The sequence below is a fragment of the Platalea leucorodia genome, assembly GCF_965183815.1.
Source record: "Platalea leucorodia genome assembly, chromosome: 20".
Classification (NCBI taxonomy): domain Eukaryota; kingdom Metazoa; phylum Chordata; class Aves; order Pelecaniformes; family Threskiornithidae; genus Platalea; species Platalea leucorodia.
In genome coordinates this window covers 806,060-950,238 of record NC_138842.1, presented here as the reverse complement: position 1 = coordinate 950,238, position 144,179 = coordinate 806,060, and the positions used below count along the sequence as shown (strand labels likewise).

The 144,179-nt window shown below is 47.1% G+C and overlaps 2 protein-coding genes across 2 annotated transcripts; one reads left to right on the top strand and one right to left on the bottom strand.

The window, feature by feature from the left end:
* Positions 1-70,652: 70,652 nt before the first annotated feature.
* On the top strand, positions 70,653-105,334 carry PKNOX2 (PBX/knotted 1 homeobox 2). The gene is made up of 12 exons (XM_082330575.1): positions 70,653-70,747; positions 71,070-71,155; positions 79,778-79,886; positions 85,271-85,410; positions 89,668-89,839; positions 93,092-93,280; positions 99,661-99,793; positions 99,876-99,973; positions 101,601-101,720; positions 103,312-103,388; positions 103,793-103,971; positions 104,693-105,334. Exons 3-12 carry the CDS (start codon positions 79,803-79,805, stop codon positions 104,938-104,940), a joined length of 1,440 nt encoding a protein of 479 aa, XP_082186701.1. The 5' UTR covers positions 70,653-70,747; positions 71,070-71,155; positions 79,778-79,802; the 3' UTR covers positions 104,941-105,334.
* A 2,341-nt stretch (positions 105,335-107,675) lies between these two features.
* On the bottom strand, positions 107,676-123,310 carry FEZ1 (fasciculation and elongation protein zeta 1; the record flags this gene model as incomplete). The annotated part of the gene is made up of 9 exons (XM_082330667.1): positions 107,676-107,815; positions 110,249-110,314; positions 110,892-110,967; positions 111,365-111,445; positions 113,543-113,814; positions 116,015-116,213; positions 117,153-117,245; positions 118,711-118,807; positions 123,036-123,310. 9 exons carry the CDS (start codon positions 123,308-123,310, stop codon positions 107,799-107,801), a joined length of 1,176 nt encoding a protein of 391 aa, XP_082186793.1. The 3' UTR covers positions 107,676-107,798.
* Positions 123,311-144,179: the final 20,869 nt, after the last annotated feature.

Sequence of the window (144,179 nt, the reverse complement as noted above, 5' to 3'; positions counted from 1 at the left end):
TTTATCTCCTCTTGGTGCTGCCTGGTAGTTTCTTGATGCCGGCAATACCGATGTTAAGCAAGTCCAAGAGGCTGCAGCAGAGAGCTTGAACCAGCCAGCTGTTGAACCCACTGCTGGACCACGCCACGTCCCTGATATTTGGCCAGAGGTCGAAGAATAAATCTGATTTATGCCCCAGCAACCACATCCAGCAGCCAGGTTTTAGCCATGTTGCTTGTTGGTTTTAATCCCCTTTGTTGTATCTGGCATAGTTGAGCTCAAGCTCTAAGATTTGGCAATGAAATGATGCCCAGCATCCCAACGCGCTCCAAAATATCCCGATAATATTCGTTTATATGGCACATATGATGTTGCAGCAGGTTTCTTTGAGCACAATGGAGGCAAGCTATAAATCCACAGCTAAGGAATTGGGAGAAGGTACCAGGGAAAACAAACCTCGTCGGTGCTATATTTCCAAGCACAACCTTCCTTAGAAATTTCTTCAACCCATCTGCGATGAAACACATCATCCTAAACACCTTCTTCTCTATCTCAGCCTCCTCCCGGCATCAGAAATGCCTCGACGGAGATTTGCCTTACGGGATTGCTCTGGCAGCTGGTCAGATGAATGGAAAGATTAGATTTTATGGCCGAAGAATAATTTATTGCTGTCCTAAAATGAGGGGTTTTTTCCCAGCTTTTACCTGCTGGGATTTGGTGTCATTTACTGCTTGTGTCAGAGTTGCATTACACCTGTGGAAAAAAAAAAAAACACACAGAAAGGTGGGAAAAAGCAATGCTGAATATAAAATGTGAATTAAAAAATGTAGGAAAGAAGCAGAAATGGAGGATTTTCACGTTGTTTGCAGTGATTGCATGACTCTGGGAGAAACTTCATATTTGTGGTGGTTTTTTCCAGGATAACAGCTGACATAGGGATGTCTGCAGATCCGAGTTTCTCCGAGGCTTTCGACTTGTATCCAAACCCTTGCTCTGGGCAGGACGCATCAAGCTGATGACAAATGATGTGGTAACGATTAATTCCAGGTCCAACATATTTGATATTAATAATCTAGGTACTGTAAAGCCTTTACTGGCAAGGCTCTCAAGCGATACCATGCTTTACGTGGTAAATAAGGAGAAGTGGAGTCATCTGGATGCTGTTGGATGTTCACAGCTCAGCAAAACCCAATGCAAAGAATTTATTGGAACACAAATAATTCAGGTGATCGCTGATGGATGGGAGATGCTGTCCTGCCCAGGAACGATTTGAAGGATGCTTCATCACTGTGGGTGATTTTTCCCAAGGAAAAGATTGCGGCATTTCTTGGCAAAGACATGAAAAAATCCTGATGTTGGAATTGGACAAAACTGGCTTGGCAGAGAGACGCAATTAGCGCCGAGGTTAATCAAACGCTTGGCCCAGGAGGACGGAGAGGTCACCTTGCTTCAAGGGCTGCAAGGCAGGATCAGATGGATCAAAGCTCTTTTGTAAGATGCCGCTCGAGGAGCAGCCCCCAGAAACGGGGCGGGTTTGGGTCAAGATGGCCTTTTTTGGGTTAAAAACTACAAATCCCCCATGCCTGGCTCATCCCAGTGGCCAAAATGACCAACATGATCTAATATCAAATGATATTAAATGGTCAAACTCTTGGTGGCGGAGTTGGAAGCACGGGGGGAACTGATTTAAAACTCTTTGCGCAGTCGTAAAACTTGCAGTTTTACAGCTGGAGCTCCCCGACACTCCAATATTAGAATTAAAAAGAAACAGGCGTCGATGCAAGCAAGAAAATATTCTGCTCCTGATTTAAAGACTAGCGAATTGCTAAATATTTTTATTAGCGGCAAATTTGCAGCTTGCTGGAACTAATTTCACGCCCGGTAGATATGGAGCTTAAGCTGGGGATGGCGTTAAATTACTCTCTTGTAAAGGTATTTAAGCCTTATGATGGGGATGCCGTTAGATGGTGGGGACCTGGCTGGGGACCCCCTTTTTGGGGGTGGCTCCTTGTGGATTGGGAGCCCTTTGGGAGCCCGGGGATGGCGGCCGGGGAAAGCCAAACTCTTGTAGCCTTGGTACAAACCCATCGTTTCCCCTCCAGGTGTGATAGGAACCACCAAACCCCCTCATTTGCATAAATTTGCTTACGGAGGTTTGCTGCAGACCGGCACAGGAGTGGGATGGTCGCGGGACCCCGGGATCCTCCAGCCTGGAAAGATGCTATTTGTATTTTTGGGGTGTTTTTGAAGTATATCAGAGATTATTTAGGATATCCAGGGTTTAATTGATTTAATTAATTTTTTTATTCATTTAATTGATTTTAAAAATTTATTTAAGTGATTTTAATTTTTTTAAATTGATTTTTTTATTTAGGATAAATTGATTTAAGAGACGGGTAAAGGCAGGCACAGCTGGACTCCCGAGTGCCGCTTGCCCTCTGTGCCCGTTATTTCCACATTTTTGTCGGCCGGAGGTTTTATGCCTCGGAGACAGTTTTCCAGCCGGAATCCCTCCGTCCTCCTTCTGCAAAGCCTCTGGGTGCACTGGGAACCACCCAGCTTAATGCAGTGGGAAAAACCCATCCCGTTTCGGTTTGCCCGGATACAAACCGGGACAGGTGCAAGGATGGGGTCAGAGGATGCGGAGCCCGAGAAAGCAAAGCGAAGGCGTCGAGAGGATCCAATTACCCCTCTAAAAATACCTCCGGGAGGGTGGCGGTGGTAAACAAGAGCTATTTAAATCCCCCGGTCCACTTTCTGCGATGGAAATACATGAGGTTAAATAGTTCTCCCCGACTTCTCGGAGGACGCGTATGGCTGAGAAGTGCTACGTTGCCCTTTTCCGAAGAGCAATCCCTAAGAAAAGAAAGTTAAAATAATAGCAGAGGGTTTGTAATGGCTCCGGTGGGGATACGGCTCGCTCTCGCAGGAACCCACTTCGGATTATCTTTCTTTTGCTGATGGCGGAAATCAATTTTAATCGTCCTGACGGGAAATGAGGATGTAAGACTTCAAACAGAACAAATCCTGCCACGTTCAAAACATAATAAAATGGGATATGAAGTCACTTTTAAAATTAAAAAAAAAAAATCCATCCCAGCAAGAGGAGATGCCTCTAAAAGCCCAAAAAGGCCCTGGTTGGTGGGAGGTAGAGGAGCGAAAGCATTTCCCATGGTGGGATGAGTGGGACCCCAACCGAGAAGTACTTGGAGAAGGTGAACGGAGGAAGACGAGGTGTCTCCGTCATCACCCATTATGGTTCAAAATGCTCCTGAGTGGGAGGAAGTTGGTCGTTTTTTGGTTTTGGTGACTTATACTCAATGCGATTTTAATTCAGTCTGGTAAATTTGTACATCGGTACAAATAAGGCTTTTTGATACTTGGCTCTCTGAAATTAAAGCAACTGCAGAGTGATTTCCCTAAAAAACCCTACAAGAAAAAGATCCTACAGTTGTCTTCTGGGGATGCTCGAATGTCATCATGCCTGAATGGAGTGACATTTCCCCATGGGATCAAAGCTCCTGGGTGATATCGTGGCAAAATCTGACCCTCGTATTGACAACCTGGACACATCTGAGCAAAGAAAGGAGGAGAGAAACCTTCTGAGAGACTTAAATTGGGTTGTAGAGAGCCCTCCTTGGGTGCTGCGAGTGATGGAGCAGAGGCAAAGCTAAAGGAAGGAGTGAAAGAACGGATGAAAAATGAATGTAAGAAGGTTGAGGAGAGAAAGGAGGGCAAGAACAAGGTCTGGGGAGATGCTAAAAATTATAATTTGCTTTCATAATGGCATTCCCAAAGGTGCTAAAGCCCATGGTGAGATGTTTTTCATACGTTTCTCCAAGAAATGCTATTTCCCATCAATCTTACCCGTAAAAGAGTATCAATATGGGACATCCTTTTGTCATCGCTTCTGGAAACCTCTCGCCTTACCCGTGTCAACCCCTTCCTCCTTCCAACCCAAGAGTTTTTAGGCGAGAAACCAAGGAGTCATCGATAATAAAACCCTCGACACTTCACTTTAAGTGGCTCATCATCATTAGATCTTTTGGTATTCCTCATAATGGCATTAATCACCGGCCGCTCATTAGACTTTAATGTGCCCGTAATATGTTCATCCGTAGTAATTCAATTGCAATTGAGCGGTCGATAATGTCTCCTTATTGGAAAGGGTTGGGCGATGGCAACGTCCATCCATGGTGGGATGTTGGGTAACCGTGAGCAACCACCATCTGCTGCAATGGCCCGAATTTGTCGCCGCAGTCCCCAAGACGTTCAGGCAGGTTGGTTTTTGGCAGCCAAGCCCGTTTACCATTTTAATTGCGGTTTTATTCTCTGCTCCTTGCAACACCTTGCTCTCGCCCTTTTTCATTTGATGTATATCGATTTTTTCCCCCCCTTCCTCGGGCGGCAGCTTGGAAATGATGCGGCTGTTGTTGTTGTTGTTAAAAAAATTTAATTTTCTTCCTTATTTATGTCTGACGGTGGGGAAATTAGTTGTGATGGGAACTGTCTGGGCCTGGAGCAGCAAGGTCAAAGCCCTGCGTGGCTCCTGGGAGCTTCCTTCAAAAGTCACAGCGTTGCCCTTAAGATCTCCTCTCCCCAAGTCCTGAGAGCATGTGGGATGTGGCTTCTATATCCCCAAATTAAATTTTGGATTTTCGCACACCTCAGGGTCACTGGTAAAAAGGATGTTCTTGTGTATCCGGCCATCGAGGTGCTCGATCAACTCATGGCTTCATCCTACCACCTGTGGACAACCCAAGGATGGAGATCACCCACCTCTTGGGGACTTCCCCGGGCTGCACCGACCTCCCTGGCCAGGCGTTTCTCCTCACCTCCAACCTGACTTTTTAGTTGCTGGTGGATGGCAAAAAAAATAGGAGATGAGTCATAGAATCGTAAAATCATGGAATCATTAAGGTAGGAAAGGACCTCTGAGATCATTGGTCCTTCCAAAACCATGCAGCGGTTGCCCCATGTTCTCCAAGGGCACCATTTTATTTCAGCCCTGGGGTTTTGGTCTCTACCTGGGGAGCTTTGCATCCCCAAGGATGCATAAAACTTATTTTGCTTTCCTTTGCCCGCGGAGGAGATATTATGTAGTGCTTTGGTTTTCTCAGGTCCATCAGCAAGTCTCTGAGATAACTCCAGCAGCCAAGGGTATGAATCATTTAGATGGTATTTAAGATCCTTTTGGGTAACCTGTGCAAAAAAAAAAAGTATGAAAAGGCGGCTAATCAAATGGCTTTGAGGGCTGTAAAAAAGCAGAATTCAATCCCTGCAAACTTTCCTAGATGTAATTTCAGGAGAGATCAAAGATGACACTAACCTAAGGAAGTAAAGCTACTCAAAATTCAAAGTTTATAGTCCATCTGTCTCTTTGCTTCAGGGAGCCAGTATTAAATTTATTGCTAAATAAAACAAATAAGCCTAGGAAAAGTCGGCGTCGAAATCTGCATACTCGTAAGAGAATTAACAGAGCTCTCTTGTTATGATGGCTGCTTCTCAATTTGCATCTTTAAAGAGTTGTGACCATCTCTCCGCTTCTCCCTTCGCCGGCTCCTCTGACGCCGGGCCGGTGCCGGTGGTTGGCGCCGCGCTCGCGTCGCTTGGTGAAGAGATGCTGCGGGTGAAGGTTGAACTCCCATCGCGGATTGAACCGAAACGAGGATGGGGAGGGGATGCTGAAGCCCAGCCAAGGTGAAGAAACATCTCAGGTGGAGCCAAAATTTAAAAGGACAGGATTCAGCACCTCCGCGTCGCGTTTGCCGCTTGCCTGGTACCCAACTACCGCAGATATCCAAGAAAAAAACACCTTGGGGGAGTTTTATTTGCTATCCCTGGCTTATCCCATGAATCAACCCTATTTTTTATTTTCACAGCATTTGTACAAGGTATAGTTTTATGATTATTTAGATTTTTTATTCCCCCTGGTGCGTATCCCTCCAGTCCATCCCTATCTCAACCGGCCGATACCACCTCTGGAAAACAGACTCCAAATCTTGCCCAAGTGCTGGAGGTAAGTCACTTTAAACATCCAGATCCTCCTTTTTAAAATTTTTTTTAATCCTGGAAATGCTTGGGAAAGGATCAGTCAATCGGATGCTTGCAATAACTTTGCATGGGAGAGCCTGAAGGAGCAGCAAGAACCAGCCGCAGACTTACTACCCCTTGAAATTAAACATTTAAAAGGAGTAAGTTGGCAGCAGGGATTTTCTAATCCAAATATATATAACCTGCCATTATCCAGCATTTTTCCTCCGGAAGGACCCCAAAGTGCTTTCCCGGCTCCGCGAGCCATCATTAACCCCTGCTCAGCCGGCGCGGGGAGGGGAGAAATCCCATTTTTTCAGGTATTTTACCCCTCGATCCCGGCTGCTTCGTGGAGGCAATGACAGGGAAAAATCCTTTCTTTTGGCTTTAGCTTTTCTTATTATCCATCCATCAATCCCACACAAGAAATAAGCTTTAATCTTATTTAATCTCGCATGGGGAAACCTCCGGGAATATCGAGCCATCCCGGCATCGATCACTTATTCTTAATCCATCCTCCTTGTGCCTATGGATTATCGATAAAGCCTTCAATTATATTCTCCCGTGTATTTATCTATTAATAGTTGTCAAATCCGTGTAGCGTTACTTGCTCTTACTCGTGTGTCTAAGACTATTTAAAATGCACGGTGGCTTCGAAAATAATGCTGGCGCCTCGGTGCCGTAAATCTTTTTGGGTTCGCTCTCTTATTATTCCCAGGAAAATCATAGGCAGAAGTAAAAATAAACATATTTAAGAGGAGTTGCCCTGTGGGTATCTGAAGTACCACAACGAGAGGGAAGGCAGCTTTAATAGAAATCCTTCATGTGTTAAATAGTTCAAATTTAGGGAATCCCTTAATTTCAGCCCGGATTTGGTGCGAGCATCATTGGGTTCGGACAGACAACTGTCCACGTGTCCCGTCCCAGGTTGCTTTTAAGGTTGCGTTGGATGACGCTGATTTTTTTCCCTCTCTTCTTGAAACTCGTAACTGGAGAAGGTTTTGCAAGGTGTGAGAAATACCTGTGTCCTAAACGTCTTCTAAAAATCCAACACAAATGGTAACGGGTGATTTGCACGAAGCATCGTCCCCCCATCGCGGCGCGGTGCCCGAGCAGGAGGGCTGAGGGGCCGCTGGGTACCACCACCGTCAGAGCTGGGACGGTTTGGAGCCACGTCTGCTCCAAAACAAGTCCTAAATTTTCCTTAGAGATCCCTTTTTAGCATCCTTGAACTCCCGAGGAGGCCGGCCTCCTTGCAGTTTGGAGCACCCCTCCAACCCAGTGCTTAAGCCAGGCTCAGCCACAAAGCTCAGCCTTAGGAGCCAAGCCCCGGCCGTGGCTGCATCCTAAAACCCCATCTTGTTTTTAACATCTCTCGTTTAATAATTTACTCGGCTTCGCTCTTATGTATTTTTCAGAGTATCCCGTCACAGTTTTCTTAGAGAAATCCGACACGAGCAATAATGCAATCTTGGAAAGAGAATTGAATTATTTATGGAGGAGCAGTCAAACGACGGAGCCTAAACCACTATATTTTATGTAATTTGTTTTCTCCTGAAGCCCGTTATGTAAAAATGTAAATATTGCCGGTTATATATGTCGCTGCTCTTGCCAAATGTTTAATATTTTAGCAAACTCGCTCCGAGTACTCATCACTTTTGAGAAGGAACCGTCTGCGTGCTCTTGAATAAGTGCTGATTAGTTTGCGGTGATTATATATTTACGACACCAACTTTGAGCGCACAAAAAAATCCCCTTCCCTCCGAGGTGCCCCAGCGTTGGGGCAGGTAAAGGGTGTAACCCCCAAATTTTGGGGGACCCCTGAGTGAGGAGGGTTGAATTTTAGGGAGGTTTTCCAGCCGTCCGTGCCCCTGGCTTGGGATGGGGATGGGAGCCGGGCTCTGCATCCCGAGCATCCCGGGTCCTGCAGATCTGGGGGGGCTCAGGGCTGGCGGGATGAGATCTGATCAGAAAAAGATCGCCCGGGGTGACCCCTTACAGCAGAAAGATGCTTTTCTGGGGGAAAAAACCCCAAGATTGAGTGCAGGAGGCTTTTAATTTACCGTTGAAAAAAACCCAGCAAGACGCCATGGCTGGATGTCGAAGCGGAGCCAAACCAACTGGGAAATCAGGCGCCGTGTTTTTTGACCAGGGATTAATTAACCTCCGGGAAAACTCCCCAGGGAAGAAGGGACTTTTGCATTTGCGGAGGAAAAATCCAGGCCTGGATACTTTTCCTGGAGGTTGAGACCGAGTTTCCGAAAGCAGCGGAGGAATCGCTTCGGCCATCGGCAGTTGGGGAAGAGGAATGAGATGCTCAAGGAGCGAACGTGGGATGCTCGAGGAATGAACTTGGGATGCTCAAGGAATGGACTTGGGATGCTCAAGGAGCAAACATGGGATGCTTGAGGAATGAACTTGGGATGCTCAAGGAGCAAACATGGGATGCTCGAGGAATGAACATGGGATGCTCAAGGAATGGACTTGGGATGCTCAAGGAGCGAATGTGGGATGCTCAAGGAGCAAACATGGGGTGCTCAAGGAATGAACTTGGGATGCTCAAGGAGCAAACGGGATGCTCAAGGAGCGAACGTGGGATGCTCAAGGAGCAAACAGGGGATGCTCGCTGCTGCTGGTGCCAGAAGAAACAGCCCTGCCTCAGGAAAACCCTAAAATATCGGGCACTTGGACATTTTCGGCGATGAACGGGCTTAAATCACGCCTCTTTTCATCTCCGTTTTTCAAGACGAGATGCCGAGTGCGGACGATCCCGTGGTCCTTTGAAACCAAGATGATGGGGTTTCCATCCGCCTCCCCTTATCTCTCCCATTCAAATCCTCCAGCTTCTGAAAAACCCGGAATATTTTTTGCCCGGCATCCCCAGCTGGCTCAAACAACCGGCGACAGCTTTATGGCTCCTCGTCTTCGCTGGCTCCCGTGGAATAGTAATGAGGGAGGGGAAAAACCATCCCGTCGCTTGATTTACAAGGCAAGAAATTCTTATAAATCATTGCCCCAACATCTCCGAAGTTTCGGGGGGGGTGGGATGCTCCGAGTTCCCGCTGGTTGTCCCAGCGACACGAGGGAGCGATGCTTTTTTTGGGAAGGGGGAGGGATGCATCCCAAATGCCCGCTGCATCTCTCCGTTATTTTATCGATGGAGCCCGAACGTGACCCATCTCTTTTGGGTTGCTCTCCAATGGCCAACCCAAAGGAGGGCACCGGATTTTGGAGGCTGCTCTCAAGTACGAGGCGCAAACGTCAGAGCAAATCTTTTCCGGATGGTTTTTTTTTTTAGGATTTAGGGTTTTTTTTTGCTTCCTAGCTTTACATTTAAGCACGTTTTTCCACCTTTCCCATCACATCCCTGACCCTACGGCCATCCCTTACGCGTCATTTATTGCCGCTGGCTCGTATGTCCCGCTTCCGAGCCGATTTTAACCCATCCTGACAGAATTCCGGGGCTATTTCGAGTGATTCCCTCTCCCATCCAATATTCCTTAGGAAACAAGCAGAAATTCAGCGTTTCTTACCAAACCCGGTTTTAACGGCATTTTTTTATCGGGGAAGAGGCTGGAAAATCAGGAGAAACCAAATTGTGGCCGGGCCGATCCAGAAAAATCCATCCCTGTGGCTTTTGCAATAAAATGTGGGAAAATTTGGCTGCAGCACCCAGTGCTCCCAGTGCTCCCAGTGGAAGCGACTCCAGGGAAACCTCATCTCCAGGTCCTTGGGTGAAGGGGGGGGGGGTTAATGTTTCACGCGGCCAAAATTTGGTCAGAACCCCCCCAAATTAATAATAATTGGTAGATGCTCCCCAAATCGGAGCGTTTCGCCCCGAGGGATGATCCCGCAGTGGATGGGGTGGGAACCGTCCCGGGGAGGGAATTTTTTTGGGGGTACCCTAAATTTAAAGGTGGTGCTGGGGGGGGTGGGTGGTGACCTTGATGGGGGGGGTGGCACCCGGATGGGGTCTGTGGTTGGGGGGGGGGGGTCAAAGGCCGGTGGGGTTGGCTCTGGATGTGTTTGGGGGGGCAAATGGGGGGGGGGGCAAATATGGTTGGGGGGCAAATGTGGTTGGGGGAAAATGTGGTTGGGGGGCAAATGGATTTGGGGGGGCAAATGTGGTTGGGGGGGACAAATATGCTTGGGGGCAAATGTGGTTGGGGGGCAAATGGATTTTGGGGGGCAAATATGCTTGGGGGCAAATGTGGTTGGGGGGCAAATGGATTTGGGGGTGCAAATGGATTTGGGGGGCAAATGTGTTTGGGGGTAAATGTGTTTGGGGGGGCAAATGTATTTGGGGGACAAATATGGTTGGGGGAGCAAATGTATTTGGGGCAAAAGTGTTTGGGGGGCAAATGTGGTTGGGGTAAATGTGGTTGGGGGCAAATGGATTTGGGGGGGCAAATGGATTTGGGGGTCAAATATGGTTGGGGGAGCAAATGTATTTGGGGGCAAAAGTGTTTGGGGGGAAAATGTGGTTGGGGTAAATGTGGTTGGGGGCAAATGGATTTGGGGGGCAAATGTGTTTGGGGGGGGCAAATGTGGTTGGGGGCAAATGCTGCTGGGGAGTAAATGCATTTGGGGAGCAAATGCAGGCGGGGGGGTCCCAGTGATGCCCTGGGGGGGTCCCCGGTGCTGGGGGGGTCCCCGGTGCTGGGGGGGGCCCGTTTTGGGGTGCCGGGGGAGGGGGGGGCAGGACCGGAGTATGGGGGGTGTGTGCGAGTGGCGCCGGGCAGCAGGGGGCGCTGTGCGGCGCGGCCGGGAGGCGGGGCCCGAGGGGCGTGGCCTGGGGGCGTGGCCTGGGGCCGGCGGGGGGGCGTGACCCGCGGCGGCGGCGGGGCGGGGCGGGGCCCGGCGGCGGGGCGGGGCGGGGCGGGGCGTGGCGGCGGCGGCGCGGCGGGGCCGGGCGGGCGGCGAGAGCGGCGGCCGCGCTGTCAGGGCCGGTGTCGGTGTGATGAAGATTGGCGGGCAGGTAGGCTGTCACTCACCGGCGGGCCGCCGCGCGGGGGCGGGCGGAGCCGCGCCGAGCGCCGCGGACAAAGCGGCCCGGCCGGTGGGGCACGTGTGGCGGCGGCGGCGGCGGGGACCCCCCCCCCCCCCCCCTTCATCCCCTCCGGTGCGGGAAGTAACTTGCCGTTCCGCACCGCCTCCCCTCCCGCTGCGGGGCCGGGGGGAGCGCGGGGCCTCGGTTGCAGCGTGTCCCCGGTGTCCGGTTCCCCCCCCGCCCCCCCCCCCCCCCCCTCCGGGCTGACCTCCACCGGCCGCCGTTTGCTCCCGCCGTTGCGGTTCTCTGCGGTGACCCCCCCCCCCGCCGCCCCGGCCGGTTGCGATGGTTTCGGGGGGCTGCAGTGATCCGGGGGGGGGGGGGGTGTGCAACACCCCCCCGCCCCCCCCAGCCGGTTGCCGTGATCCCGGGGGGGGGATTTTGCAGACCCCCCCGGCCGCTTGCAATGATCCCGGGGGGGCGGGGATTGCAATGATCCCGGGGCTTTGCAGACCCCCCCCGCCCCGGCCGCTTGCAATGATCCCGGGGGGTTGCATTGCTCCCGGGGGTTGCATTGCTCCCGGAGGGTTGCAGACCCCCCGCAGCCGGTTGCCAATGCCCTCGGACTGCTTGCAGACCCCTCAATCGGTTTGCAGTGTCCCCCCCCGCCGGGAGAGGGTGTTGCAGCCCCCCAAGCTAGTTGCAATACCCTCGGACTTGCTGCAGATGCCCCGACCGGTTGCAATGCCCCCCCCCCCCCCCCCCCCCCCCCCGCCCCGGGGCGGGGGGGTTGCAACACCCCTAGCCGGTTGCAATACCCTCGGACTTGCTGCAGACCCCCCAGCCGGTTGCAATACCCCCTAGGAGGTTGCAAACCCCTCAACCGATTGCAATGCTCCCAGGGTGGGTGCAACCCCCCCAGCCGGTTGCAATGCCCTCTGCAGACCCCCGACCAGTTGCAGTGCCCCCTGGGGGGGGGTTTCAACCCTCCAAGCCAGTTGCAATGCCCTCTGCAGACCCCCGACCAGTTGCAATGCCCCCCGGGGGGTTGCAACCCCTCCCCAGCCCCTTGCAATACCCTCTGCAGACCCCCGACCGGGTGCAACCCCCTGCAATGGTTGCAATGCCCTCCGGGGGGTTTGCAGCCCCGTTACCCGTTTGCAGTGCCCCCCCCCAGGGGTTGCAACCCCCCCCAAACCGGTTGCAGCCCCCTGCAAGCTCATTGCATTTTGCAGCTGGAAAGTTACCCGCCGTGCAAACGGGACTGGGGGGGGGGGGGGAGGACGCAGCGAGCGGGGGTGGGGGGTCGCTTTGTCCGCAGCCTCCCAGCTTTACCAGGCACCCCTGAACCTCGGGGTGCCCCCCCCAGCACCCACAGAGCACCCACCATGGGGGGGGGGGGGACACCCGCCGCCTCGCAGGGCCCCACGCGGGCTCGACGCCAGCGCCGAAACGCGGCCCTCGCCGGCGTGCCGCAGCCCGCCGCTGCTCCTGGGGTAACCCCCCCGCACACCCCTCTCCCCCCAGTGCAGCCAGTTCTCCCAGTACCCCCCATTCCCCCCAGTACACCCCATTTTGGCGCTCCCTCGGCCCCCCCAGCGCATCCCTCGACGCCCGCAAGGTTGGATAAACACTAAAACCCCCCATTTTTGGCAACGGGGGGGGCTTTTTACAATAACGATCATTATTTTAAATTATTATTATTTATTTTTAATTTTATAGCGTATTTACGTCCGTAGGAGGGCGGCTCCGCCGGCGGCATCGCGCAGCTCGGGAAGTTTTGCCGAGGGATCCGTGTGTCCCCCCCCTCTCTCCCCTTCATCCCGCTCCTCGCCGGGCGTCGAAGCTCAACTTAAGGCTCTGGCTCCGGCTCTTTGTTTGGGCTCTTCCCGGTTTTTCTCGCTCCCAAGGATCTTTTTCCCACTATCTCGCCTCCCGCCGGATAACGGGAAACCCTAAACCCGGTGGGATATTTTCAAACTCCCAGCCGGAGAGATTAGATTAAGGGAAAGGGGGGGGGATGGATTATTTTTGGCCGGGATGTGGGGGCAGCTGTCTTCTGAGGAGAAAATAAGAGGGGAAACGGCTTAATTTGGCTTTTTTAGCTTTATTTTACCTTGAAATCCTAAAAAATGTGCGAGCAGGGCGGGGGGAAGCGGCGCGTGGCTCGGTAGACCCGGCTTCGGCGAAACTTCGGGGCGGCGCGCCTTCGAAAGTGCTGACTCGGCAGCTTTGGCATCTTCCCGCCCTGGAAAAAGGGGGGGTGTCCCCTGCAAAACCCCCCCCAAAACCTTTGGGATCTGATGGTTTTGGGGGGTTGTTTTCAGCCCTGGGTGGATGGGGAGAGGGATTTGGGGGAATTAAGGGGATTTTGGGTGATTTGGGTTGAAAAATAACGCCTTTTTTTGAGGGGGGGTGAAGCCGTAGGGAGCAGACGGGCGACGGCAGCGGGATTCCCCCGTATTTTATTTTAATTTTTCCCCCCCTCCCTCCTATTTTATTGAACTCCCCGCGCCGAGATTCCTCATTAGGGGCAAGAGTTAATTGCTCGCGGCTAATTACGGCAGAGGTTAATGGGGGGCTGGCGGCGGCGGGCGGCCAAGGGGCTGCTGCGCTCCTCAGCGTCCCAAAATTGGGGGGTTTAGGGCAATTTGCAGCCCTGACCCCCCAAAACCCAGCACTGGGGGGTCCCGTAACCCCTTTATTTTGGTATTTTTGATATGTATCTCTTCATATATTTCACATATATATATATAATGTTAAATACCCCTCTGATATCGCAGCGGGGGGGAAAATAGGGGATAAAAGTGATGCTCAGCGTCCGCGCCGGGCTCGCAGGGGGTTTTTCGCTTCTCCCTCCAAAAGTTTGGGGACGAAGAGGGAAAGAAAATCTCCTTTTTTGAGGAAATCGCCCTTTTTTTAAAGGAAATTGCCTTTTTTTTTAAGGAAATTGCCTTTTTTTTTAGGGAAATCGCCTTTTTTTCTAGGGAAATCGACTTTTTTTTTTTAAGAGAAATCACCTTTTTTCACTTTTTTTTAAGGAAATCGCCTTTTTTTAGGGAAATCGCCTTTTTTTTAAGGAAATCGCCTTTTTTCGTAAGGAAATTGCCTTTTTTTTTAGGGAAATGTCCCTTTTTAAAAGGAAAGATATCTTTTTTTAAGGAAATCACCTTTTTTTTAAAGGGATATTGCCTTTTTAAGGGAAATGTCCCTTTTTTTAAGGAACTTTCTCTTTCTTTTTTTAGGAAATCACCTTTTTTTTAAAGAAAATATCTTATTTTAAAGGAAATTCCTTTTTTTTAAGAAAATTCCTTTTTTTTCTTAAGGAAATTCCTTTTTTTTCTTAAGGAAATCCCCTTTTTTTAAGGAATTTTTTTTTAAGGAAATCTTTTTTAAAGGAAATATCCCTTTTTTTAAGGAAATCTCCTTTTTTTTTAAGCCAACGCAGAAAGTTGCGTCGGGAGGGGGAGGTTTTATCCCACGGGAGCACCAGGGAACCACCTTTTTTCCCAACTCCTGGATCAAACAAATCCCCGTGACGCGGCAGCTTCGGGTTTTGGGTGATTTTTGCTTTTCCGGTGAACTTCTGAATGACTTCAGATTCTTTTTGCCTCACAGAAATGCGGAATTTGAACCAGGAGCCGCGTTTTCCTCAAGTTGAGAGGAAACTTTTGCCATGATTAGGGATAAATTAGGGAAAATTTCACATCCCCGATCCCGGAAAAAGCAGGACCGAGCATCAATATCTTCTTTTTTTCAGGTCGCAAGTGCCCCCGACGCGTCTCGGCATCCCATCCCCGATTATTCCCCATCCTTATTTCACTCCGGAATGTGGAAAAATTTTTTTTTTTGGGATGTTAGGAGGATAATTTGCTGGATCCAGGCAATTCTTGGTTGAATTTAATATCCCACGCGCCGTCAAATAACTCGATGCCCAAATAGTTTTCACCGCCACTGCAGAGGGTGTTAACAAATGCCCGCTAATTAGCAAAAAAATGAATTATTTCCTGGTGTCATTAGTCGGATCGTTAAGATGCCAGCTCCAAATAATAATCTGGAGGGATGGGAATTAATCCTCGATTAAATTTAGACCCGGTTTTGGCTCCCCCCCCGCTTCCAGCCTTGCAAGGACCGAGGTGATGCTCCAGGTAATCCCAATGGGAAAACCAACCCCTCCGGAGCAGGATGGAGCCGCGATCCCATCGGGATGAGGTCGCTTTTGCCCAGCTGTGATTTGCAGCTGTATAAATAACGATGAGAATTTGGCCTCGCCTCATCCCCCCCCGCCTGTTATATCTTTATTTTTTTGGCCGCCCCTCTTCTGAAAGGGAAAATAAACCATCCTGAGTCCCCACCTCAATTTAAATCAGTGTTTATTAAATATTTGCGAGCTTCTGGTGTATTATTTTGTTTTTTTTTTTCATTTTGAAGAGGCCGAAAAGGGCTTTTTGGGGGGTCAGGGCTCCAGCGGGATGCCCGTTGCGGCTAACGCGCTGCAGATGGCGGAGGAGCGAGGGGTGGGACGGGGAAGGGGGGCTCGGGAAGAGGAGCCGGCTTCGCTGCAACCCCGCTTTAGGCGCTGTTTCAACTAGAAATGGTTTTCCGTCACCCTCAAAGTTGTATTTAATTTTTTTATTTATTTATTTTATTTATTTTTTTATTTAAATTTTCATTATTTATTTATTTTATTTATTTATTTATTTATTTTTAGTATTGATTTATTTATTAATTTATTTTTGCATTCATTTTTCTTTTTTTTTGAAATTTTTACTTTATTTTCATAGAATCACAGAATCGTAGAATCATTTAGCTTGGCAAAGACCTTTTAAGATCAGCCAGTCCAACTGGCAAGTCCCCCACTAAACCATGTCCCTAAGCACCCCGTCTGCACATTTACTTTTAATTAATTTTAATTTTATTTTTAATTTTATTTTTCATTTTATTTTCCTTTTATTTTTCATTTTATTTCTCTTTTATTTTTATTTTTATTTTTACTTTATTTTTTCTTTTATTTTTCATTTTTCTTTTATTTTTCTTTTATTTTTCTATTTTTTCTTTTATTTTTCTTCTATTTTTTCTTTTATTTTTCTTTTATTTTTAATTTTTTAATTTTATTTTTAATTTTATTTTTATTTTCATTTTATTTTCATTTTATTTTTATTTTATTTTTCATTTTTCTTTTCTTTTCTTTTCTTTTCTTTTCTTTTCTTTTTCTTTTTCTTTTTCTTTTTCTTTTTCTTTTTTCTTTTAGTTTTCATTTTATTTTTCTTTTCTTTTTCTTTTCTTTTTTCTTTTCTTTTTCTTTTCATATTTTATTTTTCATTTTCATTCCATTTTAACTTCTCTTTTATTTTTACTTCATTTTTATTTTCTTCATATTTCATTTTCCCCTTCACTTCTTCTTTTCTCTTCGATCCTTTTTATTCTAGCCTTTAATTTCTTTCTCCATATTTAATTGCATTTCCCCTTCCGTGCTTCGACTTTCAGCATCCCGTGCCATCCGACCCGTCCCATCCCGCATCCGCCAGCTGGAAAACCCCAAATATCCAGGTAGCCCCACCGAAAAACCAGAAAAACTCAATTTAAGGCTGCGATGCTCCCCCAAAACCCAGATTATTTCCCCCAATAATGTTCTGTATGGAGCTTTCGACTTTAATAAGGTGTTGCAAAAACGATGAAAAAAGGTATAACTAAAACCACATTTTTTTTCCTGCTCGGTTTTCCTTTTCCCCGGCCTTCGGATTTGGTTTGGAGCTTGAACCCCCCCTGGAATTTCTCCTTGGTGGGAAAAGCTGCCTTCCCTGCCCCCCCCCCCCCCCCCCCATTTTCCCCCTTTTCTCCACTTTTTTCCCCTTTTTCCCCTTTTTTCTCCCTTTTTCCCCCTTTTTTCTCCTTTTTTTCCCCTTTTTCTCCCTTTCCCCCCTTTTTCTCCCCTTTTTCCCTTTTTTCCTCTTTTCCTTTCTTTTCCCTTTTTTCCATTTTCCTGTTTTCCCTTTTCCTTTTTTCCTTTTCCCCTTTTCCCCTTTTCCCTTTTCCTTTTTCCCTTTTTCCCTTCTTTTCCCCTTTTCCCCTTTTCCCCTTTTCCTCTTTTTCCCTGTTTCCCTTTTCCTTTTTCCCTTTTTCCCTTCTTTTCCCTTTTTCCCTTCTTTTCCCCTTTTCCCCTTTTCCCCTTTTCCTCTTTTTCCCTTTTTCTCTTTTCCCTTTCCCCTTCTTTTTCCCTTCTTTTTCCCTTCTTTTTCCCTTCTTTTTCCCTTCTTTTTCCCTTCTTTTTCCCTTCTTTTTCCCTTCTTTTTCCCTTTTTCCCTTTTTCCCTTTTCCTCTTTTCCTTTTTCCCTTTTTCCCTTTTTCCCTTCTTTTTCCCTTTTTCCCTTTTCCCCTTTTTCCCTTCTTTTCCCCTTTTCTCCTTTTCCTCTTTTTCCCTTTTTCCCTTTTCCCCTTTTTCCCTTCTTTTCCCCTTTTCTCCTTTTCCCCTTTTCCTCTTTTTCCCTTTTCCCCTTTTTCCCTTTTTCCCTTCTTTTCCCCTTTTCCCCTTTTCCCTTTTTCTCCTTTTCCCCTCCTTCCCCTCCTTCCCCTCTTTTCCCTTTCCCCCCTTCTTCCCCCCTTCCCCCTTTTTTCCCTTTCCCCCTTTTTTGCCTTCTTCCTCCTTTTTTTTCCTTCTTCCTTTCTTTTTGACCTCTTCCTTTTTGGCTTTTGGTTTCTTTTTCTTTTTTCTTTCTCTTTCCTTCCCCCCCCCCCCTCGTTTCAAATCCTTTAGGGGTTGCTTTTTTCCCACAATTTTTGTCTTTTTTTCCTTTCTTCCTTTTTTACCACCTTTTCGGCTGGGCCAAACGCGGCTCCTCCACGCCCCCCTCCCGCCCTCCCAAAAGAAGTCTCCTAAACCAAGCAATGGGTCAAAACTTTTCCAAATCATTAAAAAAAAAGGGGGAAAATTTCATTTTAGCCGTTCCGTTTCCCGTTATCAGATCCATGGCGCGTTCTTCCTCGGATTATTTGGCGGAGGCAGGACTGGGCCTCCGCAGATAGATCACTTCTAGGTGCGTCGGAAGGCGCTTTATAGCTTTATAAAGCCCTTAAAAGGGTTTTTTTTAAACACTACTTGAAGCTTCTAAAGCAAGTTTTAGAAGAGCAATTACAAGCTCCCTTATCCCCGAGCAAATTCCCACTGCGACGGTGGACGTAAACCGCTTTCGACATTTTTAATGCTCCCGAGCAATAAATTTAAAAGGGAATTTATTGTTCCGAGCTGCTAATTTCGCCGTCCGAACGCCGCCGCCTGTTGCCAGTGGCGATGCCGGGGACGGCCGGGATGCAGTTTGGTGATTTTGGTGCCTATCCCAGAAAAAAAAAGACCTTTATCTACTTGAGTTTTCCGATTTTTTCCCCCCATTTTCTCTTTTTCCCCCCATTTTCTCTTCCCCCTCCATTTTCTCTTTTTCCCCCCCATTTTCTCTTCCCCCCCCATTTTCCAGCATCTTTCCGCTGCCTTTTTCCAAAGGGAAGCCCCCCAGCGAGCGAGGTCAATGAGCCGAACCCTCTCCAGGTCTTATATTTTATTAGCCCCTCGATCAGCTCGTAATAAATAATTATAAAATCTGGGCTCGGAGGTGGTGGGCGAGGGTTTCCCCTCCGGAGCATCCCGCATCCCGCGCTCTCCATCCCTCCCCTCGCATCCTGCATCCTTATGCCTCACCCAATTTAGATAAAATTATTAAAAAAAATGTCCAAATCTGGATGCTGAGTGCGTTAACTTCGCTGGAGGAGTTTAAAACAATAAAAAAAATCATGTTTTATTATTATTTATTATCTCAATCCCAAGAAAATCCCATTTATAGGAAGTGCCCGGAAAGGTCTTTTAATGCATTTACGTGCAGCAATTGGTTTCTTTATATCTCGGTGCCGCATCCAACACCTCTTAACTCCGGCAATTAATTAATTGACATAAAAAAAAAAAATATTACGTGGTGCATTTTTGTCTGGCGCAGCCACCCCTTTGTTTCTGGAGTGCGTTTTAACCTTTAAAAATAGCGTTTTAAATGCGTTTTGGAAGTCGTTTGCTAGGTTGAAATGGGCCTTTTGGCAAATATTTAGCCCGCATAGGCTCCTTGGTTTTAAGCAAATGGCTCTATAAATCGGGGCGCTTTGTCAGCGTGACGACAAAGAATAAACTTAATAAATAAGTAATAAATAATAATAATTAATAAATATTATTGATAAAAAGAATAATAAGAAAAATACTAAATAATAAACGGGCTTGGAGGGTTATTTTTCCTATAAGGACGCGGTGTGTAATAAGATGGGTAAAATAAAGCAAGATTAAGAGGCAGCCTTCTAGGCAGAGGCTTAACTGAATTTAGTCTGGCTCAAATTTAGTCTGGCTCAAATTTAGTCCTGACTTTGTTTCCCGCTGCCTGGATTTAAATGACGCGGGTGGGTTTTCAAGCTGATGGTGAACAACGGGATGAGGACCCAGCTTTATTTACGCTCTTAAATAAATGAATTTAAGGAAGAGACTGATTTATTTTATATTCCAGGTGCTGCGTGGCTTCCCTCCCCATCCGTCGCTTTTCCTGGGATGGGAGCTGGGAAATCCTTGGATGGCGGCCGCCTTCCCTTCTCCCCTTCGTTAGCGGGATCGTTTGCAGCCCGGTCCCGCTGGATTCGGGGTTCTGCTCGCTCCCCGGGGCGCGGGAGAGATGAAGCTTCATCTGATAACTCCCATGCTCCTAATGAGCCGATAATTAAAATCCCTATCAGCGCTGGCAAGCCGGCCCCGCCGCGGCTCTCCCCGTCTTTCCACCTCGCTCCAGGGATGCTGGTGCAGATTTAGGGATGCTGGTGCAATTTTTAGGGATGCTGGTGCAAATTTTAGGGATGCTGGTGCAGTTTTAGGGATGCTGGTGCAATTTTAGGGATGCTGGTGCGATTTTTAATGATGCTGGTGCAATTTTTGGGAATGCTGGTGCAATTTTTAAGGATGCTGGTGCAATTTCAGCGGTGCTGGTCCAATTTTAGGGATGCTGGTGTGCTTTTAGTGATGCCGGTGCAGTTTTAGTGATGCTGGTGCAATTTTAGTGATGCTGGTGCAATTTTTAGGGATGCTGGTGCAATTTTAGTGATGCTGGTGCAATTTTTAGTGATGCTGGTGCAATTTTAGTGATGCTGGTGCAATTTTTAGGGATGCTGGTGCAATTTTTAGGGATGCCGGTGCAGTTTTAGTGATGCTGGTGCAATTTTTGGGGATGCTGGTGCAATTTTTAGGGATGCTGGTGCAATTTTAGGGCTGCTGGTGCAAATTTTAGGGATGCCGGTGCAGTATTAGGGATGCTGGTGCAATTTTAGGGATGCTGGTGCAAATTTTAGGGATGCCGGTGCAGTATTAGGGATGCTGGTGCAATTTTAGGGATGCTGGTGCGATTTTTAATGATGCTGGTCCAATTTTAGGGATGCTGGTGTGCTTTTAGGGATGCTGGTGCAGTTTTATTGATGCTGGTGCAATTTTTAGGGATGTTGGTGCAATTTTTGGGGATGCTGGTGCAATTTTAGGGATGCTGGTGCAATTTTAGGGATGCTGGTGCAATTTTTAGGGATGCTGGTCCAATTTCAGTGGTGCAGGTGCAATTTAGGGATGGTGGTGTGCTTTTAGGGATGCCGGTGCAGTTTTAGTGATGCTGGTGCAATTTTTGGGGATGCTGGTGCAATTTCAGGGATGCTGGTGCAATTTTGGGGATGCCGGTGCGACTTTAGGGATGCTCATCCACTTTTAATGATGCTGGTGCAATTTTAGGGATGTTTGTCTACTTTTAGTGATGCTCATCCAATTTTTGGGCTGCTGGTGCGATTTTAGGAATGCTGGTGCAATTTTTGGTCTGCTGGTGGCATTTTAGGGCTGGTGGTGCAGGCTTTAGGGATGCTCATGCGATTTTGGTGATGCTTGTCCAATTTTGGGGATGCTGGTGCAATTCTAGGGATGCTGGTGCAATTTTTGGGGTCGCTGGTCCGATTTTAGGGCTGCCGGTGCAGTTTTTGGGATGCTCCTCCAGCTTTTGGATGCAACTCCCCCCGAACCGCTCCCAATCACAGGCAAAATCCCCATTCCCACTTTCCCCCCCATGCAAACCTGATCCCCCCCAATCCCACCCTCGCACCCGATGCTTTTTATTAAGTCCCTTTTCACTCTTTTTGAGCATTTCAGCATTTTCTCTTCATCCTGGGAGCCACCTCTTGCCATTGGGAGCTTCTCCTTCTATTTAACGTAACCTTTTCCATTTTAATATCACCCTATGCCATGCTAAATCTATTCCTCCTTCCTTAAACAACCTCCAAAAACATAGTTGTTTTTTTTTCTCTTCTTCTTTTCGTTTAAAATTACCATCCCAAACAACGTAGCTGAAGGACCCGGTGAGAATATTTATGCTAAAAACACCAAATAAAGCAATTTAGTAGCATCTTTAACAGCAGAGCACCTGGAAAGTGGCCAAGGTTATCTCAAGGTAGAGACGTTGGGGGGTTTTATTTTCCCTGCAACCATTTATGTTGGGATTTGGCTCGACGGGGGGAAAGCCGGAGAAATTCCCGGCGTTGTTATCGCTGCGGGAATTACCGGGAGCTTTTTCACCCCAAATTAATTGCGCTCGGAGAGGGGCTCAGTGCGTAAGCGCTCTCGCACTCCTGTGATGAGCTGAGAAGGGCTCAGGGGTTTTAGTTCTTTTTTTCCCCCCCCATTCTTTAATGGTTAATCGCCAGGTTGTGATGGAGGTCAGCACTGAAAGCGGCTGAAATGCACCCGAATCGGCATCCTGGCCTCCAGTTCGGGCACGCTGAGCGTAAATCTGGGGAGCGATGGGGCTGGGACCCCCCCCAGGTGGGATTTGCAAAAACCCCTTTGCAAGACCCCTTTTGCAAAGTCCCGTTAGCAAAACCCGCTGTGCGAAGCCCCCTTTGCAGAACCTGCTTTGCAAAACCCGCTTTGCAAAGCTACTCTTAGCAAGACCCCCTTGGCAAAACGGCCTTTGCAAGACCCCCCGGGCAAAACCCGCTTTGCGAAGCACACTTTGCAAAACCTGCTTTGCAGAACTGCACTGTGAAGACCCGTTTGCAAAGCCCCCTGAGCAAAGATGCCCTTAGCAAGACCCCCTTAGCAAAACCCCTTTTCCCCCTTAGCAAAACCCCCTTGGCAAAACCAACTTTGCAAAGCTCCTTTAGGAATCCCCGCTTTGCGAAGCCCCCTTTGCAGAACTCCCTTAGCAAGACCCCCTTAGCAAAGCCCCCTTAGCAAAGACCCCCTTAGCAAGACCCCCTTAGCAAGAACCCCTAAGCAAAGACCCCCTTAGCAAAGCCACTTTAGCAAAGATCCCCTTAGCAAACCCCCCTTAGCAAACTCCCCTTAGCAAAGACCCCCTTAGCAAAGACCCCCTTAGCAAGAACCCCTAAGCAAAACCCACTTTGTGAAGCCCCCTTAGGAAAGGCCCCTTTAGCAAAGCCTCCTTAGCAAAGCCCCCCTTAGCAAAGACCCCCTTAGCAAACCTCCCTTAGCAAAGCCACTTTAGCAAGAGCCCCTTAGCAAAGACCCCCTTAGCAAAGCCCCCTTAGCAAGAACCCCCTTAGTAAAGCCCCCTTAGCAAAGCCCCCTTAGCAAGAACCCCCTTAGTAAAGACCCCTTAGCAAAGCCCCCTTAGCAAAGCCCCCTTAGCAAGACCCCCTTAGCAAAGCCCCCTTACCAAGACCCCCTTAGCAAAGCCGCCTTTACCAAACCTGCCTTGTGAAGGCCCCTTTGCAAAACTCCCTTAGCACGACCCCCTTAGCAAAGACCCCCTTAGCAAGAACCCCCTTAGTAAAGACCCCTTAGCAAAGACCCCCTTAGCAAACCCCCCTTAGCAAACCCACCTTAGCAAGACCCCCTTAGCAAAGACCCCTTTACCAAACCTGCCTCGCGAAGGCCCCTTTGCAAAACTCCCTTAGCAAAGACCCCCTTAGCAAACCTCCCTTAGCAACGCCACTTTAGCAAAGACCCCCTTACAAAGCCCCCTTAGCAAGAACCCCCTTAGTAAAGACCCCTTAGCAAACCTCCCTTAGCAAAGCCCCCCTTAGGAAACTCCCCCTTAGCAAACCCCCCTTATCAAGACCCCCTTAGCAAAGTCCCCTTAGCAAAGTCCCCTTAGCAAAGACCCCTTAGCAAACCTCCCTTAGCAAGCCCCCCTTAGCAAGCCCCCCTTAGCAAACCCCCCTTAGCAAAGTCCCCTTAGCAAAGCCCCCTTAGCAAAGACCCCTTAGCAAAGACCCCTTAGCAAACCTCCCTTAGCAAACCTCCCTTAGCAAGCCCCCCTTAGCAAACCCCCCTTAGCAAAGTCCCCTTAGCAAGCCCCCCTTAGCAAAGCCCCCTTCGCCCCCCATCCACCCCAGGTCCCACCGGGGGGGGGCTCTTTTCCCACCCGCTGGCATCGCTGCGGAGTCGGGGAAGGGGGGACCCCTGGCCCCTCTCCAGCGCCCGGCCGGGGCGCGCAGCACCCTTCAGCCAAGCAGACAGAATTCAACCCTTTGTTTCCTCTTCGCCGGCTCGACTTCGCGAGGCCGGAGCCGCTCAACAAGCCCCTCTTTGTGCTAATTTAATTAATCGCTGGGGCCGAGGGCAGCGGGGATGAGACGCGCCGGCTATAAATACCCGCTTTTTTTGGGGAGGGGATGCGCGGTGACGTTCAGCCCGGTGGCGATTGAACCTAAATCTAATTAAATTTGCTTTCATCCTAATTGACTCGGGATAAAACCCCCTATTGATCGATTGCTTTCTCATAGAAAATCCTGGGTTGATTGGTTTAGAATAGAAAATTATCGATGGATTGATTTATAATAGGAAATCATCACGCGGAGCGAGTGCTGGGCGCGCGTCGCCTTCCCCATTGCGGCGTCGGGGGGAGGAAAATCATCATCGTGTCCTCCGCGAGCAAGCTGCCAGCCGGTCAGATACTATAAAAATAACTTTTCCGACGTGAGTTAAACCTCCCAGCGCGCCGTACGCTGCCGATTTCCAGGGAAAAAAACGCCGCTCGGAGATGCGGGCGCGCTCCCGGCGCGCTTCCTGCGAGCGTTCGAGCGCGCGAGGCTCACGGATGCTCGGATTCCTGGCAAAATCCTTGCCCTGGGGCTGGTTGGTTTGGTCCTACCGCGAGTTGCAAACTTTGCGTCCCGTTTGGAAGCAAGGAAAATAAAGAACGCGGGGGTGAAGTCCCCAGAGCTGCAGAAATAGAGGCGAAAATAACTTCAAGACTTGCCGCCGAGCGAGTTTTAAGTTGCAAAAAGTGACGTTTCTCTCCCATGAGCGACGCAAACAATTTTTCCGGCTGAGAAAGGCTCATTTTCAATCACGAGATTGAAATTTTAGTGAAATTCTTTTAATGTCTAATATAATACATAGAAGATGAAATTATTTTCATGTAGAATAAGCAGCTTCAGGGAATGGGAGGATGGGGATAATCCTAAAATCGAGATTTTTGGCCCTAAACAGCAAAAATCCCTGTCGGGTTCATTGCGGGCAGCAAATAAGAAAAAAATAAGCAGTGAACAATAATTTTCCCAACAATTTTTGCCATTTTGGCACATGGCGCATCACGTCTTCGGTAAGAAAACCCTGAACATGTGGCTGGCAGGGACCGATCGTGCCCGGAGGGCGAAGCCTTTTATTTATTAATTTATTTTGAATTTCCGTGGGGAAAACTCCCCAAATTGGGTGTAAAAATCCCCCAAATCGGGGGTAAAAATCCCCCAAATCCCTCTCTGATCCCAAGCTCCCGATCTCCGCAGCACCTTTGAGTCCGGCGTACTTTCAGTCAACGCGATTTCCAAATATTTGCTGAAATCCAAAGCGCTTTTGACCCTTGGCGTCCCTTCATTCTCCTTCTGATAAATAACCTAAAATAAGAAAAATCCATAATATCAATTATTTGCCCGTCCGCGTTATTATAGTTAACGTTTATATTTCTATTCCCTTTAAGACGGGGGAGCGGTTGCCCGTTTATTTTAGGGCTGCTGGCTCGATGTCACATGAAACCAAGGGAAATTGTTGGTGAAATGATATCTCCTCTTAAAATAGCGGCTCTACGGCGCGGCCCCGCGATCGCGCGGCGAGGCCGGATCCTGCGACAGCGGTGGTGTAGCGCGGCTGCTCCGGCGCGGCCCTTGGTTATATCCCGGGTTTTATTTAGTTGAACGGCCGCTCGCTTCTCATTTGGCTTTCGGGAGGGATGAAAACACCTTCTGCCCGTGATCCCAGTTGAGTTTTCCATCTGGATAGCTTGAATCCTTGCGGGAAAAATCTGGGAATTGGGTGTATCCGTGCTTGGCGCTTGTTTTTCCCTCTGTGCGCAGGGAGCTGGAGCATCCCTGAGCATCCTCGGTCCAGCTCGGTCCAGCTCCATCATCCCCATCCGCCTCCGGCCCCGTGTGGCTCCTCAACAGCGGGAGCATTTTTAAACAATTTTTGGCATTTTTAGGAGGGAAAATTAGGATTTTCCCATAGGAAAAAGCTCTGGAGCCTCGGTGGGGGGGGTGGCATCATCGGAGGGGAGCCGTCCCGTAGCCGGAGCTGGGGATCGCAGCCTGGTTTTGGGATGCTGTCAGAGCGAGCATCCTTGCGTTACCAGTATGATTTGGGGCATTAATAAAAACCCACTGGTTTTTAGTGGTTTTTTTGGCTCTGGGGGAGGTGTAACTTGATTGGAAAACACGCGTTTTTCCCGTCGCATATTTTAGATTTTTAAAAGCGCTGGTGATGTCCGCCGGGTTGTCGCGGCTGTATTTACACAGCTTCATATAAATACTCCCCATCCGCTTTTAATCCCGGTTTTCCTGGAATTAAGGGCTTTGCTCGCACCCAAACTTTTCCGGGCAAAAGTTTTTCATGCTTTTTTTTTTTTTAAATCCAAAGGGAAAATTCGGCCTCCTCCCTGTCCTGGGGATATTTGTACACTTGGTTTTTCATCCCAGGGTGAGCAAAAATCCTGAAATAATTAAATTTTTACTGGGATGAAGCAGGGCTGGGGAAAAGGTTGGATGGGAGATCCTGAAAATAGGGATTGGGAATCCCTGGGCGGTGTGGCCACGGTGCTGCCGGCTTCCTGGGGATGCTGGTGTTTAGAGGCATGGGTGGGTTTTTTCCCCGCGATGTGGCAGGGGAATTGTTGAGTTTTCCTTTCTCAAGGGGGAAAAAAACAAGGAAAAGAAAAAAGGAAATTGGGAAAAAATAGAAACAAGAAAATTGGAAGAAAGAAAAGAAAAAATGGAAAAATGAAAAATGACAATTGAAAAATGAAAAAAGTACAAAGGAAATTGGGAAGAAAGAAAACAAAAGAACAAGAAAAAAGAAAATGGATAATAATAAAAAAAAGACAATAAAAAGAGACTGCCCCCCAGCTTCGGGCAGCAAGGTGTTTCCCAGCGGTGCTCCCCTCCGGCCGCCTCCGAGCTGCGCTTCCGGAGGCCGGAGCAGCAGAAAGGCGCCGGGCTCCCGCGGGACGCTGCCGCCTCTTCCCCCCTCGCCTCCCACGGGAGTTATCCCTCCCTCCTCCTGCTTGCCCGCCGCCTTCCCGGCCGGTGGAAGGATGCTCTCGCTCTCTCCGCTCCCCTCCCAAAATATTCCCGCTCTGGAGGGCGGCGGGGGCTCGGGCATAGCCGTAAGCGACCCCCGTATAGAGCAAAACCCCCTCGGTATTACATTATTCTATTAGAGTTTCAAAGCTGGTATTAAGTGGACATGATTTCTTCCCACGGACCATTAATTTTGGTTTATTGCTGGCCTGATGGCCATTACCCTTTTTTTTTTTTTCCCCGCCAGCGCCTTCCCCCATTAGGTTTCTACAATTAGCAAAATACAAGCCGTTAACGCAGTGCGGGGGCCGCGGATGAGATTTCGGGATGCTCCGATGCCAGCGAGGCATCCCGGGAGCTGGCTGGGTACCACCCGCAAGGATGTGCATCGCGTGCTCCTCTCGGGATTTTGCAAAGCACCCCAAAATGCCCGCGGTTGAGGGATGGATGCAGCCGGCAGCCGGCATCCTGACCCGCGCCGTGCTCGCCTGCGGAGGGTTTAGGACCGAGGCAGGAGTGGATGTCGCCTCCGTAGCGTCTTTGTGCGTCCCAGATCAGCAAAGATGCTCGCGGGGCACACAAATTCGCAAAGGCCGTGGGATGGTACCTGAATCAGCAAAGACCCTTGCAGGGCACCCAAATTAGCAAAGATGCTCACAGGGCACCCAAACTAAAGACCCCAGCAAGGCACCCAGATCAGCAAAGATCCTTGCAGGGCACCCAAATGAAAGACCTGAGCAGGGCACCCAAATTAGCAAAGATCTTTGCGGGGCACCCTAGTCAAAACCCCTTGCAGGGCACCCTAATTAGCAAAGATGCTTGCAAGGCACCCAAGTGACAGACCCCAACAGGGCACCCAAATTAGCAAAGACCCCAACAGGGCACCCTAATTAGCAAAGACCCTAGCGTGGCACCTAAATTAGTGAAGACCATGGGATGGTACCCAGATGAGCAAAGATGCTCGCAGAGCACCCAAATGAAAGACCCCAGCCGGGCACCCAAATTCACAAAAGATCCTTGTAGGGCACCCAAATCAAAGACCCCTAGAGAGCACCCAAATTAGCAGTAGTCCTTGTAGGACACACTAATTCACAAAGACCATGGGATGGTATCCAGATGAGCAAAGACGCTTGCAGAGCACCCAAATGAAAGACCCGAGCAGGGCACCCAAATTAGCAAAGACCCTTGCAGGGCACCCAAATTAGCAAAGGTGCTCGCAGGGCACTCAAATTGAAGACCCCTAGAGAGCACCCAAATTAGCAATGGTCCTTGCAGGACACCCTAATTCGCAAAGACCGTGGGATGGTACCCCAATGAGGAAAGACGCTTGCAGAGCACCCAAATGAAAGACCCGAGCAGGGCACCCAATTTAGCAAAGACCCTTGTAGGGCACCCAAATCAGAAAAGACCCTGGTGTGGCACCTAAATTAGCAAAGACCATAGGAAGGTACCCAGACCAGCAAAGATGCTCCAAATGAAAGGGCACCCACATGAAAGGCCCCAGGAAGGCACCCAAATTAGCAAAGACCCCAGCGTTGCATCCAAATTAGCAAGGACCATGGTTCCCCAGGCACCGCTGCAGGCGTGGGGAGGAGCGGCTGGGAGCTGCCAGGTGGCAAAGGACCTGGGGGTGGTGGTCAACAGCCAGCTGAACATGAGCCAGCAGTGTGCCCAGGTGGCCAAGAGGGCCAACGGCGTCCTGGCTTGTGTCAGGAACGGTGTGGCCAGCAGGAGCAGGGCAGGGATCGTCCCCCTGTGCTGGGCACTGGTGAGGCCGCCCCTCGAATGCTGTGCTCAGCGCTGGGCCCCGCACCCCAAGGCGGCCATGGAGGGGCTGGAGCGTGGCCAGAGCAGGGCAGCGAGGCTGGGGCAGGGGCTGGAGCACAAGGCTGGGGAGGAGCGGCTGGGGGAGCTGGGGGGGCTCAGCCTGGAGAAGAGGAGGCTGAGGGGAGCCCTCATCGCTCTCTGCAACGGCCTGAAAGGAGGCTGGAGCCGGGGGGGTTGATCTCTTCTCCCCAGGAACAAGCGACGGGACGAGAGGGAACGGCCTCAAGTCCCACCAAGGGAGGTTTAGGTTGGATATGAGGAAAAGCTTCGCCAAAACAGTGGGCAGGCCCTGGCACAGGTTGCCCAGAGCAGTGGTGGAGTCGCCATCCCTGGAGGGATTTAAAAGCCGGGGAGATGTGGTGCTGAGGGACATGGTTCAGTGGTGGCCTTGGCAGCGCTGGGTTAACGGTTGGACCTGATGATCTTCAAGGGCTTTCCCAACCTTAACGATTCCATGGTTCTCTGGGATGATACCCAGATCAGCCAAGGTCCACGCAGGCCACCTAAGTGAAAGACCCCAACACGGCACCCAACGATCCTTGTAGAGCACCCTAATTAGCAAAGACCCTTGCAGGGCACCCTCATTAGCAAAGACCCTCCTGTGGCACCTAAATTGGCCATGGGATGGCACCCAAATGAGCAGAGATCCTTGCAGGGCACCCTAATTAGCAAAGCCCTCAGTGTAGCAACAAAATTAGCAAATGGGATGGCACCCAAAGCAGCAAAGAGGCTCACAGAGCACCCAAACGAAAGCCCTCAGCAGAGCACCCAAATGAAAGACCTCAGCAGGGCACCCAAATTAGCAGAGACCACGCAGGGCACCCAAAAGCAAGGCGAAACAAGGCGAGGAAGAAGGGAGAGGATGCTCCAGGCGCATCCCGCCGGCATCTTGCTCCGGGATGGGATGCGGAGCCGGAGCGTCACCTCCTGGGGTTGGGTGCCACCTAGATTTTTGCTTCTTCTCCATTGTCCCCAATGAAAACGAAAATAAAAATGGAAAAAAATGGAATAAAAAATGGAAAAAATGAAATAAGAAATGGAAAAAACGAAATAAAAAATGGAAAAAATGAAATAAAAAGTGGAAAAAAAAGACATAAAAAATGGAAAAATGAAATAAGAAATGGAAAAAAAGAAATTAAAAATGGAAAAATGAAATAAAAAATGGAAAAAATGAAATAAAAATGGAAAAATGAAATAAAAAATTAAAAAATTAAATAAAAACGGAAAAAATGAAATAAAAGGTGGAAAAAATGAAATAAAAATGGAAAAAATGAAATAAAAAATGGAAAAATGAAATAAAAATGGAAAAATGAAATAAAAAATGGAAAAATGAAATAAAAACGGAAAAATTAAATAAAAAATGGAAAAATGAAATAAAAAATTAAAAAATGAAATAAAAATTTAAATTAAATTCAAACCCGCATTGCAGCCGTGCACATGGCCGCCGAAGGGTGAGGAAGGAGTTTTTTGGGGTGAAATCCATCTGGGTGACCAACTGTCGGCGCGTGGCCGGGGTTCCCGCTTGCCGGCTGTCGTTTCTTGCTGGGCGATGGGGAAAAACCGGGAATTACGGCTTCGGATCAGCCGGCGCTGGTGGCTCCTTGCTTTGCTGGGCATCCTCCTTCGTTGTGGGGTTGTCCCGTCGCCTGCGGGGAAGCAGGGGACGTACATTCCCCCTATATATTGAGGAATATTAAGTATATTTTTAATATATCTGTAAATTAATATATAATTTTTGGGAATAGATTGGGGAATAGATTGGGGAATAGTATATATGTAAAATATATACATGTGGGATATATATAAAATATATATATTCTATATATATAATATATGTATATGGAATATTATATAATAGTATATTACCTGTATACATAGATTGGGGAATATAATACATTCTACATACATATATATATTATCGGGGAATATATTTGGGGAATGTATTGAGGAATATAATATATTGGGGAATATTATATAATATATATATTATATATATTATAATTATGTATTATAATTATATATTGAGGAGTATAATATATTGGGGACTATTCTATAATATTATATATTGAAGAATATTATGTCATATCATATTCCCCATATATATATATATATATATATATATAGGAAGAGAATATTTTTTATATATATGTGTGTAGGTGTGTAATATTGGGGAATATATTGGGAGAATATATTTGGGGAATATAATATATATATACATATATGTAATATATATATGTATATGTATATACATATATATGTGTATATAGATGTATATGTATATACATCTATATACACATATATAATATATATCTGTATATACACATATATTATAGATTATATACAATATATATGTAATATATTTGGGAATATAATATATATACACATATATATAATATATATATGTATATACATCTATATACACACATGTATAATATATATGCATATACATACATATATATTATATACAATATATATGTAATATATTTGGGAATATTGGTGGAGGGAGGGAGAGACAGAGATATTGGGGAATGTATATTCCCTGATATATATATATAAATATATATATGGGAATATATATAATATATATAGATGAGAATATATATATTTTTTATATATATATGGGAATATTATATATATTCCCTATATATAATGGGGAATTTATTCCACGTTTCGGGGCTCACCCATTCCCTGTAATTTCTCTATTCCGCAGTACCTCGGTAGGGTATTTTATTCCGCCGCTGGGAGCAAAGAGGGATCCGGCTGGGATTTTCGGGAATGCCGTGGGGGCTGGGATGCCGGGCTGGGCATCCCACCAGGGGTGCTACCACCAGCGGCAGCGGGAGGTAAAGGTCCTAAGGGGGGACGGCGGGGTGAATTCCGTGGGGTTTCCCCCCAAAATATAACATAGGAAGGGAAAAATAATCCCACCCCGCCTTGCCCATGGAAAACGGGGATTTTTCCTGGTTCCGAAATCTGGATGGGGAAAAGCCGTCGGCAGCGGTTTATGGAGGAGCCCCCGCTGCTGCCCAGCGCATCCCCGGGTTGGTTTTGGCCTAAAAAACCCCAATTTCCCCCATTTTTTGGGGTGGTGACGGCGATATCGCGTCTTTCCTCCGGGCATCGCTTGGGAAGCCACGGAGCGGGGAAGGAAGTGTCATTTTAGGGATGCTAAAAATCAGAGTCGGAGGATGCTGCTGGGGGCGGCAGCGGGCGTGAGGCCCCCAGTGATTCCTCTTGACCAAGATATATATACAAAAAAAATACATATATTATAAAAAAAACCCCGGAGCGTTCGCTGGATACCTATTTTTTGAGGTTTTTGCTTTTTTCCCCTATTTTTTAAGGGATCCTGGAGCGCTTCCTGGAAAAGGGAAGGCTTCTCTCGCCCTGAATTGATGCTTTTTATAGGTCGCTCCATAATACACTAATAAAGCGAAAGGTTAAAAGAACAGCGGCGTTTCTCTTCTCGTCTCCAGCCGGTTGTTCTAACCTCCGATTTTAAATCACAGGGAATTATTAAGTACGGCAGCTTGGGCTATCAGCTATTTTAGCTTTCCCTATAGTGCCGTGCCGGCTAAACGAACGCCGTTAGCGTTCCGACAACGTGGATGCCGCCGCGCTCCCGGGCATCATTAGGGACCAGTGTGAACGCGCCCGCAGCCTTAGGGTACACCCCCCCCCCCCCCCCCAGTGAGTAAGAGCTAGAAATAATGCCAAAATATCGGAAAATAACTTCAAAAAAGAGCATTTGCATCACGTAGCGCGCGGCGGGCGCGCGGTCCTTGTGGGTACCGCTCTGCCCCCCCCCAAATTTGAGAATTCTTGCACGCGCCCCTCCAAAATAGGATTTTTTCCCCTATTTTTTGCAGGGATGAAACTAAGAAACGAAGGCGCGTTGGCTTGCAATTAGCGTGATGCAATCAAGGCGCGCTGATGAGATGCTCGAGGGGTTTTGGGCGAGCACGGAGGGGTCTTACCATTACCCCCCCCCCCAAAATCAAAATATCCCCCCCAAGATGGCTGCCGGAGCGCCTTTCTCAATTAATGGCTTTGTTTAATCATACCCCCTGTCCAGAGTATTGTCTTACGGATAATTTCGTTCGCCTAACGAGATTTTCGCTAATTAAATCTCCTTTCGGGCGGTGCCGTTCTCCCTGCAGGATAGGGGGAAATGTTTGTGAAGCCATTGCTGCTGCCGGCTAAATAAACCTTTCCACTCGGCTACCGAAAAAACCCCCGTGGGGATTGCGGGATGCAAATAGCCCCTTTGCAAATTAATTAATTTTTGCAACCTTAAAAAAGCTTTTCCATCCCCTAAAAATCTAAGGGAGTCGCTGCCCGCATCCCGTTTACGCTCCGGCGCGGCTGCGCATCAGGATGCCCGTGCGTTAAAAAAAAAGTGATTATTTCTGGTTGCAAAGTGCCAAATCCAGGAGGATTTTGGTTTCTCAGGGGTTGATGAATTGGGAAAAATCAGAGGCTCTAAAATAGCGCCAAAATTTGTCGCCGGGGTTTTGAGGTGTTGCAGCAAACGGCGGGTATGTTTCGGAATAAATGGGATTTTCTCCAAAGGGCTGCAGCGCCAGGATAGCAAAATCCTACAGAATCAGGAAATTCGGGAAAATGAATTTGGGAAATTGAGGAAATTTGGGAAATGAGGAAATTTGGGAAATTGAGGAAATTTGGGAAATTCAAGGAATTTGGGAAATTGAGGAAAATTGGGAAATGCAGGAAATTTGGGAAATGCAGGAAATTTGGGAAATTGAGGGAAATTGGGAAATACAGGGAATTTGGGAAATTGAGGGAATTTAGGAAATTGAGGAAATTTGTGAAATTGAGGAAATTTGGGAAATTCAAGGAATTTGGGAAATGCAAGAAATTTGGGAAATTGGGGAAATTTGGGAAATTCAAGGAATTTGGAAAATTGAGCAAATTTGGGAAATTGAGGAAATTGGGAAATTCAAGGAATTTGGGAAATTCAAGGACTTTGGGAAATTGAGGAAAATTGGGAAATGCAGGAAATTTGGGAAATTGAGGAAATTTGGGAAATGAGGGAATTTGGAAAATTGAGGAAATTTGGGAAATGCAGGAAATTTGGGAAATTGAGGGAAATTGGGAAATACAGGGAATTTGGGAAATTGAGGGAATTTGGGAAATGCAGGAAATTTGGGAAATTGAGGGAATTTGGGAAATTGAGGAAAACTGGAAAATACAGGAAATTTGGGAAATGCAGGAAATTTGGGATATTATTATTATTATTATTATTATTATTATTATTATTATTATTATTATTATTATTATTATTTAGTTTTATTAGTTTTATTAGTTTTATTATTATTATCCCTCGCGTGCCGGATCCCGACCCTGCAAATAAATCGCATCTCTGACGTAAACCGGGGCGAAATCACGGAAATTTGGGGTTCCTGCCGCGGCAGGCGGAGCTTTCGGGTCTTTCGGCGGCTTTTTGGGTGTTTTTAGGGGCTGAACGGCAGGGTTTGGACTGAAAATACGGGGATTTTAGAGAAAATACGGGCTGAACCACAGGGTTTGCATAAAATGCATGTAATAATACATAATTTAATAATAATATAATAGATAATAGATAATAGATAACAGATAATACATAATACATAATACATAATATATAATATAGATAATAGATAATATATATAATAATAGATAATAGATAATAGATAATATATGTAATCGTAATCCGTAATCCGTAACACAAACACGAAATACATAATACATAATACATAATACATAATACATAATACATAATACATAATACACAATATATAATATATAATATATAGTATATAGTATATAGTATATAGTATATAGTATATAATAAATATATAATATATAATATATAATTATAATACATAATACATAATACAAATACATAATACACAATATATAATAATATAATACGTAATACATAATAATATATAATATATAGTATATCGTATATCGTATATAATATATAATATATAATATATAATATATAATAATATATATGTGAGATATAGGTTATAGGATATATAATAGATGATAGAGGTAACTCATACTATACCATGTGTTATATAATATAATAAAAAATAATAATAAATAATAGTATATAGTATGTAGTATGTAGTATATAGTATATAATAATATATATAATATATAATATATAATATCTAATGTATAATGTATAATATTTAATATATAATAAATACCATATACCATATACCATATACCATATGCTATGGAATATATATCATATATAACCCGTTCAGCCCATAGATTTTATATATATATAAAAATACATATTTGCATTGTGTGTGTGTGTGTATATATAAAAATCTATAGAAACGTATGAAAATATATCCAGGTCTCTTTCTGGAGGTTGCGCAGGGTGAGCTGGTTTCCGCTGGGCGGGCGGGCTGGGGCTGGGGCGCGTTGCTGGGGGGTGCCCGTCAGCTGGGTTTCTGTAGTTAGATAGTATCTATATTCTCTGCAGCATCTATATGAGCCATATCACCTAGGTAATCTAGATTAGTGATGTCATCTACGTCATCTACATCATCTACATCATCTATATCATCTCTATTATATAGTGTATATATATAGAATAAACTGTATTAACTCTGTGTATGCATAATATATAATATATAATATTTAGACAATATAGATATGTGGCCAATATATTATCCGCGTTATCTATATATCTATATTACATGTAGTATAGTGTATGTATTATATAGAAGAAACTATATCAACTCTATGTTCATAATACATAATATATATTATATATATTAATATATATTAATATATATTAATATATATAATATAATATAATGTAATGTAGTATAGTATAATATAATGTAATATATTATATATAATAATAATATTATATATTGTATATTATGTATAATATATATCATATATAATATATCTCATCATATATTAATATGTAATATATATAATATATAATATATCATATATCATATATATAATATTTAGATAATTTAGATATATAGCTAGTATATTATCCACATTATATCATCTATATTATCTAGTGTATATGTATAGAATAAAGTATATTAACTCTGTGTATTCATAATATATAATATTTAGATAATTTAGATTTATGGTGAATATATTATCCACATTACCTATATATCTATATTACATGTAATATAGCATATGCATTATACAGAATAAACTATATTAACTCTGTATATTTATTATATATAACATTTAGTATTTAGATAATTTAGATTTATGGCAAATATATTATCCACATTATCTATATATCTATATTACATGTAATATAGCATATGTAGTATATAGAATAAACTACATTAACTCTGTGTATTTATTATATCTATAATAGATAATATAGGTAGCACATATAGATAATATATAATTATATAGCGTGTATATACAAAAACAAACTTTATACTCTGTATATTCGTAATATATATTATATATAGGTAACATACATAATATAAATAATACAGGCAATATAGATAATATATAAAATTATATAATATAATAAATATAGAGTTATAATATGTAAACTATATATAATATAGATAAAATATGTATAACTATATATTTTAATATATAAAATAATATATCAGTATTATATATATATACATAAATTTTATATATATTAATTTTATATATATTAAATATATATAAATTTTTTATATATATATATATGCACGGCCTTTTTCACGTTACACCAGTTCACATGCACCTTGCTCGGAGCCGATAACCCAGCGCGCCGGCCGGCGCGGCGCCAATCCGCTCCACATTTTCACACCCAAATTACCCCAAAATTGCAGAATTTCAAACAAAAATAGTATCTTTTATATATATATAACTACATAAATATATATATATATATAATCCGGGGGGGCTGCTTGCTGCCACGGCATCGCCAGAAACGCAAAAGCGATGCCGAGGCCTCGGCAAAGCGTCGCTGGTGGGTGCAGTAACGCCGGGAATTTTCCCAATTCTGAGTTTGGGGTTTGGAAAAGAGGAAAAAAAAAAGACAATTTCCCAGAAAAGCAACTTTTTGCGCATTTCCCACAAGGTCCTTTTTCTGTTTGGGTTGTTTCTGGCTGCAGTTACGCGCTCGGAGCGTCTCCCAGGTGCGCTCCGTGCGTGCTTCCTGCGCGCGTGCCGCCGTACGCGCTCCCATGCGCGCTCCCAGCTCCTCTGCAAACTCTTGTGCACGCTCCCAGCTCCCATGCACGCTCCAGGAAGGCTTCTTGTGCGCTCCCAGGCACGTTCCTTGGCACTCTACCGTGCGCGCTTCCGGCATGCTCCCACGCGCGTGTCCTTGCGCACCTCCAGCTCCCGTTCACCCTCCATGCACGTTCCCATGCACGCTCCCTGCACGCTTCCTTGCACATCTCCAACTCCCATTCATCCTCCCATATATGTTCCCCTGCTTGCTCCCTGCACGCTCTGTGCACGCTCCTTTGCACCCTTCCTTGCACACCTCCAGCTCCTGTTCACCCTCCCAAGTGCATTCCCATGCACGCTCCCTGCTCGCTCTCTGCACGCTCCCTTGCACACCTCCAGCTCCCCTTCACCCTCCATGCACATTCCCATGCACGCTCCCTGCATGCTTCCTTGCACACCTCCAACTCCCATTCATCCTCCCATATATGTTCCCCTGCTTGCTCCCTGCACACTCTGTGCACGCTCCTTTGCACGCTTCCTTGCACACCTCCAGCTCCTGTTCACCCTCCCAAGCACATTCCCATGCGCGCTCCCTGCTCGCTCCCTGCTTGCTTCCTTGCACACCTCCAGCTTCTGTTCACCCTCCCATGCACATTCCCATGCGCGCTCCCTGCTCGCTCCCTGCTCGCTTCCTTGCACACCTCCAGCTCCCGTTCACCCTCCCATGCACATTCCCATGCTCGTCCCCTGCTTGCTTCCTTGCACACCTCCAGCTCCCGTTCACCCTCCCATGCACGTTCCCAAGCCCGTTCCCATGCTCGCTCCCTGCGCGCTCCCAGATGCCCCACGCCTCCCCCCTCCCTCCAAAAAACTCCAAACCAGCCCAATTTCCCCCCAGTTTGCAAGAGCTTTGCTCAAATCAGCAGCAGCCCGGCCTGGTAGCGGAGGCATTTTGCAGCTCCCAAATATTTGTGCGTGCAGCTTTGCAGGATATTTAATAATATTTAATAATAATATTTAATATTATTTAATAATATTTCATAATATATAATAATTAATACTATCTAAGAATATTTAATAATAATAATATACAATAATTACTACTATACAATAATAAATAATAATTAATACCATACAATAATTAATACTATCTAAGAATATTCAATAATAATTAATACCATGCAATAATTAATACTATCTAAGAATATTTAATAATAATTAATAATATGCAATAATTAATAATATGAAAATATGTAATAATAATTAATAACATACAAGAATACCATATAAGAATATGTAATAATAATTAATACCATACAATAATTAATACTATCTAATAATATTTAATAATAATGAATAACATAAAATAGTTAATACTATATAAGAATACTTAATAATGATTAATAACACACAATTAATAATATATAATACTATTTCATAATAATTAGTAATTAATATTATTTAATATTATTTAATATTATTTAATGTTCTTTAATAATGCGGTATTGTGGCGTGAGCATCACCTACGGCTTCTGGAAGCCAGCGAGGCTGAAAAAGTCAGAGGGAGAATTGCGATAACCCCTTGGAGAGCAAACTAATGGGTGGCCGAGGAGGGATACGGGAAATTAAAATTTAAAAAATGCCTATATATTAATAAAAAATATATATATATATTAACGAAACATTAACTCTCGGGAGGGGGGGGCTGCGCCGCCGCTAAATCCCAGCGTCGGGGGGGCAAGAAAAGCAAATAAAAATGGTTTCACGCCACCGCCGCTCTGTGCCGACGACCGGCACGGCGCCGGGAAGCGGCGCGGCAAAAACCCGCGCGTGGTTTTTAACTGAAACTCGCCTTCGCTCCCGAGGGCCCGCGCCCACGTTTGCCGGATTTTATTACTTTGGGGCGGATTTTAGTATTTATTAGGGGTATTTGATTAATTTGGGGGGCATTTTATTAGTTTGGGCGAGGTATTTTATTATTTATTGGGGGTATTTCATTATTTTGGGGGTATTTTATTAGTTTTGGGGGGTATTTTATTAGTTTGGGGGAGATATGTTATTATTGGGGTATTTTGTTATTTTGAGGGTATTTTACTAGTTTTGGGGGAGATATTAGTTATTGGGGGTATTTTGTTATTTTGGGGGGTATTTTATTAGTTTTGGGGGAGATATTTTATTAGTTATTGGGGGTATTTTGTTATTTTGGGGGGTATTTTATTAGTTTTGGGGGAGATATTTTATTAGTTATTGGGGGTATTTTATTTTTCGGGGGGTATTTTATTAGTTTGGGGGAGATATTTTATTATTTATTGGGAGTATTTTGTTATTTTGGGGGGTATTTTATTAGTTTGGGGGGGTATTTATTAATTTGGGGGATATTTTATGAATTTGGGTGTATTTTATGAGTTTGGGGGTATTTTATTATTTTGGGGGATGGTTTATATTGGGAGTTTTATATTTATATCTATAAATATCTATATTTTATATCTAGAAATCTGTATATTGATATCCCGGGCAGGGCTCGGGATGCTCGCAGCACCCTTGGCTCCTCCCTCCTGCCCGAGCAGGATTGCAGAGACGCCAAGCAGGAAAAAAATGATAAAAAACTGAATTCCCGAGGGGGTATTTTACCAATATTTGGGAAAATACGACGGGATAGGGATTTAATCCGGCCTTGCGGGATGGATTTTGGGGCAAATATTGCCTGTTTGGAGAAGGGGAGCAGGGAGGGAAGGGGCTGGGGTGGCTTTTTGGGTGCAAACCCCTCTTTAAAGGACATTTCTGGGGGCAACCCCCCTGTTTTAAGGGCTTTTTTGGGGGCAAACCCCCTGTTTTAAGGGCTTTTGGGGGGCAACCCCCCTTTTTGAAGGCCTTTTTTAGGTGAAACCCCCTCTTTGAAGGACTTTATTTGCTGCAAACCCCTGTTTAAAGTGCTTTTTTGGTGCAAAGCCCTCTTTAAAAGTGCTTTTTTTGGTGCAAAACCCCTCTTTAAAGTGCTTTTATCGGTGCAAACCTCTATTTAAAGTGCTTTTTTTCAGTGGAAATGCTTTTTTGAAGGACTTTTTGGGTGACAAACCCCTTTTTGAAGGACTTTTTGAGTGCAAGCCCCTGCTTGAAGGCCTTTTTTTGTGTGCAAGCCCCATTTCAAGTGCTTTTTTTTAGCAAACTCGCGCTTGAAGGACTTTTTTTGCTGCACGTCCGTGTTTTAAGGACTTTTTTTTGCTGCAAACCCTTATTTTAAGGACTTTTTTTTCTGCAAACCCTTGTTTTAAGGACTTTTTTTGCTGCAGACCCTTGTTTTAAGGACTTTTTTTGCTGCAAATCCTCATTTTAAGGACTTTTTTTTCTGCAAACCCTTGTTTTAAGGACTTTTTTTGCTATCAGCCCCCGCTTGAAGGGCTTTTTTGAGTGCAAAAGCCTTAAAATAGGAGTTTTGGGGGCAAATATTTCACATTCGGAGAAGGGGAGCAGGGAGGGAAGGGGCTGGGGCAGCTTTTTGGGTGCAAACCCCTCTTTAAAGGACTTTTTTGGGTGCAAACCCCTTGTTTTAAGGGCTTTTTGGGGGCAAACCCCCTGTTTTAAGGACTTTTGGGGGGGCAAACCCCCTGTTTTAAGGACTTTTGGGGGGCAAACCCCTTTTTGAAAGCCTTTTTTGCTGCAAACCCCTGCCCAAATGGCTTTTTTTGGTGGAAAATCCCAATTTATAGGACTTTTTGTGCTGGAAACCGCTTTGGAGGAGCCGCTAAAGCAGGGTTGGGGTGGGATGAGGATGGGGGCAGAGCCTGGATGCTTGCGCAGGACAAGAGCTTTTTTTGGGGGAAAAAGCCGGGATTTTAGTGAACCCGCTGACGGCCGCCCGCGCGGTGTTTTGGACATGATTTAACTCTTTTTCCTCCCTTCGCCAAGCCAAATTACCCCCAAAATCCCCATCAGTAATGCTTTTTTTCTTCTTAAGGATAATGGAAATGAGACAAGCTTTGTGAAAATAATTGCATTTTGTGTGCCGAAAAATAGAAACTTTGGTTGCGGAGGAATTGATGGCGCCCGACGATGCTCCTCGCCGCCGTCCCGCAGGGAAAAAAATCTCCTTTTTAAGGTTTTTTTGCCTTTAATTTCAGCCTGGAGCCGGTGATGGAGGAGCAAACCCACCCTGGGGTGGGTAGCGGCGAGCATCCCCGTGGGCAGCATCCCCTTTTCCCAGTTTTTGCTCCCGATAGCTTCGTACAGGTGGGAAAACTGTTTTTTCCCCGCTTGGTTTCGGGGCAAAAAATGAAGTTTTCACCACTTTTTGTCGTCTTCGCCGTGCCGAGCGCTCGCCACCCTGCTGGCTGTTTTTCCTTGCTGAGGTTCAGTTCTAATTATGTTGATTTTTTCCAGCCCACCCCCCTCCTGGCAAGCTTATTAAGGGGAATATTTTTATTTATTATCATTTCGCCCAACTCCCGCCAGCATTTCCAATTACTCTCGCCGCTTCCTTGTAATTGTCTTTCCGTAATGGCTGCGAAACAATTGCGCTAAATGAGGTGGCTCCGGCAAGATGAGGGTTTCACTTCATTAAAGGCTAATGGATTCCCAGCTCCAGCTCTGTGGGCAAAAAAAAAAGGGGGGAAAAATAAATATATATATATTTAAACAGCTTCTTTTATTTTATCGGGATAAGTTTCCGCGGTACAAAGGGGTTTGGGGGTGGTTTTTTGGGGGGAGGTGTTGATGACCGTTATATTCGTGGCATCGGTGAATATATAATTATAATTCTATAATTATGATTAGATATAGATAAAGATATAGATATAAATATAGAATTATAATTATATATTATAGAAATATATACTATATTGCTATAAATATAGCAATATATAAAAATATATATATATACTGTATTGCTATAAATATATATTTATGTATTATAGAAATATATATAGCAATATAACATTGCCATATAATAGGTAATAATATATTAATATAATACATTAATATATTCATAAATGACGACGTTATATAATTATATGCTATAGAAATATATAATATATTGCTATATATATCGTGATATACTGTATGGCTCTAAATATTTATATATTGCTATAAATATATATTTATATATTATAGAAATAGATCTGGCAATATAACAACATTGCTATATAATATGTGGCATATTACTATAATACATCAATATATTCATAAATGACCACATACAATTATATATTATAGAAATATATAATATATTGCTTGATATAAGCAATATATAGTATATAGATATATAGATATAGTATATCAATATATAGATATATAGATATATAGATACATAGTATATAGATATATAAATATATAGTATAGATAGTATATATAGTTAGTATATAGATATATATAGTATAGTATATAGATATATAAATATATAGTATATAGATATATAGATATAGTATATAAATATAAGCAATATATTATCTTGATACATAATACTTGATATATAGTGATATAATATGTTGCTAATAATGATTATATTGCTATCTATTATACAGCATAGATTATTTATAATCACGATAAGCGTATTGCTAGATATATATTGCTCTATAATCTTTTTATTATATATATATAGATATATATTGCTATATAATCTTTTTATTGCTATATTCCCAGCAAGATTTTATATTTTTGGGGCAAAAAAAGGCAAATAGGGTGATGCTCAGGGCCCAAGTGCCCCGCCACGGACACCGTCAGCCCGGGCATGGGGCTGCCCAGCCAAGTAAAATCCAGCTGGAAACTCCTGGAAAACCCTTGGAAAAAGGAAAATTCCCAGCGAGGTGAAATACTCGGAGGCAAACCCACCACCCGAATGCTCGGGTATCTGGGCAGGTGTCTAAAAATGGGTTAAAATTGGGTTGGAATAGCGCTTTCCGAAGCAGCGTGCCCGCTATGTCTGCAAAAAAATAGCGATTTTTGAAAGCCAGGGGCAGCCCAAAACGGAGGGGAAAATGCTTTAATCGTAGCGATCGTGGCAAAAATGGAATTATCGCCATGGCGGTGGAGGGGAAGAAGCCAAAAAGTGGAGAAAAGGAGTTTTTTTGTTTGGAGGAAAGTGTGGAAGTTTGATAAGGAGATGAAAACCGGCAGCAGAAAGGGTTAATGCTTACAGAAGGTGGGATATATGTATTGGAGATAGATTGGATAGATTGGATATATTGCATTATAGCCATCCATTGGATCTATTATATTGGATGGATATATTGGATATTTTTTTATGTATATATTTTATAGAGAGAGAGAGAGGATATACATTGAATATATTGGATATATTGCATTATAGCCATCCGTTGGATCTATTATATTGGATGGATGTATTATATATTGGATATATTGCATTATAGCCATCCATTGGGTCTACTATACTGGATGTGTATATTGGATATTTTTATATATATATATATATTTTAGAGAGAGAGAGAGGATATACATTGGATATATTGGATTTATTACATTATAGCCATGCATTGGATCTATTATATTGGATGGATATATTGGATTTTTTTTTTTAATATACATAAATATATATATTTTATATATAGAGAGAGGGTATACTTTGGCTATATTGGGTATATTGCATTATAGCCATCCATTGGGTCTACTATACTGGATGTGTATATTGGATATTTATATATATATATATTTTATATGTAGAGAGAGGATATACATTGGATATATTGGATATATTACATTATAGCCATCCATTGGATCTATTATATTGGATGGATATATTGGATATTTTTTATATATATATATATTTATATATATATTTTTATATATATATATATATATATAAAATATAGAGAGGATATACATTGGATATATTGGATATATTACATTATAGCCATGCATTGGATCTACTATAGTGGATGTGTATATTGGATATTTTATATATATATAGGGTATATATTGGATATATTTGATAATTACATTATATCCATCCATTGGATATATTATATCCATATAATATTATATCCATGCTATTATATCCATATAATACATCCGTTGAATATATATCGAGTATAGTATATCCGATATATCAATCCAATATGTATTATACATATATTTTTTTAATATATCCTCTCTATATATATCCTCTCTCCCCCCATATGCCCTCTCTCTCTATGTATAGGATGGTTATATATATAGACATTTTATGTATGTCTTCATCCACATTATCCAATTCTAGCCATGTGATATATAAAATGATCCAATAATATATAGATATATAGAGGATGGATTCGCCGGCCATCGCATCCCGTGGTTTCCTTAAGCTCCGTCTTGCGCACGCTGAGCGTCTCCCCCCCAAAAAAAACCCCGTACCCCATTAAAAAAAAATTAAAATAATAATTTTTGCCATAGGTTCTTGTGGTAAATAGATTCACCTTCCCGCAGAATAATGGAAATATTGAACCTTGCAGCCTTCGGGGAGCCGGGAGAAATTCCCACGTGCTACCCCCACCCGGAGCCGCTTGCCCTTATTCCCTCAAAGAGAGAGAAAGAGATAAAAAGCATTAAAAAAACCTGCAAAATTGTATCTTTTTACAAAACCAGCAGACCTTCAAGCCTGATTTTCCAGCAAGGCGCGCGCAGCGGGATTTGCCCTATAAAAATGCCATTTTTTAGGCACGCCGACGCGCGTAGGTACCGAACAGCTTTGCAAAATCGGGGCGGCTCACGCTGCGGGGGGGACGCCCTTCGCTTCGCTTTAACCGGCCGCAGCTCCAATTTTGGGTTTAGAAAGCAGAAAAACCTCTAAAATCGTGATGGCAAAATCGCGGGCAATGGCAGCAGGGGGCAGTTTGCGCCTGACGATGCTGACGCGGTGCAAATCCAGCCCCCCCCTCTGCAAAAAGCCATCCCTTCGGTCGGTTTTGCAGGAATTGGTGCACGTGGGAGGGGGAAAAGCCGCGACCGGCAACCAGCCGTGCTGCCATGCCACCGTTCGCGTCCTCGCCGAGCGCCGAAAAGGTGTTTTAGCGTCTGATTTGGGGCAAAATCTTGCGGTTTTCGCCAAGGTGGCTGCCAGCTGCTGCTGCAGAGCTCCATTAACCCGGCGCGGGGCTGACGCCAGACCTTCGCTTCGTTAAGTTGATGGCTTTTGCTAATTTTCGCCCTGTCCTTTCGGGGCTCCTCGCCATCCGGCCGCCGGCCGGGCTGGATGCACGCCGTTGCCTTCATCCTCATTTTACAAACATCCTCATCCTATTTAGCATCCGGGCTTGGAGGTTGCATCCCTCCAAGCTTTCAGCCCTCCTTATTTCCAAGGAATTTAAGAGCATCCCTGTTTTTCCATGTGCTTTTCCTACCCTGGGAAGACAAACGCTGGCTTGATGGGCAGAATAATTCGGGATATGAGTTGGGATTCTTTTGCCACGGAGGGAAAAGCAGCCCTGATGGTGCAACCCGATGAGCCGAAATACTGAATTATTGCAGACGTGACCTTGCTGGGATGAGCGACCGGACGGCCAGGGATGCTCACCTCCAAGAAAAAACCCAGGGCAGACTTGAGGCAAGGTCTCCTAGCAAAGCCAGGCTTAGTTAGGCGGGCGTCGTTAAGCACGGAGCTCGCCTAACCGCGCGTCCAAACCTCCCCGGCCCTGGATCGCGACGTTCTGGCCCTCAAAACTCCTGAAAAAAATCACCCCGGTGTGGTTGCAGAGCGTCGCATCTCATCGTCCTTATTAAAAGAATTATAAAACCATTTCGCAATTAATATTTTTTTTAGGATGCAATGTTGTACGAGGCTTTAGCGATACCCGGGGCTTAATTTCGCTTCATCCCAGGGCAGAAAAACGTTGTCAAGCGGCTTCGTTGGCTTCAAAGCTCAGCAGAGGAATTCTTTGCTGTCCCGTTTGGATACTGGGTGTGTGGTCGGGGACCTTTTTTCCCTCCATCGCTATTAGATTTGCAGGGAAAATATCATTTTTTGCAGCTTTCTCTGTCCTGGGATGACTTTGGGGGGTTAAATCTAGCTCAGGTGTCCTGAGGGAGTGATGAAAAATCAGATGTTTCTGGGAAAAATCACTTTTTTTTACAAAATACCGAGGGAAAAAAGCAGTTCATGGCATTTCAAAGCATGAGGATTAATTTTTTTTTGAGGGTGGATAAAGGACATGGCCGGACTGAATTATTCTGCACTTGGGACGGCTGATTTACCCATGCAAAGAGGTGTCCAAAATTACCCCAACCCCTAAAAAACCCCAAATCTTGAGTTTTTCTTAGGAATTCGGGAACTAAATCCAGATTTTGGGGAGGGATTTGGTTGACTTGGAGATGCTGGAAGCCTTTGATAGAAGCCGAATATCCCTCAAAAAACATCACCACCATTTACCAGCCCAGCCCTGCCCTTGCACAGAAATTATTCACAGCAAGAAAATTGGGATAAAAAGCACCTTTTGACCAAAATATCACCAAATTCGTGCGCCGGGGCTGTGCGATGAGTTAACCGGTAACAGCAAATAATTTTTTTTTCCGGAAAAAACGCGCCGTGGGAAGGAATAGCCCGTGGGGGTTGGGGGAGTTGAACCCGATGTACAGGCATGCCTGTACCAGGCAGGCAGTGGGATGCAGGCAGCGGGATGCAGGCAGCCTGAGGCTTCCTGGAGCTCCGGAGCGGGACGGATCTTTTGGGATCCAAACCGTGCCAGAAAACCTGTTTTTCCCAAGTAGTTCAATCGGGTTAATAAAAAAACCCATCGCCGCCTCGCCGGAGGGGCCGCGGAGCGGCGCTGAGCCTCGCCGGGCTGCGGGCAGCTGGGGGAGCTGTAAAAATTAGCGTTTTTTTTAAAAAGTTGGATCAAAACGGGGAGTCGCCGAGCTTTGCTTTTAGCCAAAGCCTTTGCTTTGGGCCTAGCCGACATCTTCGGTTCGGGTTTGGCTAGTGGCCTTGGCTCCGGCCTAGCCAGCGTCCCTGATTTCAGTTGGCGGCCGTGGTTCGGTCCTAGCCAGCGTCCCTGACTGGATTCTAACCAGCACCCTCGGTTTGATTCTAACCAGCACCCTCGGTTTAACTTTAACCAGCACCCTCGGTTTGATTCTAACCAGCACCCTCGGTTTAATGTCAGTTTTTTGGTCCGGCCCAGCACCGCGGGGCTGATGTGAGCTGAGGACCTTGGATCGCTTCTGCGGAGCATCTTTGGTTTGAGGTTATCTCCCGTCCTTGGGTCAATCCTGCCCAGCAGCCCTGCCTTGGTCCTGCCCAGCACCCTTGGTTTGATCCTGCCCAGCACCCTTGGTTTGATCCTGCCCGGCATCCCTGCCTTGATCCTGCTCAGCATCCCTGCCTTGATCCTGCTCAGCATCCCTGCCTTGGTCCTCCCAGCACCCTTGGTTTGATCCTGCCCAGCATCCTTGGTTTGATCCTGCCCAGCATCCCTGCCTTGGTCCTCCCAGCATCCTTGGTTTGACCCTGCCCAGCATCCTTGGTTCGATCCTGCCCAGCACCCTTGGTTTGATCCTGCCCTGCATCCTTGGTCTGATCCTGCCCAACACCCTTCGTCTGATCCTGCCCTGCATCCTTGGTTCGATCCTGCCCAGCATCCCTGCCTTGGTCCTCCCAGCATCCTTGGTTTGGTCTTGCTCAGCATCCTTGCATTGGTCCTCCCCAGCACCCTTGGGTTGATCCTGCTCAGCAGCCTTGGTTGGATCCTGCCCAGCATCCTTGGTTTGATCCTGCCCGGCAGCCCTGCCTTGGTCCTGCCCAGGATCCTTGGTTTGATCCTCCCCAGCATCCTTGGTTTGATCCTGCCCAGCATCCTTGGTTCGATCCTGCTCAGCATCCTTGGTTTGATCCTGCCCAGCATCCTTGCATTGGTCCTCCCCAGCATCCTTGGTTCGATCCTGCCCAGCATCCCTGCCTTGGTCCTCCCAGCATCCTTGGTTTGGTCTTGCTCAGCATCCTTGCATTGGTCCTCCCCAGCACCCTTGGGTTGATCCTACCCAGCACCCTTGGTTTGATCCTGCTCAGCAGCCTTGGTTGGATCCTGCTCTGCATCCTTGGTTTAATCCAAGCCCATCCCCATCCTTGGATTTTAAACCTTGCTTTGCTCCTAGCCAGCACCCCGCCAGCATCCTCGCTTTAAATTAACACAATTTCCAGCTTCTATCTGCCCAAACATATATATATATACGTTCCCGACTGCTGTGGTGGGGCCGGGGCGCCCCGGCCCGCTGCGTCCTCCGCGCAGCTCTTGCGCAAACTGAGTCGTTGCAAAAAACCCTTCCCGAATCCGCCGTGGCCTGGCAGTTTAGCTCGTTTCGGGCTGGATATTTTAGCTTTCGCTGATGGAAAAATGACGCGGAGGGGCTTGCGCTTCCGAAGAAACTCAATCTGTAGCTGGAGTTTCTTCAGCATCGGGTAAAGAGCTGTATTTAGGCATTTTTAGTGCCCGTTCCTGGTTTTTTGCAGCTATTTTTCACAGCAGATTGTCCCGGATCATGACAGAGCTGCGCCATTTCTTAATTCCCTGAAAATTCCAGCTAATCGCGGCAGAAATTGCCTTTTTCTCACTGTTTTGGGGATGCTCGGGCTTCGGCGCGGGGCTGCACGCCCCTCTCCGCTCCCACGGCCCTCGGAAGCTGCAGCAGCCGCTCGCGTCCTCCGGTTTTAGAGATTGTGCAAACCTTGCAAACGCATTTTTCATGACGCTTCCGCAATAATTTTCATTTTACTCTGATGAAACCATCCCAGACGTTGCCTCGGAGCTGAAATTCCTGAACTTGGAGGGGGGGGAAACGACTCACATCTGGGCTTGTTCTGCAGATGTTTGCTCCGAAAGGTGCAGACATGAAAGCCCGCTGGCGAAATGATTTTGCCCCGGGATGGGTTTGCACAGGGCGGCGGCGGGATGGGAACGGCCTCAGCGCAAAGAGGAACCCGACAACTTATTTCATCCGATGCAGCAGGCGTTTGCAAAAACACCTCGTCCCAGCTTGGCTTTTTTGGGAAAAAAAAGTAATTTTCACCTTGGAAAAAAGAATAATTAAAAAACAAAGCACAGGAGGGATCAGCACAGGTAACCTGGCAAGCCAAAAACCTGGATTTCCGCGATCAAACCCTATTTTGCACTTTTTTCTCCCAGCACGGGAGCGAAAAAACCATCCCAGACATCTCGGAGCATCACTCGCAGGAGTTTAGCATGCAAAACCCATCTCTGTTTTGCTATGAGGACTCCTGTGCATATGCATGCATTTGCATGTTTGCATGGGCATGATTGCACGTGCATGGCTGCACCTGCATTTGCATGTTTGCATGGGCATGATTGCACGTGCATGGCTGCACCTGCATTTGCATGTTTGCATGTGCATGGTTGCATGTGCGTGGCTGCACCTGCATTTGCACGTTTGCATGTGCATTTGTATAGGTGCATGCGCATGCTCGTGTGTGCATCTGCCTGTTTGCATGCGCGTTTGCATGTTTGCATGTGCACATTCACATGTCCGTGCTTGCATGCGCATTTGCATGTTTGCACGTGTCTATGCATGCTTGCATTTGCATGTGCAGGTTCATGTTCACGTCGGCATTTGCATGTTTGCACATGCATTTGAATGTGTCCACGTGTGCATGTTTGCACGTGCATTTGCATCTGCATGTTTGCTTGTGCATGTAGATTTGCAAGTTTGCATGTACGTTTGCAAGTTTGCATGTAGATTTGCAAGTTTGCGTGTGCGTTTGCAAATTTGCATGTACGTTTGCAAGTTTGCATGTGCGTTTGCATGTAGATTTGCAAGTTTGCGTGTACGTTTGCAAGTTTGCATGTAGCTTTGCAAGTTTGCATGTGCGTTTGCATGTAGATTTGCAAGTTTGCATGTGCGTTTGCAAGTTTGCATGTACATTTGCAAGTTTGCCTGTAGATTTGCAAGTTTGCATGTATGTTTGCACGTAGATTTGCAAGTTTGCATGTATGTTTGCAAGTTTGCATGTAGATTTGCAAGTTTGCATGTATGTTTGCATGTACGTTTGCAAGTTTGCATGTACGTTTGCAAGTTTGCATGTGCGTTTGCATGTAGCTTTGCAAGTTTGCATGCAGCTTTGCAAGTTTGCATGCAGCTTTGCATGTGCGTTTGCAAGTTTGCTTGTACGTTTGCAAGTTTGCATGTGCGTTTGCACGTAGATTTGCAAGTTTGCATGAACGTTTGCAAGTTTGCGTGTACGTTTGCAAGTTTGCATGTGCATTTGCATGCTTGCATGTGCACACACCTACGTATTTGCACGCGTGCAAACGCATGCATATGCCCAAAAGTCCTCGTAGCAAAATCTCTCCTGATTTACACGCTGGCGATAACTTTCTCGTCTTCCCATTATCTCTAACCCATATACTGCAGGAAGTTTAATTTCTTCTCGCTAGTAATCACCATTAAATAGAAATTGTCTTTTTCTGGGTAAACACCTCATTAGCGAAGCCGGTTTCTGCAGAGTCCAGATTTCATTTTTATGAAAATGAAACATTTTTCGGCTCCTTACTGTGTCCGGAGATGAAGAGGATAATTTGAACCCGTTGGGTTGGCCACCGATAATTGCGGCGGCGTTTGATTGGGGCGATGAGGGAAATCGCCTTTTTTTTTTTAACGCAGAAGAATTTGCATTTTCCCCCTTTTTTTGCCCAAGCGGAGCCGTGCTTTTCCTACGTTCTCCATCCTAATTTTTTTATCCTAAAATATCCAATCTCCTAAAATAGCCAAATCTCCTAAAATAGCCCCAAATCCTAAGATTTTCCTCTCGATTGGCCTGGGTTTGGGGCTCCTTTTCGCCGGGATGGGGGTCGAGAAGGAAAAATCGCCTTTTTTTTGCCCCCGTCGCTGTGAAAAGAGCTTTTCCCTCCCCAAATAGCCAAGAAAAATAACGACGCTCACGTATATAAAAATGCATATATAGGGTAGATATAAATGCATATAGATGATATCTAAAAATATATATTAAGACATAAAATAGATTATATATTCTGTATTATTCCTGCTATATTATGTATATTCCCATATAATATATTCTCTGTTATTCCCACTATATTATATATATTCCCATATAACATATTCTATATTATTCCCACTATATTATCTATATTCCCATATAATATATTCTATATTATTCCCACTATATTATATGTGTTCCCATATAATATATTCTATGTTAGTCCCCCTATATCATATATATTTCCATAATATATTCTGTATTATTCCCACTATATTATATATGTTCTCATATATTTGTATTATTCCCACAATATTATATATATTCCCATATAATATATTCTATATTATTCCCACTATATCATATATATTCCCATATGATATATTCTGTATTATTCCCACTATATCATATATATTCCCATATAATATATTCTATATTATTCCCACTATATTATATATGTTCCCATATGGTATATTTGTATTATTCCCACTATATTATATATATTCCCATATAACATATTCTGTATTATTCCCACTATATTATCTATATTCCCCTATAATATATTCCGTATCATTCCCATTGTATTCAATATATTCCCATATGTGGGAATAATATAGATTATTTATTGCTCCATATCTATCATACGAGATCATATCATATCCCCATACCATACCTATCATATATAGCTCATCATATATGGGAATAATAGACACTATATATTGGAATAATGCATACTATGTTATATATTCTTCCCATCATATAAGAGATATCCGTATATGGGGATAATAGGGAATAAATAACTTCGTGTTCCCATAGGTGTTATAATACATCACATAGCCTATATAATATATGGGATTAATAGACAATATATGAAGATATATACAGATATATAGAGAATATATTTTTTTTCTTTTCCTAGCCCTTTTTTTCCTTTTCCTTGCCTTTTTGCTTGCCTTTTTTTGCTTTTCCTTCCCTTTTTTGCTTTTCCTTCCCTTTTTTTAACTTGCTTTCTTTTGCTTTTCCTTGCTTTTTCTTTTCGCAGAGGTGTGCAAGCGGCCAAACCCCCTCTTCCCAGCTAGGAATTTGGGGTGAAAAACAGCCTTTTTGGGGCACAGAGGCTCGTTTCTCCCCCAAATCAGTTTTTTTTTAATATTGCTGCAAAAGCAAAGCATCACCTGGGTAAGTAAATTCCTGCGCTTGCTTCTGCGCCCGGCGGAGCGTCCCACCGCCCAAATGCCCCAAACCAGAGCTTTTTCTCCTCAAAATGCAGCAGCCTTGTGGCCTGGTTGCTCTCGAGAAATGAAATTACGCAGAACCCCCCTATTTTGGGCAAAAAGCGAGTGGAAATAGTAATTTGTGGAAACAACGGGGTGCCGCATTGTCTCTGTCACCTGGAGTTTTGCAGCCGGGATTGGGGGGGGTTTCAAAAGCATCGGCCTGAATTTTGCCGGAAACTTAACCCATGTTGTGCAGATGGTTGATGCGATTCAGTGCTTCCAGCGCAAGCGTCTGGAGCGATGCAAAGTTGCAAAGGTCCAGGCAAAGTTGCAAAAAAAAAAAAAAAGGCAAATCGGGCATTGCATTGCAAAGTTGAAAAAGCAAGCAAATGGGCATTGCATTGCAAAGCAGCCAAAAATGCAACTGCACATTGCACTGGAAAGCTGCAAAAGTGCAAGCATGCAGTGCACTGCAGAGTCACCAAAACGTGCAAGCCCAGTGCTTTGCAAAATCTGCAAGCGCATTGCATTGGGAAAATGCAAACATATTGCATAGCATCGCAAAAACTGCAGACAGCATTGCAAAACCTGCTAACACATTGAATTGCAAAACCTGCAAATGCACGGCATTGCATTGCGTTGCAAAACCTGTAAACGCATTGCAAAACCTGCAAACACGTTGCATTGCAAAACCTGGAAACGTGTTGCATTGCAAAACCTGCAAACGTGTTGCATTGCAAAAACTGCAAACACGTTGCATTGCAAAACCTGCAAGCACGTTGCATTGCGAAACCAACAAACGTTGCATTGCGTTGCATTGCATTGCATCGCAAAATCTGCAAACGCAGTGGGTTGTGTTACAGTGCATTGCAAAACCTGCAAACAAACGCATTGCGTTGCAAAACCTGCTGGCACGCTGCCTCGCAAAACCTTCAAACTTGCAGAGTTCCTCAGGTGCCAGCGTAGAGTCGATTTATTGCCGCCGCCAACAAATTAGTTCCAGTAACTCCGTGTTTTTCTGACGCGGGGAATGAATTCCCTCTTCTGTTTCGCCTTTGGAAACTCAAGTTTAATGATGGGAATCTTGCTTTGCACAGGGGATTACCCCTGCCCCCTTTTAATTCATAATCCTTTTATTACCATTTAGCGTTCCGTACGTGCCCTGCTGCCTGTCCCCTCGCTTACCATCCCCAATTTGGTGCCTATTACGAAGGCAAAAATGATTTATTTTCCTTTGAGCGGGGTTTTTCCCTCCTTGGGCTCAGCGGTTTTGCAGACCCCGACTCCTAAAGTTGCTTGAAGCCCGTTCGAAGCTATCGATGCCGCCGGAAAAGGGGGCGCTCTGGCCGAGCATCCTTAGCGCTGGGGCCTTATCGTTATAATTTAATATTTATTAAGTGATCGCGGTGTATTTTGAGCAAATAAAATGAAGCCTGGTGAGTGGTTTTTCTGGATGAGATGCAAAAATTCGGATTCTGTCTGTTAGCCCTGGCTGCGCCGGGACGCATCCGTGGGGCTGAGGCGGAGCGATGGCTCCAAGGCCGGATGGCGATTCCGCAAGCCGGGATTCATCCTTATTTTTCATATTACAAACTTCTTTATAAATATCTTTCTGGTTTTGGGTTGCATCCAGCTGCGGGAAAACATCTGTAAAGATGTTAAATCCCCCTTGGGTTGCTTCAAATTCACATTTTTGCCCCCGAACCCCGCAAAACGCGGAAGCAAAAACGGGTTTTAAGGACCGAAATTAGGGCGAGATTTAAATCCGGGATTTGCAAACTTCGGAATTTCTGTTCCCATGGCAACCAGTATTTTTATCCTCTTGGTTTGGCGCCTGGCGAGATGGAGCCGTCGGGAAAATATCTTCCCTCCCGAGACCCACGAAGGTGTTGGGGTCGGGTCAGAAGGAAAATAAAAATACATCCCCACCGATAAAAAAAAATTAAAATGCAGGAATTTGGATGATTTCCCTCTCACAATGAGTGAAAAAAGGGGGATTTTGGGGATGCTGCGAGCTGCTGGGCCACGGGTCCTCGGGCCACTTTCTAAAAGACACCAAAAAACCCCAAAACCAAATAAAACCAGCTCATTCGGGCAGGAAAAATCTCATTTTTTTCCTTTCCCGTAGCGGTTTTAGACACTCTGGTTTGCGATGGGCTGAGTTGGAACTCAAGAAACTCAAGAAAGTAAGGAAAAATATCCCAAATTTTCAATGGAATAAAATTATCCGGACCCAAACTGACCTTTATCTACAGAAAATTATTTATATCGAGCTGCTTTTATGCCGCCAAATCTTGTATGACCCAGGGTTTCTCGCCATCATGATATAATTTTTTTAATGATTTCTCCGATTTTTTCAGAGTTCAGGTCTGCAATTTCTTGTAATTTTATTGGTTTCCGTTAGAGACAAGCTCCTTGCTGGAATTCCCTAAAAACCAGTGAAAATCGAAAAAAATTGAGGATTTTCAGAATTTTACGGTAGGAACCAATGCCCGCCGGTCGCGTTTGCGGGGCGAGATGGGGAAGGAGATCAAAATAAGAAATTTTAAGGTGAAAAAGACCTTAAAACGATGGCGTTTTGCTCCTAAACCCCAAAACGAGGGGATTTTCACTCAAAAATGATGCCGGGAATTTAGGCAAAAGCTAAATTGGCTTGAGCTTACCACACTCTCCCTCTAATATTCAAACCCTATATATAGAAATTAATTTTTTATATGAATTTTTTCCGTGGCGGGGGGGTTTAGCCTCAACCAGCTTCTGGCCACGGGTGAAAACCCCGAATTAAGGAAAAATTAAAGATTATTCTGCCGTATTTTTGTCTCTCGTCTGCCTCAAACAACGCTGTTGGCATAGAAACAGCCTTTTGCGGAAAGGTCACCTGCAAGGAGGGTGGTTTAGGTGTAATTCAAGGAGATTACGGGGGATTAAGGTACGCTTATATATATATTTTTTATATAGAGCGTGCGTATATAGCTTTTTATATAGCGCGTTGTATCCTAGTATACATATATATATGTATATACGCTCACGTGCGTATGCATGCCCATATATATATATTTATATATATATATTTTTTAAAAGAAATATGATAAAGGAGCAATAACCAGCAAGGTTTGCTAAATTAAAAAGTCTATGATAAAGGTTTTATTTTTTTTCCCCTCTCCCCCCCCGCATTTTTTTCCCTCCTCCCCGCCGCGTGCAACGGGGCGATATCGGAACGCCGCGCTTCTCCTCCGTGTTTTTTTTTTTGCTTGGCTTTAATTAAACCTCAGGCAGGGCTGGAAAAAATGTGGCGAGACGAGATAATTGCACTTATTCCCCGCGCGGGGCTGTAGCCCGGGCTCAAAAAAAACCCAGAAAAAAGAGAAATTTGGGGGAGAAGCAAAGGTGATGGAGGGCGGCCGAGCCCGGTTGAGGATGCTGGAGCTTTGGGATGAAAAACTTGCTTTACAGCCTGGCCCCGGCTCCAAAAACGCCGGTTTTCATCCGATTTTGCAACGCTGCGTTTTTACCCCCTGAACCAGAAAAATTAGTGAAACTTTTATTTTTTGTGCTGCGACTGGCTTGGATTCCTTTGCTTTTATTTGGTTTTTTATTTTATTTTTTTAATTTTGGCAACGCACGGCCGAGGCAGGGATTTAAAAGGTGAGATCATTGGAAAATTACATTTATATTGGATAAAAAAACCCACCCCCCGTGTACGTGGTCCTTGCAGCCGGCGCGAGCGCGGGAAAAAACTCCAAACTGATGGGCGTGAGGGGGTGTCGTTATTCAAAATAAAGTGAAAATCCCCCCAAAATCAAAATTCTCCTCTTCTAGAGGAGAAAAAACATCTTTTTTTCCCGGCTTTTCCCCCACTATTAAGGAAAATCGACGCATTGGAAATGGTGGAAGGGGCTTCCCGCACCCTGATTTTATCCTGTTGGGATATAATAGGGAAAAGCTGTGGAAATATGGGAATCACTGGCAAAAAAAGGGTTCGGAGAGCCCGCAATAACAAAAATCCCTCTTTCTCTTCTCTTCCCGCGGAGCTAGAACAGCCCGTGGTAGCATACATTTGGTTCAGATTACTTTTTGGTGATTACAGCTTGTCAGAAAATATTGTTTGCATCCTGGAGGAAATATTATATTTTCACTTTGTTTTCATTCCAAGAAGTCAAAATATTGATTTTTTTTTTTTTTTTTTTTTCCCCACGGTAAAATTCCAAAAGCGTTTGCTGTTTGGACACATGGAAGCAAAAACTATCGGCTCCGTCTGCAGACATGAAATGTTTTGACATTTTTAAATGTTAGTTTCCAATTGACATTTCGACTTAAAATAGCATTAAAATGGCACCGAGTGAAGCTGTTGATTCAAACCAAAAATTAAATTTCATTGAGGCGTTTCAAAACTTAATGTTTTCCTCCGTTCTGAGCTATGCTTTGGAAAAAGGAGCATTTCTTGCTGAAGAAATCAAATATTTCCCCCCTTGGTTTTGGTATTAAATAGTCCTGACCCACTTGACCACCGGATGGTGGTCACCATGCTGGACCCCGTCTGGCTGCCAACTTTGGTGGAGATGAGACAGTGAAGAAGGGTTTTTTTTTTCCGTCTAACTGCAATATTGGATAAATCACTGCATATTCCTCCAAAAACCCATAAAAATCCCTAAATAAGTCACATCAACTGAAAAAAAAACCCCAAACTTGTCTTTATTCCCATGTTGGTTGATGGCCAACGGCGTTGGAGGTGGGATGCGCCTATTCAGCGGGGAGCAGCTGTGTAGGAGATCAGCCAATAATATCGCAACGGAGAGGCGGAAAGCTGCAGCGACCCTCAAAATCGCTTTTACTCTTATTTATCCCAGTCCTTGCAGCTCCCGTTTCATGGGAAATAAAATGGGGACCAACATCGGGTGCCAGTAAACCAGCCGTGTCCAGCAAGTTGATCATGTGGCGTGTTGACATGCATCGGTTCCCAATTAATTAATTGGCTCTGTTTCTCCTTCAGTTTTGGTTATTTTTTTTGGTAGGTTGTGATTTTGGGTGGGTTTGGGGCATTTTGGAGGTTCCTTGGGGGAAAGCAGCTGTCGGGAGGGGGAAAGGCAGGGAGGGATTTGCAAGTTGCGGTGATTTGGCTGTTTTCTCTGGTGCTGATGGGGGGGTTGAGGCAAGGCGCTCCCTTTTCACTCGTCATGGTTGGAAGCGGTGGGGAAGGGTCTTCTCATGGGTTGACGGCGTTTCTGAATGCCCAAAAGGTGCTGAGCACCTGCAGCCGCAGAAGTTGGAAGAAGGTTTTGCTTCTTCTCGTGGTTCTTCTTCCATCACCCCAACAAAGATAAACAGAAAACTCCTTTTTTAGGGTTTGGTTTTGAGTCCTCCAGTGGTCCTCCAGCATCTCTTGAGTGGAAATCCTCACTTTTTTCCCTGAGAAAGGCTCATTTTTACCCTTTGACTTCTCATAGATGGCTCCTCTTGGAATACATCTCGCAGCCTCTTTCCACAAGTTAGAAATATTTAACAAAGAGGCGATTTAAGCTTCAGGAAAATTTCCGTATGAAAAATTGCCATTCCCACTGGGTCACTCAGCTGCGCTTCAGAAGGATCTTTGTGAGTTTGACCAGAATTGATGGCCAAGCCTACAACAGCAGAGCACTGTTTCTAGCCCAGATTGCCAAATGAGATTATAAATAGTCTCTTTCTGGGGATTTCTTGCAATATCTGAAGTCACTTTATGGCGGTGTTTGATTTTTATGGCAGCCTTCGGGCAGTTGGCTTGAGTCTTGCTTCTACGTAGTGAAGTCATCAACGCAGGGTTGGCTCTTCTCTGAAGGGTCAACGCGTTGCTTGTTGCCGTTGTAGTCATCGGGACAAGGTTGGCTCTTCTCTGAAGGGTCAACGCGTTGCTCGTTGCCGTTGTAGTCATCGGGACAAGGTTGGCTCTTCTCTGAAGGGTCAACGTGTTGCTCGTTGCCGTTGTAGTCATCGGCACAAGGTTGGCTCTTCTCTGAAGGGTCAACGCGTTACTCGTTGCCATTGTAGTCATCGGGACAAGGTTGGCTCTTCTCTGAAGGGTCAACGTGTTGCTCGTTGCCGTTGTAGTCGTCGGCACAAGGTTGGCTCTTCTCTGAAGGGTCAACGTGTTGCTCGTTGCCGTTGTAGTCATCGGCACAAGGTTGGCTCTTCTCTGAAGGGTCAATGCGTTACTTGTTGCCGTTGTTTAATAACTGCTCAAATAAATCCGTGTCAGTAAATGGTTCATCACCATGGTTTGCTGGGGAAGGAGAACATGCATTTTCAAGATCTTTCCAGAATTTGCCTTTTTCTCGCTTGGAATTTGACTAAAAATAGGGAAGTTCTCAACTTCCATGGAAATGAAAGAACTGGAAAATGATGATCTGGGAACATCCGAATATTGAATTTCTGGACATGAACTTTATCGCTTCCATTCGTTTTCTTTGAATATTAATAACTAACAAGCATGGATCAACACTAATTAACAGGTCAACGGTGCGGGTTAACGCCACACCAATGCTCCACGGGGTCCACGCTTACTCTCGACTTCATTTTGCTGGAAAAAATCCTGAAAATAGGCATCTTTCCCCAAGCAATGTCACATTTCCTGGAACTGCATTTTTAATGGGAGACCTCCGTGATTTTTTTTTGATGCACACCAAGCGCAGACATTGGTAATAACACCTTGTACCGAGGCGCGCGGAGCACTCGCAGCTCAAATCTATCACAGCCTTACTGCAGGCTATTAATAGTTTATTAACTCCATTTAAGCTCTGCCTAAAAGCTCCCGGTGTGCCAAGTGTCTCTGCGTAGAAATTATTAAGAAAAGAGGTTTTTAATCGAATTACAGAGTGACGCCGGGGCACGTTTACAACCCGCGCCATGCCCTGCATAGCCACGTTCCTGCAAATACTCGTGCGCATATTGATCTGCAAGATAATATTGGTGAATTCTGGGGGATGTGCTCCCTCTTTCCATACGGATCGAAACATTGCTGGAAAAAAAAATTGCTTTTCAGGAGCTCGTTTCAAGCGGCATTTCTTGCTGAGCCAACCCAAAGCCTGAGGTTTTGCATGAGCAGACGGAAGTTTGCAGGGATGAATATTTGAAGCCGATCGTCTCAGAGTAACTCAGGTAAGGGAAAAGCCCCAAGTTGTAGAAATCCATTCCCATAGCAAGAGAAGAAGAGTTTTTCCAGCCTTCTCCTACCTACGGGGCAACTCAGAGTTTGGGGAAGGGCTTACAGCTGGTGAAAAATTCCCTGCTGCTGGAAGACTTACGCCCCAGCAATGGGGACTTAAACAATTTATATTTATTTTTATTGCTGATACACGCCAAGGGGGGATCCCATCATTTGATCTCAAGCGCTCCCTTCCTGCCAAACACGGAAAAAATAATTGTTTATTTCATTTTCTTCCCTCCTTCACTTTGCTGTGATGTTGCTTTATCTCCCGTCGGTCCCCGGGTATCGAGAGTCAAGCCGGGACATTAATATTGATGCAGACCGCGGTTATTAGGAGCTGCATTTCCGAGCGTGCCAGCAGCATATAAATACTATTAGCGGGTAATTAGTGAGCATCAAGCTGAGTTTGGATTGAGCAGGGCTTGGTGTCCTACTTTTGGGTTTTGGGGTTTTTTTTTTGCACTGGGTTGTTGGGGTTTTGCCCTGAGTAGGAGGCGGAGAAATGGAAATCCCAGCTTGGGAGCACCTGGATGCTCAATGAAACAGAAAGAAGCAAAACAGAGAGGAAAAAGTGGAAGGAAAAAAGATCTTTCAGGGTTTTTCCTTTTGAAAAACCTCCCGTATTTGAAATGCAAACTCACTTCTGAGTTTCTGATTCATTTTTCACCGTTTTTTGTTGGTGGCTTCTCTCCCTTCTTGCCGTGGAGGGGTTTCTTGGTTTGCGATTTCGCTTCCCGTGCCCCACTTTAATTTTGCTCCTCCCGCCCTGTAGAAGTTTCGCAAAGCTTCAGTGTTGCCAAAGGGCAAAGGCAACTGGGTTGCTCTGGTTGCAAGCCCCTGAAAACCGGGTGCTCCTTGCATTTCCTCCATCTCCAGCCCTTTTCTGGATGGGGGAAACCCTTTTATTTTATCCTCTCCCCCATTCCCTTCTCCACAGTAAATCCAAGAAGGGTTTTCCCATCCAAACGGAGACCAGGATCGTGGCTCTGTCACCAGATCTTTCCCTTTACCCCATGGCGGGGCTTCGATTGAAATACCACGTGAATAATTTAGGGGCAATTTGCATCTTTTATACCTCTGAACTTCCACTAAAAGGGGTTTTGAGACGCTGCTGCCTGCAAAATAGCCTCTGAAGGTGAAAAAGCCCTCAATTTTGCACGAGCTAAAAGGGACGTGGATGGGGAGCAGGGCTTTGCCAGGGAAACCTCGGAACGTGGGGAGGTTTCAGGCATTAATTTCATGTGTTAACATTGGAGAAAGGGCGTTTGCGACCCCTGGAAGCAGTAGGAAAGTGGGGAGATTTGGGGTTTTTGGGGAGCCGTCAGGGAAATCACTGGGGTGTGCTGCAGCTGGGGGAAATCGTTGCGGTTTGCTGCAGCTGGGGGTAAATCACAGCGGCTCACTGCTTTTGGGGGTAAACCATCGCATCTCACGGCTTTCGGGGGGTAAAGCATTGCATCTCGCCGCATCTGGGGGTAAATCACTGCAGCTCACTGTATTTGGGCGGTGAATCACGCACCTCGCTGCCCCCAGGGGTGCAACCCCGACTTCTTGCCCTGCTCCGAGCCCTCCCTGCATTACCGTCCCCTTTTCTTTTTTAATCGCAGCTCCGTCGCTGGGTTTCTCTCACCGTGGGGGTGTATTGGGTCAAACCTTCCCGTTTTCAGGCCTTTTCATCGCTTGAGGTTTTTAATAGGTTTGCTGGGAGGCGGCGCGGCCGCATTCCCTCGCTTTCGGATGCTCGCGGAGAACTTTTCCTTTCGGGGGCCGGCTGCATCCCAGGGCTGCGCGAGCAGCAACATGTGGGCTTTGGCAGGGCGTCCGCGTCAAGCTTCTGGAAAAGATTTTAAATTCCCGGCTAATTTCTTTTCCGCGAAACAAATGAATCTTCAGAAGGGCCTTTCCTCGCAGCTGCTAAGCCATTTAATTTATCTGAGTCATTTACAATTTGTGATGGGACTGTTAATAGCCTGATACGGGGATCAACATCACTCAGACGTGGGGGTTGGTTTCCTTTTTTTTTTTTCTCTCCTTCTTTTTTGGCCTTTTGGGTTTTAATTTCTTGCTGGATTTGCCCCCAGAGGCACAAAGCTGTGTTTGGAAAACGTCAGCTCCATCTCCCCAGCCCCTTTGTCATGCTGGGGCAGCTCGGGCTGAAAGCGCAAACCGCAGCCCACCCATGGGGACGTGCCGCCCTGCTACTACTTAACTGCTTCAAAGTACCTGTCTGTGATATGAAACATGCCGTAAAATGAATATATTCCAGATGTCCCTGCAAATTCCCCTCAGCTCCGCCATCCACCTGAAGGTGGCCGAAGCGGCGAGGCTCCTCGGTTCCCGCCGCCTCGCTCGCTGCCCGAAGGAGCAGGATGGGGTTGCAGTTTAGGGGGGTGGCCATCACCGGACCAGGGTGATGCCCCCAGGTCCCTGCCAGGGTGAGGGGTGCAGCCGGTGAGGTTCCAGGGGGTGATCACCCTCCTTGGGATTGGGGAAGGGTCTCCATCCTTGGGTTTTGGGGGACTCTTCATCCTTGTGGCTGGATGGGATCTCTCTCCTTGGAAGGTCTCCATTCTTAGGTTGGGGCATCTCCATCCTTGGAGTTTGGGGAATCTCCATCCTCGGGGTTGTGAAGGTCCTTGGGTTTTGGGGATCCACATCCTCAGGGTTGGGGCGATCCCTGTACTTGGGGTCAGGAGGATCTCCGTCCTTGAGGTTTGGGGGTCTCCATCCTTGGAGTCTGGGGATCTACATCCTCAGGGTTGGCGGAATCCCCACACCTGGAGCTAGGAGGATCTCCATCCTCAAGGTTTGGGGGGGGTCTCCATCCTCGGGTTTTGGGGTTCTCCATCTTTGGGGTTGGGGGATCCCCATCCTTGAGGTTGGGGGGATTCCCGTCGGTGGAGTTTGGAGAATCTCCATCCTTGGGGTTGGGAGGATCTCCATCCTTGTGAACATCCTTGTGTTTCTCCATCTCTCATCGTTGAGGCTTGGGAATCTTCACCTTCAGAATTGGGGGGTTCTCCATCTTTGGGTTATGGGGATCTTCTTCCTTGGAGTCGGGGGGGAATCTTCATCCTTGGGGTTGGCACGTCTCCATCCTTGGGGATGGGGGCTCTCCGTCCTTGACGGTTCTCCGTCCTTAGGGTTGGGGGATCTCCATCCTTGAAGATTCTCCATCCTCAGGGTTGGGGGATCTCCACCAGTGGAGAATCTCCATCCATGGAGGGAGGACCTCTGTCCTCCATCCTGGATGAAGCCAGGACCCACAACCTTCAGGTTCCTACCTTCCAGCCAGCTCAGCAACCATGACCTTAATTTATTTAAAAGCTCCACAGAAAACACATGGTGGGGGGTTGTGTTTGGTGTCAAATGGGGTATTTCCAGGAGACACAGGCAACAATTTCTTGGGTCCCCTCCATATGAGGTCCTGGTTGGCTGGGAGGACCATAGAAAAGCTGGAATAACGGCGGTGGAGAAGGCGATGAAGTAGCTACAAAAGCTAAAATTACTATTCATCGCTAATATGTTGCATGGCACTAATTAATTTTTAAACAGCCTCACTGGGGACTTCATTGCTAAAACATGATGTTTTCTCCTCCGGCACCATAACTGTTAACTCAAAACAAAGCAGAAGAAAGCCAGAAAGGATGAGGAACTGCAACGTCCGTCAGACGGCATTCAAGGCGCCTGCTTGGAGGGGATTTCTCTGATGGCCAAATCCTGCGGCGGTGCCTGGGGGGGGGATGCTCTGCGCTCTCTTACACCCCTCTAAGGGGATTTTTTTGGGGGTGGGGAGTCAAATCCAGCTTCCCCAGCGCGCAGAAATGTCGCTTGAGCTGCGAGCACGCTGGGAGCAAAGGGAAAAGCTATTTTCGGCTCTGCTCTCACCTGTCTCACTTTACCCGAGCGTGGCTTTCCTGAATATTTTTAGCCGTGTTTTATTACCGGTCTCACAAGCCCCAAACTGAGGGCGATTATTACCATTGCACTCACTCATACGTAAGTTATTTAATTCAGGCTTTGGGAGTGCTAAGACCAGACTTTCCTGAACGTTTTCATTGTCGCTGACATCTAGATCAACACCCAAATATATTTATTCGACATTTTGCGTCACGCGATATATGGCGTATCAAGCCTAAAATGGCCAGAGCTGGAAATGCTTTATCTTCCATTTATGTTTAATTATTCTTTAATTATTTGGATACTTTTCTTGCTACTGCCTTGAGTCCACCTATTAATTCCAGCCTTTTAAGTTTCAGCTTCTCCAAAAGCAGAGGAATTTAGCAAGCTTCTGCAAAGCTATTTAAAGAAAAATGTTGGGTTCAGTGGTTTTATTTCCACCCCTCTGTTTACCTTTTTTATTTTGAAATTAGGAAATTTGGTGGCTCGGGGCAAATCTTCCCTGCCGTTCTCCGGGGCTGATGGTACCAGGATCTGGCCTGAACCGGGTCGAGCGTAAAAAAATCACAATACCACCATTGCAATGATATTTTTTTAATTTTTTTTTTTGCTGTTGGGGAGAGACTTTGCTGTGCGCCGGTAGCAAGCCTGGGGTCACGGAGGGCTGCGATGGAAGGGAGCGCGCGCGCCCCCAGACGGGGCGATTTCTGTTTCCATATGGAAAAGGGATGTGGCATCTGGTTTCACTCCCAGCAGCTGGCAGCTTGAAGCCTGTGTTTTGCATGGTGCGGAGTAAAGAGAAAATAAAGTGTCGAATTGTTTGGCATTATCAAGGATTTCTGCTCCCCAGGACTCCTGCATAAAGAGATGGAAATTTTAGCTGCTGGAGCCAAGAAACACACAGAAGTATATGAATTTATTACATTTTATCTCATTCCCCTGCAAACAGCACTGGAAATGTCAAAAGATCATCTATTGTTTCATCGTTTAGAAAGAATTTTTGTTTTCTGGTTGTAATTTCTTTGATGCGTGGCTGTGGGGAAGGAAGAGAAATTGGAGCAGGAGATGGCAGGGCTGCGGCAGGTTGAACGTGCAGGTTTGTCTGGCCGCGGAGCTACGTGCATTTAAATTTCTCACATCCCGGGTTTTTAATTTAACAAATGTAATTAAGGCTGGGGTAGGTACTCGGATTATTCATTTACTCCAGATGGAAAAAATTAAATTGAATGCAAATTCTGTAATCAGACATGAAGTTGAGGATGTCGGACGTGATGGGGAAGTGTCAGCACATTAATCGGACTGCTTTCCCTAAACAGCACCCAAATCTAAGAGCCAGGGATTATTTGAATAATTGAGGTGGCATTTGATAAGATATCTGATTGCTGATATCTCCTTAAGACGGAACCCTAATTGTAATTCTGCATCAAGGAGGATTAATCTGCGTAACAGGGTGCGCTGGGAATAGCGTGGTGTCAGGCTGCCTTCCTTGAATTTTGGTCTTTTATCGAGGGCTGCCGTGCCCAGGGAAGGTGCCAAAGTGATTTATCGCTTCTCCTGTTACTTTATACGTGAGCCAGGAGGTCGTCAGGTAGCGTGGCTCGGCCCCGGGGATCCAGGCATCCCAGGCTGCTCAAGTCCCACCAGCGTTGCCCATGGCCTTGGCCGTTGGGTCTGTATTTTGGAGGTACCTCCCATCGTCGGAGAAGGATGCATCGTCGCGTTTCGGTGCAGGGTCCGTACTGAGGATTGCCTTTGTGTCCCTTCTTGGTGCCTTCAGGACACAATTAAACCCCTTGTTTCCCTGTAAAACGCAAACCAAGTGTCGCGACTTCAGCAGAAGACCTTGTTGGAGGACCGTGACTCCATCCGCAACCCTGGGGATCTGATGGGACCCAACCTTGATGCTCTTGGAAAGCCGTTGGGGGTCAACGGACGTTGACTCCCAACTCAGCCTTGGCTGGGGTAGCAAGAGGAGTTTCCACTCGATCTGGCAGCAGACATAATAATAATGGTCATAATCATAGACAGCTTTTCTTGCATTTCCAAAGCAGTTAGGCATTCCCAGAGGAGAAATACCATTTCTGTGGAGTCCTTTTCACTGCCACCATCATTTGTTCCTCTTGAAACCGGGCATGACAGGGTGGGGAGATGGGGATGGACTTTGCTTCTTGAATCCCGCACCCTGGATGATATTTAGGAAGGATTTAAAGTGGTGAAAATGCCAATTTAAAAAAAAAAAAAAAATCCATGTTGAAGATCCAGACTTGTAAACAAATAATCGTCACGGTCTTCTTTCTCACCTCCTCTATCTAGCAACAAACAAAAAAAGAAAAGGGAAAAAGAGATGACAGAGGGCAAAGGGCTGAAGCTTGAAAGATTTCTTTTTTTTTTATATTTGAGAGCGTGAGTATTTTGAAACAAAATGTAAATGTAATACAAAAAAAAAGTGTGTCGGGGAGAAAATATTCATGAGCCCTACTGCAATCATTGGGTTGCCCAGCAGTGAAGAGGACGGATTATGTTTCTCCTGTCTTCTAAAGTAAAGCCAAATGCGGAGATTTCTTATTTCTTCTTTTTTTCCTCCCATCCCACCTCCTCCTGTGGCTATGGGCTAATAGCCACTTCAACTAAATGGGTGCATTAATCCTCTTGGTGATGTGATTTTAGCCAAGCTCTGAGCTGGCATTCGCAACCAGAAAGGGGAGATGTCCCCCTCAAAAAAAAAAAAAACCCAACTTAAATCACTTGAGATAAGTTGGGCATTATCTTAAGGTTGCAAATTGCTTGTTTGCTCTTCCAGCTGGAGCTGTTAATTCAGAACAATTAACGTGCCGTTTAAAACGGAGACGAAGCATATGAAGGCGGGCCCGGGGAAAAGAGCCTGTTTGGGATGGAGAGCCCCGGCGTTTGCAAAATCAGATGGATAACTCCAGTTTGTCTTTCTTTTGAGATCCTGGCAGGCGTTGTGGGGAATGACATGAATAGAGGGGAGTGTATCCCCAAAAAACCCCCGTTGAACGGTGAGCGATGCTTGAAGCAAGAGCCAGCTGCGTCTCTAGACCCAACTAGAAATAAAGTGCTGACGTTCATCGCTGGGATGAATTCACCCTTGAGAGAGTGCTGTTACCACCCCAGCCATCCTTAAAATACTACTTCTTCATGAAGAAATAATGAATCCTAAAATAATGCCTAGTTTTTTGACGAGCCCCCTTTGCCGTGCCACGAAATGCCACTCTGGCTCCATCCTTTGAGCCTCTTTGCAGCAGCATTTCAGATACCTGCCATCTATTTTCTCAGGTTGCCTTTTTTTTTTTTTTTTTTCATGCAGGTGACGAACAAAAGCCTAAATCTGGAAATAAACCCCCAAATACACCAGCAGTGGGTGCTTAAAATATTCCTGGGCCAAGGAGCGAAGAGGTGAGCTCGTTGCTTTTGCGCAAGGACATAAAGCACTCTTAGACTTTTATGGGATGCTGTGTAAAACACTGCAACGGTGGAAGTGGTTTGCAGCCCAGTGGTGGCTTACGGGATGGTCCATTCTTCCTTCCATCCATGCATCCATGCATCCGTTCATCCGTGCATCCATGCATCCGTTCATCCGTGCATCCTTGCATCTGTGCATCCTTGCATCTGTGCATCGATCTGTCTGTTCATCCTTGCATCCATCATTTTTGCTCATGTACCCCTGACCATAATCGCACACAAATTTTACTAAAAGCACCCAGGAATTTGTTTTTCACGTGAAAAAAAACCCCAAATCCAAATATTTGCCCTTGAGCCTTTGTAGGAATCGGTGTGGCCCGATACGCAGCAGCTTTTCGCATCCCCCCCAAGTGATGGAAGTGCTTTTCCGCCCCAAAGCTGGCACTAAGATTTTGGTTTCGGGGGCCCCTGTGGCATGAGTCCCCCGAAACCTGCGTCTGCCTGCGCTGCGAAAGCCAAGCAGGTCGTCTTTAAGAGCTTTTTCTGCAAACCCTTTCCCGTTATTCCCCCATCCAAGGATGGATGGAGGCAGCAGCACTGGCAAATCTGAATAACTAATCAGAGTCCTCATTAACCCCCTGCCGAGATGCTCAAACATTCACTTTGCTGTTTGTGAAGCAGAAAAGAAAAAAAAAAAGGAAAAGGGAAAAAAAAAAAAACCCTGCCCAACCCACCCTGCATTAAAATTGATGTGTTATTAATCCCACTGTTCCAGGCCTCATGGGTACCGAATTTGCCTCCGTCTCGCCCGAGGCCGAACGGTATGGTGCCGCTTCTGCGGGGCACTTTGACTTTCCATTATTTATCGGCGTGGCGTAGCGAGGCCGCTTTTGTTCCCCGGGCCCAGATGTGCGCACATGTGTACGGCCGGGGGTGTCCGATATTTCCATACCTTCCCCCTTTGGATAATGCAAATCGCCTATAGCGGGGCTCCACCGACAGACTCGTCTCTCCCGGACGGCGTTTTGTGGCGAAATGGCTTTGCTTCTGCAGAAAGACAGAAATGTTGCGTGTGTACAGGCACGTCTTAAATCTTTTCACTCTCTCTGAGCAAGGATGGGGTTAGTGTGTCACCAAGTTTAACTTGGGGGACTGGGGAGGTAGAAGGATGAAAAGACCATATAGCTCTTTGCACCTTCAAGCATCCCCAACATCCAGCCCCGGTCCTTGCTTGGAGGCTGGAGATGCTACAGAAATTGCACCGTGGGGGGGAAAAACCCAACGAATCCAAGGTTTTTATCGCGATAGTCCTCGATGCAGATAGCAACGGGTGTTGCCAAAGTGCTTGGAGAGTCGTGATCGCCCCTTGGAGCTTCTTAAAGAGTTAAACTGAAATTTGAGCTTGGATTTCTGCCTTTATACTATTTTTCACGCGTACAGGGTTTCTTCGGTCCCCATTAAGCAGCATTGATACGATGAGGTTGGAAGCGTCGTGATCTGCTCACATTGGAAACAAGGCGACACGCTGGGAAACGCCTTCTTGCTTTAAAATCCTAGACTTCTTGCAAAAATCCTGGATTTTGCTTTGCTAAATGTCAGCTTTGTTAGCATTCCCTTACACTTAATTAAATCTTTATTAACAGGGTTGCCCTTGGCTTTTTGCGACCTGGGTACAGGCTGAGGTCCCGGGATGCTGGCTTCCCATCTCTGCCATTGGATGTTATTCAGGTCGAGTACATCAGGATTTAGGGCATTTTTGGGGATCGATGAGGGCATTTTGGGGGATTGATGGCTTGTCATTAATGCTGTCTCATTTATGACCCTCTGGCAGCTGCTCCATGCAACCTTGAGTGCCTGGGACACCATGTATCTTGCTGGCTCACGTCGCCTGCGGCGGAGAATCTTGAAGGAGGCGTCTCCTCCAGTCCCTTTTGCGTCGGGAGGACTTCAAAGGCCTCCACTAAACTTCAAAGGATGCCTTTTGAAGTCACGAAAAGTGTGTGCCAGCTCAAAAAGACTTATCTCCCTCTGCAAGGGTGTTCAGGGAAATGTCCCTGGTGGGGTTGGCTCTTGGTGCTCTTTGTGATTGGGACAAAACTGACATCTTTTGTTGAGAAGCTGCACAAGCCCATGTTGGCCTACGTGCATGCAGCACCCAAGACCTCAGCCCTGATCACCTCCAAGGACGAAAATCAGTCTACCAGAGCTCTTATAGCACTGCCAGAGCCTTATTTATCTGCTTCTTTTCCTCCAGTCCTCATGTTTTGTTCACGCAGAGAGCCCAGGTGACAAAAGTCTCTCCCGTGGGAGGGAAAAAAGTTTACAGGGATGACGGAGCGCTGCAAAACATGAGCTTTTCTTGGCGTTGTCAGGAGGAATCCAATGCAAATCGAGTCCTGGGTCCTCAATGTGTATCATCAGCCCATGCGTGCTCCTCCAAGGCACGAGCCCGTAGGGTTTTTTTATTCTTGATCATAAATATCCCTAATGATATTTCAGCTGCTGTTGTGGTGGAAGAGTTTTGGACTCAAGCCCCTTCTGAGCATTTAGCATAACCCAGATGAGGTCTCTAAACCTCTCGGCAGGGCCTGCACTTGCCTGAGAAGTCAAGGGGCATCTTCACCTTTCACCCCTTTCACCAAGTTTTCCATGTTTGGGGGTTTCTGCCCTGTTTTGCCCTGAAATCACCCAGTTGCTTCCATATCTCTCCTTGGCCAATGCCTTCGGTGATGTCCAGGTTTCCAGAAACAGCACTTCCTATGCAAGCTTCCCCATATACCTCTGTCTTTTGGACCCATAATCCTGACTGCGATGATGGATACGGGCTGTGAGGGCACAAAAATGCGAGCGTTGTTATTGCAAGGGGTTTGGGATGGAATTAAAACCAGGGGAAACGATTTTCATGGATGTCCCATACGGCCTCACCACGCGAGGCATAGCGCTCTGCAGGCGACGGATAGCAGAGATGCATCCCTCAGGTGTACCTTGGAGATCTGAGGAGCTCTCTGGAGGTGGCGTGAATCATGGTGGATATATCAGATGTATACTGGGGATCTGAGGAGCTTTCTGGAGGTGCTGTGCATCGTGGTAGATAGATGTATATTGGAGATCTGAGGAGCTTTCTGGAGGTGGTGTGCATCGCGGTAGATATATCAGATGTATACTGGGGATCTGAGGAGCTCTCTGGAGGTGGTGTGCATCATGGTAGATCTATCAGATGTATACTGGGGATCTGAGGAGCTCTCTGCAGGTGGTGTGCATCGTGGTAGATCTATCAGATGTATATTGGGGATCTGAGGAGCTCTGTAGAGGTGATGTGTATCTAGAGGTGCATATATCAGATGTACTTTTGCATCTGAGCATCTCAGCAGATCAAGGTATATATATACACTAGACATATATCAGCAATCTGAGGAGCTCTGTCCCAGGTTACATATATCAAGGTAGATATATTGGATGTATATTGAAGATCTGCGGAGCTCTCCAGAGGTGATGTGTATCAAGGGACATATATCAGATATATATCGGAGATCCGAGCAGCTCTCTAGAGGTGACGTATATCATGCTAGATGTATCGGATATATAATGGAGATTTGAGGAGCTCCAGCCAGGTGACATATATCAGAGATGTGTATGTCAGATGTATATTGGGGAGGAGCTGTCTCGAGGTGATTTATGTCAAGGTAGATGTATCGGATGTATACTGAAGATCTGAGGAGCTCGACGGAGATTATGCGTATCAAGGGACATATATCAGACATATATTGGAGATCTGAGGAGCTCTCCACCAGGTGATATATATCAGGGTAGATATATCGGACATATATCGGAGATCTCAGGTGATGTTTATTACCTAACATAGAGGCAATATGTGCAGGTGATGTATATCGAGGGACATTTATCAGATGTATATTGGAGATCCGAGGGGCTCGCTAGAGGTGATGTATATTCAGAGATCTGGGCAATTTTACCTCTTTTGTTCCTTTCTTTGCAGTCAAACACAAAACACCCCCGCGGCCGTGCTGATCCTTGCTCAGCCCATCTTCATTTTTCCACTGGATCCACTTAGATGGGTCTAGAAATCCCAACCTCAGCCTCCGTAAAGGCCGGGTCCTTGGTAGATGCAGCATCATCGCTAACATCTGTGTGGACTTTTGCTTATTAAATACCAGCTGGGAGCTCCCTGGTTTTGAGTTAACGGCTCTTCCCTAGTTTGCGCCGTCTGAGCCCGAGTGTAAAACCACATTTACACTCAAGCGAAGATTATAATTAAGCAGGGGGATGGCGACAGCCGGCGTGAAACAGGGGCACGGCCAACGGCAATGCTGTTTCATTGCTTTTTCCCTTTTTTTTCCTTTTCAGACCGGGATCGTACCGCGAACCCTCAGTGAGATCCCGTGCCGGGGATTCGCTGCCTTCCAGGAGCCAAAAAGGACGGGACGGAACCTCATCGCCCTTCATCCTTTGTGGATAGACCGGCAACGCACACGCCTTCGTTTGCTGGACACATCTCGGTTCGACCTCTAAAAATCTGATTTAATTTTTGTCCTTCCTTGGAGATGTCCAAACCTCTCTGGGCAAAACCTTGCGGGGGTCTGATCTAGCTCAGCCATCAGCCCTGCTTTCACCTACAAGGGGATATTCCCACCTAAGTTTTCCTTGATTCCTCCTATTTTCCCCACTATCCTGCAAGAAAAGTGCATTAAGAGCAGACTTGCCCGCTGTGGCCTCGCTGACGCCACCGAAAGACCTTTCCTTCACCCTCTGCTTAATATTTTGCCTTCTCATTTCATCATTTTCTCTCAATATTGAAATATTTCATCCTTTCTTTCCCAGGTTGTGATCCCTATCCAGAAAATCCTGTTTTCGGGGCGGCGGGAGGACGCTTGCAAGGCAGCGGCTCCCTGAGCACCCCCCAAACGGTAAGGCTGCTTCGCTTTATATTACTTGGGCAATTATATCTATTCATTGGGCAATTATATTTATTAATCGAGTGGGATGTGGCGAGTCGTGACCTCGGCAGGGCTTTATTTGGGGGAATTTTTGTTTTTTTCCAGTATACCCGAATTATATCACCCCTTCCCTAAATGCAGTAAGCATTTAGGGGGGAACTATACTTTTTTTGCTGTGTTTTTCTTTGTTTTTTAGAAATCAGGCTGTGCAGGGAAGCTTGCTTGAAAGCTGAAGTATTGAAAACATGTTGTTATGAGCCCTACAGGCCATGGCCAGCCTGGAGGAAAACACAGATATATTTTTGTAAAAATACCCTGAAATATGGGCTGCTATCACTGCAAAATTTTGGCACAGCAGTAGGATGTGGAGAAAGGGTCACCAGCTAAAAATAATTGAAATGCGGAGCTTAAAATAAGATGTACATGAAACCAAGGGTCTCACAGTCCTTTAGTCAACCCCGATCGCTAAAATTAGGGCTTGACAGAGTGACAAATGTGCTTGATCTGTGCCAAAACCGTAGGCACCCGGCAGGTGACAAAAAAAATAAACCCCCCATTGGCTCCTAAAGGAGCAAAGAGAAATCCTCGGTCACTGAAAACGGAGGTGCCGCCTTCAATTTGTGCAAATATCCTGAAAAAGTACCTGATTTCTTCCTAAACCGGTGGTGTTTAGGGTGGGGGCATCTTAGGGGAAGACCCAAAAGCTCTTTTTTGTTCTTCTGTCCTGAAGCAAAGCTTCATTCGGCCCACGGCGCAGCAGAGCAGCTTTTCTTTGAGTCTTGCCTCCTCCAAAAGTCCCTTTTTTAATAAACAGCAGCCAATAATGGCAGGATTATTTCTCCCAGGCTGCCCTTTCAGCCCAGATTCTTGCCGGTGACCTTCCCTCGGCCAAAAAAACCCAGGATTAAGGATGCGATGAAGCAGCTGAGTTTCTCGTTAGTCTGGTTTTGCCCCCTTTCTAAAGGTATGGGTTGGATTCACTTTGAAATGACTTCTCTGGTGGGTTTGTGGGGGCTTGGGGTCACCACAAGGACCTCTTTTTGGGGAGATCCTCCCTGCCTCGATGCCCTCTTTCCAATCAGTATTTTGATGTGAGCCACCCGGCGCTTGCGTGGAAGGGTTCGGTGCCCTGCGATGTAATTTGGGCTTGTTGGGTTGTTCCCCTTGGAGGCAACTGAGGCCATGGAGGACACGAGCACGTGTTTGTGGAGGACACAAGCACAACCTGGCTTGGGAAGCATCTCCAGCAAGAAGACCAAACCCAACCTATTCAGCAAATTGTGCCAACAAGGTCCAGGCACCTCCCACTAAAGGCACAGAGAGACGTGATGATGGGTGCCCACCTAATTACCTTCTGGAACAGAACGCTGGCATCGCTCTAAGTGGTTAATGATCTAGCCTGAAGACATCTTCTGAGAAATAACTTGGTTCCCTTTGGCCGTTTCCACCTTGTCCGTGGGTCCCCCCCGTTTGCCACGCACAAAACCATTCCATCTTTCCTCCTGAAGCCTGGACGTTCACAGAGATGCTCCTCTGAGGCCAGGTCGTAGCTTTTGTCACTGTGCAAAAGGGGTTGCAAAAAAATGTGGCACATCTGTCTCGCACCATAAACCCTTCCCAGTCCTTTTTTGTCCCCAGTTTCCTCATTGTGTTGAGTTCAGACCAGGCGGAATGTATTGTAGGGTCTACCGTTCAGAGTAAACGAAGACGACGGTGTAATTAAGCATAATTAAAGGAGTTCAAAACTATTTGTAACTCCCTAGCTAGCTGGAGCTTGTATAAATCACCGCGTCATGTCTCAAACCGCTCTTTTGTCATCGAGGCTGGAAATACGGCAAAAAAATTGCTTTCAAATGGGCAAATGAAGGATGATTAAATTGAGGCAATTAATCTAGCAGCTCCCATTGCAAGCTTTGGCGTCTTGGCTCAGGGCTTGGATGGGGACAACTCTCGGCCGATACCGGGAAGCCTGGCAGGCCTCAAGGAAAACCTTATTTTTGTCTTTTGGTTCGTAGAGTCATTGCTCATTGAGAATTTTGCATTTTAAAAGGAAATTCAGGAGGGAGGTAAGACCGGGAGAAGCCGGAGAGCTGCAAGAGAGGGATGCGAAGCGGAAACTCGGAGAATCGGGAGCTCTGATTTATCTGCCATATGGGAAAGAGGAAAACAGCCGGCTCCAGAGGGATTTCTTTCCCTCTCCCGAAGGGAAAATTTGCAAGCGTGTTAGCAGGATATAGCAAGAAACGAGGCAGATTTAAGGGAGGAGAGAGTTTTATTAGGTGTGCTGTGGCATCGCTCCGGTTTTGGGGCTTTCCTGTGGGTGGGGAGACCTTTGCACGCTCCCGTGCACATCTCACCTGTGTTTCTGCAGTTGGGTTAGGTCTGCTGGTTTTAGCCCAATTTCTGCAAGCTCACCAAAAAGCAGATCTCCATTTGCGTTTACCCAGTGCAATTACTCCCGCAGGTGTTGGGAGATTTGCGTAAAGGCTTTGATTTGCAAAAGCAACACCCCAAAAAGGCATTATTAAAAATGGCGTTGTTGCTCCCGGGGTGTTTATGGGATGCAGCAATGGTTGCAAAAAGTCATTGCGTCATTTGTGGGATCTTTGCTGGAATCGTTTGCCTGTCTACACTGAGGTTGCGGGTGGGTTTTGCACTGGCGTTGGTCTGATTTGCACTTTGCAATACTTGCGCTGGCTGAGAAATTGGTGAAGAACCTCAGTTGTCAGTTTGGGATGGAAAAACGTGGCTGATGGTTACATTTTTGCTGAGCAAGACTGGTTTTGAGCGTGTTCCTTCTTGGCTGCCCGTCCTCGAAGCAACGGCTCCGACGTCGCCTTTGCTGGTGGCACAGAGGAAGCGCAAAACCCCCGAATCTCCCATTTTCCCAGTGCTTCGTTCACCTCAGATCCATACTTAAGCCTCTCCTTCCAGCCTATCTCTCCAAAATTCATCGCGTTTATTCACCATTATCTTCTTTGTCCTCCAAGAAACTCCTCTGAACCTGGTTGAGACCCTGGGTGTGGGACCTTCCCGTTGCAGGACCGGCGTGGAATTGAGATTTGGTGTTTTGAGATGAAAATCTGGGTGCTTAGCAATTCCTCTCTCATGGGATGAGCAGGTTGCAATGGAAAACGAAGCGTGCAAGGCAAGGTTTAAAAGCGTCGCGCAAGATTTTGATCATAAATTATTCACAGTTAATTGCTCGCAGCGAAGACTGTTGGAAAATTAATCCGCTCCCTCTTTTTTCCAAGCACTCTCAAGGCAATCGGAAACTTTTCCTGGACCATTCGTGTCCAGCAAGAGGAAGTTTGTGCGTTTTTTGGGTTCCTCAGCTACGTTTCACTTCAAAGCTTTTCGATTCGCCCTCTGAAAAAATTCACAATTTGCTCTTTTGGGAACTTTTGCTGGGCTGGGGGCTGGATTGCACAAAAATGCAAGTATTTTCAGGTTACTTTGAAGAAGCCTATTTGATGTTTCCCTGCACCGGTTTGTTTTGGAAGGTGCTTTAATGGTCTCCCTCTATAAAAATAACACTTTAAAATGTATGTAGGTATCTCAGCTCTCCACTTAAAAAAAAGAACAAAGTTGTTTAATGCTGCCGTTCAAGGTACATTAACCTTGTCTACTAAAGCTCTGACTGGCTCTTGCAGGTTTTATTCTCGTGTTTATGTTGCAGAGATATCCCTGGAGTCTTTTAGGGATGGGTATCTTCGGAGAGGAGAGAAATATTTAGCAGTAATTGTTGTTCTCGTCGGAAATTCACTGTAGCGGCTCCCCCCTTTTGATGGAGCTGGAGTTGGGAAGAGGATTTGCAAATCTTAACTAAATAAAGGCAAATCTTAACTAAATAAAGGCAAATATTAAATAAATAAATGCTGATTTTGCCCCCGCACCCAGGGGAGATGTCCCATCTGGTGACAGAGCAAACTGGGGCTTGGCAAGAGTTTTTTGGCGTTGTCCAACGTGGCGTTTCCCTCTCCCTTTTACCCCAGGGCTTATGCATCGACCAAGAGCATTTTTAGGAGAAAAATAGAACAGGGGTTTGCTCTGCTCCGGGGTTTATCCTGCAGAAATGTCGAATCTCCATCTGCATGGTTGTAGCAGAAGCGCAGACTTGATTCATCCTTTTTTATTGGGAAATAACTCAATAACTGGACGCTGGGAAGGGTATGAAGGTCAACATTTAGGGAACCAGCATCTTGGCCGGGAGCAAAGGATGCTCCCAGCGCAAAAACCCTCCTGGCTTTGGAGAGAGGAAATTTGGCTACCAAATATTCCTAATAAAATGGAAAATATTGGGTGGTGTAGGGGTGTTTCTTGCACAAGTGCTCCTGATATCCTCAGATGAGGCATCACGCGAGCCCGCTTGGAAGCAGCCTTGAACGTGAGGAATGACCAAGAATGAGTGATGTCTTGACAAATGGGATTCTTCCCCATTTTCGACCATTTAATAGCATTCGCTTTATTTTTAATGAGCTCAGGGTGGCATAAGGGGGTTCCTTTAATAGCTTGTGAAAACCTGGGGTTCATCTTTCAGGGTAGCGGGTGAATTTTGGTAAAAACCAAGCAAAAAGGGTGAAGGTTGGTGGATAGAAATGAGACGTTCGAGAGCGAGAGGGTCGCTCTCGATTCACTTTATGGCCAACGAAGAGTCGGCATCACCCGCCGAGGGTTGAACCTGTCCTCGCTGGCCGTTCAGAGTGAGATGTATCATCCTCTGGAGGTGCCTCTCCCTTCCCCCTCAGCTATATTTCTTCATTTTAACTTAGATATATGCATATAATGTATGCATATATCATAAACTTCAGCATGCACAAGCCCTCTGTGAAGACGGTGGCATAAAAAACTTGCAGCCCGCTGCAATGACTAACACATTGCAAATCTTAAATAAAAATGTTAAAAAAAATACCCTTTAGAAAAGGCAATCTTCCCTTAATACAGAAAAATACCTTCCTGTGGCTGGAAAAACCTCCTCAAGTATCTCTAATAATTTTGAAACTTTGGGTAAAGAAGAGGAAATGCCTGAAAAGCTGATTTTCTGATTTCTCACGTTGAAGCCTCTGTTATCAATTGCATCTTTTGCCACGGGGGAGAAGCTGCTGAATGAGCTAGAAAAAAACGATCCCCGTTTTCCCATTGATTTGGAAACAAGAGTTGCACCTTGCAAAGCTAATATCAATGTTATCCACCGAAAACGCTAAGGTGGAGTCCAACAACGTGATTTTTTTTGCATTCAGCTCCACTTCTAATATGATTTTACAGCTGTTTTATTAATCAAGGAGGTCATATTCACCTGGGGGGGTGTGGATGACTGTCTGCAATACTTTGGGTTTTTAAATGTTTTAAGGCACCGGTGACCATGCTGAAAAAAAGAAAACCCCAACATCTCAACTTAGTCTTTAATTATTTTTATTTGAAAGAGGAGGTCATATATTGCTGGCAAAAAAAGCCACCTATAAATCTGAGACTCTTTTAGGTAGACGCGAGCTCTTTGGGAAATACATTTTCAACTTAATGGCAATATTTCAGCGATAGCTGAAATAATTTCATTTCGTAAGGAAATTTAGGATACTTTGATCTCAGGTCGCTGCCAAAACCTAAAGTACTGCCGCTTCCGGAAACGAAAGAGCCTTTATGGGTTTTATTGCTCACCGTTTCTTTCCTCTGTGCCAACGCCCCCGGCATTGGCTGCAATTCCTACCCTCCTCGAGCCCCAGCCCCCCAAAATTCACCTTTTGCCCAAGGTTTGATCATTGCCTTGAGCTGATCCGCAAGGATTGGGCAGGGGTTTGGCCATGCTCCGCTCCTTTCATCATCTGGATGCCTATGGTCAAGAGCTCACGCAGCTAAATTGATTTAAGAGAGGGGAGGGGGGGAATAAAAAGAGGGGATTAATGAATAAAATAAAAAATATAAAGAATAAGAAAGGATTCATGCATGAAGTAGAAGCTTTCGACCCTTCCCTGCGTTTGGCTGCCGATAAATCTACGGGGCTGACAGCTTTGCACCGTTATCCCAAGATTCATGGCTGGGGGCTCCCGCGTGAAACGCCCATCCGGCTTTTCCCGCGGGCGCCAGGCGCTTCCCTGGATATTTACGGCGCCCAAGTGCATTTGTTTCCCCCAAGATAAATATACCGCCATCGGCAACAGCTGTCTCTCATTTTTATCCCTTTTTTTTTTTAACATAAGTCCCATTCTCCAAACAAATCAGAGCCCATAAAGCCTTAACGAACGGCTTGATTTTAGCAGGTTAGATGGTATTCGGCAATTAAATTGGGCTCCGGACTGCCACCTTCTGGGAATATATTTGGCTGAAAAGCTTGCACCCCGCAATAAATCGCCGCGCGCTAGAGGTAGGTACGCTCCTGGCATGAACAATACGATGCCAAGCAGGGTTTTTTTTTCCCCAAATAGCAATCTCTTGGTTTTTTTAGCTTCCCACCGAGATGCCTAGACTGTCACGGTGCTGAATTCTGCTTTTCTCCAGCTGCAGCTATTTCTGGTGGGGAGATTTCCCCTTGGGGTTACTCCGCGAGGACGTGCCCGCAGCTGCGAGTTTTGACATCGGACCCTGAAGATTTTAAGCTACGAGTTCACTCAAGAGCAGATAATTTTGCCTCCCGCTATTTTGCTGTTGGGGAAAAAAAAGATGAAAAGCGTTGTTTTAATCCCATAAATGCAATATCCTTCTGGCTGCAAGAGGGCTGTGTCATGCGGGGACCCCAGTCCTGCCCAATCTGCAGGATTTTGGGTGTGCTCTCTTAATACTCAATTCATGGGTCGTCCATACTAGTACAAAGTAAAAAAAAAGAAATTAATTTATTCCTGCAAAATAATAAAGATTGGGTGATGCTCATCCCCCGCAGACAGCACTTGGCTTTCCACGTGGGCTCAGTGCATTTATTCTCGTGGTGCCTGCAAAGCCCGAAGCCTCATGGAGAAGACCAGAATATTGTGAATCTTCCCCCAAACAACTGTGGACCTCGTGGAGAAGACCAGAATATCGTGAATCTTCCCCCAAAAAACTGCGGAGGCTGATCTGAAGACCCCAAATGTGCTTCGGTTTTTACTGAGCTCATCGGTATCCCCGTTCCTCTGCCTTGCGCGAGAATGTTTCTTCCTGCCTGTCACCATTTCGTGGCAAAAGCAACGCTGATGCTATTTTTTGGTCGATCCCTTCGCTATATCGGAGGACTGGGCGTAACTTTTTGCATTTCTGCTTTCCACGAGACGGCGCGGCAGCTCCTCTCCAGATGAGAAGCCAACAGGGAATCCAATGCAACGATGGCCATCGCAACTGGGTGAACCCTTCGAGAGATGTCGCCGCCTTACAAAAACGAGTCATTGCAGGGAGAGATGCACTTTCGGAGGCTCCGGGAAGATTTTACCAGGTGGCTTTGTGAGTTTTCTGAATCCAGAGCCTCCGAGAGGACCCAGGACAGGATTTTTTGAGGAGTTAAGCAAGATTATTGGCTTTCCTTCTGAAGCAACCAGGCAGCTGCAGTGAAATAATAGGACAGGAGGCATTTTGGGGGAAAGAGATGATTTTTGGTTACACTCTGCCACCAGATCTACCCTTCCCCAAGGCATCCAGCCAAGAACTCCTCTACAAATTTGTCCCTTCCTGGGGCCCCTCTTCTTTCTCCATCACCTTGGGACCTGAAGATACCAAAAAAGAGTCTGTTTTCTCTTCGAATAACTGCATTTGCAAAAAGCAGAGCAGCTTCAAGAGAGATTGAGGGCGGCATGTCTCAGCCTGCCTCCCAGCTTCGAGGATGTCCATATGGGATGTGCGAAACGAGGGTTTGCCCCCCAGTTCAAATCAAGCAAGGGTTTGAACCCTCTTTCCTCACTTCGGTGCGTTCAGCTGCCATGGGGTCGGTCAACTCAACAGAAGAGTCAACTGGATTAGTCACTGCAACAGAGGAGTCAACTGGGTTGGTCAACTCAATGTAGGAGTCAATTGTGTCCATCAGCTCAACACTGGATACTCAACGTTCCTTCTGGATTGAGCGTGCAGTGCCTGTGGATGTGGCTCCGTGGTGGCCAAAGGCAAAGAGATACATTGTTTGGGGTTTTTTTTTTGGTCTATAGTTTCAGAAAATGGAAGGTTTTGCATTTCTGACTTTCTGTCCTGCTTCCAAAAAGGAGGAATAACTGGAAAGGGGATGGAAATCCCCATTTAAGCACTGCGGCGATAGGCATAAGGGGTTGAAAGAAAATGCCCTGGGTGCAGCAAGGTTCACAAGGGGAAAATATAATGAGTTTCACTGATGGCAACCATCATCTCCAAGAGCTCTGCCCTTGCCTGGCTGCTCTCCAGGGAGGATCTCCTTGCCAGCGACCCTCTTTGCTTCGCCCCCAATGCGTTCCTTGTCCAAAATCACAAATCTCAAATAACCATCCAGTTTGATAAGGGCCATCAAATCATCTTGGGTTGCTTCCAGGGACTGGGTGGTGGAGCGCTGTGCTGGGGTGCTCGTCCGAGGAATGTCACCTCTCCTCTCTGTCCCTTTTTTTTTCTTTTCTGCGGGATTTTTGGGGGGGGAGATCCCCCTGAATCCAGCGGCATTTCTCCTGCCCGCAGGTTCTCGATGTGACTCCCACCCAGGATGCACCATGTCTCCCCGGCACCGGCTCTGACGATGATGGCCACCCAGACGGTGCCCCCTCCTCCCTACCAAGACACCCCACAGGTGAGTGTCCCCCAGCACCCATGGGCTCCCCCAGATCCCTCGTGACTCCCAACTCCTGCATTAATTACCGAGCCTTCCTAAATAATGACCATTACAAAGTATTTCACCCCAAAACATTCATTTAAAACTGGCCAAAATTAAAATCCCTCTTGACACAGTCTCCAAGGTTGAAGGGTTTTGGGTCAAACTATGGGCTTTTTTCCCCTTTCTGGCTTATTTTGGGGTTGCGGGGTCTTCTTGGAAAGCCGACGCGGTGGCGTGTTTGCAGCCAGCAGGTTAATAAGCTGGAAAGATGAAACGTCTGGCTAAACCGGGCTGGGTTTAGCCGTAGGAATGGCCTTTTGATTTATTTTTATGGCAATTTTTTGGCAACGCGTGGCAGGGGGAAAATAAGACTTCATCTACAGTGTTGCTCTAAGGGGTCGAATAACTTTTCCGAGCATCGTTACGGAGTGAAGTTATTATAAGAAGAGGAGTTTGTCCAAGAGAAACTCTACTGGAGCACCCCAATGGGCTGGATGTGGGGGTTTGAGGTTGGATTTCAGAGACGGTCCCGCGCCTCGCAGCCCATCCTGAGATTTTTTGGGGGGGTAAATCCATGTCACGTTTCTACTTTCCCAGCTACAATGATCCGGATTGAGCGCTGAACCGGCTCCGCATTCAAAGCGGCTTTTTTTGGGGGGTTCGTATGGGAAATTGTGCGTTTTTCCTTTGCGTGCTGCATATCTCGGCTGCAAAAGCAGAAAAATCTCCCCTCCCAGGAAAAAAAAAAAAAAAGAATCAAGCCTGTTCTCTGCAAGCTAAAATAAATAAATCGACTTTTACGCCCCCCCCCGAAGCCACCGGGGTCTCCTTTCCGCTCGTCTCCTTCGGTGGGAAAAGGTCACTTCTTGCAAACGACACCTCGGTGGGGTTTTTATGGCTCCTCCAACTTCTCTGGCATCATTTGCTCGCTTCGCTGCTCCGCGAGGGTTTTTTTTTCCCCATTTTTTTGCTTCCCCCCCCGCCTCGAAACACACCGCCTTTCTCACTTACGCAGCGGGGAGCTGCGACACCGTTTTAGTCCTAATGGGCAATTGAAGAGACTTTGAAAATAGCCGAGATTTTCTGCGGCATCCTACAGCCACGTCCCCCGCTCCCTTCCCCGTCCCCGCTGCTTATCTGCCCCCCATTTTAATATGTTGAATTTTGGGGACCCTCAGAAGCATCGTTGGCCAAAACCCTCCTGTTTTTCCCCATCGAAGGGGTCGCTCAAACATTTTTCCTTCAGTTTAGTGGGTTTGGAGGAAAAGCGGCCACCAAGAGTTGCTTTTTTTTAACTCGATGCTGCGGCCGCTGTGAGCTTTTCACCTGAAAATTCGGGATTTCTAAGAGTTTGGAAAAGCAAATTGCACAAATTTGCAACTCTGCCTGTTGAAAATTAAAGAGTCGGCGTAAAAATCCGTATTTTTTCCAAATAAATTAAAAGTAAAAGCCCAGGGAAAGCCTTCGGCCATTTCATTGTCAAAGTTAGCAAAAAGAGGTGATTTCAAAAATAGGCATTTTCAGCACCAAAAGTGATGCAAGCAGCTTTGCCCTACCCAAAAAGTGCTTTTTAGGTGGTTACATCGGGGACAAAAATGGAAAATTTTAAAACGATATGCAATTTTATTTCTTTATTGACTTATTATATAAATATATTTTAAAGCGTTATTAAAAATTGGTTGGAGATGTTGATTTTTGAGCGTTTTCAGCACAGAAAGCAATAAAAGCAGCTTTGCCCCCCCAAAAAAGTGCTTTTTAGGTGGCTACATCGGGGACAAAAATGGAAAATTGAAAAAAAATATACAATTTTATTCATTTATTGACTTACTATATAAATATATTTTAAAGCGTTATTAAAAATTGGGTGGAGATGTTGATTTTTGAGCGTTTTCAGCACGGAAAGCGATAAAAGCAGCTTTGCCCCCCCAAAAAGGTGCTTTTTAGGTGGACAAAATGGGCAAATTATAAAAATATGTATTTTTTTAATGCTAAAAATATTTTAAAAAAAAATCGCAGATTAAAAATTGGGTGGAAACGTTGATTTTTCAGGCGTCCTCGGCGCGTTTTTGGGCTCAGAACCGCTGTTTTCAGCACGCGTGATGGCGGTAGAGAAATTTCGCTGCGAAACGCGAAGGAATAAGGTCAATCTTGCTGATTTAGGAGATTTTCTTGCCCTGAAGACCTTTGCCGTGGTCGCGCTCTCGAGTTGACGTATTTGGCCCTAGTCTTCAAAAAAACCCGCTAAAGCGAGAGGGATTAGCATATTTTTTTTACCTTATTTTTAAAAACTTTTTTTTTTACTCTTTTTTCACTAATTTTTAAACTTTCTTTTACATTTTTACATAATTTTTTACATATTTTTACATGATTTTTAACCTTTTTTACCTATCTTTACATGCTTTTTTACGTATTTTTTACATAACTTTTAAACTTTTTTACATATTACTTTACATAATTTTTACATAATTTGTACATAATTTTTACAAATATTTTTAACATTTTTACATTTTTTTTAACATTTTTAACATAATTGTTTGCGTTTTTAACCTAATTGCATTTTAACATAATTTTTGACATTTTTCATTGTTAACATCATTTTTGACATTTTTATGCACGTTAATGCATCTTTACATTTTTAACATTGTTCTTTACATTTTTAACTTTTTTTTTTACATTTTTAACTTGGTTTTTTACACCTTTTCACAAAATTTTTTACATTTTTAATTTTTCACACGTGACATAATTTGAAATAATTTTTTTAACATAAGTTTTTTTACATTTTTTAACCTTTTTTATCTACTTTTTTTTTTTTTTTTTACATTTTTTCCCCCTCCTGCAACTATTTTTGGCCATTTTCCCAAAAAAACCCCAACCAAACCCCTTTTTCCACCTTTCCCACCCCCACCTGCTCCCCATAAAGCCATATTTTGGCTGCATTTTTGCCTTCCTCCCTGCCCAGCATCCCCATCCAAGCATCCTCTCGCCTCTTTTTCCGCCGACTCGGGATGATTTTTATTTATTTTTTATTATTTTCTCGCCGCCAAGGTGAGGTAATGGCTTCGAAACAGCCGCCGAGGAGGCTTTTTTTTTTGGGAAATAGCCCAATTAGTTGCAGACTTGGCTGGAAAGAGCTGACTTGGCAGGATTTTGGGGTAGGATGCGAAAAGGGCTTTGGCGGCCTGGTAAATGAGTGTGACGAGGGGGAAAAACAATAAAAAAACGGGGGGGAAAAAAGCCATTTTTCCCCCCAAAAATTAAATTTCAATGGAGATAATAGGGAGAAAAAAGAGGAAAAGAGAAAGAGGATGGGGGGATATTCAGCGGCGTGAACGGCACAGCCCCAAATCCGCTTGCATTTTGGTTTTAGGTAGAAAATGAGGGGAAGGAAAAAGAGAAATTCGAACAGCTGGGATAGGAACCCCAATTTTTCCCTGATTTATTTAGCAGTGGGGAAGGGAAGAGGGAATGGAAATCAAATTCTGGGTTGGGAGAGGTAGAAATTAAACAGCGCCGGGTAAATTTACAGGTGCTGGAGTCAAACTTTAGAGTTATGAACAATAAAGGAGATTAAAAATAAAAAAAAAAGAGCGCCGTATCGGCAGCAAAAGGTCAGGCAGGAGATATTAAAGTCAAACATTTTAAAAGCAAAAGGGGCCGCGGTTTTGACCCGGCTCAGGTTTACGCAGCTTTTAAGGGAGGCGAGAAATCTGATTTTTTCATGCCGAGCACCTAAGGGTGAGTTTGGCTGGAGAAGACTGGGCATACACACGGCTACACGTATATATTTTGATATATATATGTGTGTATACATAGCTATAAAACCATTTTATTTATATATAAATAATAAATAAATATAAAATATATAGATTCATTAAAAATAAATATATATTAATAAATATACCTTTAATGAATATATATTTATTACAAAAATATATATTTATTACATAAATATATAAAATATATTTAATATATTTAAATAATCTATATTTAGTAAAAATAAATATAATAAATATATAGAAATATATAAATATATATTTAATAAATCTATATAAAATAATCTATATTTATTAAAAAATATATATCTATTAGAATAAATTAGAATGAATATCGCTTTATATTAGCCAAATAAATAAACAACATATTAAAATATTTTATTTCTATCTAAATAAACACATATTAGACCACTAAATAAATCATATATAATATTTAGCAAGAGGCAGAGGCTTCCTTTTGCTACCAAGCTCAAGGGAGGACTGAAGATTTACCGGTGAAAATGGGCAAACGCGCATTTTTTTTACAACATTTTGACACCAAAGCGGGCGAAACACCCACCTTGCGTTAAATTTCCCGCGGAGATTTTGAGGGAAAACCACTGGATTTGGGGGGTTGCTGATGTATTTGGACCCAAATGGATTAAAATTCTCCCTGATTTTTTTTTTTAACCGACTCTTGGGAAGATAAAGCGATGCGGCGCGTGGTGTACGTCGGGCCCGTCTGCAGCTTGACAAATTAAGATTTCTTTAATGAAATTGTTAATTTTAAGTGAAAATCGCCCCAATGGTGTTAATTTTCATTTTAAATTGTGTTAATTTTAAGTGGAAATGGCAATTTTGGGGGCCTGGTGCGCACGCCGCTCCCTCTAAAATACCTATATTTAACGAAAATAAGCGCAATTTTTAAAAAAGTAAAATATCAGTTGGCAGAACCATTGATCCCGTAGCCGACGACATTTTTTGCCTGTAGATTTCCAGCCCTGGCGCGTTGCGATTCCCATTGCAGCAGCGACCTGGGGCAGCGTCGGGGTGAAGACGGGCAACTTGGGCACAAAAAAAAAGGATTTTATTTTTTTGGCTGGCTTCTGGCGGTGCAAAAATGATTCATCCCTGGGCTTGGCGAGTTGGAAGAGGCTCCCATAATTTTGGAAGAAGGTTTAAATGCCTGTGTGTCTAGACGATAATACCTGCTTTGAAACACAAATCGCGGTGAGCGGGAGACAAGCGGTGCAGCTGATTTAATCTATGACTTCTGCAAAGCATCCCTTAATAAATTAATAAATTTGCTTTGCCGGCGGTGCAATGAGGACGTCGGGATTTTTTTTTTCCTGTATTTTCCCCAGGTAAAAAGGGGAAAAAGTGGGAAAAACCTAATGCTGCCGTTGTCGGGATGAGGTGAAATGCAAATATGTTTTCATCTGCCCTCCCAAACCATCCTGCTCACAGCCCCACCATGGGGCTGCTGCCAAAATTTTAAAAATTCGGTACAGAAAGCTGCAAAAGTCGGTGGAAAAGTGCAATAAATTCCATTTTTGTTTTCTTCCTTTTTTCCTCTCCTTCCCCGCCCCCCCTCCCCCCGCCTCCCAGATGACAGCCACAGCCCAGCAACCCACCAAGGCGCAGCCCGTGCATCTCGCCACGCCGGCGGCGGCCGCCAACGCGCCGGTACCCGCCACGGCTGGCGACCCCCAGGCGCAGCTGGAGGCCGACAAGCGAGCCGTCTACAGGTGATGCGACCTAATACCCATGTGCATTAATTAATGCATTAATTAACGCATCATTTCATTAATGCATCGGTTATTCTACTGCATTATTAATGCATCTATTCGGCGATGCATTAATTAATGCATTGGTTAATGCATCGGCTCGATGCGTTTGTTATTAAAATGCATTATTAATCTGCTAAATTATTAAATTATTGCTAAAATGCAATAATTAGTGCACAGGAATGGGGGAGTAGCAATTAGCTCATTCGTAGTGATAATAACTATTGATAATAGCGCGTTGTGGTGGAGCTCCTTCGTGGATTCCCCCCCTGAAAATCCAAATTAGCCTTTTTTTTTTGCCAAAACCGTGTGAGTTTGGGCCAAAAAAAAAGCACCCAGAAGGAGTAACATCACGTATTAACCTGAAATGTGTGGGTCGTGGATCCGTGCAGGGTGTGGGCAGCAACGGGCGCGGGATGGATGAGCCCCTCCGGTCCCCTTTTTTTTAACCACTTCGGAGAGAATAATATATAATATTGTAATATATGCAGTAACGTTATCGTATAATTGTAATAAGTAACATTATAATTATGTAAATAGTATAATTATATAAGTAAGATATAATTATATAAGCGATATGTAATTATTTACAATATTACTATGTATACAGTAACATATAATATTATGATATAATTAGGATTAAGGTTTAAGGTTGAGGATTAACCCCCCATTAATGGGCAGGGCCGCGGGGGGCTTGTAAATGAAAAAATCGGAGCTCAGAAGTGAAGGAATTAAAATATTTTGACTCCAAATATTCAAATATTACAAGGCTGAAAGGTCCGGAAAGGCGGATGAAGGTGTGGAGTAAACCCACTGGTTCCCCAGGAAAAGGATTTTTTGAAGCGGGCCTTGAGATTTTTTTTTCCAATGATGCAAATAATTTTCTCGCGGCAAAAAAGGTCATTCAAGAAGAAAAAAAACACCTTTGCACTTCTGCGAGGATTTTTGCAGCATTTGTGGGATAACAAAAACTAAAAAACCCTTTGGAGTTTTTACAGCGTTCATTTGAAGGTCAAAAAAATGCCAAGAATCCCTTTTTGGGGGTATTTCCCACACAGAAAAATGGGGAAAAAAATTGTTGGCTGGTCCCACGCCAACTTGGTTGCCCAAACCTGGATGCTTATTTTTAGGTATAGGCCAAAACCACCCCCCAAATACATTTTTATCTCTCAAAACCCACCCAACGAGCCTTTTTTTGCTGCATGCAAAAGCTGAATATTCACCTATCCAGCAGTATTTCCATTTTTTTCCCAGCTAAAGTATTTTATTCACTTTCTGCAACAGCAAGGTTGTGACTTCCCGAAGGATTTTGGACCAGTAAAGATAATTTTCCCGCTGGAACCGATGCCTAAACCACCCCAAACTGGATTTTTCCAAGTGGGAAACGGCTAGATTTCTTTACATTAAGTTGATTTTCTATTTTTTTTTCCTTTTTGGAGGGAGGAAAGGTTGGAGCTGGGTTTAAAACAAAAAAACGCGTGTCGTGATGTGCCCACGGTGCCGCCGGCCCTGCTGAAGGTGCGAAATGAGGCCATTAGAGGAATTCATTTCTCTTTATTAGCCCGTGTCGAATCCTTTTTATTAGCGGCTGCGAACGACCTCTCTCCTGTGGGAAAATGTCAGGGCCAGTTCAGCCCTTTTATTTGGAGGATTCCCTGGAAAAAAACCAAGGAGTTTTGGCAAAAAAGCTTTATTTTTTTCAGCAAAATCAGACTTTTCCTCCCTGAAATTCCTCCTTTACCTCCGTAATGGCCGCGGTGGGGAAAATCCCCCTGTTTCCCTGTGCATCCTGGATATCCGTCTGTTTTCCCCCCCAAATTTCCAAGCAAGGATGGGCTCTGGCTCTTAATTTTCATGCCACGACATCTCTTGTGGCCACAAAAAGGCTGGAAATAGAGAAAATTGCGTATTTTTTCATGCAAAAAAAAATCAACAACAACTCAGCATACAGCTTGGGGCAGAACCCCAAATTTCGCTGCTCCTCAAGGCCGCGCTTGCGTAGGAGCCTTGGTGCTCTCCCTTCACCCGTCCCGGGGGGTTCTGCATCTCCCCCCGGTTCGATTTCATTTTTTTTAGTATTTTACTTTGTTATTTTATTTTGGTTTTTTAATTTTTAATGTTTTTATTTTGTTTATTTATTTTGTTCTATTCTGCTCTATTTTATTTTATTTATTTTGTTTTATTTCATTTCTTTATTTTATTTTATTTATTTTATTTTATATTTTATTTTATTTAATTTCATTTATTTTATTTATTTTAGTTTATTTTTAAAATTTTATTTCATTTTATTTCTCTTTTTTCTTTTCTTTTCTCTTTCTTTTCTTTTCTTTTCTTTTCTTTTCTTTTCTTTTCTTTTCTTTTCTTTTCTTTTCTTTTCTTTTCTTTTCTTTTCTTTTCTTTTCTTTTCTTTTCTTTTCTTTTCTTTTCTTTTCTTTTCTTTTCTTTTCTTTTCTTTTCTTTTCTTTTCTTTTCTTTTCTTCCCTTCCCTTCCCTTCCCTTCCCTTCCCTTCCCTTCCCTTCCCTTCCCTTCCCTTCCCTTCCCTTCCCTTCCCTTCCCTTCCCTTCCCTTCCCTTCCCTTCCCTTCCCTTCCCTTCCCTTCCCTTCCCTTCCCTTCCCTTCCCTTCCCTTCCCTTCCCTTCCTTTTCCCTTCCCTTCCTTTTCCCTTCCCTTTCCTTTTCCTTTCCTTTTTCCTTTTTTTAAATTTCATTTCCAACCAAAACCCAACCCATCTCCCCTCAGCCACGTGCCACCCCCTCCTCCTCCTCCCTGCCGGCGCTCCAAGCCATTCCCGGGGGGTCAGCAGCCGCGGTGCCCCAATTATTAATACCGAGCCGTGCGACATGATGCTGGCAATGGTTTTAATCCCCCCTTGCTCAATGCAACCCCTCAAAGCAAAAGGGCTACAAATTGCCCAGGGGCTGCAATCCCCTGCTCCCCAAAAAGTCCCCCATCCGTGGGATAATTCCGTGCAATTCCTAATTGACGCAGCGGCTCTGGAAACAGCAGCGGGCACCCGCCGCCGAGCCGCCGGTTCCTAAGTCCCAATAATTCAGCCCACCGCCTGGAATTTGCCTTTCATATCCCTTGGCTAAGCCCCGGCAGGGCTGCCGAAATTATGAAATTATTGCTCCCCCCCCTCCCCATTCTCCGCTCCAGCCTCGGCGAATCTTGCATTAAACCGGGATCAGGACAGATTAAACTATAATATGCTGGGGTATTAGTGGCTGCAAATGAAGACTTAGCCGGGGGGTTTAACCCCTTCGCCTGACTCTGACTCGGAAAAGACCGGTGGGAAGTGATTCGTAAGCATTTTTTGGACCATCTTTTGGAGATAAAATGGGGGAGCAAATCCCGTTGCGCTGGGATAACTGGGGGAGACCATCGCTGTAGCAGCATTTTGCATTTCTTTCCTGAATATATTCTCCATGAGTACTTAATTTTTTTTTTTTAAAATTGCACAACTGGAGAGGTTCATTGAGGATTGCACTAACTCATGGTCTTCATCCCCTTCTTCTCCACGTGCTTTGGTGTTGTACGTATATTTGCATTTTATATTGCATCGGTTTAGCATCATCATGAGAGCAAATTGTGGATTTGCAAGAAGAATTGCAAATCGTTGGTTTTTAAGAAAGGCAAGAAAGAAGTGGGATGGGACCCATCTTTTACTTCCTGCATGGACATGGATGTGCTTGACGGAGGTGCAAAGAGACCTCTTGGTGGAAGAGCAACCCGTAGCGAGGCTGGTCCAAAGGATGCTGCAGGCTTGTAGACATACCAGCTCATCCCCATCCAGCGTCTCCAACCGAGAGAGACATTTTGGGGTAAAATACTACCATCGATGAGCAGGTGCTGAGGTCGATCCCCAAAACGCAAAGCCCCCAGGACAGCAGATGGCTCCAAGTCAACCACTCCAAAGCCAAACATTTTTGCCTATGGCAAAACGTTTTGGAAATGCTGGCTTTGGTGCAATGATGGAAAGCACCAAGATGTTGGGAGAAGTCATTGCCTGGTGGAGAAGATGGTGAATTTTGCCATTTTGAAGCTTTTTTGTTGTTGCAACAGGTCTAGAGGGAGCAATTCCAACATTGGCTTGGGAGTGAGATTTGCACCACCAGGATCTTGCAAGCTGGGAGGGAATGGATGGATGGTGTGGGGTGAAAATGGACATGGGACCTGAAAGAGTGGGAGTTATGGGGGGTCTCCTTTGTCCTCTGCAGGCACCCGCTGTTCCCGCTGCTGACTCTGCTCTTTGAGAAGTGCGAGCAGGCGACTCAGGGTTCCGAGTGCATCACCTCGGCCAGCTTCGACGTCGACATCGAGAACTTCGTCCACCAGCAGGAGCAGGAGCACAAGCCCTTCTTCAGTGATGACCCCGAGCTGGACAACCTGGTAGAGGCGGCCAGGGCTTGGCAGATGGTTTTTGGGGGGTGGGAAGAAGGTAGGGGATGAGGAACAAATTATGGAGATCTACCACCCTGGGCAGTGTCTTGGGGCTCCATTTGTAGTGTTGGCTGTCTTGGCAATGTTCTCCATAGACCTTGTGAGACCTTTTCCAGGACCTTCTCTGAGACCTTTTCCATAAGATTGCCTGTGAGAACAAAGCCCTGCCCAATTTTTGGCTAGTTTTCCCACACAAACGCCATGGGGTCAACGCATTTCCTTGGAACAGCCAAGATCAATGGCTGGTTTGTGCCCCAAAACTTGTAGTCTCTGCAGGAATTCCTGCTCTTCGATGCAACATGCAATAGCGTCTGTGTTCTTCTCTGGCACCATCTTGTTTCAAGTGCGATGGCCAGCTCTTGTCCTAGAAACAAGGCAAAAGAAGAGCTTTTTCCATAAAGGGTGATGCATATCAATGGTTTGGGACACTTCGGACCGTTTTTGGTGGCTTCCCTGTCATAGCAACGCAAATTTCCTACTGTGCCCGTTGCTGCTGGAAGGTGCCTCAGAAGACTCTGCTTGGGATAGAGCTTTTCTCTCATGGAGACCTCAGGAAACATCCCCAAATCCCATTATTTTGTCCAGGAAGCCTCCACATGTAGTCTCGATAGCACGTGTGTGGGTGGACAGGTCCACGGCATCATCCTGGTGAACCCTCCCAGCGCTTCGCAAGCAGATTTTTAAGGTCCTAAGAGGCAATTTCATCCGCTTCTGATGATGCAAAGAGCCAAACGCCTTCCCTGAGGGATGGTGTGCCCCCTGGGATTGTGTTGCAGAGGGATTTCCATCCCAGAAAAAAAGCAAAATCAAGCAATTCATAGGCAGCTTTTTCCAAATATTGGAGATAGGAGGTGAGTTTGTCCAACGACCTGTCATGAAGAAGAACAAACAATGCTCATGAAAGTGCAAAAACGACCGCTTTCCTAAAAATGCAAGAAAATTTCAAGATGTTTTAAAATCCCACATCTTTATACCCGATTTCAGCTCATGGTTTTGCAACATCCTTAAATCAAGAGCAGCTTAGCTGTGGTTGTTGGAAAGCCCTCCAAAAAAATTATAGGCCATGCAAAGCCCCATTTGCAGATTACTAAACCCATTTTGTGATGTCTTACAGCCAAGAACAGAAATCTCTCTGGGACAAGTAACCAAAAAAAGCAATGTTTTGGAGTATTTCAGTTTTGGGACTGAACATGCATCAGATGTTGAGGTGCACCAAAAAAACCACCCATCGCATTAAATTACATAAAAATGGGTGCAATGATCTAGCAAGAGGAGAGAGGTGAAGCCAGCTGAAGATACCAAAAAATCTAAAGTTTTGGGGGAGGAAAACCTATTTCTACACCTATCGAGGTGAAACATCTCCAGCAAACGGTCAGTGCGGGAGATGTGTCCACAGAGGCTATTTTCACTGTTTTTTTGGTGGTTTTGTAAAAAAAAACCCACACCAATCATGGTTTTTGGGCATGTTTTGGAGCAACTCTTGCTGCCGAGGTGAAATTTGGCCGTGGGCAGTTGTATCGATCCCATGTGTGATCTTGCAGCGCTGGATATATTCATATTCATATATATATATATATATATGTATTTTTGCCCTATTTCTAGGACATATCTGTATGTATATATTCTATCCAATACCCAGAACTTCTGCAAAAGCCGTCCAAATCGCTCAGTGTGGTTGGCCTCCGTCAAGACAGAGGAGCTGGTTAACGTGATGCTGAAGAAGGAGCATTCCTGTTGGTGGGAAGTGCCAACTGGAGGGAATTTTGGATGAGAGAGTCTTGCAATGCTCAAAACTCAACATTTCCACGTGGTCCTGAGCTGGCACTTTTTCCCTATTTGCATTATCCCTTTTTTTGGTTGTTTTTTGGTTTGTGGTTTTTTTTTTTAACGCCACCGATTCTCGGGAAATCGGTGATGGCAAAGCAGGGATGAAAAGGCCAGCAGCATTAGCTATCATTAGAATAAGAGTCATGTATTCCTCACCGCCGAGATGCACATAATTAGAAATTAGAAAAAGGTCAGATCTCACCATTATCAACTCAATCAGCTGCCGAGTGCCACACAGTCAATTAATTCAGCATCTGTATTTTTTACAACCCCGCGCACGTACGCCGTCGGACTGTAACTCTTTATCCGGACAGATATACGGCGCAGCGGAGCAGGGACATAAAATGAGACCCTAAGCAAATGAGCTGAGATAATTGAGAGATTTATTTTTTATACATATATGTGTCAGGTCTTCTTGCCTTTGCCCTTGAATATTGACTTTCATGGCCGTTGAGCCCTGGGAGGATGCGGAGAGCCGGGGCGCGACACCTCCACCTTGCGCTTTGCCTACGCCAACTGTGGAGGAGGGAAAAAAAGCCAAAAAAAAGCCAAAAAAAGCCAAAAAGAAAAGAATTTTTCCAGCCACAACCTGTCACCCTTGTTGTCTGCCAACCAAAAATTTGCTTTCTCCATCGTGGAGCTGCCGCCTGAGTTTGGCCCTGGATTTTTCGGGATGTTTCCCAATCGTCGCGACTCGCAGTTTGTAAAGATGACCACTAAAATTTGCAAGTTAAAAACACCCTTTGAAATGCAAAGACGCTTTGTTACATAAAACCGGATTTATTGCCCCGGAGTGAATAGCTGAAATTTTATATATTATGCAAGATTTCAAACAGCGGCTGTAAAACTTAAGGTTTCAGCTCGGCGAGAGGAATGTTTTATGTGTAAATTTTTTAACGTTTATGGGGTACGTTTTAATGAGGCCCAGGCTTTGCACCGGCAACGGCTTACGGTGGAGTTGCAGCCCCATAATCTTGTTAGAAGAAGTGGTCTCCGGAGAATAACCAACCACTTTTCGACATCCAGGGCTTTGGCTTGGATTTTTTTGGGGCACAGGGAGTAATTCCCAGGAAGGGAATGGTAAATTTTGTGAATTTTCACCTCCTGGGACTTCAGAGGTCTGATTAACGGGGAGGGAAAAGAAGTGCGGAGGTGCAGAGGGATGGGCTCTGGGATGGGTTTTGGGTGAGAATATTGATTTTTTGGGCTTTTTTTGGTGCGTTGAGATAGGAAAAGGGTTTAATGCTACCCTAGGGATCGGTTCCAGGTTAGATTTTGTGTGAGAACATTGATTTTTTGGGTTTTTTTGGTTTTTTTTTTCCAATTTGCTGAGGAAAAAGATTATTTTAACTTGGCCGGTGTGTCCTTGTGTAGATGGTGAAGGCGATCCAGGTGCTGCGCATCCACCTACTGGAGCTGGAGAAGGTCAACGAGTTGTGCAAGGACTTTTGCAATCGCTACATCACCTGCCTCAAAACCAAGATGCACAGCGACAACCTACTCAGGAACGACCTGGGGGGGCCCTACTCCCCCAACCCCTCCTCCATCAGCCTCCACCCCCAGGTAACGCCTTCAAATCGCCTGTAATTGCCAGCGTTGCCCGTTGGCCAACGAGTGAGTTGGGCCAATGGTGTTGGGGGGTTGCTCGACAACTCTTGTGGCCTCCTGGAAATTCATCAAAATCCATCCCCAATTGAGGAAAACAATTAAAAATAACTCATATCTTGCTCCTATGGTGCAATAAATGATGCCGCAGTGATTTTTTTAGCTCTTTTTAAATGTTTTTTTCATGGCCTTGTTTTCATGAGTTTGGCAGAGCTGCAACCCCAACCTTTGTGTCTCTGCAAAACGGAGAGGTGAGGAGTTCTCCTGAACTCTTACATTGCAGCAATGAAACGGGGGGGGAATTGCAGAAGCGCATGGGAAAATGGACAAGAAATTTGCATTTTTTCATGAAAAAATACTATTTGTTGGCGGGAGAGACAGAAACACCATGATTTTCTCCACCACTTCCTCTCCCCCCATTCTCATCTTCATTTCAAGGCAGCGGAACATATTTTTGGGTCTCAGATAACCCTGTTTGCCTTCACTGCTCCTTTTTCGCCCCGGCACATCTTGCAGTTCTCCCCCAGCATGACCAACATTCCCAGCTTGATATTTTTTTTGCATAATTTGGGTTTTACCTGGGACAAAAAAATATTTGGTGTCTTGAGCACAGTGGGAAAGTATAAAGAGATGCCTAAGAACTGCAGAAATATCAACTGAAATGGCCAAACCAAGCTGCAGCTTGGTGGCTTTTACGGCAAAATAAGGGATTTTTAACTTAATATTTGGAAAAAAAGTGGCCCATGGCTTGGGGTTTTCATGTGCATTTGCAGTGCAGGGAATAAATGTTGGCTGGTTGCATCCCAAAAAACTTCCTTGATGCAGCATTGGGTGTCCCTTAGGGACTTCTCTCTCTCAGATAGTGGATGTTTTGGGGGTAAATGAAATTTGGGGTTGCACAATCCCACCAGAAATAACTGCAGCCAACTCAAAATAAGCCAGGGCATCCCCAGGCAGCTCGTGGAGCTATGCCCCAAAAGGAGGCAGGTGGCGGGGGCTTTTTTAGGGCTTTTCAGGGCATTTTTAGGGTGGTGGAAAGGAAAAAAAAAGTAATTTTTGCAGCTCAGCTCCAAGCGCTGCAGAGTTTGAAGCTCCCAACACAACGCTTGCAGCCACTTTCTTCCCCCAGGGTGGGGAGGGAAAAGCCCCCCAAAAAGTTTTATTTCTTATTTGGGTTTTCCTGAAAGCACCGAACCACTTAATCATTGATCTAAAAAAACCCAGCCTCTCTCTATTTTCTAATAATCTGTAGAAATGGACTTATTATCCCTTCACTGCTTTATGGTAGCATTCCTTATGATCAAAATTAGCAAGACACTTGCATAAAAGAGAACAATAATTGCTCAACGAGCATCTCGTTTGTAATTTATTAGTTTCTATTATTGTGCGTCGCCATGGCAACAGCTCGCATCCCGGGTGATGAGAGAGATGTTAGATATGAGCCGACGAAGCTCCCGGTCCCAGCAAATGGAGATGCACGTTTTTTATCAGTAATTTTCATGAAAATAATAAGTGAGGGAGTTAATGAGATGGAAAGCCGTCCTGTGGCTATTGTGATTTTTTTTTCCCCCCTCTTTTCCTTTTTTTTTTTTTTTTAAAGTGTTGATCTAATTAGAATGCATCGGTCAGGAAAAGTAATGAGGATTTAGTGCTTCACAAAGAGGTGGGGATCGTATCAGAAAATTAGCACAAGTCTTTGGAAAATAATCAGGCCCGTGGAGCGGTACCAAGCGCCTCCGATTCCTGCAAACCCGGAGCTGCCTATGTTTCCCTTCCGGGCAAGACTCTAAAGTTGAGAAATTCAAGTGAGAATTTGCAGGCAGTTGCTAAATAAATGGGAATGCGCTCAGGAAAGACCCAACTGGAAGGGAAACGCTCGCTCAACGACGAAGGGATTTTCAGCAGGCGATGGGAGCTGAAATATCCACGGTGATAGATGGGAAGGAGCCACCATCTCATCTGGTCATGGGATGACGATGACATACCAGTGATGATATGACGGCCAGTTTTTTTTCTAATTATCCAACTAAGCAATGTCAAGTGCCTGAGTGCTTCGACTCATTGAGTATACTTGAGTTTGCATGTATAAGGCTTAAAAAAATGGGTGGAAATACTCTGTATCCATCAGTTTGGTTTGAAGGGCTGGGGGTGTTCCAGAGAGCTGAAGAATCACGGGCTCGGTGTTTAAAAAATGACAAGTGGGATGATTTCGCTAATTATTGTCCTATTAATCTTATGCTGAGGGCAGGTAAAACAGCTAAGGGGCCACTAATTTAGGAATTAAAAAAAAAAAATCTAAATAATGGACATGTGATTAATAGCAATGAAGGAGGTTTCTCAGAAAATAGGTTTTCTCAGGGTATGGGAGGGGGATTGATCATTTTGTGAGCAGATAGACCGGTTTAGTCATGAAAGCAAAGTATTTCTATTTTTTGCAAAGTTGTTTACCATGGGACAGCTTGCTTAAAAAATTATGGATACGCAATAGCAAGGATGGCAACCAAAACTGAGAAAACAATGGCCGGAGCTGTCAAAATGTCATCACGGGAGAATCGCAGTGGGATTTTCCTGGTGTATCCAAAAAAGCTGGCCCTTGGCTTGCTGTTATTTGTGCTTTCTGAGATGAAAAATGCAAGAATTCCTGGGAATGCAAAAATGCCTGGAGGGGATGGAAAGATGAGCGAGCACCAGACAGGTGCCTGATGGGAAAATTGGGCAAACGGAGGCCTTTCCACTGTTGCTGAAATCTTCTTGTGTCGCTAAATCTGGAGATGACTCCTGCTGTTGGCCAAGTTTGGGTGAAAAGTTAGGGTTTTTCTCCAATATGGTGAGCCTTCCTTGAACCTTCATTACCTTACAGACATTTTTCTACTCTGTTTTCTCCATCGCTTTCTCATTTTGCGATCCGCTTTGTTTTGCGGAGGAGTTTTAGCATCTTTGGCCTGCAAATCCAGCAAGTGATTCCCCTTCTTCCATTTTTATTGTCTGTTTTTCACTTGGCTTCATTCCTCTCCCTTGAGTTCTCATCGGACCCTTTTTAACTCCCTCCATTTAATGAATATTTTTCGAGTTTTTCGGACAAGGAGAGGAGAAGGGAGGTGCTTGTTGCATGGAGATGGCAGGGAAAGCCAACTTAACCCAACACTTAAGTCCAGCTTTCATTCGACATCCAAGTGGTCCACACCGCTCTCCAGTTGACTTCACTTGCAAGAAAAAAACCCACCGCAAAGCCAATCATATCAGGAACCACAGCATTGCCAGCAACGTTTAAATTGGATTAAATCTTGTGTTTTTCAGCACTCATTTTGAGGGAGAATTGCGGCAGATTGGCAGTGTTTATATGGGCATTTCTTGTCTTCCTCCCCATCTTGCTGGTGCTTGGAGGCCGACGGTTGGGTTGGCCTAACTCGATGCAGTACTTTGTATAGATCTTAATTTATCCAAGTTTGCCCTGTGGATAAACCTGGATTTCTGTTATTTAAAGCCAGCTTTTTTTTCAGCTCCATCCATCCACGAAGGAGCCGTACGAATCTTCTTACATGAGTTTGAGTTTGGCCAACTCCTTCTCAGCAAACTCGCAGGTTTCTTTTTTCTCCAACCAACCCCAATTTTCCCCAGCTTTACTCAAGCACAAATAAATTTCACAAAGTTAGGATGAGACAGAAATTTTTATGCATGTGTGCCACCCAAAAATAAATTCTGTATTAAAAAGCACGAGGGGAAGGACATCAGCCCAGGTAGTCGGATTCCAGCACTTATCCACACTTGGGCACTTCGTCTTTGACACTTGCTTATTGCGAGAAAGGGTTTTTTTTTGTGCGATGGAATATGTACCAGGTCTTTTTCTTCATTAAAGCGACTTTTAATTTGGGGAAATGGTGTTTTGCCATAGAGCCGCGGAAGGTCAGTGCCCAGATGTGGATCTGCAGAGACACCTAGTGACCTATTTTTTACACTCAAGTTTCAAAATTGCCGGAAACATTTCAACTTCTTTTGAGTCCTAAAATCTGAAACATTTTCCACTGCAGCAAAATCACAAGTGTAATATAATTTGGCTGGCATTTGTGATCCAAGGCAATTAGTATGCAAAAATATATTTTTTAAATCTTCTTGGAGATATCTATATTTATTTTAAGGCAGAGCCTCCAACTTCCATCGGGTGCCCTTGCTTCACAGTGATGTTGCAGAAACACCATTAATTTCTTTCGTATCTTTTTCGAATAATTACCAATAGTCTGCCTTTTTGGCCACCACTGAGCTGGTGTTTTGGGACAGTTCTCCTTGACGCCACCAAAAAAATGCAATTTTGGTAATTGTAAAACACTGTTGAATATGGCTTTGACCGCTCGATCTGGAAGCGGCGGTTTCTTCTTCCCATTTTCCGATATCCCAAGTTATTTCTTCCCAGTGCACTTCCAAAAATGGTCTTCTGGATGCCCTTCTTTTGGAGGAATGCTGAAAAAACAAGGCAGGAGAGGAAAGCCGGAGGTCTTCAGGCTGGTCCAAATCTCTGGTCACCCCTGGCCGTATCTGACTGCTTTTTGAGGTTCTCCAAGGCCCGCGTTTGGTTTTATAGGAATATTTCCACTGTGTTTGTTAGCCGGACACTTAGCAAAAGCCAAGTCCAAGTGGATGCAAAAGCCAAATCCAAGTGCATGCAAAAACAACCAATTTTTGCTTTCTGTATGCTGAGAAATCTGAATCTTTCAAATCAAAACCCATTGCCCCCAAAAAGCTGGAGATGGGGAAGGGATATTAAAAAAAAGTACAAGTATTTCATGTTTATGTTTGCATTTTTAAAATTAATTTAGCTATGAAAAGGAATGTCTGGGAGGTGAAGCAAAAATTCGCAGCAATGCTAGCAAAATTTCCAGATAAATAATATTCAGATCATCAATGGAGAGGACAAAAATAACACGCGGCAGAGGCGTTGGTTGCAACGGTTTGGGCTCAGCGTCACGGGAGGGGAAAAAGCAGCGAGGGATTTTAATAGCAAAAGCATGCAGCAAAACCAGAGTTTATTCAGAACCATTGCACGGGCAAATCGGTGGTGGTGAAAAAGTTGATAGAAGCATGAATGTAATGGGGAAAAGCAAAAGAAAGGGACCAAAAATGACATTTTTCCTCCCGCCATGGGAAATGCATCAACGTGGACACAAGGGTACCCTGATTCCCTGCTGAACGATGCACCCGCATCATCTCGTGATGTAAAATTAATCGATTTCTGTGTTCAAATTACCATCTCTGTAGTTTTAGTACAAGGAAAAGAAGAGCTACGGCTTTTTCCTACCCGATTGCATTTGTGTGGTCACATTTTCCAGTGTCGTTGCATGTCACCAGTCCAGAGAAATCCTCTTCAGTCAAGAAATAGGTTTCTTGAAGAAATGCATCAAAATTAAGGGGAATTAAATAAAAAGGGGGGAAAAAACCCTTCATTGGCATTTTGTTCAACAGTTGAGAATGAGCCGTACACCAGTGAAGTGCGGCAGAATGGGAAAACGGGTAGGAAAGGGGGAAAAATATTTTTATTGCAAGAAATGAGGGCAGTTTTATTTCCATTACAGCTGGAAGAATTAGAGCTATGTAGCTATCTTGGGCTGATTTGGAAATGATAATTTTCTAAATATTATTGGTGTAACGCACAAAACTCCTGCCCATCTGGCAGGTTGGGGTACGTCGCCCTGTATTCCCTCGTACCCTCCCCTTCCCAAAATACTGCGTTAAATACTTAAATAATCATTGAATTTAGGCTTTTTCCAATTGTTTCTCACATGCAGAAGCCGTTCCAGAGCTGGGGCTGATACTAAAATTACAACTCCCAGCTAAAAAAATGCCCATTTTTGCAAGAATTTAGCTTAAAGCTGCAAGGAAGGATATAAAATTGGGTTGTATTATTATTATTTTAATTATTTTACTATTATTCTGGCAAGGGGAAACCGTGGTGCTTGCCCCAGCTTTTAGCAGTTGCTGCTTCATCCAGTTCCAGTCAAAGGACCAAACAAAAATAGGAATTTATAGGAAGAAGAGGGTTGAAGAAATTCCTTCTCGTCTGTCACGCTCCTTTTTTCCTCTCCTTTTTAAAGGGAAATAGTGGCTGCACAAAGAGGATGAGTTTGGGGAAGATGCTAAGCTTTGCAAAGCATAAATCCTTATTTTTCCACCTTTTTTTCAATTATAACAAACTGAGACATCCCTTTTTTCTGCAGTTTTGCCTGTTGAACCGCCTAGGAAAAAAAAAAAAGGCGAGGGGTCGGATTTATTGGAGGGGGGAAATTAAAACCTCGCGCGCTCCCGCCGTGGGTTCAAATTCATGGGGTTTAATATTTTGTTTTTCGCAGGAGATGCTGCAGAGCTCACCCGCGGCGCTGCCTCCCGCCTCCAACCCGCCGCCGGGCATCGTGGTGCCGGCGGCTGCTCTACCACCGGGCAACTTGGCCATGAGCGCCAGCAGCGGCTCACCCGCCGTGCCGGGTAAGGACCGCAGGGGAGGTTGGTGGGGTGTGGAGGGGAGAAATTTGGGGTTCGGTACCCCCACGAGCCTTTTTTTCCATAGGTGGAGCCTTGTACCAGCCCGTGACGATGGTGACGTCGCAGGGCCAGGTCCTCGCCCAAGCCATCGCCCCCGGTGCCCTGCAGATCCCCAACGCCCAGGTAAGACCTTCCTGCCTCAAATTTCCATTTGACCCGATATTTTGCACCGCTGCAGCAAGCAAAAACCCCAATTTCTTCATAAATTCAACCCTTGGAGTCTCCTAAATTTTTAATTAGCAAGAAACGGTGATTAAATCCATCTGCCGGCTGCCTTTGGGGTACCTAAAAATGATAGCAATTCTTATATTATTGCTATATTATATAATAGTATAACATATAATACATAGTAGAGCATAGTATATGAGATTAGATTAGTTTAGATGTACTATTTCTATTATATTATGGATCTGGGATCACCGGGATCACCAGTCCGGTCCAGCAATCACAGCGCTCATGGGAAAGACTCATTTTTTTCCCTCGCTTTCTCGATTTTGGGCTATTTTTTAGCCATTTGCTCTTGTTTTACTCCTTTTTTCTGCTAATTGCAATTAACTACATGGGGTTTCCCCCTGTGGCTGCATTCTTGCGGTAAGATGACAATTTGGGGTAGAAATGGATTTAGAAAGACAACTTGCTGTCCCCGTTGGCTGCGTTGCCCGTGATCTCTTCCAAACCCCCATTCCCCAGGAATTTTGGGCAAAAAAACATCGATTTCTGCTACGCCGCTTCCCAGGGACAGATCAGCAAAAATCTCCCCGTGCAAATTTTTATTCTGAAACGCCCCGATTTAATTGCAGGAGCCTCTTAAAAAATAAATGGCATTTTAGAAATGGGTGGCACCTCTCTGGCAGGTTTTATTGCCTGTGCAATGCTTTTTTTTTCCCCTTTCTTTAATATCTCTCCGTCGCGGGCTTGAATCTTGCAGCAAAACCCCTCCATGGTGCGAAAAACACGCGCGCAGGGAATATCGGGGCAGGGAATGAGCCCTGGACAAGCACCTCTGGATGCTCTTCTCATGCCGCCGGCACAATTTATTCAGCCGGAGCCCAGGGGAATCGCAGGGACCTGCTGGCCTGATGTTTAATTCATCCACGAGAAGTGTTTGATGAAGAGCTAGGGGAAAAAAAGAAGAAAATCCCTTTTTAACTCAAGCGCTGAGATTTCCGTTCGGTTCCTGCAACCTCATTAAAACTTCTCTTGCAGCAAGATGTTTATTTTTTTTTTTTTTGGGGGGGGGGGAAAGCAAGTTTTCGCTCAATGGGCATGGTTCTCCTCATGGTGGGAAGCAGCTGGGTGAGGAACGCGGGTTTGCAAGGGGTTAATGAATGGCAAGGTTTTAACCTCACGTTTAGAAAGTCATCTTTTTGGTTTTTTTTTTTCTTTGTTTTTTTAAGGTAAAAGTGTTTTCTCCCTTAATTGCACATCGAAAATGGTCGTGGCGTTGGCAGCATGGTCCCCAGCTCTGCCGGTGCCACCACAGGGAGAAAAGCCCATTTGCCCTTTGCAAAGCATTTGCAAAAAAATGGAGATTTTAAATAGAGATCCTGGGGGAAAAATGGGGATTTAATGCAGATTCTTTGAGGAAAAACATGGGGTTTGGATGCTCCCCGCAAGTGCCTGTTTTTTGCACTCACCCCCGTCCCATTTTGGGTTGGTTTTGCTCTTTTTTTGGGTTGGTTTTGCTCTTTTTTGGGGTTGTCTGTTGCTGTTTTCAGCCAATTCTCTCCTCGTTTCTCACCCCCGGCAGGTGAACCTGGATCTCACCTCCCTCCTCGACGGTGAGGACAAGAAGTCCAAGAACAAGCGAGGCGTCCTGCCCAAACATGCCACCAACATCATGCGCTCATGGCTCTTCCAGCATCTCATGGTGAGCACCGCAGCCGCCAAAACGCCCTGCGAGCTGGAAAAAAAAAGGCAAAAAAACCCCCAAAATGAACAAATCGAGGTGGTGGTTTGTCTGAATTTTCTTTTCAGAGGCACAAAGCGGCTTTGGTTTTATTTTGGGAGTATTTGGGGGATGACTTTTCACTGCAGGTGGCAAAAATACTCAATGCATGAAGAATGGAGAATTTTTGGGAATGGAGATAGAGGTAGATGGAGGGAGCTCAGAGGATGCAACCGGGTTTTTTTCATGCAAGGAGATTGCTTTCCCATCAGCAGAGCTGGAAGAAGGGCAGAAAGCTAAAAAAAGCCTTTTCCTGTCTGATTTGGCCAAGAAATCACTCAGAAGCTGGTTGCAAAGAGTTGCACGAGGGTCTCCAGGAAGGTAGGAGACCCCCAAGGTAGCAGCAAGATGGAAAATAACAGCTCCAAGGAGCAACTTGGGGTAAAACAAGACCCAGGACATGGAGTAGCAGCTGGCTGGGAACTTGCCAGTCTTTTTTTTAATGGGAAATTTTGGATTTATGGCATTGAGGACAAGAGCATTGCTGTGTTGGGCCACCATGCCAAGCTGTCGTGCATCTCCCATGCTTTTGGAGGGCTGGACTGCAGATTTGCAAGCAGAAGAAGGATTTAGAAGACCAGAAACTGAAGGACAATTTTCTGCCACGTGCTAGAACCCCATGGTTTGAAATTTCCAACGCTGGATCAAAAAAACTAAAAGAAATTGTTCTTCTACTGGACAGTTGGACCTTTGCTCTCAGCCTGGTCCTCACAATCAGAAGATGCTTGGGATTCCCCATGAGATTTCTCCATCTGGTGTCATAAATGATGTGGTTTTTAACCTCATAGCATTGATGCTCATTGTTTTATTGGGTTTGGGAGTTTTGTAGCACCAATAGGAGGAAGGAATCCTGGAAATAATATGCCGAAAATGGAGATACTTCTGCCAAAAAAGAGCCATTTTTAACCACTTCGGCATCCCTGAGGCTCTGGTGGGACAGGGGTCTCCTGCATGCCATGACTTCGGGTGTTTTTTTCAAGGAAATCACACTATTTTGGGGTCAAACAGCTGGAAAACGTGTCATGTGAATCAACACTGGCGCTGGCTTGGGGCTCCGACAAAGGACATGTGGGGCTGGTTTGATAATAATTTCATTTTTGGGGTTGGAACAGAGGGTTTTAGCACGGCTGGGAGAGAGTTGTTGAAGCGCTGAGTGCTGGTAGCCTCCTAGTGCAGGTGTTTCAGGGTGTTCTGTTGATGGACCAGAGAAAGAGCGTTGTGGGTGACGGTGGGTTTGGAAGCCCAAACCCCACCTTTGCCAACAAACATCATTAGAAAATCACGAATACTAAAAAAAATATTTTCCTTCAAGGAAAAGCCCTAAGGACACCAGGGAAACCATGATGCTCTTGGATGCCACCCTTAAGCCTTCTATCTTGCAAATGCAAGAAGCCACCAAATTTGGGGTGGGAAAATGAAAAAAAAGGGAGGGTCTGTCATTTTTATTTCAGTCAGGGCCACCGTTTTGCACACAGGGATGGCATTTTGCTGCCCCATCTCTTTTTTTTTCCAGCACCCCTATCCCACAGAGGACGAGAAGAGGCAAATTGCTGCCCAAACCAACCTGACCCTCTTGCAAGTCAACAACTGGTGAGCACATCAGTGGCCCGTGCAATCATCTTACTGCCGTTAGAGATTTTTTTTCATGCTATTTTGGTGCTATACAATGCTTTTTTGGGGTAATTTGGGTGGTTAAGGATGATTTCTGGGAGATGGGCTCAGGGGTGTTTAATTGGTGGCGTTTGCAATGTCTCAGTGCCCTCTCCTGGCAAACCCAATATGTAGCAGCCTGGAACTCAGCTAGAAAAAATTAATGCGATGGTATAACATGCCACAGACAAATAAAATAGGGTAAACCCCCAGCTTTTTGGACCACACAGCCACTTTCGAAAGGGTTTTATATTGCAACTCATTAAATTGTTATAATCTGGTTTTAACTTAAAATTGTTGTAATGACTTTGTTTACTCGAATGGTCTCTGTCCTCCCTGGAAAGGTTCATAAATGCCCGACGGCGCATCCTGCAGCCGATGCTCGACGCCAGCAACCCGGACCCAGCCCCCAAAGCCAAGAAAATCAAATCTCAGCACCGGCCCACCCAGCGGTTCTGGCCCAACTCCATCGCCGCTGGGGTCCTGCAGCAGCAGGGTGGCAATTCAGGGACAAATCCTGACGGTAAGGACAAACCCTGATGGCTCCTGCCCTTCCTGGATGGGGTGGCCATGCATTAAATTATGGCCTTAATTGGTAATTAAGGATTTCTAGAGCCCTTTATCACCCTGTGGGGAAAAACATGTTGAAGAGGTGGCTCAGGCAAGAAGGTCCTTCCAGTTGGCCATCACAAGGGCGCTGGCAACGGGGCACTGCCATCTCCTCGGGAGAGGAACAGCCCTCAAGGATCAGCCACTATGGGACATCACTTGGGATATCTGCTGAGGTGCTGGGGAGGGGATAAAAGGGGAGATGGGGAGAGGAAAAAAAAGATGAAAAGGTGAAGATGAGACGAGAAGACGGATGAGACAAGATGGGAAGCGAGAAGATGAAGAGGGAACAGATGATGAAAATGAAGAGGAATAAAGATGAAGAGAGCAGAGACGAGCATGGACCAGGGAAGATGAAGAGGGAAGGTGGAAATTAAGAGAGGATGAAGAGATCTCCCCAACCAATTTGGGCACCTACTTGCTCAAAAATGAAGGTTTCTTGTTATTTAATGAAGATATATTAGCTAACAAAATTAAGGGTTGGACCTTGGGGAGTGGCTGGGGCAGGTGGGACACCCTGCAGGGTGCTCTGTCTCGGTACAGCTTTTCGCTTGGGTTATTCTCGGTTTATGCACTTTTTGTCCTTCTTATATTAGCTCAGCAATCCTTATTTCTACATTTCTTTTAAATTTCAGGCTCGCTCAGCATGGACAACCTGCAACCCCTCTCGTCAGCCACGGCCACCATGGCCATGCAGCAGGCCATGCTGGCGGCCCACGACGACTCCCTCGATGGCACCGAGGAAGAGGAGGAGGACGAGGAGGATGAGGATGAGATGGAGGAGGAGGAAGAAGAGGAGGAAGAGCTGGAGGAAGAGCCCGGTGGCCTCCCGGCAGCGCCTGGTGCCGACCTCGGCTTGGACCACAGTGACTCACTGGAATAGCTCCTCTTGCGCCCTCCCCAAATCATTGACGGCACCGGAAACAAAACTCCCCCAAAAATGCCAAAAACAAAAACCCGGCAAGAACAAAAATAAAATTGGTGAGAAAAAAGCAAATTGGAGGCGCTGGCGGACGCCCCGGCTGCCCGTGGGCGCGCGGGGATCACCATGTCGGCGTGTAGAAGTGAAGGACACATGTTTACAAGGCACATATTGTGGCCAGATTAATTTTTTTTTTCAGGTTTTATTCTTATTTTCCCCTTCGTTTTTGGTAAGACAAAGCGTTTTTAGGGGAAGCTGTTTTCCCCACGTGATGCTCGGATGCTGTTGGGCGACACCAGGTTTTCACCGTGGGCCACCGCGTCCATCCCTTGGATTTCTTGGTACAAAAAGCAAATAACCCCAAGACTGATGCTTTTTGGGTTTTTCCCCCAAAAAGGATGATTCACAGGCATAAATATCAGCACGTGTGGGGAAAAAAAACGTCGGCGAGTGGAAATTCTGCTTCAGGTCGGATCTGAGGAGGGTTTCGCGCTCTTCACCCACCGGATTGCCCACACCTCCCCGTTTTGGCCCCGATGCTGCGGCCGTTTGGTGACTCTGGATGCAACTTTCTGGAAAAGGGAGGAAATTCCCCCAAATCCTTTAATTTATGTGCTAAAAACCCATCAAATCTGGAAAAAAAAAACAAAACACCCCATCCTCGTCCTTAAGGGCTGAGACTGGACGCAGAGTTGGGGCGAAGCCTGCCAGGAGCGAGACTTTCCCAGGGTGTTTTGGCACCGAGTCAGCAAAAAATGGGGGGAAAAATGGGTTTAAAAAATGCAGATTTTCACCCAAAATTGAATGGTGACCCCCAAGATTCACCCAGGTGAAATTCAATGTTGTTGCTGGAAAGATGGTTTCTCCCTGGTGTTATCCACCCGCGTGGGAAAACGGTGTTTTACGCCAGACGAGCCATGGGGGAGGGTGGTACTGGAAAAACAACAACGTATTTTGTTTTTTTTTTTAATAAATGCTAGCAAAAGGGCGAATTTCGCCTTAAAACGTGGTGTGGGGGAAAGGCAAAAGCAAACCCGGGTGATGCGGGGCAAAAATAATAAAGGAATTTTCTTCTGCAGGTTCCTCCTGTAAATGCAGGTTTCTGTAAGAAGGATATTTTTTTTTTTGGCGGCTTTTTGCCGGTTTTGTCCTTTTTTTTTTTTTGGCTCTTGAGGAGTTGAGAAAAAAAAACAAACAGCAGCTGGGGGGAAAAAAAAAACGAGTGATGCAATGGGCAGAAAAGCCTATTTTTCGATACTGATCTGGCGTGAATGTAATCTGTAATTTCATAAAGGATTCATTGTAATTTAGTATTAATTCATGGCCATTTATTATAAAGTGCTACGAGATGAGGTTTCGCAGCTGTATTTTATTGGCAGCTTCTTCCTGCGAGCAGAGAAGCCCCAAAATGGGTGAATAACCCCCCAAAATGGGCAAAACTCCCCTCAAAGACGCGAAATAAGCTCCAAAATGGATGAAGCGACCCAAATCCGCAAGCGAGCACCACGGCACAAATAGGATTTATGCTTCCAAAAGCGATGGCCCCCCAAAAACAAGCTTCATAATTTTAACCCAAAATGAGTGATTCTCCCCCAAAATATGTGATGCTCTCCCCAAAATGAGTTATATTCTCCAAAAATGAGTTACATTCTCCAAAAATGTGTGATGCTTACCCCAAAATGCATGATTCTCCCCCAAAATGTGTGATGATCTCCCCAAAATGAATTATGTTCTTCAAAAATGAGTGATTCTCCCCCAAAATGAGTGATGCTCACCCCAAAATGAGTGCTACTCTCCAAAACTGAGGGATGCTCCCCAAAATTGAAGTGTTTCCCCCAAAAAGCGGTATTTTGGTATTTCCCCCAATTGAACGATACTCCCCAAAATAAGTGACTTCCCCCCAAAATGACTCAGTTTGCTCCCCAAAATGACTAAATCTCCCCAAAATAAGTGACTTCCCCCCAAAATGACTGCATTTGCTCCCCAAAATGAGAAAATCTCCCCCAAAATAAGTGACTTCCCCCCAAAATGACTGCATTTGCTCCCCAAAATGACTAAATCTCTCCAAAATAAGTGACTTCCCCCCCCAAATGACTGAATTTGCTCCCCAAAATGAGGAAATCTCCCCAAAATAAGTGACTTCCCCCCAAAAAATGACTGAATTTGCTCCCCAAAATATGTAATTCTCCCCAAAATAAGTGACTTCCCCCCAAAATGACTGAATTTGCTCCCCAAAATGAGTGACTTCCCTGCAAAATGAGTGAATTTGCTCCACAAAATGAGGAAATCTCCCCAAAATGATTGACTTCCCCCCAAAATGACTGAATTTGCTCCCCAAAATGAGGAAATCTCCCCAAAATGGCAGCTCCCCCCCCCCCCCCCCAATGAGCCATTGCTAATTCACGGGCTGATTTTTCTGAGAGGAAAAAGGTGATTTTGGCACATTTTTTCACAGAAAATGGGGCTGTGGAAAAGCTAAAACGGGGGAAAATCCCCTCAAAATGGGATTTACCGCCAAATTTTGCTTTTATAAAATACTGCATATTCATGAGCATGGCAGCAAAATGGCCTTAGCGGCATTTTCTGCCCCCAAAAGTGCATTTTTTTCTATTGAAAAGTTGCAAAATGACGTTGCGAACAGGGGGATGAAGAGGCCGGAGGCCGGTTGCTTAATTAATGAAACGAATTATTTATTTCCCAGCTGTGCAAAGGTGGGGGGAGCGCGGGGGGGGGGGGGGCCGCGGGCGACCCATTTTCCTCGGGTTTGGCCCCGTTTTCGGGGGGCGGCCGGGGTTGGGGGGTGCAAGGGCAGCGCTGCATCAGGTTGGGCAGAGCACTGCAAAGAGAGAGGTCGTGGGTGGGCACCCGCGCGCGCGAGGGTGCACCAGGGTGGGACGGGGTTGCACGGGGGCATGCGATGGTGCCCGAGCGTGCACGGGGAAGCACCATGATGCATGAGGACGCATAAGGATGCACGAGCATGCACGGGGATGCACAAGTATGCATGACGATGCATGAGCGTGCACGGGGATTCACCATGATGCACGAGTGTGCACAGAGATGCACGAATATGCATGAGGATGCACAATGATGCATGAGCGTGCACAGGGATGCATGAGGATGCATGATGATGCATGAGCGTGCACAGGGATGCATGATGATGCACAAGCGTGCATGGGGATGTATGGGGATGCATGAGGATGCACGAGCATGCACAGGGATGCACGATGATGCACAAGCGTGCATGGGGATGCATGAGGATGCACGAGCGTGCACAGGGATGCATGATGATGCACAAGCGTGCACGGGGATGCACGAGCGTGCACAGGGATGCACGATGATGCACAAGTGTGCATGGGGATGCATGAGGATGCACGAGCCTGCATAGGGATGCACGATGATGCACAAGCGTGCATGGGGATGCACGAGGATGCATGAGCATGCACAGGGATGCATGAGGATGCATGATGATGCAGCACAGGGATGCATGAGGATGCACGATGATGCATGAGCATGCACAGGGATGCATGATGATGCACAAGCGTGCACAGGGATGCATGAGCATGCATGGGGATGCATGACGATACAAGATGATACACGAGCCTGCACGGGGATGCATGAGTGCATGATGCTGCACAAGTGTGCACAGTGATGCAAAAGCATGCATGAAGATGCATGATGATGCACAAGCGTGCACAGGGATGCATGAGGATGCACGATGATGCACAAGCGTGCTCGAGCAGGCATGGGGATGCACAAGGATGCATGGGGATGCATGATGATGCATGAGCATGCACGGGGATGCACGATGATGTATGAGTGTGCACAGGGATGCATGAGGATCCATGATAATGCACAAGCGTGCACAGGGATGCATGAGGATGCACAATGATGCACGAGCACACACCATGATGCACGAGGGTGCACAATGATGCACAGGCTTGCACTGGGATGCACAAGAGTGCACAGGCATGCACTAGGATACACAAGGGTGTACAAGGGTGCACAATGATGCACAAGCCTGCATGGGGGTTGCATGAGGATCCACAAGTGTGCACAGTGGGTGTGCAAGGGTGCATGAGCATGCACACATGCACATGCAGAAAGGATGCATGAGCGTGCATGAGCGCATAAGGATGCACAAGCACACGAGTGCTGCATGAGGCTGCCCAGTGGCTGCAAGTGAGATGCACAGAGGATGCAGGAGGAACATGGGAGGGATGCACGAGGAATGCACAAGATTGGTGCATGAAGGGTGCACGAGGGATGCACAAGGATGCAGGAGGATGCACAAGAACTGTGTGGGAGATGCCCAGGGATGCCCAGGGATGCCCAGGACATGCACAGAGGATGAATGGGGATGCTTGAGGGATGCAGAGCAGGGCTGCACGATGGTGCATGAGGGGTGAAGAGGGGTGCGCAGGGGTTCGTGAGGCTGCATGAAGGAAGCAGACGGTAATGGTGCAAGGAGGCTGCGCAGTGATCTACAAAGGTGTGTGAGGATGCACGAGGCCTGCACAAAGGATGCACAGGAGATGTACCCGGGATTCACAGAGGATGCATGAAGGATGCACCAGAGATGCGTAAGGGGTGCATGAAGGCTGCATGAGGGATGCACACAAGATGCAAGGGAGATGCATGGAGGATGCAAGGGAGATGCACAAGGATGCAGAAAGGATGCATGGGAGATGCATGAAGGATGCACGAGGGATGCACACAAGATGTACCTGGGATTCAGAGAGGATGCACGAAGGATGCACCAGAGATGTGCAAGGGATGCGTGGAGATGCACGAAGGATGCATGAGGGATGCACACAAGATGCAAGGGAGATGCACAAGGATGCACAGGAGATGCATGAAGGATGCAAGGGAGATGCACCAGAGATGTGTAAGGGATGCGTGGAGATGCACGAAGGATGCATGAGGGATGCACACAAGATGCAAGGGAGATGCACAAGGATGCACAGGAGATGCATGAAGGATGCAAGGGAGATGCACAAGGATGCACAGGAGATGCATGGAGGATGCAAGGGAGATGCACGAGGATGCAAGGGAGATGCATGAAGGATGCAAGGGAGATGCACGAGGATCCACAGGAGATGCATGAAGGATGCAAGGGAGATGCACGAGGATCCACAGGAGATGCATGAAGGATGCAAGGGAGATGCACGAGGATGCAGAAGGGCTCCACAGTGGATGCAGAGAGGCACAAGGGCTGCACAGGAGCTGCACAAAGGCTGCACGGGGGATGCATGAGGGGAGCAGATACCTTTGAGGATGTAGTCCGTGAGCAGTGTGGGCACCTTCTCGTTCCCCTCCTTCATGGCAAACAGGACTGCGAGGGGGAACGGAGCCGTGAGGCCGGCCCCCCTGCCCCCCAAATGGCCCTTTTCCCCCCCAAAACCAGCCCCATGGTCACCACGGAGACACCGCTGGAGTTTCCCACAATGCACCAGGCCTGGGAGCATCCAAACCAAGCACTTCCACCCCCAACCGGCCGGTCCACGGCAATGCAGAATGGGTGTTCGACCCCCAAATCGGCGCTGGTGTAGGGTGCAAAAACGGCGGGGGGTGGGGGGGGTGGGGCGGGGTGCTGCAAATCAGCTGTGCTGTGATGCAAAATGGGCGATCGCACCCCAAACCATGCTGCTGTGCTGCAAAATGTGTCTTCCCCCCCCCCCCCGAAAATGGGTTGCAACGATGCAACACGGGTGATTGCACCTCAAATCGCCCGTGCTGCAATGATGCAAAAAAGGGGACTGCACCCCAAATGGGCTGCGTGGTGTGGATGCACCCAAACTGCGGCCACCGCAGCAAGGCGAAATGTGCCTTTGCAGCCCCCATCGCCCACGCCGCAGCGATGCAAAACATCCAATTCTGCCCCAAAACGGCGCCTTGGAACGAATACTCACTGTTAGTAAGCATTTGCAGGTCCTCGACAGAGGGGGGTGACCCCTTCTTCTCGTAGGGAATCACCGTGTTCAGGTACTGCAAGCAAAAAAAATACAAAATACCACCCCCAAAACCACCCAGATGGCACAAAACTGCCTGTTTTTTGCACCGCCTTGAGGCAAATCACCCCAAATTGGTGCAAAAGCAGAATGCATCCGCCATTTTCCTGCGCTTGCATGGAGTTTGCAGAAATTTGGGGGGGTACGGAATGAATCGCAGGCTGCAAAAGCCGCCCTAATGCAAACCCCTGCTTAGGGAGGGTTTTTCGGGGTGAAAAATGGTGATTTTTTTGCAACATGGATTAGCGGGGGGTGCAGGACGGAGTGGGGTTGTGAAATTAAAAGGGGGATGCAGGGGGATGGAGCAGGGGTGAGAGGGGAGAGATTTGGGCAATTTTGGGCAATTTTGGGGGGAAAAAGGGGGAAAAGGGCACCTGCTTCTCATTGGCAGCGGGGCCGAAGGTCTGGCGCAGGCCCGAGTGCAGGATGCTGGAGATGCCCTCCATGCTGAAGCGCTGGGGACGCACGTGTCACCCTGTCACCTCCCGGGGACACGGACATCGCCCACGGCACCAACGTCCCCCCGGCTCCCCGACTCCCAACCATGTCCCCCCCGTCCCCATGTCCCCCATCTGCCCAAACCCATGTCCCCCCATCCTCCTGTCCCCATGTCCCCCTGCCCCATCCCCTCTCCTGCCTCCCCAGCCCCCCATCCCCATGTCCTGCCATCCTGTCCCCTCATCCCCCTGCCCTGTGTCCCCTGTCCCATGTCCCTCTGCCCCATCCCCTGTCCCCGCATCCCCCTGGCCCATGTCCCTTCATCCCCGTCCCTGTCCCCCATCCTGCATCCCCCTGTCCCATGTCCCTCTGCCCCATCCCCTGTCACCCATCCCCTGTCCCCGCATCCCCCTGTCCCATGTCCCCTCATCCCTGTCCCCATCCCCCCATCCCTCATCCCCCTGTCCCATGTCCCTCTGCCCCATCCTGTCACCCATCCCGTCCCCACATCCCATCGTCCCGTGTCCCCCATCCCTTCCCAAGTCCCCCCATCCCTCATCCCCCAGCCCCGTGTCCCCATCCCATGTCCCTCTGCCCCATCCCCTGTCCCCGCATCCCCCTGGCCCATGTCCCTCTGCCCCATCCCATCACCCATCCCCTGTTCCCGCATCCCGTCATCCTGTGTCTCCGTCCCCGCATTCCCCTGTCCCATGTCCCCTCATCCCTGTCCCTGTCCCCCATCCCTCATCCCCCTGCCCCGTGTCCCTCTGCCCCATCCCCTGTCCCCACATCCCCCTGTCCCACGTCCCCCCATCCCTCAGCCTCCTGCCCTGTGTCCCCATCCCATGTCCCTCTGCCCCATCCCATCCCCACATCCCGTCATCCCCTGTCCCTCCATCTCTCATCCCCCTGTCCCATGTCCCTCTGCCCCATCTCCTGTCCCCCATCCCCTGTCCCACGTCCCCCCATCCCTCACCCCCTGCCCCGTGTCCCCGTCCCATGTCCCTCTGCCCCATCCCATCACCCATCCCGTTCCTGCATCCCATCGTCCTGTGTCCCCATCCCCGCATCCCCCTGTCACATGTCCCCCATCCCTCATCCCCCATCCCATCCTGTCACCCATCCTGTCCCCACATGCCATTGTCCCACGTCCCCCCATCCTTTCCCATGTCCCCCCATCCCTCAGCCTCCTGCCCCGTGTCCCCGTCCCATGTCCCTCTGCCCCATCCCCTGTCCCCACATCCCGTCGTCCCCTGTCCCTCCATCCCTTCCCATGTCCCCCCATCCCTCATCCTCCTGCCCCATCCTCTGTCCCCACATCCCCCTGTCCCATGTCCCCCCATCCCTCATCCTCCTGCCCCATCCTCTGTCCCCACATCCCCCTGTCCCATGTCTCCCCATCCCTCATCCCCCTGCCCCGTGTCCCTGTCCCCACATCCCCCTGCCCTGTGTCCCCCCATCCCTCATGCCCCTGTCCCATGTCCCTCTGCATCCCCCTGTCCCATGTCCCCCATCCCTCATCCCCCGTCCCATCCTGTCACCCATCCCGTCCCCACATCCCATCATCCCGTGTCCCCCCATCCCTTCCCATGTCCCCCCATCCCTCAGTCTCCTGCCCCGTGTCCCTGTCCCATGTCCCTCTGCCCCATCCCCTGTCCCCAGATCCCGTCGTCCCGTGTCCCCCCATCCCTTCCCATGTCCCCCCATCCCTCAGCCTCCTGTCCTGTGTCCCTCTGCCCCATCCCCTGTCCCCGCATCCCCCTGTCCCATGTCCCTCTGCCCCATCCCCTGTCCCCCATCCCGTCCCCACATCCCGTCGTCCTGTGTCCCCGTCCCCACATCCCCCTGTCCCATGTCCCCCCATCCCTCATGCCCCTGTCCCATGTCCCTCTGCCCCATCCCGTCCCCACATCCCCCTGCCCCGTGTCCCCCCATCCCTTCCCACATCCCCCCATCCGTCACCCCCCGCCCCGTGTCCCCCTGTCCCCGCACCGCCCTGCCCTGTGTCCCTGTCCCTTCATCCCCATCCCCCCATCCCTCCCCGTGTCCCCCTGTCCCCACCCCCCCACCCCATCCCAAATCCCCCCATTCCCCGTCCCCGCGGTGTCCCCCACCTTCCGGGGCATGTGGTTCCCGCGCTCGGGACGCCCCCCTTGCAGGCTCAGCCCCCTGTCGCGACGGCGACGACGGGCGGCCTCCCGCTGCTCCCGCTGCTCCCCCTGCACCGCCAGCAGCGCCCCGATGAACGCCGTCTTCACCTCCTTCTCGAAGGCCAGCTCGTCCCGCCGCGCCAACTGCGCCACCAGCTCCGCCGACAGCGCCCGGCTCGCTGCCTCCGCGCGCCCCGCCACCGCCGCCAGCTCCCGCGCCGACAGCCGCCCCAGCCCTGCCGCCCAGGCGTCGCGGTTAGAGACGGGCATGCGCCCATGGGGAGATGCACCGTGCCCTTAGAGACGTGCCCAGTGCAATTATTAAGACACACGGGGCGATTAATGGGCTGCCTAGCGCAACCAGTGAAACGCCTGGTGCAGTAAGTGCAATGCACACTGCAATAACTGCAATGCTCAGTGCAGTAACTGCAATGCTTGGTGCAATAAGTGCAATGCACAATGCAATAAGTGAAATGCTCAGTGCAGTAAGTGCAATGCCCAGTGCAATAAGGGAAATGCTCAGTGCAATAAGTGCAGTGCCCAGTGCAATAAATGAAATGCTTGGTGCAGTAAGTGTGATGCACAGTGCAATAAGTGCAATGCTTGGTGCAATAAATGAAATGCCCGGTGCAATAAATTTGCAAATGCAAATGCAAAAAATTTCACTGATGTGAAATGCCTAGCGCAATAAATGAAATGCCCGGTGCAATAAGTGAAATGCCCAGGGCAGTAAGTTAAATGCTCTCAGTGCAATAAGTGCAATGCATGGTGCAAGAATTGAAATGCGCAGTGCAATTAGTGAAACGCACAGTGCAACTAGTCATATGCCTGGAGCAATTACTGCAGTGTCCATTGCAACCAGTTACCTGCCCAGTGCATTCACTGACATGCATGGTGCAATTAGGGAAAGGCACCCTACGGTTTGCAAAATGCTTCTTGCAGTCGGTAAGATGCACACAGCAATTATGAAGATGCACAGGGCAATGAGTGGGCTGCCCGGTGCAACCGGTGAGGCAACCTATGCAGCAAGTGCAATGCACGCTGCAACTAGGGAAATACCTGGTGCAATTAGTGGGATGCCCGGTGCAATTAGTGAAATACATAGTGCAATTAGTAAAAGGCCTGATATAATTAGTGAGATGCTTGGAACAATCAGTGAAATGGATCGTGCATGAGTGAAACACCTGATGCAACTAGTGACGTGCCTGGTGCAACGAGTAACATGCCTGGTGCAATTAGTGATATGCACAATGCAATTACTGCAGGGGAATCAGTGATACGCCGGTGCAATCAGTGACGTGCATGGTGCAAGTGAACACACACTGCATTTAGTGAAATTCCCAGGGCAATTCACGACGTGCGCAGTGCAATTAGTGAAACGCACGCTAAACTGTTAAAATGCACCACATGAGCTGCACAGTGCATTTATTGGACCACCAATAAATAAAGACATCGTGCAATTACCGAAATGCCCAGTGTCATAAATGCTGTGCTCACAGCAATTACAGAATTAATGACAATTGGTGCAATTAGTGACATGCATGGTGCAATCAGTGAAATGCCCTGTGCAATCAGGGGAATGCGCAATTAGCAAAATGCCTGGGCAATTAGTGACATGCACCATGCCATTCGTGAAAAGTGTAGTGTACGGTGCATTTAGCGGCACGCGCAGTGCACGTGGAGAAATGCATCGCGTGCTGCACGGTGCAATCAGTGAAATGCATGGTGCACTTAGCAGCATGCACGGTGCTCCTGGGTAAATGCATAACGCAATTGGTGAAGAGCACCACCATATTTTCCACGTATTTAGGAAAATGCATGGTGCAATCAGGAAAACGCCCGGTGCAGAGTGCATTTAGTGGCACTCGGTGCATTCAGGGGAGTGAAACACTCTGCAAAACGCACAGTGCAGTTAGGAACATGCACCATGCACGGCTCAGTGAAGCGCCTGGCACAGTCACAGGCACGGTCCTGCCAAGAAAGTGCATTTCCTGAAATGCAGGATGCAAACAGCAAAATGCAGAGCACACCAGGCATTTTTGCAAAACGCATGGCAAGTGGAGCAAAAAGCTCAGTGCACAACACCGCCGATGCAAGGCACGGTACATTTAACAAACGGCACAGTGTGTTTTTCAAAACACCGGGTGCTTCAGGGAAAGGCGCAACGCTTTTAGCAAAAGGCATTGAATGCAACGCACGACACATGAGGCGTTTTGCAGAATGCACGGTGGCCTTGGCGAAACCCCGGGTGCCGTTAAAGCTCAATATTAAACGCAAGATCCATGTGGGCTTAATTTTGTTGCCAAGAGCCCCCTCCTGGCCAAAGAGCGTGTGAACACTGGAGGAAGCCAGCCCTGAAACCTGGAGAGACTCAACTGTCCAATTTGGTTGGAATTGTCCCCAAAAAGTGACTGGCCTGGATTTTGCTGGCCATACCTTCATGGGAGCAGTTGTTGTTGAAGGCAGGGGAGAAAGCACGCAGCTCACGCAGAAGGATGGGCTCCGTGCCCCTGCCGCCACCTTCAGCATCGGCCTCGGTTTCCTCCTCCTCCTCCTCCTCTTCCTCCTCCTCGCCCTCAGGGTCGGCTTCGGGGTCAGGCGAACTCTGCATCAGCTCCTCCAGCTCCTCGATGACCTGCAGGGCATCAGCATCCTCCATCTGCACCTTGCACCTACACCCTGCAGCCCCCAGCTCCACCCTGCATCTGCACCTGCACGCTGCATCTGTGTCCTGCACCCACACGCTGCATCCGCATCCTGCACCCACATCTGCAACCTGCTCCCTTCACCCTGCACCTGCATCCTCCATCTGCATCCTCCTCCCTTCCTCCTGCATCCGCACCTGCATTTGCATCCATGTCCTGCACCCGCATGCTGCGTCCGTGTCCTTCACCCTGCACCTGCATCCTCCATCTGCATCCTTCATCCTCCATCTGCATCCTCCTCCCTTCCTCCTGCATCCGCACCTGCATTTGCATCCATCTGCACCCTGCGTCCTCCATTTGCATCCTGCAGCTGCATCCCACATTCCCATCTGCATCCAAATCCCACATCCCATGCTCACACCCCCGCCATGGCTGCTCGCACCCCGGGCCTGCATCTACCTCCAAATCTGCATCCCGCACCCACGTCTGCGTCCTGCTCCCTTTGCCCTTCACCCTCCACGTGCATCTTGGATCCTGTATGTGCACCTGCACCCTCCATCCAGCATCCGCGCCCTGCATCTGCATCTGCAACCCCGCATCTGGCACCTGCATCCCGCATCTGCATCCCGCCTCTGCCCCCCATGTTTTCATCCTTCATCCCCTGCCAACTGTTTGCATCCAGCGCTTGCACCCCACGTTCCCATCTGCACCCAGATCCCACATCGGCGCCCACAGCCTGCATCTCCGTCTACATCTAAATCCACATCCTGCGCCCTGCATCCCGCATCCCAAGATGATGGGATTGGGCCTTCTTTTGTGCTTTCAGCCCATGGCCACGGGGCTGGGGTGGGCTGAGGCCATGTTGGGGGCCTTAAGCCTGGTTTTTGGGGGACGCACAGGCGTTCAGGCGCCCACAGGGGCCCGGGTACCTGCTCAGCTGTCAGCAGCGGCTCCTCGTTGATGCCTGAGTCTTGCTCACTCCTCTCGGTGAGCTCCTCTTCCTCCTCCTCCTTCTCGCAGAGCTGCGGGAGACACAAGCTGCGTGGCCTTGGTGGCACCGCAGGCCCGGCCCGGCCCGGGGATGGCCCCAGCATGGCCCCAGCCGTGGCCCTGGCCCAGGCAGAGCCACCAGGGAACCACAGCTTGGGGGGGACACGCTGCACGGCAAGGTTTGCATGGGGAGACATCGGATGGAGGCATCAGATGGGGATGTTGGACAGGGAGATGTTGGATGGGGAGATGTTGGATGAGGGCATTGGATGGAGATGTTGGACAGGGATGTTGGGTGGAGACACGGGATGGGAACATTGGATGGGAGGATGTTGGACAGGGACAGTGGATAGAGATGGATGGAGATGTTGGGTGGGGATGTTGGGTGGAGACATGGGATGGGAACATTGGATGGGAGGATGTCGGACAGGGACAGTGGATAGAGACGGATGGAGATGTTGGATGGGGATGTTGGACGGGGATGTTGGATGGAGACATGGGATGGAAGCTTTGATGGGAGGATGTCAGACAGGGACAGTGGATAGAGATGGATGGAGCTGTTGGATAGGGATGTTGGCTGGGACTTTGGACAGGGACGTTGGCTGGGGATGCTGGATGGAGACACTGGAGAGGGAGACGATGAACACCACCTGGATGGGGAGGTGTTGCAAGGAGATGGATAGAGATGTTGGATGGAGAGACACTGGGTGGAGAGTTGTTGGATGGAGACATTGGACCGGGAAGCTGGACAGGGAGAAGCACAGGTACGTTGGATGGAGATGTTGGATGGAGATGTTGGATGAAGAGATGTTTTAATTACTATATTGGATGGTGACATTGGATGGGGAGGTGTTGGAGATGCTGGGGATGTTGGATGGGGAGACGATGGATGGTGAAGCTGACTGGGGAAGAGACCAGATGGAGACACTGGATGGGGACATTGGATGGGGAGATGTCACAGGGGAACGCTGGATGGGGAGGTGATGGATGGAGATGTTGGACAGGGAGGCACCTTCTTTTTTACCACTTTTCACAGGTTATTTCACCTTTTTAGCAGAAAATAACCCAAGAAATTTACCTTCTCCCCCTTTAGCACCAGGTTGCGTAACATCCAAACAGGTTAAATTCAGTGGATTTGGGGGCATCTTTGCCACCCTACCACAACCCCAAATGCAGCTATTCACAGCTCTACAACGAAGAAAACACTATTTTCTGCCCCAAAACCACACCACCTCACCCCTGGTTTGGGGGCAAATTGGCAAAGACCAGATTGCCAAACCACACACTTAATTTTGCCCATTTTAGCGTGTTTTCCGCCTAAAATTCAGACAGCCACTGGGTGGGTGCTGCAGCACCCCAAAAATACCATTTTTGTGTAGTTTGCAGTGCCCTGATGGTCGCTGAGCCTTGGGGTTGATTGACAGCTGTCAACATCACCAAGGGGTCATGCAGGGACGGGGGGGGGTTGGGGAGTCAAGGGGGCGGGCAGAACCATACCTGGGAGTCGGTGCCGTCAGGGGCCTCAGCTCCGGGGAGCAGCCAGGGCTGGGGGGAGCCCCGGGGGGCGAAGCCATCGGTGAGAGCATCCCAGACCCTGCAGGGAGGTGGGTGGTGAGCGGCGATCCCAAAATATTCCCTCCCAGAAAGCCGTCCCAAAACGCTAGGCCAAAATGCCTCAAAACACCCCAAAATACAGTCCCAGAAACACCCCGAAATGTCCCCACATACCGCCTGGAAAAACCCCAAAACACCACTGAGATGCCTGAAATATCCCCAAACGCTGCCCTAGAAACCCCCAAATGCTGCCCTAGAAGCCTCCAAAGCTTCTCAAAATATCATGAAATTCTGAAATTACCCCAAAGTACCCCAAAATACGGCCCCAGTGCTTGATGCCCTCAAACATTGCCATCAAAATACCCCCCAAAAAGGCCACTGCAATGTCCCCAAATGTCCCCAGATGCCCCAAAAGACCCCCCTGAAATGCTCCAAAATGCCACCCCAAAACACCACCATCACGTCCCGAAATACCCCCAAAACATCTTGAAATGCCCCCAAAGCCCCAGAAACACCCCAAAATGCCATCCTAAAACACTGCCCCAAAGCCCTCTCTGAAAGACCCCAAAACACCTCAAAAAGCTGCCCTGGAGCACCCCAAAATGTTCTTCTGAAACACCCCAAAGGTCTCAAAGCTCCAAAATGCCCTGGAATGCTCCAAAATGCCATCCTGAAATACCTAAAAATGCCCCCAAAAGCCACAACGCTGCAAAATGCCACCCTGAAATGCTCCACCACCCCCCAAAAAAAACCCCAAATACCCTAAAGTGCCCCAAAACACCCCAAAACGCCACCTTTCGACACCCAGAAATACCCTAAAATGCTCTCCTGAAACATTGCCCCAAATTGCTCCAAAAGGCCCCAAAAAGCTGCTGGAGAACACCCTGAAACACCTCAAAATGCTGTCCCCAAACCACCACCCCAAAAAGCTCTCAAACGCCCCAAAATACTGCTCTGACACCCCAAAATGCCACTGAGAAAGACCCCAAAACGCTGTCCTGAGATATTGCCCAAAACCACCCCAAAATGCCTCAAAAAGCTGCCCTGATACCCCAAAATCCCCCAAAATGCCACTGTGATGCTTCAGGACATCCCCCAATTGCCCAACACCCCAAAACGCTTCTGTAATACCCCAAAATGTCTCAAAACTCCCCAAAATCCTGCCCTGGAACGTGCTGAAGTGCCCCAAAATGCACTCACAGCACCCCAAATTGTTCCCCTGAAACACCCCCAAATCGTCACCTTGAAACAGGCCTGAAACACCCCGGAAGTGCCCTGAAAGACCCCCAAAACCACCCCAAAACACCCCCAAAAAACAGCTGTGATGCCCTGAAACCCCCCAAAATAGCCTGGAAACCACCCCAAAACTGCCCCAAACCCCCCAAAAACCACCCCAAACCACCCCAAAACTGCCCCAAACCCCCCAAAAGTGCCCCAGACCCCCCAAAACCACCCCAAAACACCTCAAAACCACCCCAAACCCCCCAAAACTGCCCTGGACCCCCCTAAACCCCCCCCTCCTCGGCGCCACTATTGGGGTGCCTGATTCTCCCCTGCAGGACTGGACCAATTTTGCCCGATTTCACCCCCAAAAAGGTGCAGAGGGGAGGGGGAATGGGGGAAAATGGGGGAAAAATGGGGGGGGAAAAGGGAGGAAAAAGGGGGGGGAAAGGGGGGAAATGGGGAGAAAGGGGGAAAGAAGGGGGGGAAGGGGGGAAAAGTGGGGGAAAAAGGGAAAAATGTGAAAAAAAGGTGAAAAGAAGGAAAAAATGGGAAAAAGGAGGGGAAAGGGGGGAAGGGGAAAAAGGGGGAAAAAGGGAAAAAAGGGGGGAAGGGAAAAAGGGGGGAAGGGAAAAAGGGGGGAAGGGGAAAAAAGGGGGGAAGGGAAAAAAGGGAAAAAAAGGGAAAAATGGGAAAAAACGGGAAAAAACAGGGGAAGGGGGAAAAGGGGGGAAGGGGAAAAATGGGAGAAAAGGGGGAAAAGGGAAAAAGGGGGGAAGGGGGAAGGGGAAAAAGGGGAAAAAAGAGGGAAAAAGGAAAAAGGGGGGAAAAGGGGGAAAAAAGGGGAGAAAAGCGGAGAAAAGGGGGAAAAAGGGGGAAAACAGAAGAGGAGAAAAAAGGAAGAAAAGGGGTAAGGAGAAGATGGGGAAAAAAGTAAAAAGGGGGAAAATGGAGGGAAGCGGAGGAAGGGAAAATGGGGGTAAAAGAGGGGAAATGGAAGAAAAAATGAGGAAAAAAGTAAAAAAGGGGAAAAGGGGAAAAAGGGAAAGACGGGAAAATGGGGGATGGGGAAGGAGGGAAAGGGGTAAAAGAGGGGAAAAGGAAAAAAAGGAGGAAAAAGGAAAAAGTGGAGGAAAAAGGGGAACATGGAGGAAAAAGGGGAACATGGAGGAAAAAGAGAAAATGTAAGGAAAAAAGGAGGAATGAGGGGGAAAATGGGGAAAAGGTGGAAAAGTGGAGAAAAGAAGGAGAAAGAGGAAAAAATAGGGAAAACGGGAGAAAAGAGCTGGAAAGTGGCGACCTCGGGAAAAAGTCAAAAATGGGGAAAAAGGTCAAAAATGGGGAAGAAGGTCAAAAATGGGGGAAAAAGGTCAAAAACGGGGAAAAAGGTACAAAAAGAGATTAGAAAATGTCATATCTCACAAATTAATGCCCCAAAATGCACGTCAAAACCCGTATATTCCTATTTTTAAGAAAAACGCAGCAAATAAGGGAGAAAATAAGCAATTATCCCCCAAAATGTGCGCTTTTTTTTTCTGCTCTTAAAGGGCCAGCACCCTGCGGGTCAGGCAAGCAGCAGCAGCAGATTTCTGGGTTAATTATGGCAAGAATTGGTTAACAATTAGGGAAATACAGCGCCTTTAAGGCCCCAGCCCATCCCCCGCCCGTGCACACAGGGCTCATTCAAGAGAGAGGAAAAAAAAAAGCCCTGTTTTGCCCAAACTGACCCAAAAAAGACACAATAAGCAGCACAAAGCGGCGCCGCGAGCCGGCTGCCGGCGACGGCGCGGCGTTCCCGGCACGGGGCCAAAATGAGTTTTTCTCTGAAAAACCAGCAATTTGGCCAATTAGGAAAAGTCATTTGGCCTCAGTGGATTTAGGTGGGGAAAAAAAAAAACCCAAAATAAACAGATTTGGGGGCTTTTGGGTTGAAAACAAGCCCTTTGCATGGTGGAAACTGAGTATTAGGAATGGCAGCCTGGGGAAAAATCCCAGTTAAACACAAAAAAATCCAGTAGAAAGGTGTTAATGTATAAAAATCGCTGCAAAAAAACCCACAAATTTGGCCAAAAAATGGCATTTTGCAACAAAAAAAGGTTTTTTTAATGAAAATTCAGATTTTAAGGCAAATGCCACTATATTGTGACAGGGCTGGAGGGATTTTGCCCCAAATTGGCTGCCCTCTGGCTTGGTGCAGAGCTTGCACGGTGCGAGCAGGAGGCTAAGCTCTACTCACACTTTACTCCAGGTTTAAACTCACCCCCCCCCCGCCCCCAGGACCCTCCTCACATAGACTGAGCCTGCCGTGACCCCCTGCAATGCGACATGGGGCACCCCGCTTTGCCTCCTCATAGGATGCTGCACAGCTACTCCAAGGATCCTACACAGCTACTCCAAAGATGCTACACACCTCGTCCAAGGATCCTACACAGCTACTCCAAGGTGCTGCATGATCACAGCATAGGGGGCTGATTTGCATGTGGCGGAGGTCTTGCAAGCATGCAAGGAGGTGCAATAGGCTCCAGAGGGGCGTTACTCATAGGATACTACACTGCTACTCTGATGTGCTACACAACCACACTGCAATGGGGTAGGCTGGGCTGCGTGCCATGGGATGGGGTCTATCTCATGACCACGCAAGGAAGCATGTAGGCCCGAGGGTGGCCTACTCATAGGATACTACACAGCTACTCCACATTGCTGCATGACTACGCCGTGATGCAGGTGGCCGAGTTGCATGTGGGGTGTATCTTGCTAGCATGCAAGGTGGCATGCAGACCCCGAGGGAGTCCTTACTCATAGGATACTACAGCGCTATTGTCTGTTGTATGATCATGCTGCAATGCAGGGAGCTCGTCAGGGAAGTCTCGCAAGGGTGCAAGGAGTCACACAGGCCACGCAAGGGCTTACTCACAGGTTACTACAACACTACTTTGCTGTGTTGCATGACCAGGCTGCAATGCAGGGAGCCAGTTTGCATGGGGGGGGGGGTGGATTTTGGTGTGCGAGGAGGCACGTGTCCCCAGGAGTAGGGGGGCCTTACTCACTCCTCATCCTGGAGGCGCTCCTCCTCTTCCTGCGCCTGGAGACGCCCCCGCACGGGGGCCAGACCCTCGGTGGCGGCATCGTAGTTGCGGAAGCAAACGGTGAGCTTCTCGTCAAATTCCTGCACCAGGTCCTCCATCGACTTGAAGCTCATCATCTCGGCCGAGAAGCTCTCCAGCTCAGCCAGCGCCGGGTCCGCAGTGCGTTGCGGGGTCCCCCCACTGTCCCCAGGTCCCTCCTCGAACTCCTCCTCCAGGCTTACCAGCGGCGCCTCCATCCTCCTCAACACCGACGTGCCACCTTAGCTGCAGGGAGAGGGTGCCCGTGAGGCACTGGGCTACTCACAGGTTACAACACCAGTTCCCTTTGCTGCCGCCGTGCTGGCTGAAACCCTGCTGCCAGGGCTATTACATCACCACCAGTATCTCTGTAGTATCCTAGTAGTATCCCAACAGCATCTTAGTACTGTCTTCATAGGAACATGCTGATATCCTTACACTATACTAGTAGTACTTTACTAGTACTAGAGATAGTGGCCCAAAAGTATCTTAACGCTGCCTTTTTTACTGAACTGGTAGTATCTTAGTAGTATCCTTATACTATATCACTATCTTAGTAGTGGTCTGAAAGTATTCTACTAGTATCAGTAATGTGCTGACAGTATCCCAAAAGTTTGAGTGTTGCCCTGATAGTATCCCAGAAGTATCTTACCACTATCTTTTCTAGTGCTCTTGTAGTATCTCAGACGTATCCTACTGATATTCTACTAGCAGCCTGACAGCATCCTACTAAGAAATGAGTACTGTCCTGATAGCACCTTAGCAGCGTTGTGATAATAGCCTGGTATTATCATAGTAGTACCCTGATCCTATCTTAGTAGTATCCTAGTAATGGCCTTGTAGTATCTTAGTAGTGCCTCAATAGTATTGTGTTAAGTGTCTCAGCAGTATCATCTGGAGTATCCAGGTAGCATCCCGATAGTACCTTTCTGCTACACTGGGAGTATCCTAGTAGCAGCTATTGAATAGCTCAGCATTGCTCTGACCTTGTACTAGCACAGGTAGTAGCACCCTGATACTACGTCAGGAGCATCCCAATAGCATCCTAGTTACATCTTAGCAGTGCCCTGATAGTATCACAGTAGTATATGAGCAGTGTCCTGATAGGACCACCTAACAGTGGTGTAATGGCATGCAGTTCTCATCTTAGTAGCATCCTGATAGTATCTTGGTAGTGCAATATCCAGCTATTATCTTAGTGCCATGTTACTATGCTGAAAGCATCTTAACCGTTGTAGTATCCTGCGAGTACCCCGATGGTGTGTTACCTTCAGCAGAGTATCTGGAAAGACGCTGGAAGTATCTTAGTAATGTCCTGATAGCATCCTGGTAGTGCCCCAATAGTAGCTCGGTAGCACTCTCGTAGTATCCCCAGAGTATCCTGACATTATCTTAGTGCCACCCTGAGAGTGCCTTAGTACTGCCTGCAGAGGATCCTGACAGCATTTGAGTCAACTCCTCATAGCACCTTAGGAGCATCCCAGTAGTATCCTGAGAGTATCTCAGCTGTGTCTTGATAGCATCCCACTACTCCCTTACAAGGTTACTGAGAGTATCCCAGTAGTATCTTAGCAGTAGCCTCATAGGAAGCACGTAGTAACCTAGTAGTAAGCCAGTAGTAGCTCAGTAAAGGTGCCACTACCCCAACCCACTCACCCAGCCCCTGGGGAGTAGAGCAGAAACATTTTGGGGGAAAACCTGGCCAGATTGGGGCTTTGAACACTGCCTGCGCGCACGTGCACCCGCACCCATGCACAGCATGTCCACACGCCCACCGTGCACACGTGCACCCCCCCCATGCGTGCAGCACCGGGTGTGCACGAACCTCCACAGGTTTGCAGCACGCACCCTGTGCACGCATGCATGCATGCACCCTCACACGTGTACGGGGTGCACGGACATCCCTCTGTGCGTGCACTTGAGGGTGCACGCACGTGCTGCATGCAGGTCACGGTGCATGCGTGCAAGGGGTGCATGCACACACAGGGGTGCACACGCATATACACCACGCACGATGCACCCCACGCGTACGCGCTCTGCAGGTACGTGCCCTGTGCCTGCCTGCACCTCTGCAGACGTGCAGCTCGATGTGTGCACGCAGAGCATGCGCACGCATGGGCGCGCGCACGTGGGCAAGGGGTGCGTGCAGATGAAGGTGCACGCGCAGACGCTGCACGCGTGCGGCGGTGGGTCCGTGCACAGGGGTGCAAGCGCGCACTGCACACGCGTGCACCTCCACACGCATGTGCCCCTGTGGATGCATGCACCGTGCAAACAGGTGCAGGCGTGCAGCGCTGTGCATGCACGCATCCCCCTACATGCGCCCCATGCGTGCACCACGACGTGCCTGCACCACTACCCCCCCGAGCACCCCCAAACGCCAGATCCCCATTTTGCACACGCATGCGCCGCGCGTGCTGCACCCCCGCCTGCAACCCCCCCCCGTGCATGCACACACCCATGCACCCCCTCTGCACGCATCCACCTGCTCCCACCCCCCCCAGCCACCCCAAAATCCCCCCGAAGCCCCGTTCCCCCCCCCCCCCCGCCGCAGCGTGTGCGCATCCCACAATGCACCACCCTTGCACGGATGCTGATGCGCAGCGGTGCATCCCCGGGGCAACCCCCTCCCCCCCAAATACAGGCACCCCCCACAATGCACCCGCACTCCGGCGCCCCTCCCTGCTGCACCCCCCCGCCCCGGGCCGATGCCCCCCTCAATGCGGGCACCCCCTCCCCCCCCCGCACGCGCCCCCGGACCTACCCCGCCGCTTGCACCTCGCTGCACCCCCAAAACCCCTCCCCCGCGCGCCACCGAACCCCACCCCCCCTCCGCTGCACCCCGCAATGCATGCATTACCCACAATGCACCGCGGCGACCCCCACCCCACCCCGATGCACAGCCCACCCCTCCCCCCCGCAGTGCGCGCGCCCCCGGGGGTGCCCGCAACCCCCTGCCGCCCCCGCGCTGCACCCCAACACCCTCCCCCCCGTGCAAGAGCAACGCCCTTTGCACCCTCCGCCGCGTGCACCCCCCCGCCCCAGGCCGCACCCCAAAATCCCCCCTCCCGCGCGTGCACGCCCACGCCCCCCCCTTGCACGCGGACCACCCCCCCCCCCCCCCCCCCCGCAGCCCCGCACCCACCTGCGGCCCCGCATCCTCCGCGCCGCCGGGGGGGGGGGGGGAGCGGGGCGCGGCACTACGCACGCGCGGGGGAGGAGGGGGTGACGTCACCGCGAAGGAGCGTGGTCAAGGGAGGTCTGACGTCATCCCCCCCCCCCGGGCGGTGGCGACTCCGACCCCGAAATATTGTCGCCCCCCCCCCCCCGATGTGCATCCATTTCTTTACGAGGCCGCGCCGTGCATCCGTCGGAAACAGAAATCAAAGGAAAAAAGATGCGAGAAAAATGGAAAACACCTCAAAAAATGCTGACCGCGCCACAAAACCTCCCCCCCCAAGTTGTTTTTTATGTCAATACTCCTATTTTGGAGCAAATGGGTCACCTATGCGTCTGTTTATCTTTTAAATCTCGGCTTAACAGTTTGCAGTGCAGCCATTTGAAGGGCTGAGTTTAAGTTCAGTCTCCCCTGATACCAGGTTTAAGCTCAGTCTCCCCCAATACTGGGTTTAAGTTCGGTCTCCCCCAAGACTGGGTTTAAGTTCAGTCTCCCCTGGCACCGGGTTTAAGTTCAGTCTCCCCTGATACCAGGTTTAAGTTCAGTCTCCCCTGATACCAGGTTAAAGTTCAGTCTCCCCCAATACCGGGTTTAAGTTCATTCTCCCCTGATACCGGCTTTAAATTCAGTGTTCCCAATACCAGCTTTAAGTTCACTCTCCCCTGGCACCGGTTTTAAGTTCAGTCTCCCCCAATACCGGGTTTAAATTCAGTCTCCCCCAGTGCCAGGTTTGAGTTCAGTCTCCCCCGCTACTGGGTTTAACTTCAGTCTCCCCTGATACCAGGTTTCAGTTTAATCTCCCCTGATACCAGGTTTAAGTTCAGTCTCCCCCAATACCGCATTTAAGTTCATTCTCCCCCGATACTGGGTTTAAGTCCAGTCTCCCTTGATATCAGGTTTAAGTTGGGTTTCCCCTGACACTGGGTTTAAGTTCAGTCTTCCCCGACACCGGGTTAAAATTCAGTCTCCCCTGATACCAGGTTTAAGTTCTGTCTCCCCGGATACTGGGTTTAAGTTCAGTCTCCTCTGACACCGGGTTTCAGTTTAGTGTCCCCTGATACCAGGTTTAAGTTCAGTCTCCCTTGATACCGGGTTTATCTTCATTTTCCCCTGACACCGGGTTTAAGTTTAGTCTTCCCCGACACCGGGTTAAAATTCAGTCTCCCCTGACACTGGGTTTAAGTTCCATCTCCCCGAATACTGGGTTTAAGTTCAGTTATCCCCAATACCGAGTTTCAGTTCAGTCTCCCCCGATACCGGGTTTAAGTTCAGTCTCTCCCGATACCAGGTTTAAGTTCAGTCTCTCTCAATACCGGGTTTAAGTTCAGTTTCCCCCGATACCTGGTTTAAGTTCAATATCCCCCAATACTTGGTTTAAGTTCAATTTCCCCCAATACTTGGTTTAAGTTCAGTCTCCCTCAATACCGGGTTGAAGTTTAGTTTCCCCCAATATCGGGTTTAAGTTCAGCCTCCCCCAATACTGGGTTTAAGTTCAGTCTCCCCCGACACCGGGTTTAAGTTCAATTATCCTCAATACAGGGTTTAATTATAGTCTCCCTCGATACCGGGTTTAAATTCAGTCTCCCCCAAGACTGGGTTTAAGTTTAGTCTCCCCTGATATCAGGTTTAAGTTCAGTCTCCCCTGATAACAGGTCTTAGTTTTGTCTCCCCCGATACCGGGTTTAAGTTCAGTCTCCCCCGACACTGGATTTAAGTTCAGTCTCCCTTGATACCAGGTTGACGTCCAGTCTCCCCCGACACTGGATTTAAGTTCAGTCTCCCTTGATACCGGCTTTAAGTTCAGTCTCCCCCGATACCGAGTTTAACTTCAGTCTCCCCTGGTATCGGGTTTAAGTTCAATCTCCCCTGATACTCTGTAAGTTCAGTCTCCTCTGACACCATGTTTAAGTTCAGTTCAGTCTCCCCGACACCGGGTTTAAGTTCAGTCTCCCCCAATACCGGTTTTAATTCAGTCTCCCCTGATACCTGGTTTAAGTTCGGTTTCCCCTGACACTGGGTTTCAGTTCAGTCTCCCCTGATACTGGTTTTAAGTTTAGTCTCCCTTGATACCGGGTTTATGTTCGGTTTCCCCTGACACCGGGTTTAAGTTTAGTCTCTCCCGACACTGGGTTTAAGTTCAGTTTCCCCCAATAACTGGTTTAAGTTCAGTCTCCCCCGATACCAGGTGTAAGTTCAGTCTCCCCCGATACCAGGTGTAAGTTCAGTCTCCCCTGATACCGGGTTTAAGTTCAATCTCCCCTGATACTCTGTAAGTTCAGTCTCCTCTGACACCATGTTTAAGTTCAGTTCAGTCTCCCCAACACCGGGTTTAAGTTCAGTCTCCCCCAAGACTGGTTTTAAGTTCAGTTCAGTGTCCCCTGATACCGGGTTTAAGTTCAGTCTCCCTTGATACCAGGTTTAAGTTCAGTCTCCCCCCGATACCGGGTTGAAAGGTCAGTCTCCCCCGATACCGGCTTTAAGTTCAGTCTCCCCTGATACCGGTTTTAAGTTCAGTCTCCCTTGATACCGGGTTTAACTTCAGTCTCCCCCGATACCGGCTTTAAGTTCAGTCTCCCCTGATACCGGTTTTAAGTTCAGTCTCCCTTGATATCGGGTTTAACTTCAGTCTCCCCCAATACTGCATTTAAGTTCAGTCTCCCCATATACCGCATTTAAGTTCAGTCTCCCCCAATATTGGGTTTAACTTCAGTCTACCCTGACGCCAGGTTTAAGTTCAGTTTCCCCCAATACCAGGTTCAAGTTCAGTCTCCTTTGATACTGGGTTTCAGTTCAGTCTCCCCTGATACCAGGTTTCAGTTTAATCTCCCCTGATACCAGGTTTAAGTTCTGTCTCCCCCAATATCGCATTTAAGTTCAGTCTCCCCCGACACCGGGTTTAAGTTCATTTTCCCCTGATACCAGGTTTAAGTTCAGTCTCCCTTGATACCGGGTTTATCTTCATTTTCCCCTGACACCGGGTTTAAGTTTAGTCTTCCCCGACACCGGGTTAAAATTCAGTCTCCCCTGATACCAGGTTTAAGTTCTGTCTCCCCGAATACTGGGTTTAAGTTCAGTCTCCTCTGACACCGGGTTTCAGTTTAGTGTCCCCTGATACCAGGTTTAAGTTCAGTCTCCCTTGATTCCGGGTTCAAGTTCAGTTATTCCCTGACACTGGGTTTAAGTTCAGTTATCCTCAATACAGGGCTTAATCACAGTCTCCCTCGATACCGGGTTTAAATTCAGTCTCCCCCAAGACTGGGTTTAAGTTCAGTCTCCCCTGATATCAGGTTTAAGTCCAGTCTCCCCTGATACCAGGTTTAGGTTTCATCTCCCCCAATACCCGGTTTTAGTTTTGTGTCCCCCGATACTGGGTTTAAGTTCAGTCTCCCCCAATACCGCGTTTAAGTTCAGTCTCCCCCGATACCGGGTTTGAGTTCAGTTTCCCCCTATACTAGGTTTAAGTTCAGTCTCCCTTGATACCGTGTTTATCTTCATTTTCCCCTGACACCGGGTTTAAGTTTAGTCTTCCCCGACACCGGGTTAAAATTCAGTCTCCCCTGATACCAGGTTTAAGTTCCGTCTCCCCCAATACTGGGTTTATGTTCAGTCTCCCCCAATACCGGGTTTAAGTGCAGTCTCCCCCAAGACTGGGTTTAAGTTCAGACTCCCCTGATACAGGGTTTAAGTTAATTCTCCCGTAATACCGGTTTTAAGTTCGGTCTCCTTTAATACCACGTTTAAGTTCCGTCTCCCCTGATACCGGGTTTAAGTTCAGTCTCCCCTGATACCGGGTTTAAATTCAGTCTCCCCCAATACTGCATTTAAGTTCAGTCTCCCCCAATATCGGGTTTAAGATCAGTCTACCCTGACGCCAGATTTAAGTTCAGTTTCCCCCGATACTAGGTTCAATTTCAGTCTCCTTCGATACTGGGTTTAAGTTCAGTTTCCCCTGTTAATGTGTTTAAGTTCGGTCTCCCCTGATATCAGGATTAAGTTTCGTCTCTCCCAATACCGGGTTTTAGTTTTGTCTCCCCCAATACCGGGTTTAAGTTCAGTCTCCCACGACACTGGATTTAAGTTCAGTCTCCCTTGATACCAGGTTGACGTCCAGTCTCCCCAGACACTGGATTTAAGTTCAGCCTCCCTTGATACCGGCTTTAAGTTCTGTCTCCCCCGATACCGAGTTTAAGTAAAGTCTCCCCTGATATCGGGTTTAAGTTCAATCTCCCCTGATACTCTGTAAGTTCAGTCTCCCCGACACCAGGTTTAAGTTCAGCCTCCCCCAAGACTGGGTTTAAGTTCAGTTCAGTCTCCCCTGATACCGGGTTTAAGTGCAGTTTCCCCCAATACCGGCTTTAAGTTCAGTCTCCCCCGATACCGGGTTTAAATTCAGTCTCCCCCAATACTGCATTTAAGTTCAGTCTCCCCCAATATCGGGTTTAAGTTCAGTCTACCCTGACGCCAGGTTTAAGTTCAGTTTCCCCCAATACCAGGTTCAAGTTCAGTCTCCTTCGATACTGGGTTTAAGTTCAGTTTCCCCTGATAATGTGTTTAAGTTCGGTCTCCCCTGATACCAGGTTTCAGTTTAATCTCCCCTGATACCAGATTTAAGTTCAGTCTCCCCCAATATCGGGACTAAGTGCAGTTTCCCCCTATACTAGGTTTAAGTTCAGTCTCCCTTGATACCAGGTTTAAGTTCAGTCTCCCCCAATACCGGTTTTAATTCAGTCTCCCCTGATACCGGGTTTAAGTTTAGTTTCCCCTGATACCAGGGTTAAGTTTAGTCTCCCTTGATACCGGGTTTATGTTCGGTTTCCCCTGACACCGGGTTTAAGTTTAGTCTCTCCCGACACCGGGTTTAAGTTCAGTCTCCCGTAATACTGGATTTAAGTTCTGTTCAGTCTCCCCTGATACCAGATTTTAGTTAAGTTCATTGTCCCCTGATACCAGGTTTAAGTTCAGTCTCCCCCAATACCGGGTTTATGTTCAGTCTCCCCCAATACCGGGTTTAAGTTCAGTCTCCCTCAATACTGGGTTTAAGTTTAGTTTGCCCTAATACCGCTTTTAATTCAGTCTCCCCTGATACCGGGTTTAAGTTTGGTTTCCCCCAATACCGGGTTTAAGTTCAGTCTCCTCCAATACCGGGTTTAAGTTTAGTTTCCCCTAATATCGGGTTTAAATTCAGTTTCCCCCAATACCGGGTTTAAGTTCAGTCTCCCCCGATACCGGGTTTAAGTTCAGTCTCCCCCGATACCGGATTTAAGTTCAGTCTCCCCTGATACCGGGTTTAAGTTCAATCTCCCCTGATACCGGGTTTAAGTTCAATCTCCCCTGATACTCTGTAAGTTCAGTCTCCCCTGACACCATGGTTAAGTTCAGTTCAGTCTCCCCGACACCAGGTTTAAGTTCAGTCTCCCCCAATACCGGGTTTATGTTCAGTCTCCCCCAATACCAGGTTTAAGTTCAGTCTCCCTCAATACCAGGTTTAAGTTTAGTTTCCCCCAATATCGGGTTTAAGTTCAGTTTCCCCCAATACCGGGTTTAAGTTCAGTCTCCCCCAATACCGGGTTTAATTTCAGTCTCCCTCAATACCGGATTGAAGTTCAGTTTCCCCCAATACCGGGTTTAAGTTCAGTCTCCTCCAATACTGGGTTTAAGTTCAGTCTCCCTCAATACCGGGTTGAAGTTTAGTTTTTCCCAGTATCGGGTTTAAGTTCAGTCTCTCCCAATAACAGGTTTAAGTTCAGTCTCCCCTGATACCGGGTTGAAAGTTCATTCTCCCCTGATAGCAGGTTTAACTTCAGTCTCCCCCAAGACTGGGATTAAGTTCGGTTTCCCCCAATACTGCATTTAAGTTCAGTCTCCCCTGATACCGGGTGTAAGTTCAGTCTCCCTTGATACCGGCTTTAAGTTCAGTCTCCCCCAATACCAAGTTTAAGTTCAATCTCCCCTGATACTCTGTATGTTCAGTCTCTCCTGTCACCATGTTTAAGTTCAGTTCAGTCTCCCCTGATACCAGATTTAAGTTAAGTTCAGTGTCCCCTGATACCAGGTTTAAGTTCAGTCTCCCCCGATACCGGGTTCAAGTTCAGTCTCCCCCAATACTGGGTTTATGTTTAGTCTCCCCCAATACCAGGTTTATGTTCAGTCTCCCCCAATACCGGGTTTAAGTTCAGTTTACCCTGACACCAGGTTTAAGTTCAGTTTCCCCTGAGACCGGGTTTAAGGCCTGGCCTTATGCAGCTACGGGCATGCACTGGGAGGAAGAGCAGTGCTGGCTGCACTCGTTGACTACATTTCCATGCTGATTTTCACCGTAACAGGGCAGAAGAAGTGTTTCCCCACCGGTGCATGGTTTTTTGCCATCGGCATTAAGTGCAAAACCACTAAAGAGGCTGCGAAACATTTAATGTTAAGCTTAACACAATTTTAAATAAAGTCACTGACCCTCCAACGGCTGCTCTTCTGAGGATTGTAGATACAATTACCTCGATAAAAGAACATGTTAGATATATAAGATTTATTCTTTATGATCCCAACACAAGGGGAAAGCTTGGGGTGGGATACAGTCCGCCTTTAGTCGCCCACCGCAAGGCGATGAAGAGCCTCCCCATTGCTCGTGCCATGTTAGGACGAAGTCGAGAGGTTACATTTTAGGCACCTGATGGATAGGAGGATGGAAAACTCTGCCATGCGGCACAGAAAAAGAAGAAAAGAGAAAAAGAAGAAGAAATGAAAGAAGAAAACCACTGTATGGATCGGAAAAATCATGAAGCATCAACGGCTTTAAAAGATTAAACTTTTAGTTACGCTTCATGGGACTCAACCACCCTATGCTCTGGGACCCACCCACCCTATGCTCCATGGGACCCACCCACCCTATGCTCCATGGGACCCAACCACCCTACGTTCCATGGGACCCACCCACCCTATGCTCTGGGACCTACCCACCCTACACTCTGGGACCCACCCACCCTACGCTCCATGGGACCCACCCACCCTACGCTCTGGGACGCAACGACCCTATGCTCCATGGGACCCACCCACCCTACGCTCCATGGGACCCACCCACCCTATGCTCCATGGTACCCACCCACCCTACGCTCCATGGGACCCACCCACCCTACGCTCTGGGACGCAACGACCCTATGCTCCATGGGACCCACCCACCCTACGCTCCATGGGACCCACCCACCCTACGCTCTGGGACGCAACGACCCTATGCTCCATGGGACCCACCCACCCTACGCTCCATGGGACCCACCCACCCTATGCTCCATGGTACCCACCCACCCTACGCTCCATGGGACCCACCCACCCTATGCTCCATGGTACCCACCCTCCCTACGCTCCATGGGACCCACCCACCCAATGCTCTGGGACCTACCCACCCTACACTCTGGGACCCTCCCACCCTACACATGTAGGCGTAGGTGATGAGGGATATCACAGGGGATGGCAGCACGATGTGCAAGGTGGAACGGAGTCCCCTATTACCTTTGGCTCTACAGCCTGGCAGTGCTCCCGATGGATTTACTCTCCGTTTCAGAAAGTGCTACTAGTGGCAGACGAAGGGCTGCCAACTACCAAGCCATTAACTCAAAAAAAGATAAATTATGTGTGCCTATTCCTATTTTAAAATCAATTTTAAGCAGAAAGCTGTGACCCCTAAGGGTAGTGCAAAAGACTATGGTACAGCGACGGGCTTTGTCTATACGTCACCGAGTGACAAGTGATGGGACGAATATGGAAAACAAGCTATGGGAGAGCATAGAGTGAATTGGGATGCCTGCGGAGTACTCCCAGTTGCCCTCCTCCCCAATAACTGGTGAAGACCAGGGAAGCTTTCGCAGAAGGAATCGATGGCTCTGGCAGAGCTCAGAGCAGTGGAGATGGCTCTGGAGCAAGGAGCCACTTGTGACAACAGCTTGCCAATCTCAAGCAAGGTAAACGACTCTGGGAAACTTGACAAGGAGATCGTATTGGTCTCTCAATGGGAACACCGGGAAGGCTGGAAATACATCCTCCCAGGAGTAGAAACAATTAGCGGTGTAGGGAATGAACCCCTCTCGAAGTCCTGGATATGATGTGGTGGTTAAACACCCAGCTCATGGCTTGATCTGGGCAACTGCGTTGTTTTATGAAGGAGGAGCATGGGATGCTCTAGGCACTAAGGGGAGTAAGTTAACCACACCTGAGGCTTGGATTATGCCCAAGACCTAGGTGTCTTCTCTTACAGGAAAATGTGGCGTTTCCTTATCACCGTGGGAGCACCAAGAACTGGAACGTATGCCCAAAACCTGTCTCTAACGGGTTCCGCCTTTCCATGTTGCCCATGGGACAACTCAGATATTGAAGACCATAGAATATCTTGAGTTGGAAGGGACCCATAAGGATCATTGAGTCCAACTCCACGATAAGTCACAACCCATCTTTAGAACTACATTTACAGGAGGAATGCCATCGGTAACAGCTCGAGGCCAAGGACTGACAGTAGGCAATAATGTTACGCTAGCCCTGAGTTCTAAGGTTAATTTAAATTTAACTCTTTGTACTAACACTGTACAAGAAGCAGCGCGTGGTTTTGCAATAGAGTGAAATGGGTACCTACAGCGGCAGGAGATCGTTTGCCTTGTAATACTAATTGGGAAATTAGTAAACGTTGCACCTACTGGCTAACAAGTCGAGGATGGCCCTGCCTTATCAGGCCTAAAGCTCCAGAATTATGCAGTAGGAAACACTTGCCTCGTACCTGCATCTGGCAATGTATGTATGGTAATGAGACACGAGTATGTGACGGTGGTTTTAGATGTGTCTACGTATCCATCTTCAGTACTATTCACTTTGAACGTGAACTTCATGAGCTTCAACAAGGCCAAGTGCGAGGTCCTGGGCCTGGGTTGGGGCAATCCCCAGTGTCAGCACAGGCTGGGGGATGAAGGGATGGAGAGCAGCCCTGAGGAGAAGGCCTTGGGGGTACTGGGGGATGGAAAGCTGGCCATGAGCCGGCAATGTGCTCTTGCAGCCCAGAAAGCCAAGCGTCTCCTGGGCTGCATCCCCCGCAGCGTGGGCAGCAGGGCGAGGGAGGGGATTCTGCCCCTCTGCTCCCTCTGGGGAGACCCCCCTGGAGCCCTGCATCCAGCTTGGGGGTCCTCAGCACGGGAAGGACATGGAGCTGTTGGATCAGGTCCAGAGGAGGCCATGAAGATGATCAGAGGGATGGAGCATCTCTGCTGTGCTGACAGGCTGAGAGAGCTGGGGTTGTTCAGCCTGGAGAAGAGAAGGCTGCGGGGAGACCTTATTGCGGCCTTCCAGTACTTAAAGGGGACCTACAAGAAAGATGGGGACAGACTTTTTAGCAAGGCTTGCTGCGATAGGACAAGGGTTCATGGTTTTAAACTAAAGGAGGGGAGATTTAGACTGAACACAAGGAAAAAATTTTTCACGATGAGGGTGGTGAAACACCGGAACGGGTTGCCCAGAGAGGTGGGAGATGCCCCATCCTTGGAACATTCAAGGCCAGGCTGGATGGGGCTCTGAGCAACCTGATCTGGTTGAAGATATCCCTGCCCATTGCAAGGGGGATGGACTGGATGGCCTTGAAATGTCCCTTCCATCCCAAAGTGTTCTGTGATTCTATGAACAACACCAACAACAATGTAATAATGCACTGCCCAGGGCAGGGGCTGAGTCCCCATCCCTGGAGGGATTTAAAAGCCGGGGAGATGTGGTGCTTAGGGACATGGTTTAGTGGTGGCCTTGGCAGTGCTGGGTTAACGGTTGGACTTGATGATCTTCAAGGTCTTTTCCAACCTAAATGATTGATGATCGATGATTCTATGGTCTTCAGCCCCAGAAAATTGATGGAGTTCCGTTTGAGTTATAGCACACCCCAACCACATGGTGACAGGTCTGCATGAGACTCTGAGCAGTGTCAAAGAGACTGGGAACACAAGACCTACAGGCTTGCACTCAGGATTTGCGGTCTAAATGCCACCATCTGCTTTAAAAAAATATTGTACAATTTTGGACAAAAATTGACATGAAAAACTTCGTTTCATAGGTGCTGTTTGGAATGATGATGTGAGATACTCTGGCAGACCAAGCCACAGTGTGACCGTCCTGTCTTTTTGCATAATACTGAGTGTGTTACAGGTGAGCCTGCCTCTCAAGATGTTTTGGACTGGAAAGAACAAATGTAGAAGGGAGGTTGTCTTAGAAAAGGGGGCTTAAGTGGTTAACAGCTACAAAGAGAAAGCAGGTGCTATTTTTCGCAGACAGGTTAGTTGCCTGTGGTAAAGACCTTCTGGTTTGTTTTTCCTTCTCTCTTTTTTTCCCCTGTTGTTAATGTCCGGTGTAACATCTTGTGTCGTTTCTCTTCATCTTCTTGTGACAAAGCAATTTGGCAGGAGCTCTAAATGCAGGAATCCTCCGGATCTAAGGTTCAAGATGGCTTTCTAATCAACCCGTCCATCCTCTGCTATGGTGACCAAAAAGGAGAACTGAAAATTATTCCACATCCTCTATGGTAGCCCAGCTGTGTATGGCAGCAGTTGTAGGGGCTGTTTAGATCAAGTGCCATGGTTTCTGTCACCCTGGCACTTGTTGGTTGATCACAAGCTTGGTCTAGCATCAATGTGCTCCATAAAAATGTTTTGCACTTTTGCCTGGCTTTCTTCTAAGGATTTTAAGAGACTTCATTAATTTTAGCTTCACAGCCACCCCTTCAGTTGCTAAACTGTTGTCTACATTATACAGACAAGTGTGGCAGAGATTCCATCTGATTTGCCTGATTTCAACAGTTTTCTTGAGGAGTGGCATCAGCATTCATGTGCCAAGACACTCGATCTTATGAATTTCTCTGGAATTTGCCTTCTACTAAGGCAGTTATTTCCCTGCTTTGTTTTTTTCCCCCCACGTTGTTACTGAAGTAATTATTCATTTCATCCGCAGGAGGGCAGCAAGAAGTTTAAAATCCCCTATGATCCCTATGTTAATGTTGTAGGGAGCTATTCAAACTTCCCATTTACATTGCCAGGAAAATGCCACTTAAAATCTTCTTTTCATCCCAAATCAGCGTGAGGAGTCAAAACAGCCTTCTGTTTTCCTGAAATAAAAATTTCTGAGGAAACTGAATTTTAAAATGTTGAAATGTTTCATTCCATCTTGGTCCGACAGTTTCTCCTCTTGGGCACGTCCCAGTTTGAGTGCTTGGAGTCATAGTATTTAAAAATGGAAGAAAAATTAAAATGTTCCTTAAAGGAAGCCTCCATCAGTGAAAAGTGCCCTGCCCATTGAAAAAAAACCGAGGTAGGAACATGAACATTGCTCATAATTAATTTTGTAGATGCTGGCACAGAAATTTCACTCTGGCAATCATTATTGGACATTTTACATCCTTTACATCGACCTTATTCTCCTAGGGGTTCAGTCACCTTGTGGTAATCGATTTCTTTTTTCTAGTATCCTATACCCAAGCAAATATGGAACACGATCTTTAAGAAGTTTGCCTGTGCACTGGAAGAAAAGCAGCACTAGAGATGTTAAACTGGTTTTTCGGACTGGTAATGATTGGCCTGGATCCCCAAATCACTGCCAAGCAATGAGAGAGCGCATATTTGCTCTGCTTGGATTGATTTCTCAGTTGAGCAGTTGAAGCTGCATTGTCCGTGGAAAATAGAAGCAGCATAACTCAAAAAGTACGGAGCCCTTTGACGGAGCCCTCAAGGAGGTCAACTGCTGTTTGTCCAGGTCTCAGGTGCCCACTCTGATGTGTCGAAAAGCTGGTACTTTTGTCAAAACAGCCACATACAGTCCCCATGGGCCTTTCATATTGGTGTCAGTGCTTAGCTCCAAGTACGCAGGAGCTGCCAGAACACATCAACCGCGAGGTCCATCTGGTCCAACAGCCTGTCCCTGGCACTGCCTGGCACCAGAGGCCTCCGAGGAGTCTCTGTAGCGCACAGGGATCTGTAACCTCCCCAGCGGGGGCCTTCGGGCAGGCAGTGACTCTGTGTGCATGAGCGACTGTTTGTGTGTGACTGTACGTCCCCCACGCAGAAGGAGTTGGAGGTTTGCTTGTTCCTTTGATCTCCTTTAGTGCAACTTGTGCATCTCTTCATTGTTCTTATCACAGAAATGCTTTGTTTTCTTCTCTGGTTTTTAAATCAGTTGTGTAAGCGCCCGAGCATTTCGCAAAGAGTTCCACAGAACAACTCTGTGTGTGTGTGTGTGCGTGTGTCTGTGCGTGTATTCGGCTTGCCAGTTTTAAACCATCATGTTTTATTTTAGGGGAGGGGAAATATCTGTATCCTTTCCATATCCTGTATGCCATCCTTTCTGATACAGTAGGCCTTTGTTCAGCCTTTCTCCTGACATTTGCTGTATGGTGTGAAGCATCCTGACCTACTGCTTCTCTCCTTCTCATTCTACTCCTTCAGTCATTAAGTGTCTTGACCAAGTTTGCTGCATTTCTCAAGATTGTTTTAATTTGACTATTTGATTTGCTCTTCTTGTTTGGATTTTGACAACGGGACTAGAAGTCAGCAGAATACTTGGCATGGCTTAAGCAGAAACGATGAAGCCCATGGAGCTCTACGTAGAGCTAACTTAGATCAACTTCATCATTTAGCTGATCTGAAAGAAGAAAAGGAATGGCTCAGTCTGTCTTCACTGCTGCTCTTCTTCTTGTTCCTCAAATTGATGGTCATTCTTTCTCACTCATTATTCCTCATTTTTTCTGCGTCACAGGTAAATTCTCAGCCCAGTTAAAACCAAGGGAATTTTGCAACTCAGCAGAGCCAGCATTTGACACTGCAGGGGTGAAGATGCTGAAGAAATGGGAACACTGAGTGTCGTTCAAGAGATGAGGCAAGTAGGTATGTTGGCACCTCAGTGAGCTATTACCTAGAAATAAAATGGACGTTCTCCACTCCATAGGCTTTGGAAGCACCAGGATACCTAGTTGCAAAGGCGCCTAAACCATAGCTGTGCCTGCAGCAGCCCAAGGTTGGACAGTCCTGTGCAATGAAGCATCCCGGAGTAAATGCGAGCCAGGGACCTGGCTTTTCACTCCTTCCCTCAGCTGCACAGCCAGATGGAAAGTGGCGACCTCACCGCACACCTGCCACATCAGGTTCAGGCACTGGTTCAATGGCAGTTTATAGAGTTCCTATTAAACAGGTATCACAGGGGATATTGAAGGACAGAAATCCAGGCCTTTTTTTTTTCCGCGCAGGGAAGTGTTCTGATACCAAACTGTCCCCTTCTATTGGGACAAATCCTTTTGTTGTCATTTCCTGCCAATTGAAGCCTTTTCAAGGAGAGGCAGTATGGGTCCTCCCTTCTGAATTGATCTGGTTGCTAGACTGTTTGCAAGAGGTGAGAGAGACAGATTTAGCACCTCTCAGGCAGAGGAAGAAAATGACCCTATTTTTTGGTTCTCTTGGTGAGAACTGTAAATCCTGAGCTAGTAGCTAACAGAAAGTGACTGTATCTGTCTCTCCAGCTGCACTTTAAATAATAGGCTCTTCTTCATAACGTAGAGACTTGGGGAGAGCTTGAGGAGGAAGGCTCAGACTTGTAAAATCCAGCATCAGTTGTTGAAGGCCAAGACAAGAGCAGACCAACTTGTTTTTCAGTGTTTCCTGGGGCTGATTCCTGCTCTGCACGCATCGGTATCATCTTGGGTATCGAATTCTTCTCCCGCACCACAGAGAAAGGCAGGGCTCCCAGCTCAGGCCTGTGATTTTTCTGGGAAAGACCAAGCGCCCTCAAGGTTACATGTTGCACTAAGTGTTGTACAGCCAGATGCACTTTTATGTTTCTAGCTTTGAACTTGTTTGCAGTAATATTCATAATAATAATGATAATAATAATGATAATAACAAATACAAATAATAATAACAACAAATACAAAGAAGCGGCCAACTTTTATTAGATGGAGTGATATGGCTAGGAAAAAAGAGGCCCAAATCCCAGACCCACAAGCTCTCCCAGGGTCATGTAGTCCTTCTCCTTACAAACCTTGCCGACTATATTCTTGGCAGTGGTGCAGTCTCACCGGGAGATTTGGAATGGATCTAGAAGAAAGACAGTTGTCATTCTTTTTGAAGTCAACTGGGCACAGACAGGTTTTCCCTTTGCGCCTAGGTTTGTCACAGCTCTTGGCCATTCCTGGGTGCTGTAACACACAGGTGATGCCCCTCTGGCAATGCCTGATGAGGTGGTGGGATGCCCAGACCATCAAGGAGTGACCTACGCTGGAGAGGAATATGCTGGGAAACAGAGGGGAGATCAGCATCACAGATGAGGCTGGCAGTGCAACAGTAGGGCCAATACTGGAAAAAGTGCCAAAGGGATGGGTGAACTTCAGGGCTGTGACACCATGGAGCCCTCAGCTGGGTTTGCAGGGGGGGATTTCAGCAATATCCACTGTTAGGAGTAATGCCTGTGGTCTGCTCTGAGGGTGCGGGGATGCAGTTCATTTCCGCTGTGAGGACGTTAAAGGCAGCGTTTGTAATGGATGCATGTCCCAAGGGTCCTTAAACCAGTGTTTTGTGGGGGCCAGGGGTGCTCTGTGCTGGGCGTGGATGGCAAGGGGTGAGCAGCGAGAGATGCAGGAGTGGGCCTGGTTTTGCAGGGGCCGATCGGAGACAGTTCCAGCCAGCTCCAAAAGAGGTGTGAGCAGCCATCGCCTGCCAAAGCTCTGCCCGTCATGGGAGCTTGCCGCTCCCCGCTGCAGACAGGTTGGGTAAGAGAGGCAAGAAGAAGCAGGGAAGGGTAGAAGGAAGCCCCTAAGCACTTACAGCCCGGTGTGGCCATGCGGGGACGTGGCAGGGGTGAGCCAAAGCCTGGGAAACCCCTCCTGGTGAGGAGACAGTGAGGTGGGGGCAGCTCCCTGAGGCCCCTGCCCACTGCGGAGCCCCCCTGGCAGGGCCTGGGCAGGTGGGGCTGGGGGACGGGGGTGTGCAGCCCCTCTGTGACACGGTCTGGAGGTCACAGTGGGACAGCCCCGCGTCATGGTGGTGACAGCCCCCCTTTCCCTATCATGACCAGCATCCGCCCCACACACCCCGGCGAGGCCAAGGGGACTCCAGGCGCTGGGGGCTGCTCTTGCCACCGCTCTGCTCCGGAGGAGCTGCTCTGCAGTGAGGAGAAGGCGGAGAGAGGCAGCACAACAGCACTGGGGGTGGTGAAGGGCAGAGGAGGAGGAGGAGGAGGAGGAGGAGGAGAGTAGAGAGGAGGAGGAGGCTTTTTGCAGGAAGCAAGAAAGCCATCGGCCAGCCACCTGCTGCAGTTGTTGACCTGGAGCAAGGGTGGAACTAAGATGGCCAAAGACCTCTTCTTGCGGCCTCACTTGTCTCCAACAACTCAGAAGCTCAAGAGTTCTGGTAAGGCCTTCAGACCCAATTTCCTGCGTGTTGTCGCATCGAGGCCATCTCTGAAAACAGGCATAGAAACGCTGAGGGCCGTGGGGGTGGCTGCTCAGGACTGCTGACTGCAAGGCGGGACCTGCTTGACCATCCCTAAGGGCTGAGGGGCTGATTTGGGAGCCAGGGCTCCTGGTTCTCTTCCGATGTGGCCCCTGCCTTCCTGGGGCACCCCAGGCAGAAAGCCCTGGCCCCAAAGGGCTGCTCCTTGCCTGGTGGTGGGCATTGCCCACTCTGAGCTCAGGTCTGAGTGGAAGAGCTGAAGGTGCTCGTGGGCCGTGCGGAGTCGGTGTGTTGGGAGATGCGACACAGGGAGACTGGCCCCTGCTGGGGAGCCACCAGGGCCTGCCCTGAGCCTCTGAACTTTTCGTGGAGCACAGCACCGTGCCCTTGCTGGTGTGGCAATCCACTGCCGGTTTCGCATGGGAGTGGGTCACACTCTGGAGAGCTGCACTTGCAAGGAAAGGAGCTGTCTTGGAGGCAGGCTGAGGTGTCCTTTGGTTCTTGCCAGGCTCTAGAGAGACCATCTGAAATGCTTGTGTTAGAAATGCATCGGTCCTTGGACAGGAGTGGGCTGAATGGTTTTGAGGTTGCTGCCTCTGAGAATGACATGTCTTTCCCTTGTTTTTCCAGAGTTGGCGAACATTTGGGCCAGCGCATCATGGTACCTCAGCCAACGGCTGGCTCTCCACCGGGTGGGACTTACCTCCTTCTCCTCCCCTCACATCCTGATGAAGGTTGATGAAGCCCTGACAGCCCTTTGCCATGGAGTGCAATTGTTCTTGCCCTCCTTTGAAAGCAGGAACAGTGCCCCAGCACGACACTGCAATGCACAGACCAGCTCCTCTGTCCGTTCAGATGTACAATGTGCTCCAGGCCTAGTGTCAGAACAAGGGCTGGACTTTTTCTGGGCTTCTGGAGTCCCCATGGTCAGAGTTGCATGACAAAACTTGGAAGCCTGGGACACGTCAGGCTTTATTCCAATTGGGGGACCCCCCTGCCTCTTATCTTACTGAGCCAAAAGCTGTTTGTCAGCTTTTCCTGAACTACCTGGTTCTTCATGGGTGAAGGGGAGTGAGAGGGAAAAGCACAGACCCTGGTTCTCTTCTCCAGAGGTTTCCAAAGAGCCCATCTTGCTCCTCTGTACCTCAAGCAGGGCACCAAGCACCATCACCATTCTCTGACAAGCCATCCGTCTGTCCCTCCAAGACTTCTTCTGATCCTCCATCTCATCTGTTTCAGGCTGTCTGCATTCCTGGACTTGGGACTTTTGCAGTTGTCAGAGAGCGAGTCGCCAGCACGGAGAAGGATCTGGTGGTTGTGGAGAGACCCATGTTTCATCTTGCAAAGGCTATTGCGCAGGATCATGACCTCCGATATGGTTGCATAGACGTTCCTGGTAAGCAGAGAGACTGAAAGCAGTGCTTGCCCTTGAGCAGAGTGGGGAGGTGCGCTCTGGTGTCCAGAGGTGACTGAGCAGAGTACCAAACTCCTGCCGCAGTCCTGAGAACAGCTTCAGCGCAACAAAACCAGCCTGCTCTGAAAAGGACCCTGCCTACCTTTTCCTTTTAAACAATCACCAGAGGACAATACAGCAGAACAGCACACTCTCTGTGACCTGCTTCAACAACAGGTTTCCTTCCAGTTTTCTTGGTGCTCTGTCTTCTCGTTACATGGTGTTTCAAGTCTCGCTCCCTCTTTCTGCTGCACTAGACCTCATACAGGCAAATGCCAGGGCTCTTCCTGGCTCTCACAGCCGCTTTGCAACGGGGAAAAGCGGGGGGAATCCAGGGCGGAAAGACGGTTCGTTCCAAAACCCCATGACCATGATGCCTGTGCTTTGTAGTCACTGCTGCCATTGCAGCAGCTGTCATAGGACCCTGGGGGCACCAAGAGCTTGGGTCTGTGTTTGGGGTGTGTTTCTCTCTAATGACAAAGAGAGTACCGAACGTGGGCACGGCTCCAGTGGCCTGGCACCCTCCAGCTTGCCGTGAGGCCTGGCGCCTGTCTCCCCACCTTGTCCTGCAGTCATGACTTGCCTTCCTGCCAAGAGCCTAGGACTCTTTCTTTCCCTTTCTGTATCAGAGAAACCTTACCTGTGCGCTCCACACCTCGATTTCCCCTCCTAACAGGAAGGGACGACCCGAGCTCCTCCTCAGAGGCGCTGCACCACTGAGACAGCTCAGTAGCAATGTATTGCCTGAGGGCCTGGAAGCTGCAGACCTTTGATTGTAGCCTGCTTAGCAGCTCTGCAAGTTCATGGGTGCCTCTTCTCTTGTTTTTCAGGTCGCCACTATTTTGAGCAACTGCCGTATGCTCAGATAGCCTCTGACAACGCTGTCTCTGAGAGCACGGTGCAGCTTTGCATGGAAAGGACCATGCGTCTTTTCTGTGCCTGCCTAGAGAACAGGAAGAACGTCGCCCTCGTCTGGGGGGACGTGGGCATGCTGATCATCCAGGGAAGAGACGTAAAAATGA

What these genes read in the sequence shown, in the direction of transcription:
- PKNOX2 (XM_082330575.1), top strand. Translation starts at nt 79,803, where the DNA reads ATGCACCATGTCTCCCCGGCACCGGCTCTGACGATGATGGCCACCCAG. An exon ending in CCTACCAAGACACCCCACAG is followed by an intron (nt 79,887 to 85,270) that starts GTGAGTGTCCCC and finishes CCCGCCTCCCAG; the next exon opens with ATGACAGCCACAGCCCAGCA. An exon ending in TGCAGATCCCCAACGCCCAG is followed by an intron (nt 99,974 to 101,600) that starts GTAAGACCTTCC and finishes CACCCCCGGCAG; the next exon opens with GTGAACCTGGATCTCACCTC.